The sequence below is a fragment of the Bos indicus genome, chromosome 7 (assembly GCF_029378745.1).
Source record: "Bos indicus isolate NIAB-ARS_2022 breed Sahiwal x Tharparkar chromosome 7, NIAB-ARS_B.indTharparkar_mat_pri_1.0, whole genome shotgun sequence".
Lineage (NCBI taxonomy): Eukaryota > Metazoa > Chordata > Mammalia > Artiodactyla > Bovidae > Bos > Bos indicus.
In genome coordinates this window covers 42903891-43008399 of record NC_091766.1, presented here as the reverse complement: position 1 = coordinate 43008399, position 104509 = coordinate 42903891, and the positions used below count along the sequence as shown (strand labels likewise).

The window sequence follows — 104509 nt, the reverse complement described above, 5'->3', positions numbered from 1 at the left end:
GACGGAAGGTCCTGCCGACCGGCCGCGGAGTGTCTGGAGAAGAGCGTCCGGGTGGCGGGCGCGGCGAGCGCGCAAGGCCGGCGATAGGACCGAGCCGGGCCCGTTCGAGGAGGAACCGATTGCTGGTCTTCTGAGCACTGGCGAGGCTTTGGGCCTGGCCCTACTTTTGGACGAGGGTTAAGGAACTTAATCTGCCCCATAGCTCTCTCGGGGCAAACAGGCCTGTGTGGTCAGAGTGAGTGAGGGGTCCGTGGAGGGAGCAGGGAGAATTCAGACTGTTTTGAGGGCACTGGGGAGCCACAACAGAGTTTAGAGGAAGAGAGGGTCACCCCGGTTTATGTTTGCAAAAGCCACTTGGCCTGCAAGGTGGGGAGCAGATAAAGGGGCGCTAAGGGGAGGGGTCTTGGAGTCCAGAAGCGGCTGAACAGGGAGGGACCTGGTGGAGGCTGGGCCAGGCTGAGAACCAGGTAGATTCTGGATGGATCTTGAAAGGTGGTGCTGCACATGGCCACGGGATGGGATGTGGGATGACAGGCATCATTGGTCCCCTCTCCGGCCTGAGCTACTGGAAGGACATGTGACATGAACAGGGCCTGGGGAACAAAAAGGAAACACTGGCCAGACAGCTGGATCCCCAAGGGGGAGGCCTGGCCTGCACTGGAGGGGGGCACCCCAGGGGGAGCAGGTGCGGGCAGCTGAAAGAGCCAACTCTGTCCCCTGCCCTTCCCTCTGTTCCCTGTGGTCTATCTTGGGTCCTCCATTCATGTGGACCCCACGGATCAGGAGGGAGGCAGACTTGTCTTAGGACACTAGCCCTCAGGCTCTGAACACATTTACTCCGTAGGGCAGTTGCGGGGGAGCAGAGAGGGAGGTTCTTTTGAAGTACTTAGGGCTTTTGTAAAACGATTCTGCTCAGTGGTGCTCAGTAAATGGCTGTGTAAAGGAACTGTGGTGCTGGAGAAGACTCTTAAGAGTCCCTTGGACAGCAAGAAGATCAACCCAGTCAATCCTAAAGGAAATCAACCCTGAATATTCATTTGAAGTCTGATGCTGAAGCTCCAATACTTTAGCCACCTGATGCAAACAGCTGACTCATTGGAAAAGACTGAGAGCAGGAGGAGAAGGGGGCAACAGAGGTTGAGATGGTTGGATGACATCGCCAACTCAATGGATGTGAGCTGGACCAAGCTCCGGGAGATGGTGAAGGACAGCCTGGCGTGATGCAATCCATGGGGTCACAAAAAAAGAGACACAACTGAGCAACTGAATGACAAGAACAAATGAAACAGGCTTGGATGAGGTCTGGATAAAGATGGGGCAGGATGTGCCCCAGATGGGGGCCTGTCCACCTTTACCCCCAAAGGCCTTTGCACCCCCTTTTTACAGTGAACATGCACCCATTTAGCAGGGAAAGAATGAAATCAACTACCAAACAGAACAAAGGAAAAGACTCAGAAACAGCAGGGGGCCTGGGTTCCAGTCCCAGCTCAGCTCCTCAGGTGCTGTGTGATGCCAGGTCTGCTCCTTAACCTCTCTGAGCCTCACTTCCCTACCTCCTAGGGCTGCTGAAGGACTTGGAATAGGGCCCAGCTCACACTCGTGCAGGGGTTGGCACTGTTTCTGTAAAGGGCCAGATAGTAAATATTCCCAGCATTGCGGGCTGGCCGATCTGTTGCAAGGACTCAGCTCTGCCATTGCAGCCAGAGGCGGTAGATTGCGGCATCAAGTGGCCCTGTGCCAATAAAACTTTATTTATGAAACAGGCATGCCCACCTCACAGCTCTCGCCATTACTGGACATCCTCTGGGCATCTGGATCTCAGTGGGTCTGACACTGGGCTCTGCATGGGCCCCAGTCACCACCCCTTTCCTGTTCCCGAGTCAGAGACGCTGCCCCATGTCTCCCAGCCCTGACTCTAGCTCAGGCCCTGTGCCTGCTACTCCTGCCTCCTTTCACTGCCCTCTCCCTGTCTCCCTGCCTCCTCTCTCCTCTCCACTCTCACCAGACCGTCTTCCCCAACCTGCCCCACTCAAGCACCTTCTATAGCTTCCCAGTGCCCTGCAGCCTGGCTCTGAAGGCCCAGCTGAGCCCTGGAAGCGCCCTTCCTTCCCCTGCCCCTGCCGCTCGCCCCACCGCTCACCCACTGGGCCCTCCTCCAGGTGCCCCCTCCCCACCTTCCCCGCGTTCCTGGGTCTTCTTCTTGCCCTAAAATCCTACTCTCCTCCCTCTGCTTCCTGCCAACTTCAGTCACTTTCCCCCCTGAGTTCCGCCTCTGATGATGTCACTCACTGTGGTGTCTCGCGCCCAGCTCTCTGCCAGAGCGGGGGTCTGTGTCCCCTTCCTCCCATATCCAGTGCCTGCTCACAATGGGCGCTCAGTAAACACTCATGGAGTGAAGGACTGCATGCCTCCTGCTGTCTCCTTTGATCTTCTCAGCAGGAGTGGTGGCAGTAGCATGCGGTTTACAGATGAGGGGTGCACAGGACACCCAGCCCCCTGCTGAGTTCTCGCCAACACCCTTAGAGATCCTCTCAGGTCACCTGCTCCTCAGAGGAGGAGACTGAGGCCCAGACAGCTGTGGGGGCAGCTCTAGGGACCCCAACAGTGACCCATCTTCCCCCTGCAGAAATCCTGGAGGCTGAAAAGGCAGACAAGGTGGAGAGAAGTGGTGAGTCTCTGCCTGCTGCTTCAGAGACCCATTCATTGAATGGGTTTGCTCAGGGCCCCCATGTGCCGCACACTGAGACCCACACATCCCTTTCTCTGCCAGGTCCTTGGATGCAGGTCCAGGAGAAAGTCTGGGAAGTGCAATTGTGTCTGGCACAACCCCTCACTGGCTGGGCTGGCACCCACAGGGGAGTGACTGCCATACAAGATGCTGGTGGATTGGGCTGTTTATTCTTTAAAAAAAAAAAAAATGTTTATTTGGCTGCACTGGGGTCTTAGTTGCGGCATGGGGGATCTAGTTCCCTGACGAGGGATTGAACCCAGGCACCCCTGCATTGGGAGCACAGAGCCTTAGCCACTGGACCACCAGTGATGTCCCTGGGCTGTTTATTCTTAAGGCAGCATCACCCATTTCAAGTAATAAGAAGCAATCTCCTTGGAGTGTGAGTTAAAGGGGTTAAAAAAGTAAAGGGTAAGCGTCACCAGTTGACACCTGCATGGCCTGTACCCCAGGCCAAGCACCAACCCCATCCACAGATGAAGAAACTGAGACACATGGAGGCCAAGTCGGGGTGGGTGGGGTCCTTGGGCTTCAACACTGTGTCTGGGGGCTCACTGGGAAGATTTTGAGTTTTTCTCAAGTTCTCAGGGGCTCCTGACCAAGCTCCATTCCTCTTCTAACTGCTTGAACCTCTGCTGCTAATTTGGGCTAAGGAAGGGCCTGTTCACTTATTGAGTGCTGACTGCATGACCCGCTCAGGGCAAGGTGATAGACACCGACTGCATGTGTGCCCTACTCAGGTGCTCAGCAGCTGACTTTGAGCTAACCTCCTCAATATATAAAAAGCTCCAACAAATCAACAACAAAAGTAAGTGTTCAGGGGAGTAAAGGGAGTTTTCTCATCATTATCATCATCATCACCATCATTGCTGTGACTTAGAAAGCCACCAAATCCTCCATGCAAAGACCCTTCAAGTCTCAGAGTTCTGGTTTCAAGACCCTCTGCTGTGCAGCCCCAGACCAGCCAGGCTCCTCTCTATGGGGCTTGGTTTAGGAAATGGAAACACTGAGCCCCACACAGGAGGTTCCTTAGAATTTCAGCAAGCTTGGTTATTCGGATCCTTGAAGGACGGTTGCTGGTTTCACAACTCTCACCAGAAAAGAAGGAAATGTTCCAGGCTGTGGGCAGAGTTGGCCCCTGGCAGAGACAGCACGAGCTAGTCTGAGGCTGCAACTCTGGCGCATCGCTCCCTCGCTGTGCAAACTTGGTGAAAGCACTTGACCTTTCTGTGCCTCTGTTTACCCCATCAGTAACATGGGGACAGCAACAATTCCAACAGCCTTGGGTTTCTCTAGGACTGCATGAGTCCCACACACCCTGGGGCGTGTGGCTGGGGGAAGTGACCGACACGGGAGCACAGCTGTGACAGGCCAATCCCAGGGCCCCACAGTGGACAGGAGCCACTGAAGTCACCTAAGGAATAATCCCCTACCAGCTGCTTTGACCTCCGGGGAAGCACAGGGTCCAGCCTGGCCTAGACCCCGGAAACAACTTCCACATGGACCCTGTTTCCCACTTTGCTCTGTGTTCAAGGCCTGATGGTTCCTGCAGCTGCTATCATATCACCACAAACTTAGTGGCCTAGAATCATGTGCCCGGGCTTCCCCAGTGTTCACTGGTTAAGAATTCACCTTGCAATGCATGAGACACTGGCTTGATCCCTGCTCTGGGAAGAGCCCACAAGCCATGGAGCAACTAAGCCCATGCACAACTACTGAGCTTGTGCTCTAGAGCCTGCTCAGCAACAAGAGAAGCCACCGCGATAAGAAGCCCCCACACTGCAATTGAAGAGTAGCCCCCACTTACCACAACAGGAGAAAGCCCACGCAGCAATGAAGACCCAGCACAGCCAAAAATTAATTAATTAAAAAAATTCACATCTGCTTGCCTGGTTGGTGAGCCTCTCTGTGATGAGATCCAGGTGCCTGAATGCCATGTTTCTTTCCAAACCAGCTGGTTCTACCCTCACCCTGCCACTTTCAAGGCTGTGCCTCAGTTTCCTTGTTAGTACCACGGGTGATAACAATCAGTCAGTTAGTTAGTTCAGTCGCTCAGTCGTGTCTGACTCTTTGCGACCCCATGAATCGCAGCACACCAGGCCTCCCTGTCTATCACCAACTCCCGGAGTTCACTCAGACTCACGTCCATCGAGTCTGTGATGCCATCCAGCCATCTCATCCTCTGTCGTCCCCTTCTTCTCCTGCTCCCAATCCCTCCCAGCATCAGGGTCTTTTCCAATGAGTCAACTCTTCGCATGAGGTGGCCAAAATACTGGAGTTTCAGCTTTAGCATCATTCCTTCCAAAGAAATCCCAGGGCTGATCTCCTTCAGAATGGACTGGTTGGATCTCCTTGCAGTCCAAGGGACTCTCAAGAGTCTTCTCCAACACCACAGTTCAAAAACATCAATTCTTCAGCACTCAGCCTTCTTCACAGTCCAACTCTCACATCCATACATGACCACAGGAAAAACCATAGCTTTGACTAGACGGACCTTTGTTGGCAAAGTAATGTCTCTGCTTTTGAATATGCTATCTAGGTTGGTCATAACTTTCCTTCCAAGGAGTAAGCGTCTTTTAATTTCATGGCTGCAGTCACCATCTGCAGTGATTTTGGAGCCCCCCCAAAAAAAGTCTGACACTGTTTCCACTGTTTCCCCATCTATTTCCCATGAGGTGATGGGACCAGATGCCATGATCTTCGTTTTCTGAATGTTGAGCTTTAAGCCAACTTTTTCACTCTCCTCTTTCACTTTCATCAAGAGGCTTTTTAGTTCCTCTTCACTTTCTGCCATAAGGGTGGTGTCATCTGCATATCTGAGGTTATTGATATTTCTCCCGGCAATCTTGATTCTAGCTTGTGCAGCATAGTAATTAACACAGGGGACTGAGGCTGGCTAAATATAGCCCCACAACAACCCTGTCCTCATTTTGGGGCCTGTGGACATGTCACCTCATGGGGCAGAGGAGACTTTGCAGGTGAGATTAAGTTAAGGCCCCTGAGATGGGAAAAAGCCATGACAAACCTAGACAGCGTATTAAAAAGCAGAGACATCACTTTGCTGACAAAGGTCTGTCTAGTCAAAGCTATGGTTTTTCCAGTAGTCATGTATGGAAGTGAGAGTTGAACCATAAAGAAAGCTGAGTGCCAAAGAATTGATGCTTTCAAACTGGAGTTGGAGAAGACTCTTGAGAGTCCCTTGGAGAGCAAGGAGATCAAACCAGTCAATCCTAAAGGAAATCAACCCTGAATATCCATTAGAAGGGCTGATACTGAAGCTGAAGCTCCAATACTTTGGCCACATGATTCGAATAGCTGACTCATTGGAAAAGTCCCTGATGCTGGGAAAGATTGAGGGCAGGAGGAGAAGGGGACGACAGAGGATGAGATGGTTAGATAGCATCACTGACTCAATGGACATGAATCTGTGCAAACTCCAGGAGATAGTGAAGGACAGAGGACGCTGGCCTGCTGCTGCAGTCTATGGGGTCACAGTCAGACATGACTGAGCCACTGAACAGCAACAACCTGAGATGGGAACGACCCTGGATTCCCCAGGGGGCCCAGTGTCATCACAGGGTCCTTATAAAAGGCAGAGGGGAGGATCAGAGGCAGAGAGACAGGAGATGCTGCGCTGCTGGCTGTGAGGATGGAGGGAGGAGCTGCAAGTCAGGGATGTGGCTCCTCTAGAAGCTGGAAAAGGGGGGAGCCAGTGCTCCCCAGGAGCCTCCAAAGGGACCAACCCTGCCCACCCCTGGATTCAGCTCCATGAGCCCATGTTGGAATTCTAACCTGCCTCCCAGACCTCTCATTGCGTCTCCACATTAGCGGGGCCTCAGCAAAGCCTCCCCAGGGCAGCACAGGGTCTCTGACCTATATGTCCATAGGCTCACCAAGGCCCTGCCACCCCCTCCCTGCTCTGAGGCCTCCTTGGCTCCCCAGTGCCCACAGGAGGAGCCCCTGCCCCTTGGCCCCACCTTTGAGGACCTGAACTAACCCGATTAGCTTGGTGTTATCTGACCGCCAGGCCCTGTGCTTCCGTTGTGAGCCCAGATCAGCGGATCTACACCGTCAACCGGGAGAAACGTCAGCACCAAGGGTGTGGGGGCCTTTGTCACATTACGCTCCACCTCTAGCACCTACTAGAGGCTGGTATACAGTAGGTGCTCAAAAATGCAGCAAAGGCAGCAGGAATCACAGGGCTTTCTGGGGCTGGGATTGCACATGGGGAGACTGAGGCCGGAGGCAGTGACCAGCAGGGCTGAGGCGGGACTGCCTCCATCTGGTGAGCTGGCCCCCAACCCGGAGGGGTGGCCAAGGCTGCAGTGCTGCCGGCTGCTTAGCATTTTCTGGTGAAGGTTACTGGTTACTTGGTTTCTGGGTGAACAACAGGGCCCTGGAGCCCTCACACCCCTCCACTGCTGGTCTCCTGGGCAATTATGATTGTCATCAACAACCCCAATGCAGGAGAATCATTGGGTTTTCTAAAGTGCTGGCTCAGAACCGGCCGTTGCTGGCGGGGCCTCCGACCACAGGCCACAGCCCCATTTCCCTTTTCCTGGACGTTGGGAGGGGTGCGGCCCACTGAGCTCTCCAGGGACACACCTGCCTGTGACAGCCATGGGGCCTGGGGTGGGGGACTGGGGCCGCCTGCTGCTGACTGTGACCGCTGTCCTGACACTGCCCATGAGGCCCCCAGGTGAGGACCCCCAAGTATTCCACCCAAGCCTGCCAGAGGCCCACAGGGACCCACCCAGGAAGCCCCAGCCCCCTGCATGGCTGCTTCTCTCGGGTCGCAGTTTGGGGGCGGGCAAGAGGCCCAGTCCCAGCCCCAGGTTTTAGGGAGTCTGGCTCCCCACTCTGCAAACTCCAGGGTCTTCTCTTTCCATCTCTGTCTCTCCTGCCTCCCCCCAGCCTGACCCCCTCCCCATCCTGCCCCACCCCTGACAGGCCACCCACCCTGCCTGCAGGCTCCTGGGGGGCACAGATCATTGGGGGCCACGAGGTGACCCCCCACTCCCGGCCCTATATGGCATCCGTGAAGTTCCAGGGCCAGCACCACTGCGGGGGCTTCCTGCTGAGGGCCCGCTGGGTTGTGTCGGCTGCCCACTGCTTCAGCGGCCGGTGAGCCTGGGATGAGGGCATGTACTGGTGTGGGCAGGGGGGTGGAGGGGGGCTTGTGCAGATGGGCCTCTCAGCTGGGCAGGGGGAGTTAACAGAGAAAAAGGGGCAGGAGAAGTAGGGAAGGACCGGCAGCCATGACCATAAGCAGAGGTTACAACCGTTGCATTCATCCTGAGTGTGTGCTTGCATGCATACTAAGTCGCTTCAGTCGTGTCTGACTCTTTGAGACTCCACGGATTGTAGCCCATCAGGCTCCTCTGTCCATGGGATTCTCCAGGCAGGAATACTGGAGCGGGTTGCCATGCCCTTCTCCAGGGGATCATCCCAACCCAGGGATCGAATCGCAGTCTTTCACGTCTCCTGCATTGGCAGGCGGGTTCTTTACCACTAGCGCCATCTGGGAAGCCCTCATTCTGAGTATATTGATACAATAATTACTAACATTAATATTGAAATTATTAGAGGCAATGCTATAATCCAGATGGGAATTAGAATAAATATAATGAGTGTTATATTCATTTGAAGTATAATGTTATAATAAGTATTCAAATTAATAGTGCAGCAGGACTCCCCTGGTGATCCGGTGGTTAGGACTCCACACTTTCACTGCAGGGGCCATGGGTTTGATCCCTGGTTGGGGGACTAAGATGCCACATCTAATATGGAGTGGTCAAAAAAAAAAAATATATATATATATATTGCAGCAATTGGAGTTAATACCATAATTGAGACGGGAGGGTGATCAACTCAACATTTATCATCACAAGCTGGCAGGAGGATGGCATGGGCTTACTTCCCAGGAGGCGAGAGACTGAGCCTGTGTGAGACAGCCCTCACCTCAGCCTTGCTCACATTCCCCGCCCATTCCCCCCACAGAGACCCCGGGACAGGCCTGGTAGTGCTGGGGGCCCATGCCTTGCGCACCAAGGAGGCCACACAGCAGGTGTTCAGCATCTCCGCTGTCATCACGCACCCAGACTACCAGCCCACCACGCACACCAGTGACATCTGTCTGCTGCAGGTGACCCATTGCGTGGGGATCGGGCCCTCGGTGCAGGTCGGACCTGTCCCTACCCCTCCCCTTACCATGGCCTGACTTGTTTAAAAACAGCTGTTAGGCGCCTGTGAGCGTCTGTGAGCACCCATGAGTCAAGTCACTCCCTCCACTGCCCTCTGGAACACCCACACAGCCCGCTTGGCCTGCTGCTTGCTGAGCAGTCAGCACCCCAACAGGCTCTGACCCCCGGGCCTTTGCGCTGGCTGTGGCCCTGCCCAGCCCATGTTCCCCAGACTCCATGTGGCTTTCAGGTCTTTGCTCAGTTGTCCCCTTCTCAGGCAGCCTCCCTTAATGACCTCCAGTTCTCGGCTGCCCCTGGCTCCCCCCTTCTCACCCCATCCCCTCTTCTGTGTCCAGCACCACCCACACCTTCTGGAAGCACCTGTACCACTGGTTCCACCTCTGCCCTTGAGGGCGGGGATTTTTATCTCGTCTGTGGTGAGTTGTGGTACACAGCAGATGCTCAACATTCACGTTGAAACAGTGAGACTGTAGGGCCATCAAAGACCCTGATCCCTGCCCCCTCAGGCCCTCCAGGGGGTTTCCTCCCTCCCCGCACATGTGCCTCTATTTGGACCTCACATGGCCCTTCCTGCTTGGGGGACCACCCTTCCCACAGCCCCCACCTGGGGGGCCCCAAATTCAACCCCAGGGACTACGGAGCTGCCATTTAAAGGGAGAATATCCCCAAACTGCCCTTGAAATGGGTGAAAATCAAACAGAGGGGACATTCAACACAACAAAAATGAAACCCTGGGAACAGGAGGGTCTAGGGTGTGGGGTTTTCTTGGCAAAATATAATGTAGGCAGCCAGTGTTGGCAGCCAAAGCTGGCATATGAATTCTGCTCCTCTGTGAAACCCCGTAGCCTGGAACCCCTGCTCTAATTCACCTAGCCCAGTGTGCAGACGGGGAAACTGAGGCCAGGGGTGATCAGGGATGCACCCAAGATCAGGGAGTGAACACCCAAACCAGGGGTCCCAGTTGTTCATTCCATAACTGCTGATTGAGTGCCATCTGTGTGCCAGGAAACCATGAATACACAGCCATGAACATACAGCCCTGGCCTGGCTCCCTCTGAACTCCCAGTCTAACTAGGTGGCAGCTGAGTAAATCAGCCTTGACAGGAGCACATGGGAGCCCAGAGGAGGCACCTGTCCTAGACTGGCAGTCTGGGAGGACTTCCTGAAAGTGGTGTCTAAGCTGAGTCCTAAAAGCTGGATAGGAAAGGTGCCCCCAGCAGGGGGTACAGTGTTACAGTGTGAGCAAGTGTGCAGGTGGGAGGAGGGGAGGGCCAAACTAATGGGCCAAGAGGTTTTTTATCCCCGTGTCCTAAGGGCAATGGGCATGGAGGAGAGCTCAGAGCAGGGAAAAAGATGCTGGTTAGCAGGACCCCTGGGCAGCTGCGGGGGCGAGACTGGAAGCATGGAGGCTGGTGAGGTCTGATGAGCAGGGGCCCAAGGTGACAGAAGCAGCCGGGCCCTCTGACAGCCTAACAACAGCTGCAACTGACTTCTCTCCACAAGGACAGGAAGAGACGAGGAAAGGTAGACAGGAAGGGGTGGCAGGGGGCGGCTGCAGGCAGGCCTAACCTCCCTGCACCTCCCGCCCCTGCAGCTGAACAGCTCTGCCACCCTGGGTCCTGCAGTGGGACTACTGGGGCTGCCGCGGAGGGGCGCCAGGCCTCCCCGGGCCGGGACACGCTGCAAGGTGGCTGGCTGGGGCTCCGTGTCCGACTTCGAGGAACTGCCGCCTGGGCTGATGGAAGCTGAGGTCCGCGTGCTGGAGCTGGACGCCTGCAACAGCTCCTGGAAGGGGCAGCTGAGCCCTGCCATGCTCTGCACCCACAGTGGGGACCGCCGGCGACGTGGCTTCTGCTCGGTGAGATGTTCACTCTCAGTCCTGCCTGCTTGCTGTGTAGGGAAACTGAGGCCCTCAGAGAGGTCAGAGCTGGTCAGAGAGCTTGGGCAACTAAGTCCCTGCTCACCTTTAACCAGTTGGTGAGGCCTGGGAAGGGGAGGGAGCCCCCAGGGTCACAGGGCTGCCATGTATGGCTGCATAGGTTGTGCACTGCACAAAGGACTACAGATTTGTGTCTTTAAAAGCAGTGTCCAGATCTCAAGGAAGACGCTTCTGCTCCTAAGCCTTTGTATGGATTAATGGCAAACCTGGGCCTGATGCCCAGGGAGAAACACAGCCCAGACTGGGAGCAGGGGAGTATCTTTTGTTCTAGCCAAAGTGCGTGGTTCAGATTCTAGAGCCCAACTGCCCGGGTCCACATCCAGATGAGCCACTTCTTACACATATGGTTTTGGAAAAGTCATCTCACTTCTCAGGAGCTCACTTTCTCCGTCTGTAAAATGGTCACACCAATAGGACATATTTCTTTGGGTCAGAGCTGATTCCAGGTGAAAATTAGGGTGATAGGTCTGGGGAGAGGAGGAAGCAGGGACTTTAGGGTGAGTATTCAGGAAGGCCTCTCTGAGGACAGTACTTTCGAGACTTGGAGGAGCCTTGAGAATGTCTGAGGGGAGACATGCCAGGCAGACAGACCAGTCACAGGGCTGCTGTGTAGTCGCGCAGGTTGTGCATTGCACAAGGAGCTATAGACTTGTGTGGTATACAAGGAGTGTCCAGCAGGGGGCAGTAATGGGTCTCAAGGATAGGCAAAAGCCTAGAGGTTGGAGCTTGGGCTTTCCAGGTGGCACTTGTGGTAAAGAACCCCCCTGCCAATGCAGGAGATATGAGACGTGGCTTCGATCCCTGAGTCAGGAAGATCCCCTGGAGGAGGGCACAGCAACCCACTTCAGTATTCTTGCCTGGAGAATCTCATGAACAGAGGAGCCTGGAGAGCTATAGTCCATAGGGTTGCAAAGAGTTGGACAAGGCTGAAGCAACTTAGCACACAGAGGTTGGAGCTCAGTTTGCTGCAGAAACAGCTGGCATGTCTGGCTGGAACCAAATGAGTTCGGGGAGAGGAGAGCAGATGAGTGATGGGGGCTGGCTTCTCTAGGCCCTAAAGGCTGAGATGATGTGTTTAGTCTTTGCTCTAAGAGCACTGGGGAGCCATGGTCCCAGCCCAAGCTCTGGGGACTGTCCATGGGACATAAAAGGGTTTTGAGGTAGAGAAGGTCCAGATCAGATCTACATATATTAGCTTCTTTAAGGAAAGTGAGGCCCAGCAAGGGACCCCTGACCTCACCTTTGCCTCCACCCTCAGGCGGACTCTGGAGGACCCCTGGTATGCAGAAATCGGGCCTATGGCCTCGTCTCCTTCTCTGGCCTCTGGTGTGGGGATCCCAAGACACCCGATGTGTACACACAGGTGTCCGCCTTCGTGACTTGGATCAGGGACGTGATTCGGCATGGCCAGCGTGGCCCCCAGCCCAGGACCACGGGGGGCCGGCAGGCGTTGTCTGAACCACAGCAGCACCGGGTACACCACCAAGATGGCAAACGATACAAATAGCTCTGGCCTGGAAAACTCTGAGGCTGGAGCAGAGGGTCCATGAGCCCTTAAACTCCAGGAAGCCTGGTGTCAGGGCAGGTAGGGGGCATCAGTTCCCAACTAAAGGGCAAAATAACAATAAAGTGTTAACTGACTCACAGATATGATGGTCTGCCCTCAAGGTCCACCCACATGCCCTTCAGCTTCTCCTTGGCCTCTGAATGGTCAAGGCTCCAGCTCTGCCACCCTCTCTCTGAGGGACCCTGAGCCACAGGACCTGGACTCCTCACCACCCTCCCTCCCGCTCCCCACACTGACCCCCCTGGAGTTTCCCATCTGCGCCTCACAGCCCAGGCTGGGGACAGCCTCCCGGCCTCCTTGGCCCCTGCCTAGAAAGCCATTCCTCTGCCCTCCGGCCAGACCCATTCACAGGTGGGGAAACCAAGGCTGGGAGAGAGTGGGGTCTCAGGTTGGCCTACCTCCGTGTTAAGCCTGATCCTCGAAAAGAACTTCAGGCAAATGGTGCCTGGCTGGCAGCAAGGCTGGGTGAGCCCCAGCCCAGTGCTTTTACTAATCATGTCAGTGTCATTAGGGCACCTCCAACCCTTCCAGGCCAAACCGCCATTTCTGGACCCTAAACCAAGTGGCCTCTTGGGGCTTCCCTAAGCCACCAAGACCCCGTTCCTTTCCTCCCCTTCCCCATAAAGGCCAAGACTCTCCCACCCAACCCCATGCCACCTGCCTCAGTTCTATGCCTGCTACTGCCCACAGCTGAAGCTGGATGCTGAGGCCCAGAAGTAGGCAGCACCTGCCCCAAGAACATGCACTTGTGTCTCTTCTGGATGCTTTCAGAAACCCCCACAGCACCCCAGGCTGGTAACCCCCTCCCAAAGTGGGGGGACACAGAGGTTCAGAGAGAGGAGAGCAAAACAAGGTCTGAACACCCACAGTGGCTTTTTCAGTGTTTATTTCTTTGGCAGGTGAGGCAGGACCCCAGGGCGGGGGAGATTGCCCTGTTGGCGGGCTTGGGCGAACCCACTACTAAAGGGCACTTTTCTGGGTGTCACAGGTAAGGCACTTCCTGGAGGCAGGGAAGGACATGGATGAGCACCACCATCTTGGGGAGCTGTGCTCCTGCCCCACTGGACGCCCCTCCCCCTCTGGGTCTGCACCTCTGGCCTACAGATGGGCATGGGGAGGTGACAAAGAGCAACAGTCCAGGTGGCAGGAGGAAACCCAGCTGGCAGGCAAGGAGGGTTCAGCTGGGAACTGGGCCTAGAGGCCAGGGCAAGATACAGGGAACGCCACCTGTGGATAGGGTAGCAGGCACCGGTGTGCCCCTCAGACACACGGCTCCAGGATGCCAGGTATGCAGCAGGTCTTGGCATATACGCCCCACCCTGGGCCAGTGGGTGAGCAGGGCCTCACAGGCCCCACCGGGTCCCTCCCACCTGACATGGTGCCTGCTTTGTTCTAGCAGATGCCTCTCCACGCCCAAGGCCTGTGTCAGGAGGCACAGATGGCACCCCCATCCCCCAGGGACATGCTGGGAAATGGGTGAGGAAGGGGGAAGGTAAGTCCCTTGGTCACCCTGGGACTGGTGGCGGACAGTGGTTGCTTCCTTGATCTGTCTGCGGTCTGGGCATGTTCTGAAGCTCATCTATTCACACCCAGGCTGTGAACCCCCTCTCACCCCCTGGTCCCTGTTCTAGAAGGCCAGGGTACCTCCTCATTAATTGCTGGCAGGAAATCCCTAGACCTCTTGGTGGCAGCGACAATTAACAGAGTGATCCCCAAGGGAGCATAAGTTTGAGGTCCTCCTGGGCAATAGGGTACCTGGGGTGGGGGCTGGGGGGTCTGGGCACCCACCCACCAGCCTGCTCCCAGGCTTCTTTTCCCCAGTCCTTCCAAGATATCGTCGAGGGGCACCAGGGCTCCCACAGTGGTCCCTGTCCAGGTTCTGGGGGTGTCCGTTGGACATAAATAGACTCTGCTGTGGCAATAAATAAAAAGGGGAAGCCTTGAACGCCAGGCCCAGGCCGGTCCCGCAGGCTCACACAAAGTTCTCCTCCTCCTCGGACTCAGGATCTAACGGCTCGGGGGTGCCTGCAGAGTGGGAGGGACCAAAAGAGAAATGCGGGCGCGGAGAGGGGCTGGGGGCTAGACCCCCCCGCTGCTCCCCTCTGCGTGCCGCACCTGCACAGCTGCCCGGGTGGCGCACGCCGATGGAGCGGCCCAGGAAGCAGGTGGCCTGGCGGAGATGGCAGGAGGACAGGTAGGTGACGTTGTTGTTGCCACAGAGTTCCTGGCCGGGGCTGGATGGTGCGGGGCAGGGCGCCGCGCGACACACCACGCAGTGCGCGCTGCCGGTCTGATCCACCACACACGACTGTGGCCGCAGGCAAACCACGTGGGCGCAAGATTCTGCAGGTGGGGCGTGGGGACAGGTAAAAAGCGCGACTCCGGACAGGGCGGGGTCTTCAGGCCCCAGCCCCTTGCTGCACCAGAAGCCACACCCCTTCCAATGTCCCGCCCACTCACTGGTCCCACCTTTAGACCCGCCCCTTGGTGTACCGAAGTCACACCCCTTCCACGAACCACGCCACGCCCCAGATCTACGGTCAATCTTTCCCCACTTTGCGCCAATAAGTTCCTCTGACTCTCATACTCGTATTTCTCACCCCATAGGGGCCTCAGAAGCCCCCTTTCCAAACTTGTACCCTACTCTTCCCCATTCCCGATCCCACAAGACCTGAGCTTGTGATACTCTCTTGGGACTATAGGTCCCGCCCACGAGCTCACACCTAGGCCCCGCCTACCATGGGCCGCACCCAAATCTACGAGACCTGTAATAAGCACCCTGGATTATAGACCCCGCCCCTTCCTGCCAGTGACCCACCCCCAAGCGCTGCGGCAGCGGCCTCTAACAGGATGCTCAGGCCCGGGGGCCCCGCCCCTCCCCAAGGCTCCGCCCCAACGTACTGCGGCAGCGACCACGGTACATCACGCGCAGGTCCGGGTGGCCGCGACAGCGCGCGGCGCGCAACTCGCACTCGTCGCGGTAGGTGGCGCCGTCAGAGCCGCAGACCTGCAGGCGCGCCGGGAGCCCCGTGCAATCGGGCGCGCACTCGCAGCGCGGACGGCCCCCCAGCATGCGGCAGGCCTTGCCGGGGCCGCACTCCACGCCCTCGCACGAATCTGTGGACAGAGGACACGCACGCGTGGGCTGCGGCGCATGGCCGAGGCCGGAGGTCCTCCGAGGCCCAGCGCCCTCGCTCCCTGTTCCGACGGATAAAGGCCGGACCGGAGCGAGGGGCGGTCCGAAGAAGGGGCTCACGGGGGAGGAAACTGAATTGGGGTCTCGGGGAATTTCAGCCACTCCAGAGTGGACTAGGACTCGACGCTTTTCGCGGGACGGGCCTCTGTCGGGGTGCAGGGCTCAGTGTGGGCGGAAGCGAGGGGTCTCTGTCGGGAATCTGGGGGTCTGGGAGGAACAGGCTTCACCCCCAGTCCGGCTCTCGCTCCGCAGCTGGGCCACCCGCTCAGGCTGACGTCTGTTCCCTGATTTACGCGCGTTTCTGGGAAGGCCGGCGGGGGACCGGCTGCGTCAGCCCGGGGGGCTCCACCCCGTCCAGGCGCGGGGCTGGGGAGGATGGGCAGCGTCTGTTCCTCCCGCCTGCCAGGACCTCCCTTGAAGAGGCGTCGGGGAGGGCGGGGTGTTGGCCTGGTCTGAGGTTCATTTCCTGAGGAGGGGGCCTCGCACAGCTCGAGCCCTCGAAACAGGGTTACCGCCCCCCGCAACCCCATTTCTCAGGTAGGGAAATAAATCTCTCTCTGGCTCCTCGCCCCCACTCCGGCCCCACGAAAGCCTGATTTTCGCCTCCCAGGCCCAGTACAGCCTCCCACCTGCCCCCACAAGGTGGTGCCCTTTTGTCATCATTTTACCAAAGGGGCCTCCCAGGTGGCGCTAGTGGTAAAGAAACTGCCTGCCAACGCTGGAGACACAGGAAATGCAGGTTTGATCCCTGGGTCGGGAAGATCCCTTGGAGTAGGAAATGGTCATCCACTCCAGTATTCTTGCCTGGAAAATCCCATGTACAGAGGAGCTTGGCGGGCTACAGACCACAGGGCCGCAGAGTCCGACATAATTGAGCAACTGAACAAATATATATATATATATATATATATATATATATATACACACACACACACACACACACACACACACACACACACCAAAGTGGGAAACTGAGGCCCCATCACAGCTGTGAATTGAGGAGAGCCAGGGCACCTAAGCGTGAGAACTCCAGGCCAGACCAGATGGACCCCCCAGCTCCATGATTTGTGGGTCTGGGTCTGTCTCTGAGCTCGAGTTGAAGTTTCAGCCTCAGTTGCCCTGAGTCTAACAGTGAGGCTAATCCGGAACTCCACCCTACAGGGTGAGCATACAGTGATGGAAGCTCCTTTAGAAGCCAGCCAGAGCCCCTCATGTCTCCCTGCCAGGGCATGTGGACTGCACCTGGGTGCCTCCTGTGCTGCCCGCCCACACGCACATCTGGAAACGCTCCCCCGGGTGGCTTCACGCATGCTAGAACAGAAGTGGCAGGGCTGAGTTCCTGTCGCCAGGGCCAGATGAGGTGGGGGGAGGGCATCCTGGACCATGTCAGGCCTGGGCCAGGCACTTTTTGAAGTCTGTCCTCCTCCTAAAACCCAGAGGGGCTTCTGGAGGGAGCCAGGGCACATGGCAGTTGAGTTCAGGACCACCCAGCCAGGCTGATCTGGTATTAATCACATCCCAGCCGGCCAGCCAGGCTCCTCGGCTTGGCCTGCAGGTCTGCAGCCCTCAGTTCCAGCTTCCATCCAGCACCTCTGTCCTGACTCCACCCACTCGGGTCTGATCCCAGGCCATGGTCTCCGTGCTCCCCCTTCCCCACCCGCCCCACCATGGTCTCTCCAGCTGGCAAACTCCTAATCATCCAACAACACCCTGGTTTCCAGAGCCCACCTCCTTCAAGTCATGTCCCCATGCGCCCTCTGGGTCCTTGCAGGTTCAGTCTTGCACAGGGGGCTGAGAGGGTCTCCAACGAGACTATGTCTTGACCTATTCATTCACTGTGCTTAAAAGAGCTCCTAGTCTCTCATGGAGGAGGCAGCATTTCACAGAACACAGTCCAGAAGGCAAATGCTTGTTAAACATACAGCTGTGGCCCTAACCACAGACCCTGGAACCTGCGAGGTTAAGGGCAGATGAGTGTTTGGGAACACTGAGTGTGGGGTCACAAACCCTAATGGCCAGTCAGGGAGAATCCACCTTTCTAGGAGCTAGGTGTGCCTGTCTATCCACCATGTGGAGTGAAGGTGGGCAAGGCTACCAGGGCAGAGGGCTCCCCCTGAGTGAGACCCTAGAGGCTGGAAACCAAACTGGGGAATCCTTTCTGCAGGAGGCTGAGGGCCTGGGAGCCCGAAGGCCCCCAAACCCTCTCTGAGTCTGGGATCCCCTTGCCAGCAGCCTCAACCTCCCGCATGCCCCCAGACAGGAAGCTCACTCTTGCCTGTGCCGCCTCTGACCAAGAGACCACGGCCTTCTGCTGACGCACAGGGTCTCACCTTTGCAGGGGAGGCAGTGGACGAGGCCTAGGAAGCCCAGGAGGCTGATCTTGTTCCCCGGGTGGGTGAAGTTGGACCAGGCGGTGTCGATGTTGCCAGAGGCACAGCATTCAGCCTGGCTCACATCCGTCTTCAGCACCAGGCTGCAGGTGGCCTCTCGGCCCTGCTGGAGCCAGCAGACACCACCTGCGGACAGAGGGGCAGTTCCTACAGGGCCAGAGGTGCCCCCAGGTGCTCCTTTCCACACCCAAGCCTTGGCCTGCCAGGCAGCTGCTGGCCCATGGGGATGCATACAGTTGGTGCTCAGTAACTGCAAAGGGGATGATCCACCTCCCACCTGGGAGGGAGGGATAGAGAACCACACAGGTGTCCCGGCTCCAGCTGCAGATTCTTCTGGGATCCTTCCTCTGGGCTCCGGCCCCCATACGGCTCTATTGCCAACCCCCTCCCCTCCCGGCAAGCTCTCCCCATGGCTCCAGGCCCCCAGCCCAGGCCTGGCATCCTGCCCGACCAGTCAAACACCCGGAGCTGGACGTGTCAGGGTCAGTGGGCCCTAGAGCCGCCTCTCCCGCCTCTGCCCTCTGTCTAGACAGCGCCCGAGGGCATGCGGAGCCCCCTCGCCTGGCAGCCCCCCCTCGCCTGGCCCGCCTCTTACTCACTCCAACTTGGGAACATTCCCCTTGCATGAGCTCACTGTCTCCCCGGGGACGCGGCCTTCGGGGAGGGGGCTTGGCTCTCCCCTCAGTGCAGGGGTGGGGTGGGGCTGCAGGGTGGGGTGGGGGGGACAGATGGCCCTCAGTTTCTGCACCGTTAAGTGGGGGCAGGAGTGGCCGGGGCCCCCATCCCAGGAGCTCCCAGGCACTGCTGAGCTCCGAGGGACCAGCTCAGTTCGGGGAGCTCGGCATCTTTGCTCCCCTTATAAAAGGGGAAACTGAGGCCCAGAGTTGGGGTGTGACTTCCCTGGCGTCTCCACAACTGGCAGATACGAGATTCTAACAAGTCTGCCTGCGCCAGACCCAGCGAAGATCTGAGACCCGGGCTGGAGATCCTGAGTCCAACCACCCAGCCCTGCCTCTCTGGGGCACTGGGACCCGGAAAGTCCAGGTTCATATCCGCTTTGCCCCGTACAAGCTGTCTGACCCTTTGCCTCAGTTTTCCCATCTGGAAACCGGGCATAAGAGTGCTCACACTGTAGGGCTGCTGCGTGGATTCCAGGAGGGAGGCGGCAGACCCTGAGCACTCAGTAACTGTCAGCAGCCCTGGGGACTAGTTCTTGATAATAAATTGTGAGGAGTCACATCTGCTCGCCTGACCTCCTGGTGACCCTCCTTTAGGTCTTTTAGGGCTGGGGGAGGGGAGCCCCAAGCATTCCCACATTCAACCTGCAGTGGCCATGGGTCACCACGGGTCACTGCTCTCTGCCCCCAGCTGCCACCGCCGCCTCGCCCCCCGACCTATCCCCCGGCCCGCATTCCCGGCAGGCCCACGTGGGTGGCCCGCCCCGCCCGCCCCTTCCGGCCGCCCCACTCACCCGGCGCGGGGTCCCCCGAACCCAGGGAGCCCACGAAGCCCACGGCCCATGCCAGGGCCCCCCAGGGCAGCGGCCATAGTGGCCCCGGCGCCCGGGGACGCATGGCGAACGCAGACACGGCGGCGACCCCCGCGTCGGACGCGCGGGCAGCTGGCGGACGGGCGGCAGGGAGGGCGGCGGCGGCACCACTTCCAGCGCGCGGCCGGCGCGCCCTATAAAGGTCCCGCGGGCTGCGGGCGGGGCGGGGCGGGCCAGCCGGGGCGGGGCGCGGGGACGGCGGGGCTCGGGGCAGTGTCGCTCGCGATGTGGGCGGCAGCTGATGAGGGGCGGGGGCCCCACCCGGGAGCCGGGCCCGTGGCTTCGAGTTCGAGGTGTCGCCGTGCGTTTGGGGGACGAGTTGGCCAGTGACCCACGAAGAGTGCGTCTGCTGAGCCTTGCGCATCGTGGTCTGCATGTGATGGCTGGCGTGGCCCCAGTGTGCTCTGGGCTCGTAGCCTGACCTCCCCGTCCCCTCCCACACACCCGGGGACCTCAGCCCCAGCCACTCCCTAATCCAACCCTCCAGGCCACCCGCCTGGCCACCTGGCCCCTGGAGCCGGTGGGCACAGCTGGGTGTGAGCACGTGGGGGGGGGGGAGGGGCTGTGGAGAGGAGACAGATACAGACACACCAGTGGTCCCAACAACATGCCAACAGCAATAATCATACTGCAAATCTTCCAGAGTGCCTACTGTGTGCCTGGCCTTTGCCCCTCCTCCTACCCTGAGCCTGCAACAACCCCTTAGGTGGCCTGAATAATCTGCCTGCTCCTCCTCTCCAAGGGTCAGTGCTCTCTGTCCTTTGCCACCTGGAATCCTGGTTTCCCAAAATGCACGATGGGCTGGGAAGCACGCAGCCCCCTGGGGCCTCAGTGCAGAAGGATGCTTTTCCTACTCTGGGCTGATCCTTTCAGTCCTTGGGGCCCCAGAAAATTGTCAGGGCACTTCCACATCTCATGGACCCTGTGCAGCCCCTCTACACAGTTTGTGTTTGTGTTTCTGGGGAATAATTAGTGACAGTCTCCTGGAGGCAAAGACGTTTGAGGGTACTGGGGCAACAGGTTAACTAAGGCAGACCTACTCCCATCCTCAGTGAGCTCGTGTGGTCTGTCCAGGTCATAGACAGACAAATTAATGTGTAACTTTAAGGAGTAGAAAATGCTTTTAGGAAAAACAAACGATTGAGAGCTGTTGGTTATCTCCCAGGGCCACCTATGCCTCATCGCCCCCCATTCCTGCATCTGCCCCCTCCCCAGGTGTAGAAGCAGGACCCCATAAAGCCACACCCCTCTTCTGCATGCACGAGATCTGTGGCCAACACCACACCCAGACCCTGTCCTCCACCTTAGCTGCCTGGCCTGACCCATGTCTCCCAGCCAATGCCAGGGGAGACATTACTTCAGAGCAGCACTGAGGGAGGGCACCAGCCGTCTTGACCTGGCCTTGGCCTCTGACCATCCAAGGGGGTTCTCTCCTGGTTGGGAAATGGGGCACGAATGAGACCCTGTGTTCTTAACAAGGGTGTGCGGGGGCTGCACAGGGTGACCTTGGCCGAGACCTGACCCTACCATGGCTCAGCCACCCAGTCCTGAGCTGTACAAATAAAAGGGCCATTGTTGGCCTGGCGTGGGTTCGAAACCGAGGCCAGCAGCCCGTGGCCTTCTGCTTCCCAGTCTGGCGTGTCTCCCGAACCCAGAAGCTCTGTACTGCATGACCTTAAGGAGGTCATGGCCTTCTTCACGGAGCCCCTCTTTCCAGTATCTCCCGTTGTGCCCTCTTCTCTACCCTGACCCAGCCTGCAGCAGCTTCCTACCCTAGCCGCCTGCCCTAAGGTTTCCTGGCCCACACCCATCCTAACTCCCCATGGTCCCAACTTACTACCCCCAGCGAAACTGACAGAAACAATCCGCTAATCAGATCTGTGATGTAAGATGCCAACCTGACCCAGCCCAGGGAGACAGGGCAGACTTCTCAGAAGGAGAGAATGTTTATGTTGAATTAGATTGAACTGTATGAGGGAAGGGGGGATGGAAACTGAAGTCATGGGATGTTTGTGCTACAAGTAAAGAAAGCCTGAATACAGCCCTCTGAGACATGTGGGTTTGCAGACCCTGTGAATATGTCACCTTCCATGGCAAAAGGACTTTGCACATAGGAGTAAGTTGAGGCCCTTCAGATGGGAGATGATGATCCTGGGTTAACCAAGTGGGCCCAGTGTAATGACAGCATCCTTTAAAGTGGAGACCCTCCCCACTGTGGTCGGAGAGATGCAACATGAGGAGGACTAGACCTGCCATTTTCAGCTTTGAAGATGGAGGAAGGGGCCTCCAGCCAAGGAATGTGGGCAGCCTCCAGAAGCTGGAAAGGGCAAGGAACAGATTCTCCCCTGGAGCCTCTGGAAAGGAACACGGCTCTGCCAATACCTTGATTTCAGCTCAGAGACCTGTGTTGGACTTCTGAGCTCTGGAAATGGAAGAGAAAAAAAAATCTGTGTTGTTTTAAGCCACCAAGTTTGCGTCAATTTGTGACAGCCGCTAATACAAAGGGGTTCAGTGTTGCAATGATACGATCCCTACCTGGCTGGAGAAAAACAGGGGGGTGAACACACACATGTGAAGACAGTGGAGGACAGAGACCCCGGGAGCAGGGAGGTTGTGGGGTCTCCGAGGAGGTGACTCTAAGGCCTGGACAGAGGAGGAGGCATCTCGTGGAAGTGCAGTCCAGTCTGTGCCACCCTGGCCAGGCCACATGTGACCACTCTGTGCCTCTATGCTCTCAACTGTAAAATGGGCACAGATCCCAGTACCACAGATTCTAGTCAGGACGCCAGGCACAGTGCTTGGTGCACGGGAGAGGCATGACATGGGTGCAGAGATTATTACCTAAGGAATAGGTAAGTATTTTACCATTCAGAACGAGGAAGGCATCCACTTTACAGAGGGGTCAACTGAGGTTGGAGAAAGGAAAGTGAATTTCTGGGGGTCTCCATTCCCACAGGGTCGGGAATGGAGTCAGTACCAGGCAAACAAGATTCCAGGACCCGAACAATCAGGGTGCATCCCCAGGTTGTGGGACTCCTCAGGTCCCAGAGCCGGGTTTTCCTTTGGGGAATCACCTGCACTCCCAACTCAAAAGCCCCCAAGAGTGGCCCCAACCCAGGCCTGACCACTTAGAATCATCTGACATTTAGCAACAGGAAGAGTCAGCTCTGAGACATTAGCTTGAAAAGGACCACCCACTTCTTGCCTGAGCTGGAGGGGTGTGAGCCTGGGGCTGCAGATGGCTTCTGCCAATGTCCAGGGAGATGCCAGCTCAGTGGGACACTGAACCAAGAGAGGCAGTAGTAATGCCCTGTGGTGTTATTGGAGGTCCTTGATCCAGCTGTGCCTGAACTCCTCTTCACCATAAGATAAAGCTGATCTAAGCAGCATTTCTGTCCCTTGCAGGGAACAAAACCAGCTTACAATAATCCTGCTTATATCTTATTTAGGCAAAGGCTTTCGAATCCAGAGCAGCAGGTTCTGTAGGGGCTGTGGGAATCACACCACGCTGCTGTACCAACCACTGCCTCCAGGATGGCCTGGTAAAGAATGCTCAGGGTCATTGGATCCCATATTACTCAAGCCAGAAGAATGCTTGTGATAGACCCCACATCATCTTAGCCTGTGCAACCCTTGGACTAGACCTGAAACTCTGCAGGCTGTGGGAAGCAAGGTCTTGCTGGTTCCCTAGTGGGACATATGATGATAACCAAGGGGTTTCCTGGTGACTCAGACAGTAAAGAATCTGCCTGCAATGCAGGAGTGGCATTGATCCCTGGGTAGGAAAGATCCCCTGAAGAAGGAAATGGCAACCCACTCCAGTATTCTTGCTTGGAGAACCCCATGGGCAGAGGAGCCTGGCACGTTATAGTCCATGGGGTCACAAAGAGTTGGACACAACTGAGTGACTAATACTTCACACAAGACAACACTGAAGACTCGGCCATGGCAGATAGCATAGGAGAACTCTGAATAGAGCTGGGTATTGTAACGTCCAAACCATTTGTGTGGTCCCTGCTCCAAATGCCACCCAGGGCTCCCCATAGCCCCTGGATGGAGTCTAGGCTTGTCGGCCTAGGTTTGAAGCCCTTCCTTCAGAGACAACTCAATTCTTGCCCCTTCCCTTAGCTACTTTCCCACGTTGCCCCCTTAATGTCCCCACGCCATCCTCTTCCCTATGAAAGAACAACAGGATTTTACGCAGGAATCTGGCGGCCACGTTTGACCCAGAAGGCCGGACCTGCCCTCAGCTTGGAGGCGAATCCTGATTGGCTGAACAGGGTTGAAGTGATGTCAGGCACAACCATGTGATCCAGCACTTGCCAATGGCAGGAGGGATAGCCTACTGGGGCGAGACTTCAGGGAAATACGGAAATGCTCAGGCGGCCTGTGTCTGGAGGTGACCATGTAATAGCTTGACGTATGAGTTTCCTGTTTGCTGCTTTAACAAAGTGTCGTAAATTTAACTGCTTAAAATAGCACAGACTTATTATTTACTGTTCTGGAAATTAGCAGTCTGACAGGAGTCTTAATGAGCTAAAATGTCAGACTTATATGGGGGCCTTTATTCTGCACATCACAGTGCTCAATATTGTTGAGTGTCTGACTTTGCAGACATTTGTTGCCGTATCCCGGCTGTGTTCTTGCGCCTGGCACACGGTCGATACCAGCATCTGTGATTGAAGGATTGCATGGTGATCTCCATCCCTGCCAGGCTGAGAGGTGGTGCAACCCCACCTCCTTTGAGGGAGGCAGAGCAGCCTTGATAAAGCTATGAAAGCTTAATTACCCAATTTGGTAAACGTGCTGCTCCTTCAGATGAGAGAGTGGCCTAGCTTTAGAAGTACACCTGGTCGTGCTTGGGATAAAGTGGCTGGGGGCAGCAAGTTTGCCCAAAATTCCACACAGACACATAGAGCAAAAAAAGTTCGCCACTGGTGTACCCGAGTCAAGGACGCGTGGGACCCTTTGTACTATTCTTGAAACACTTCTGGAAGTTAGAAATTGTTTAAAATAACAACTTTTGAGCAGCATTCAAGAGAGGTTGCTCAAGAGAGAGAGGATGGAGGTATCCATCTCCCCCACTGGCTTCACAGGTCCTGGTCCTGACGACTTAGTCCTGATAGATTCCTTGAGCAGGTGGAAATGAAGGAAGTTTGACCTAAGAGGATGGTGGCTTGACCCCAGGAGAATAGATTGAAGGGCATCTGAGGTTCTGGGGCTGCCAGGTCCTGGGTATGGGTGACTCAGGGGTCTAAAATTAAAAATATAACACACAAACCAACAAATACAAATAATAAAAAGGACATAAGTCAAAATATGTAAATAAAAGGTTGAAAAGCAAGCAAAAAAAATGCTTAAGCAGATAGCAGTGTATTCATGCCGGTTGAAATAATGCCCCGTGGGGCGGTGGCCTCCCTGGGAAGTGGGTGACAGAACTGCTTTCTCCAGCTCTAGCGTTCCCAAAGCTCCCTCCCAGAGGCTGGATTTGAACCCAAGTCAGTGACTAGGGGGCGAAATAGTCCTGTGCTGAGGGGTTACTTCCTAATGCACTTTCAAAGACTATTCAAGAAAATGCTGAGAACCCATCAGGAGGCACCCCACAATCAGAGAGCCCTGGGGTGGCCAGGCCTCCCATCACACATCTGTCCCACCAGTGGCAGCAGCAAGGTGCCCACTGGTCATAAATGGATGCATGAGGCCCCAGAACATCAGCACCTCTGGATCACATGCAGATACCGGCCTGATTACCTGAATTTGGATGTCCCAGTCCCAGGGTAACCAGCAGGGCAAGGAGCCCAGACCCAGAGGTCCAATGGTTGTGTCTGCTGTGTGACCGTGTTTGAGCCTCAGTCTACTGCAATGCAGGAGACTTGGGTTCGATCCTGGGTTGGGAAGATCCCCTGGAGAAGGGAAAGGCTAACCACTCCAGTATTCTGGCTTGGAGAATTCCATGGACCATATAGTTAATGGGCTTGCCAAAAGTCAAACAGGACTGAGTGACTTTCACTTTCACTTTCACATCTGTAAAACAAGAGTCTTCATTGCTCCCACATCCTGATGCTTGTGTGAGGATTAAACATCTGGCTGGTACATCCTAAGCGCTTAGTTTTATAAGATACAAAACACCATATTCTTGTTCCCATTGCATTCCCAGCACCCTACTCTGGCCTGGAACACAGCAGGCACTCACTAATTGTTCTTTTATTCAAGAATCTATTGAGCACCTACTATATTCTGGGTATTGGCTTCACATATTAGGAGATACCACTGATAACTCCTGGATCTGGGGGTGGCTGAGCTGGGGAGAGAAGGAAGAGGGCACTGGGCTCCCCCAGGACAGGATCAGAGCACCCTTCTGAGAAGCAGCAAAAGAGAAAGGATGGTGGGAATGGGACTCCCAGCAGAGGGCATGACCAGGCAAAGGTCCTGAGGGGGGTTGCAGTTCGGCCCACTCATGGGGGCCAATAAGACTGCACTGGGCTGGGGATAGGTGCCAGAAGGGTAGATGAACTCAGGAAGGCCATATGGCCCACAGGAACCTCAAGCATAATCCAATCTCAAACCCTCAAGAGGAAGTTTCTGCCACCTGCCCAGAGAGGTTAAGTGAGTTGCCCAGGGCCACATAGCCAGTGTGACTTGGTCGGATTTGAATGCTGTGAGCCCACTGACTCCAAGGCCTCTTGGGTGGTACTTCATAAATTTTTGCAGGATGGGGAATTCCCTGGCAGTTCAGTAGTTAGAACTAGGTGGTCTCACTGCTCTGGGCCCAGGTTCAATCCCTGGTTGGGGAACTAAGATCCCATAAGTCAAAAGGAAAAGAAAAAACAAACCAAACAAAAAAAAACAAAATGAAACTTCTGTAGGATGAATGAATCAATGAATGTATGTCTGGTGTGAAACAAGTCAGGAGCTAGGCAGTAAAGGTCTGAAGCAAAGGGCCCCTCCCTATACCCCTCAGGGGAGGGTTGGGTGGAGGCAAATTGGGGAGGGGGGTGTCTTTTACCCCAGCAACAGGGCTTGTTTCCCAGCAACAGGGCTGGGGCGCTCTCTGGTGGTCAGAGCAGGAATGCCTCGGAATCACCTCTGAGCTTTGAGGGGTGCAAGATGGTGGCTGGCAGACAAGTCCCTATTCCCTGCCTCTTGACATTTAAGACCCTTTATGCACAGGTTCCAATTTGTAATTCTTTGACACTCTGGCTCCAATACTCCCAACTCTCAGCAGGAATCCCACCTCCATCTAACTCCTATTCATTACTCAAAGTCCTGGCTCTAAGGTCCTGTCCTGTGGGAAGTTCTGTCTCTCCAGGCAGAGCCAAGGGTACCCTAGGGGCTCATCCCCTGGCTCAGTCCCGTGGGGCTGGGGCGTCTGCAGCCTGCTCTGTGTCCTCCAGTCATGGAGTATTTCAGAAAACCACTTTCATTTCCTGTCTGTGGTTTCCTCTGCTATGTCCTTGCACCCCAGCAGAGTCTGGCATGCAACAGGAGTTTCATGAATGTTTGTCTAGTGGGTAAGGAAATAAGCATATAATTGTCCTGAAACTAACTTCAGAAATGATCCTGGCCTGATTAATTTTGAGAGGAGGGGTAGGTTTTTTGCCCTCTCCTCACCCTGAGGCATCATGGAAACAAGGCCACACCTCGCTCAGAGTCTTTTATGCCAAGTGTCACACTGAGGCATGGGAGAGCAGGCCTCCTTGATCCAGGAATGGGTCTTCTGTCTGCATGCATTCGAAGAATGTTTATGTAAAGCTTGTGTGCCAGGCCCTGTTGTGAGTCCAGATGGGAACAAGATACAAAAATCCATTTTGTTGTGGAACTGACCCTACAGTTTATCATATGGACCTAAGCGCTGTTGCGGAACATGCCTCAATAGGTGGACATTTGAACAGACTTGAAAGGTGTGGGGGAAGAAAGCCATGTGGGTATCTAGGCAACGGTGCACCAGGGCAAGGTTACAGCCCGTGCAAACGCCTGGAGGTGAGAGCGCACCGGAGCATCCCAGGAGCAGTGAGGACAGAGAAGTGAGAAACAGGTAAGTCAGTCACTCGGTTCAGTCGCTCAATCGTCGCTCAGTCGTGTCCGACTTTTTGCGACCCCATGGACTGCAGCACACCAGGCTCCCCTATCCATCACCAGCTGCCGAAGCCTGCTCAAACTCATATCCATTGCGTCGTTGATGCCATTCAACCATCTCATCCTCTGTCATCCCCTTCTCCCGCCTTCAATCTTGCGTCGTTGATGCCATCCAACCATCTCATCCTCTGTCATCCCCTTCTCCTCCCGCCTTCAATCTTTCATCAGGGTCTTTTCCAACGAGTCGGTTCTTTGCATCAGGTGGCCAAAGTATTAAGAGTTTCAGCTTCAGCATCAATCCTTCCAATGAATATTCAGGACTGATTTCCAAACAGGTGGGTCTTGGCAATAGAAGAAATAATGAAGGAACTAGGGGGGTCGGGGTGGGAGCTGGTAGCATATTTGTAGAAGAGGAGGGGCTTGGCCCCACCCCGCCCCAACCCCGCCCTCGGCCTTCCCCTTAGCCTTCGAGCCGGGCCCGCCTCCAAACCCACCTCAGGCCCTGATCCAGGTTGCTACGGCAGGCAACCGCCCAGCAAGGCCCCGCCCATGGCCCCACCCCCGCCCAGCTCCGCTCCTAGTTTGCTCCTCGGCGGCCACCGTCACCCGAGCCACCGCCCGCCTCGCGTGGTGCCTGTCCCGTTTCCGCTGCCCTTCCCCTCCTCACGCCGTGCGTGCTGTGCGTGCCGTGCGTGAGCGTGCGCGGGCTCGTCGGCCGGCGAGGGAGCAGCAAACGGCCGGCGGCGGGCGCCGCGCGGGGGGCGGGCGGCGCGGAGGAGGCGGCGGTGGCCATGGCCGAGGCGTCGCCGCAGCCCGGACGGTACTTCTGCCACTGCTGCTCAGTCGAGATCGTGCCGCGCCTGCCGGTGAGGCCCAGGCCGGGCGGGCGGGGGCCACTGCCTTGGCCCGAGGCGAGTTGGCACGGACGGGGAAACTGAGGTCCCTGCGGAGGGCCCGGAAGCGGCGGCCCTGGTGGCGCAGCGAGGCCGATGACCGGGAGGGAGCGGAGTCGGCCCCGAGCGCGGTCAGCGCTGCGGGCGCCTCGTGGGAGAGAGCCGTAGCTCTCCCGGGCCCGACGGCGGCCCGAGCCGGCGTTCTTGCGCCTTCCGGGGCCCGGGGTCTGGACCCAGGTGGGCCCTGTGCTCTCGTCCGGGTGGAGGCCACGGGACAGCTGCTCGTGAAAGGCTCGGTTTCCAGGCCCCTCAGCCCGGAAGTTCCGAGTGGGTAGGTCCGGGATGGGGTCGGTGTCCCCCGCTTGGCCGACCCTCCCCCGCCGACTGGGAGGAAGGCTAGAAGGGACGGAACCCCTGGCCGGCTCCGCTCGTGGCATTTGCCGCTCGGCCAGCTCAGGAGGAGCAGGAAGAGGGCGATGTGGGGGGCCAGGGAAAGGGGCTGTGGGTGGTGACGATTGATTGAGCACCAGCTCTCCTTGGTCTTTTGGCTGATTTAAGAACCAGATTCCCATCCCTGCCTTTCTTGCTGTGGACTTCCCTGGGGGAGTTAGTAGGAGTCGTGGGCATTATCCCAGCCACAGAGGAGAGTGAGCTGGAATGGAGACGGGTGCCTGGACCCAGGAGGAGAGTGTAAGATAAGGGAAGGGTGGTGTGGCTTCCAGAGGCAAGGGGATGAGGGCCGGCAGATAAATGGAAACCTCGGTGAGCGAGCAGACTCGGGGGGCCGAGACTTGTCCGACTCCCCGACTCCAGCCTCCCGGAAGACGTACTGCTTCTGCCTCTTCCGGCTTCCTGTGCGCCCCAGCTCTGGGTCTGGTTTTCTCCACTGGCAGGAACGGTCGGGTTGGTGGGACAGCCCTCTAGCCTAGGTGAGCTGCAGGGAGCCCCTTGCAGCTGGTGTGAGCCCCGGACAGGCCCTGGGCCTTGGGCTTACCCCAGAGTGACCTGTCCACAGCCATCGGCAGCCCGGGGCCAAGTAGTCTGTGTAGTTAGCTGTTCTGGCCTCCCTTCCCAGGGCCAGCACGCGGCCGGATCCTGGCCATGTAGTCTCGGACCAGAAGGATCCTGATCTCTGTGGACAGTCTGTGGACACTGAGCTGGCGAGGGCCTTTCTAGTCACAGGATCCAGTGGTGACAAGGTAGCCATGACCTTTGCTCTCAGAGTTTACAGGGAGCCAATGCTGAGCAAATGATTGGCAAATATTTGATTTGTTGGAATGTTGGTAAATTCTGTTAGGAGCAAATATTGGAGGCAAGGGGACTGATTTGTGGGTTTGGGAGGGGTTTGACGGGGTCCTGTAGACAGGTGTCTGTTTATGAGTAGGGGTGCACTTGGTGTTCATGAGGGTAGGGAGGTGGGCTCTTAACCTGGTGACAGTGGGAGGCTCCCGCCAGCAGCACCCCTCCCACCTCCCCCTGCCCCAGTGGGGCAGTGAGACTCGGGTGGCTGCACGCCCTCTGCTCCCGGGGTTTCTCCCTGCAGCCACGAGACTCTGCCTCATTCTCCTCGCCCATCAGATGGGTTGGCGAGGGCACCCCTGTGCTCAAGAGTGCCGGCACAAGGGGGCCAGGATGCCCCGGAAGGGCGGGTGCCTGCCTGGAATGGGCGTGTGGGAGCAGGAACCAGGCAGGCCGGCCAGCTCAGAGGCCTCTGCTCGGGCGCACAGGCCCAGACTCGATCCCCCAGGAAACAGGAGTACCGGGGATGAGGTGGATCTGGGACATCCACGGGCCAGGCTCCTGGTGGCCTGACTGGTGGCGGTCATGGTTCTGTCTGCTGTCCTATGGACACCCCTGATTCCTCTCAGAAGTGTCCCTGAGCAGGGTCGGGGGGATGGGAACAAGCTGTGTTCCATCGAACAGGCCACCTTGGAGAGCCGTCAGGGTGAAGAGAGAAGGTCCTTCCTCTGCACGGAGCCCCTGGGGCGCAGGCTGGTCCCCCTGCCAGCTCAGTGTTAAGGCCAGCATCTCTCCAGCTCCCACCTCAATGTCCCCCATTCCCCGACACTCACCTGGCCAGGAACCTGGGGTCTGCATGTGGCATGAAAGGTGAGGTCTGTCTCCAAGGGCCTACTGCAGGGAGCAAGTGCTGAGTGAATGGAGTGCATGGTCTGTCCTGTGGGCCGCTGTTGCCATGGTAATAATGAGGGAGTGTTCACCCTGGTCTCCTCAGGAGAGAAGCTGTCAGCTGGGGATAGGTGCACACGAGCTAGGGCCCTGCCAAGGTATATAGACTCTGTCCTGTTGGGGGTGATCATTCCATCCCACGGTGTCCCCATTTCTGTTACGGTGAGGTAATTAAATTTCTGGGATGTGTGGCCTCTGGAGGAGGGAGCATTGAAGACCCAGGTCTGGACCTTCTGCATGTGCAGCAGAGTCTGGGGCCTCCCTGAAACCAGGTCACTGTGGCTCAGGGGCCAATTCCAGAGCCTGGGGTTGAGGCTACCCTCCATTTGCAGAGGAGATGGAGGCTTGCAGCCGGGACCCAGCTTCCGAGAGGGGGCAAGCCAGGTAGATACCAGCTCAGGCTGTGGGGACCCAGGACAGGGAGAGGCCTAGGCCCTGAGATGGCTGGTCTGGGCTGTGCTGGGGCTCGGGGAACACAGGGACCCCTGAGGATGGCATGGTGATTGGCTCTCTCAGGCCCCAGGAGCAGCAGTGAGCCTTAGGGGTGGAGGACAGACACCCTATCTCCAGTGGGCGTGTTGCTCACCCCGCCCTGGCTCTCCCAGGCTTGCCCAGGGCAGGGTGCAGGCCTGGGAAGGGTGCCCGGGAGAGAGAGTTTTCTCACGGGGGTTCCGCCAGGCTTCAGGGAGGTTCTGGGCCTTCTGTTGACCCAGGCCAGAAGGTTCCCAGCTTCCTCACCTCAGTCAGCTCAGACTCAACTGCAGCCACGTTTGCCCCTATCCATTGCCCTCCCTCTGCGGGCTCCTGGAGAGGGCAAGAACCTTGGCTACCAAGCACAGAGCCTCCAGTGACTGCGTTTCTTGGCCTATGAAATGTTGAAGTAAACAACAGGCTGAGTGACAGCCCTGGAAACCCCATGCCAGTGACAGCTATGGTGGGCACTCCCTGGGGGAGCCTCCCCTGGGCCCCACGCCCCTGCTCAGGAGGGCAGAGGGCTGCTGTCCTGCTGTTCCTGGTTCACAGTTTCAGTGCCACATGTCCCACCCACTTAAAGCTCAGGTCTTGCAGCCGGCCATCACCAGTGTCCTCGTCCAGGACATTTGGTCACTCAACAAGAAGCCCCGTCCCCATCAGCAGTCACCTTCTTGGTCCTTGACAACCAGGATCCCACTCTGTCTGTGGATCTGCCTGTTCTGGATGTTTCCCATCAGTGGAATCACGCTCTGTGTGTTCTGTGTCTACTTCTCTCAATGAGCACCGTGTTCTCAGGGTCCGTCCACATGGTAGCAAGTGTCAGGGCTTTCCTTTCCTTGTCTGAGTGATGCTCCCGGGTGTGGAGGGACATGTGGTTATGTTTGGCTGCTGTGCATGTGGGTTTCTGTGTGGACCTGTCTCTGTCACCCTGGTGGGTGCCTGGTGGGGCAATTGCAGGGTCATGGGGTGACCATGACTGTTTTCTGAGGACACTGCCCCATTTCATAGTCCACCTGCATGTGGGGGTTCCAATTTCTGCACCGCCTCCCACAGTGGTCCCTGTCAGCTCTGTGGGTCCAGCCATCTGGGTGGATGTGGAGTGTCCCCCGCTGGTTTTGGTTTGCGTTTCCCCGTTGGCAGACTACGTGTACATCCCTTCTTGGCTCATTGCCACCTGTCTGTCTTTGAAGAAATGCTGTTCTGAACTTCTGGCCATTTTCTAACTGGGATGTTTGTCTTTTGTTGTTGAATCGTAAGAGTTCATTACACATCTGGACACAGGTCCCCGGGACATGTGCAGCTCTGGCCTGCCCTCCCGCCTGGCTCAGGAGGTGTCCTTTGACTCCCTAGCCCCTTTGCTCTCTGCAGTGGAGCAGGTGGGGGTCCCGCCTTCCTGACAGGTGCCTGGCCCCCAGCATCTTCAGGGCAGGCCACACCCCACACCCCTCCATATTGTTCCCTACAGAGGGTGGCCAGCCATCGGTGCCCCAGGCTCCTGGGAACTGGGACCGTGGGCGGCCTCAGTGGAAGCACCTCACGCTTGCAGCCTTAGAACACATGTGGACCTGAGCCAGTTCCAAGCCCAACTAGTGGATTTGGTGCTCAGGCTCCCTGTCCCTGAGGGGCAGAGCCACCTCTCTGCTGACTGGAGACATCACAGTCTGCCTGCTGGCTGTCCAGCCTGGGGTCACAGGCCACACCTCAGGCAGTCCAGAATGTTCTGCAGGCCGGTTCCTCTGCCTGGGTATGCCTCCCACCCTCGGTGGCTGCCTTCCTGGGAGTTGGTCTCTGAGGCCCAGGTGGTCCTGGAGCCCCACTAGTCACTCTCCTAGTCACTCTCCTCCTTTATACTTGTATGGGTGTGGAGGTGTTAGGGAACATTCTCAGGTCCCCCAAGTTGGGAAACTTCCCTGGACCCGTGTCAGCTGGCCCTTTGCTGCAGGCTTTGTCAGAGCCTTCATCAGGCCACGTGGCTGAGTGGAGGCCCTGAAACTGTGACTTCTGTCACTGTGGGGAGCACAGGCTGATGGACTCAGGGACGTGGGAGGTTGGTGATGTAACTTCCAAGGTCACGGCCCACCATGTGGGCGAGGAAGTCAGTGTACCAGCCCTGCCTGGGGCCACACGGCTGGAGCTAGCAGGTTCCCACCTGGGCCCTTGAGATGAGTCACACACACACACACACCGCCTTGCCCTGAGATCATGCTTGCCTGCCCTGTCCTCCCCAGGATTACATCTGCCCAAGATGCGAGTCTGGGTTTATCGAGGAGCTTCCGGAAGAGACCAGGTAAGGCTACCCCCCTCATGGACCCTCAGCCCAAGGGTGCACTGGCTGGACCTGGGTCAGGGGTGGAGGGGGTCCGCCTTCATCTGACCCTCTGGCCATCTGTCTGGGGTGGGGTGCTCCTGCTGCTAATGGTGACTGTCCTCAGGAGTGCAGAGAATGGTTCAGCCCCCTCCACAGCCTCTGCGGACCAGAGCCGGCAGCAACCGTTCGAGGTGAGAGGCAGCCTCCCCGCTCCCTGTGAGGGCTGCCCACCTCCCGCCCAGCCCTGGCCCCTCTCCCATGATGATGGCCCTCCTCTCTGCAGAATGTGGACCAGCCCCTGTTCACGCTGCCGCAGGGCTATGGGCACTTTGCTTTCGGCATCTTTGACGACAGCTTCGAGATCCCCACGTTCCCCCCTGGGGCACAGGCTGATGATAGCAGGGACCCCGAGAGCCGGCGGGAGCGAGAGCAGCACTCCCGGCACCGGTACGGCGCCCGGCAGCCCCGCGCCCGCCTCACTGCGCGGCGGGCCACCGGCCGGCACGAAGGCGTCCCCACGCTGGAAGGGTGAGGGGGCCCGGGGGTGGCCGCGGGCGGGGGGCTGGGGGCGTCCAGCCCACCCCACCCGCTTGGGCAGAGCAACCAGCTGTCCTTTCAGGAAGTGCTGTGGGCACAAGGTGTGGGTGCTGGCTCAGGGGCCGTCCTCCAGGCAGGGTGGGTCCCCTTTGGGTCCAGTTTGGCTGAGAGGCCGTGTGCCCACTGTGTGCCCCTCAGCGTCCTTCAGAGAGAGGCCTCCGCCCCAGGGCACAGGCAAACGGCAGTATCCAGTGTCCTTACCCCTTCTGCGTGCAGGGTCCTGAGGACAGGATGGGAAGACCTAGAAGGCCCGTCCTAGCTCCACGGGACACAGGGCTGAGCGTCCTGTGGATCTTTGTAGATGGAGCTTGATTGCAGGCAGGCCGAGGCTAGTCCAGCTCAGGACATGGCCTGACTCACTGTGACCTCGGCTGCCATGTTTCAGGGCCGCTGTGAGGAACAGGGCTGACTCCAGAGCTCCTGGTCCCCCCCTAGGCCCCCCCATGGCACTCCTTCTTGGTTGCAAAATGGGGGTGGATGCAACTGTGTATCAACCGGCACTGTCCAGGCCTCAAGGAGACCTCTACCCCAGCACCCTTGTGTTTGGGCTTTTTCTCACCAGTTGAGAGTCCAGGCCCCCTACACTGGCCCCTCCTCATAAGGGCGCTAACCATGGGTCTGGCCACTCTGTTCCAGGATCATCCAGCAGCTGGTCAACGGCATCATCACCCCAGCCACCATCCCCAACCTGGGCCTGGGCCCCTGGTGAGTAGGGGAGGGGCCCCCTGTGCCCGGCCCACCCCTCTGCCACTTGAACCCCAGCCTTCTCTGCCCAGGGGCGTCCTGCATTCAAACCCGATGGACTACGCCTGGGGGGCCAACGGCCTGGACGCCATCATCACGCAGGTACAAGGGCCTTGCTCAGCTGGTGTGGGGACCACAACCCTACAGGCTGGGCCCAGGAGGACAGAGTGTCTCCCGTGTCTGTGTCTTGGGTGGCACTCATGAGGCGGGGCTGTAGCCACCTTGGGGCCTTCTGCTGCATATTCTGTCACCGGTGCCTGCCCCCTGGTTGTAGCCACGTGAGGACTTGGAAGCCACCCTGGCCCTAGGAAGGGGCTGTGGTGTCCCTGGGGTGGCTACCAGCCCTGGCTACAAGGTGGTGATGAGCAGAAGAGTGGGCAGAAGCCCAGGGCTGGGCCTCCTGGGGCAGCTGACCTCTGACCCCTCAGGGTCAGGCCAGGACAAACTGGGCCTCGGTGCTTTTGCAGGTAACCCCGCCTTGCATTTCATAGCCCTGTGGGGCGAGGGGCCCCACCAGCCCACCTGCTTTCTGGTCTCTTGTCTTTCAGCTCCTCAATCAGTTTGAAAACACGGGTCCCCCACCCGCAGACAAAGAGAAAATCCAGGCCCTCCCCACTGTGCCTGTGACTGAGGAGCACGTTGGTACGAGCCCCAGGGGTCAGCGGTGGGGTGGGGGGTTGGGCTTGGGCTTGGGCCAGTGACCCCTCCTCCCTGGGACACCTTGGGCAGGGCTGCAGGGGAGCTGCCCTGAGAGACGCACTCCTGCCTTGCAGGCTCGGGGCTGGAGTGCCCCGTGTGCAAGGATGACTATGGGCTGGGTGAGCATGTGCGGCAGCTGCCCTGCAACCACCTCTTCCACGATGGCTGCATCGTGCCCTGGCTGGAGCAGGTGAGTGGTGGGCCGGCGGGGACAATCCCCCTCACCCCTCACCCCCGCTGCCTCTGAACTGTTCCCTCTCCTCTCTGTCTTGCGAAGCACGACAGCTGCCCCGTCTGCCGAAAAAGCCTCACAGGACAGAACACGGCCACTGACCCCCCGGGCCTGGCTGGGGTGAGCTTCTCCTCCTCCTCCTCCTCGTCCTCCAGCTCACCTGGCAATGAGAACCCGGCCAGCAGCTCCTGAGCAAACCGGCTAACCAGCCCCCAGGGCAACAGCAGACAGCCCACGCGCCCACGGACTGCAGCGCCACCGGGCCCGCCGCGGAGGAGGCTCGGAGGACCCACCCTTCCAGGCTGCGGAGGGAGCTCGGCCTCCCCAGGGACAACCCGGCTGGGCCGGGCGCCCGCACACACTGCCCGGGCGTCCCACCTTCCCTCCCCTTTGTCTCTGACCTCACCCTCTACATGTTCAACAGCGGAAAGGTTTTTATAATTTTAAATTATTACTGCTTTGAAATAAATGGACGTTTGAGCTCACTCGCGGCCCTGCATGATCTGTGGAGAGACGGGGTGGAGCCACTCGGCTGGGGTCCTGGCTGCGTGGACAGGCCCTGCTCCCCACCCTGAACAGTGGGGCCTGGGACACCAGGATAACCAGCGAAACAAGGACAAGACTGCTCTGACAGACATTTTTTAAAGGAGAAAATATGTGTATCTTGAAAGCTATTTAAAAATACACCTACTTAGAAAGAAGCCGGTGGTCGGCGTATTCCTTGTGTGCGTCGGTGCAGCCTGGGGCCCAGTCTGTCCACAGCAGGATCACTCTGCTCCCTCTGTGGGTGAGTGTCCAGCCTGTACCCCATGGGAGTGCCCCCCAAATTGGTCTTTTAAGTGGAAATAGCCACTGGGAGGGGTGGGAGCCTCCCCCCACCTCCTGGCTCCACCCCTGTCCCCCCTGGGGGAGCTCAGCCCCCAGGAAGCTGACCTGGGACCCCCCTTGGCCTGCACACCCCAAGGGGCTGCACACCTTAAAAGGGGCTCTGAGGCCAGTGTGTGTGGGTCTGCAAGGATGGCTGTGACAAATCACCAAACTTGATGGCTTAAAACAACACGTTTATCAACTTCAGTCTTGGGGTCACAATTTGGGTCTTAGAAGGCTAAATCCAGGTGTGGGCAGGGCTAGTCCCTCCCGAGGCTCCAGGGGAGTACGGACTCCCCACTTTTCCAGTTTCTAGAGGTGCCACATCCCTGGCTCACAGCCCCTCCCTCCATCCTCACAGCCAGCAGCGCAGCATCTCCTCTGCCTCTGACCCTCCCACCTCCCTCTTATAAGGACCCTGTGATGACACTGGGCCTCCCGGAGGATCCAGGGTTGTCCCCATCTCAGGGACCTTAATCCCACCTGCAAAGTCCCCTATGCCCCATGAGGTGACATGTCCATGGGCCCTGGGACCAGGCCCTGCCAGTCCATGGCATCAGTGTACCCCAGCCCCCAGCCTCCCCACCTCCTTGCTGCCTCAAACACCCCAGTAGGTTCCCACCCTGGCATGTTTGCCTCCCCATCTCCAGCCTGACCGGTGCCTTTGTTGAAGCCTCCCTGGCCCCCAGCTTGTGGCTGGATTTCTTACGCCCCTGCTCAGCTCACTGTCTACCTCCCCTCCAACTCAGTCTCTCTGAGCGCGGGGCCACATCTGTGGAGTCTGGTGGTGTTCCCAGTGCCCAGTAGAGCAGGTGCTCAATGCAGGTGAAACCAGTGAGTAACTGGACACGGGCTCGCCCCAAACCCCGCCTTCCCCAGCCTCACGCGTCTCCCGAAATCTCGGACCAGGCGTCACTGACTCTGGGACTCAGGAGACCAGGACGGGCAGGAAGAGCGTGGACGGGTGGTGTCGCTGTGTGCGGCCCCCGAGCCTCGGGGCGCCCCGACCGTCCAGAGCCAGGAACATAGGCCGGCCTTGGTGGCGCCAGCGGACTGACGCGTAGGTGTTGTAGCCGTTCTCCTCGATTCGCTCCCGGAACCTGCAGTGCGCAGCGCAGAACCGCTGCGGGGTGGGCGGTGAGCGGCCCTGGACACGCCCCCGAACACGCCCCCGCACACTTCTGCGCGCACCCCCGACCGCCCTGTGCACTTCCACTCACCGACCCATAGAGTCTGCCAAGGCGGTTCATGGCCACGTAGAAGCCACTGTGCACCGCCTTGAGCACCACGACGCCCACACGGATGGATCGGATCTCCAGGACGCCTGCAGGGAGGGGCTCTGTCAGGGCCCGCCCCACTCCCCACTTCCCTACTCCCCCCCCACCCGCTCTCTCTGTTCATTCATTCACGTGGGAAACATTCCCCATTGGAAACATTTCCCAAGTACCTCCTGTGTGCCTGGCCCTGTGCTGGGCGTGGGGACGCACCAGGGGCCATGCAGGTCCTGAAGCTGTGGGACTGACGGGTGGGGGAAAGAGTACTCCAAGCCCGGGGGCGGGGCAGGGGAGGTGGTAGGGGTGGGAATCAGTGGGGAAGGAGTAAGGCCTTTCTCTGGAGGCCAGTGGAGATCATCCCCAAGCTTTGCAGTAGCGGGGAGCCTGTTAGTCAGGGGTGAGAAAACCAAGTCAGAGGAGGTGAGTGCCTCTGTGACAGATATAGACCCCTGGCAGTGAGCACAGGCCCCGCGGGCCTTGCCCACAGTCCCCACAGTGCTGTTACCATATCTGATGGTGACAGCTTGGCTAGCCAGGCCCATGTCTTTACAGGGGAGACACCGCCCAGCCAACGGCCTGGGGGTGGGGCACAAGGTGTTCAGATCAACACTACCTCTAACACTGCTTGAGTGTTAACTGTATGCCAGGCATTGTATCCCACCAAGCCCACACACAGCTCCAGGAGAAAGGTGCTAACTATGCCCACTTCCCAGGTGGGGAAACTGAGGCCTGAGAAGTGGCAGAGCCAGTTTCTCAGGCCCTGTTGCTGGATGGGTGACCCTAGGGCAGCCCTGCCCCATCTGAGCTGATGTTTCCTGTCCAGTGGAGCAGGGTTGGGGGACAAGCCCCAGCTCACACTCTGAGCCCCACCCAGGCACGGGGGCCTAATCTGGAGTCAAAGCCCTGCCCTCTGGTGTTCAGCCTGGACTTGGATGCCTTTGGTGATGGGGCACTCACCCCATGTCCCACAGGACATTTGCACCAGCTGTTTTTTGGGTGAGACACCCAGTTCCAGGTGGGGAAACCAAGGCTCAGAGAGAAGCAGTGACTGTCCTAAGCCATCCAGCACAGCCAGACTTCACCCCCAGCCCAGGGCCACCATGCCTGGCCATGCCCACCACTGAGCGACCGGCCCAGCCAGTGCCCCTGTCCTTGCCCTCGTCTGGTGAGACTAATGAGGGCCTTGAGAGCCCCAGATGAAAGCAACTGGGAAGGGCAAGGTGATTATCTGCCCTAATGGAGGTGATTCAGGCAGTGGCCAGCACTGCCTCAGCTCCCCCACTCCCACTCTGCCCAGTCTCAGAGCTGCAGGGAGACTGAGACAGGCCTGGGGTCATTGACCGCCCTAGCCTCCCTTTTATTGCCAATCTCCTCCTTCTCTTTCTTTGCCCCTTCATCTCCTCTTACCTCATACATTCCACAAACACTTATTGAGTGTTTCCTGGTCAGGGCAGCAGGGATGTGACACCAACTCAGTGAGGTTCTGGGCACTGTAGAGCCCCAGCTCCATACCCCCACCTCCCACCCCAGGCCCTCTCTGTGCCTTAGTTCCTCATCTGCCAAGTGGGTGTCCAGGAAGACATAGAGGGGACCCCAACTCAGAAGGGCCCTGAGTTTGGTTTTGCAGCGTGGGGAGTTCAGAGTTCAGACTCAACTCTACCCTCACCTCATTATGTGCTGGGCCCATGGAGGCTCTTCCCGGAGTCCCAGCTTCCCCTCCCCTTCCTCTTTGGAGCCCCCGTGGTCCCAACCTCAACTATCTCTCTGAGACCCTTCTGCTGCTGAGCCAGGCCTGGAGGTGGGAGCTTCCCCCATGACCTTGACCTCAACTGTTCAACCCTCCTTCCAAGTGGGTTGGGCCCATTTTATAGTTGAGGAAACTGAGGCCCCAGACGGGAAATGACTTGGCCGCCACCACGCAGCCGAAGGAGCCTCCAGAACCTCCCTCAAGTGAGAGAAGGAACGAGAACTGTGCATAGAACCTGAGCTGGTGTCACATCCCTGCTGCCCTGCCCTGCCTTTGCTATTTGCCTTTGTCCGCCTATCTGCCCTGTCCCCCGCCCCCGGGCAGCGGCCCCGGCTACTCACTGTCAGGGTTGTCGCGCCAGCGGGTGCCTTGCACGCGGCCGCTGGGGTCCACGAGCAGGAAGAAGTGGGTGGAAGAGAAGAGACGCCGCCAACGCACGTCGCCCTCCAGGTGCGGGTAGCTGCGCGGTCTCCGCGGAGTGTTTAGTGTCCCCGCGGTGCCGGGCGCCCGTGCCAGCAATAGCCACACCAGGCCCAGCCATAGGCGGCCGCGCATGGCCACGCGCCCAACTCGCTGCCCGTTCTCGCCTCCCCGCGAGCATCCGCGGCTCTGCCATTGCGAGATCAGCGAGCCGAGCAACCGACCCGGCCGCCCCACGCAGGCCAATTGGAAGCCTCGGGGGCGGGGCCAGCTCCAGAGGGGGCGGGTCAGTATGCGGGGCGGGGCTGTGGTCCGGGGGCAGACCATCGCGGCTCCTCAGGGGCGGGGCCAGAGCCGCAGACGGCGGAACAACTACGCCTCTGGAGTTGGGAGGGTGGGCGGCCCCGGCAGATTGAGGAAAACCCTGCGGTCACTGCGCGTGTTTGTCTTGCGGGGCGGGGAGAGCGGTGCTTCTCCTTGAGTCACCAGATTGGTCTGAACGGACTGCGGGCGTGTGAGTGTTAAAGAGGTAGAGTGCAGAGACCCACAGGGAGTCAGAGACAGAGAGACATAAAGACAGAGCCAACGGTGTAGGGAACTACGTTCATTATCTTGTACTAATAAATATCCTGGAATGTGAAGTTAAGTGGGCCTTAGAAAGCATCACTACGAACAAAGCTAGTGGAGGTGATGGAATTCCAGTTGAGCTATTCCAAATCCTGAAAGATCATGCTGTGAAAGTTCTGCACTCAACATGCCAGCAAATTTGGAAAACTCAGCAGTGGCCACAGGACTGGAAAAGGTCAGTTTTCATTCCAATCCCAAAGAAAGGCAATGCCAAAGAATGCTCAAACTACCGCAGAATTGCACTCATCTCACATGCTAGTAAAGTAATGCTCAAAATTCTCCAAGACAGGCTTCAGCAATATGTGAACCGTGAACTTCCTGATGTTCAAGCTGGTTTTAGAAAAGGCAGAGGAACAGAGATCAAATTACCAACATCCGCTGGATCATGGAAAAAGCAAGAGAGTTCCAGAAAAACATCTATTTCTGCTTTATTGACTATGCCAAAGCCTTTGACTGTGTGGATCACAATAAACTGTGAAAAATTCTGAAAGAGATGGAAATACCAGAACACCTGATCTGCCTCTTGAGAAATTTGTATGCAGGTCAGGAAGCAACAGTTAAAACTGGACATGGAACAACAGACTGGTTCCAAATAGGAAAAGGAATTCATCAAGGCTGTATATTTTCACCCTGTTTATTTAACTTATATGCAGAGTACATCATGAGAAACGCTGGACTGGAAGAAACACAAGCTGGAATCAAGATTGCGGGGAGAAATATCAATAACCTCAGATATGCAGATGACACCACCCTTATGGCAGAAAGTGAAGAGGAACTCAAAAGCCTCTTGATGAAGGTGAAAGTGGAAAAGTTGGCTTAAAGCTCAACATTCAAAAAACAAAGATCATGGCATCCAGTCCCACCACTTCATGGGAAATAGATGGGGAAACAGTGGAAACAGTGTCAGACTTTATTTTTTGGGGCTCCAAAATCACTGCAGATGGTGACTGCAGCCATGAAATTAAAAGACGCTTACTCCTTGGAAGGAAAGTTATGACCAACCTAGATAGCATTTTCAAAAGCAGAGACATTACTTTGCTGACAAAGGTTCGTCTAGTCAAGGCTATGGTTTTTCCTGTGGTCATGTATGGATCTGAGAGTTGGACTGTGAAGAAGGCTGAGCGCTGAAGAATTGATGCCTTTGAACTGTGGTGTTGGAGAAGACTCTTGAGAGTCCCTTGGACTGCAAGGAGATCCAACCAGTCCATTCTGAAGGAGATCAGCCCTGGGATTTCTTTGGAAGGAATGATGCTAAAGCTGAAACTCCAGTATTTTGGCCATCTCATGCGAAGAGTTGACTCATTGGAAAAGACTCTGATGCTGGGAGGGATTGGGGGCAGGAGGAGAAGGGGACGACAGAGGATGAGATGGCTGGATGGCATCACTGACTCGATGGACGTGAGTCTGAGTGAACTCCGGGAGTTGGTGATGGACAGGGAGGCCTGGCGTGCTGCGATTCATGGGGTTGCAAAGAGTCGGACACGACTGAGCGACTGATCTGATCTGAATAATAACCTACCCACTCCAGTATTCTTGGACTTCCCTGGTGGCTCAGACGGTGAAGAATCCACCTGCAATGCGGGAAACCTGGGTTCGGAAGATGCCCTGGAGGAGGGCATGGCAACCCATCCAGTATTCTTGCCTGGAGAATCCCTATGAATAGAGGAGCCTGGAGGGCGCCAGGCGTCCATGGGGTCACAAAGAGTCGAACACAGAGCGACTAAGAAGGAGCAGCATAAGGGAAAATAATCTGAAAAGGAATATGTATGTATAACCAAATCACTTTGCTATACATGTGAAACTAACACAACGTTGTAAAAAAATTCATATATTTCTTTTGGGCTGTGCTGGGTCTTTGTTGCTGCACACAGACTTTCTCTGGTTGCAGCGAGTGAGGGGTACTCTGGAGTTGCGGTGAGGTGCATGGGCTTAGTTGCCCCATGGCATGTGGATTCTTCCCCTACCAGGAATTGAACTGGTGTCCTCTCTTGACTAGGGAAGTCCACAACATTGTAAATTAACTACACTTCAATTTGTCAAAAAAAAGGTTAGAAAAGAGAGAGAGAGCCAGAAACAGAGAGAGACAGACAGAGAGACAGTCAGAGACATGAGACTGAGAGGGAGAGACAGAGAGACAAGAGATAAAGCTACAAGGAGAGACAGAGTCAGTTGGGATAGAAATGGGTAAGACAGAGACAGTATGAGAGAGACAGAGAGATGGAAAAATTGGGCAGAAAAACAGGAGACAGAGAGCTGCCCAGGGGCCGAAGGTTGGGATGGAAGTTCTGGCCCAAATGTCTGTCCATGTTACCCAGACCCCTGGACTGGGTGGCCATGCCCAGAAGTACAGGAGCGGGGGTCAGTCTACCCTTCCAACTGGAGCTTCCTGAGAGCCAGGCTGGTGGCTGGAGTTCCACTGAGAGGTTGGCCCTGGGAAATGTGAGCAGGTGAACTATTTGAAGGATACTGTGAGCAGAGGTATTTGGGCAGGAAAGTGGCTGACAGGAGGATGGAGAGGTAGGTGTGTCCAAGGCCAGCCAATGGGAACAGGGATGCTGACCAAGGCCAGCGCCCATCCCTAGCATCTGGCTTTGCCCGTCCAAGGGGGTAGGAATGGGGCTACCTCAATTATACCCACACCTGCTTGTCATGTACAGACACACCTGGAGCCTTGGGCCCCATGAGGTGAGTGCAGTAAAGCTTCACAGACTCAGCCAAACAGCAACATTGCCAAGCAGGGAAACTGAGGCCCAAGCAGGGCAGGGCCTTCCCCCAAGCCCCACACAGGACACATGCCTGGGCTCAGAGCCCTGCCTTTCAGCTTCCGGTGCCTCATTCCTACGGCCACAGCTACAGAAGGCACATTTAAGTAGCACAAGCCTGCCCTAATGGACTTCTGGGGGGCAACCAGTCCAGCCAGATGCATGGCCAACATGCCTCCCTGGTGGCTCTGGGGCTCCCCCACTTCTCATCCTGCCTAGTAGGATCATGCGGGGGTGTGACAGACACCCAGGACTGAGATGAGGGTCCCGCTCAGCCCGTATCCTCATACTCAGAGGGATTTGCCCACGGGCATCACCCTCCCAAGTCTTGGCTCCTCCTCTGGAAGATAGGGCAGGAGAGGCAGGCCAGAAGGATGGATGAGATAGTCCATGACCTTGCTGGTCCTCCGAATGACACCTTCAGTCCCGGCCCACCAGGAGTTTGGTCTTCCCTTCTAGACTGTCCCAACCCCAACCTGCCAGGAGGACAAGATCCAGGATTCTGTGTGACCAGGGTTGGGGGGAACATGCCTGGAAAGACAGCTGTGCTCCAGGTGCTTCTAACAACAGCATCACTGAGATAGAGTTCACACATCACCCAGGAAACTGCAATTAGTGCTTTTAGCACAGAGTTGTCAATGCTTAGCTCTAATTCCAGAACATTCCATCTCCCAAAGAGAAGCCCTGTCCTCATCAGCAGCACTCCCACCCCCTCTCGCAGCCCCTGACAACCCAATTTCTCTGTCTGTGGATCTACCTGTTCCGGACATTTCCCATGAGTGGAATCACACCCTGTGTGTCCTTCTATGTCCGCTTCTCTCACTGAGCATCATGTTCTCAAAGTCCATCCATGTGGTAGTGAGTGTCAGGGCATCTCTTCTTTTCATGACCAAGTGATGCTCCCTGTGTGAAGGGACCATATTCTGTCGATCATCTATAAATGGATTTGAGGTTGTTTCCACATTTTGGCTGTTGTGAATTGTGCTGCTGTGGACATTCATGTACAAGTTTATGTGTGAACACAAGTCTCCATTTCTCTCATGCAGGTACCCAGGAGTGGAGCTGCTGGGTCATATGGTGATTCTGTGGTTGGCTTCTTTTTTAAAAATTAAATAATTAATTTATTTGCCTACCTAGGGTCTTAGTTGTGGCAGGCAGGCTTCTCTAGTGGTGGCACACAGGCCTTGTTGCCCTGCAGCATGTGAGGTCTTAGTTCCCTAAGCAGGGATCAAACCCATATCCCCTGCATTGGAAGGCAGATTCTCAACCACTGGACCACCAACAAAGTCCCTGGTTGGCTTTTTGAGGGCCTTATTCCACAGCAGCTGCCCCATCTTACAGTCTCACCAGCTGTGCACAAGGGCTCCAGTGTCCCCACCTCTTCACTGGCAGCTGTTATGGGCCATGGTTTTGACTGCAGCCATCCCAGCAGGGTACAGTGGTGTGTTGCTGTGCTTTTCTGGAAGACGTCAAGCCTATGGACAAGTTACGAGAGCAGCACAATGAACGCCCTGTTTTGGGAGTTCTCAATTCTTTCATATTATTTATTTCCATCAGCTGGAGGATGGGTATATACACTGCAGCAAAATCACACTATGCAGCCATGAAAAAAGAGTAACGCCCTGAACACACAACAACGTGGATGACTTTCAGAACAAGAAGCAGTTGGACACAGCAGAGGTCTGTCTGTGGGACAGTCTGGAAAAGCAACCCACCCACCGTGAGAACTGTCCAAAGGGTGTCATCCTTGAGGGCAGTGATGGGGGGTGTGAGAGGATTTCAGGGGTTGGGTCTTCTCTGGAACACCCTGTGTTCTGGAAAATTAATTGAACTGTATTTTTGATGTGTGCAGTGTTCCATGCTTTACCAGGAAAAATATACACCTGTGGTCTGTTTATGTACATGGCTGTTCAAGAGGCAGCCTCCGACATTTGGCTGCTTCACCCTTAAGTCTATTGGTTCAATTGTTTTGCTTTTTTTTTTTTCCTTTTGGTCAGGCTGCACAGCTTGTGAGATTTTAGTTCCCTGACCAGGGATTGAACCTGGGCCCTCTGCAGTGAAAGAGCCAAGTCCTAACCACTGGACCACCAGGGAATTCCCAAATGAGCCTTGAATCCTGAGGTCCTCCACAGAAGCCAGGCTGCAACGTCATCCCTCATCTATGCTCCAGTGTCCCCTCTTGTCACTGTGACATCCTCCAGCACCTTTTTTTCTCATCCCAAATCCAGGTGGGGCACATGCAGGGCCCTCCCTTCCCCTTTGTCTCTGTGACTGAATGAATAAAGATCCACAAAGACGCGTCTACATTCTAACCCCCGGAAGCTGTGGATTTGACCTTATTTGGAAAGAGTCTTGGCAGCTGCCATTAAATTAAGGTCTTCAGACAAGGAGATCGTCCTCAGGGGCCCTAAATGCAGCTGCAAGTATCCTTATGAGAGACACAGACTCAGAGCAGAGGCCAGTGACAAAAAAGGCAGAGGCTGGAGGGAGGCGGCCACCAGCTCAGGATGCCTGGGGCCCCAGAAGCTGGAAGAAGCAGGAAGGACCTTCCCCGGGCACCTCCGAACAAGTCACGGCTTTGCCCACACCCTCATTTCATCCCAGTGATGCTAGTTCTGAATGTCTTGTCTTCAGAAATATGAGAAAAGACATATCTGTTGTTTGAAATACCAAGTTTGTGGTCATTTGTTACAGTGGCCCAGAGAATGTGATGCCATACCCTTCCATCTAGAGAGTTGCCCTTGCCTTTCTCAACACGTCTTCATTTTTTAATTAATTGTTTATTGAAGTGTAGTTGATTTACAATATTGTGTTAGTTTCTATTGTACAGCAAAGTGAATTGGTTATACGTATACACACATCCACTCTTTTTTACATTCTTTTCCCGTATAGGTCATTACAGAGTATTGAGTAGAGTTCCCTGAGCTATGCAGTAGGTCCTTATTAGTTATCTATTTTAGTTATTCATTATTTATTTTAAAACTATTTTTACCTTTTTGGCCATGCTGTGCAGCATGTGGATCTTATTCCCCTATTGGGGATCGAACACATGCCTCCTGCAGTGGAAACTTGAAACGTTAACCTCTAAACCTCCAGAGAAGTCCCATTAGTTATCCCCCTTTTTTTTTTCTTTTTTAACTCTGCTGGCTCTTTGTTGCTGGAAGTGGAGCTACTCTGTGGTGGCGTGCGGGCTTCTCATCATGGTAGCTTCTCTTGGTGCAGAGCACAGGCTACAGAGCAGAGGCTCAATAGCCCAAAGTGGCAGATGGGCTTAGTTGCTCAAGGGATATTCCCCAACCAGGAATCAAATCCATGTCCCCTACACTGGCAGGAAGATTTCTGGGACCACCAGGGACCTCTCAGTTATCTATTTTATATATAGCAGTGTGTATATGTCAATTCTAATCTCCCAAGTTATCCCTCTCCTTCCTTTCAACACTTCTGAAGTCTCATAGAGAGTGCCACAGCCTAAACTCATCTGAGCATCTCTCTGTTTGATCTGGGTGAGATGTTTTGGCATCTCTTTAGTATGTTCGCTGGCATACATGAACAGCTTCTGAAATGTAGTCTTGCCTAAGCCACAACATCTGGACACCACGTCCCTCTCTTAAGGGCATCTGTCTCCACCTGTCTCATGGGTTATTCATATTTTCTTGCTTCAGTTTTACAAGGAAACGTGATATCCCCATCAGGAGTGGAAAACCAGAGCCACACACTGACTCACTGACAGCTGAAGAAGAAATACAAAGAGAAGAGACCACGTGACAAGGTCTCAGAGCAGCAGGACCCCAGCCTGCGAGCCATGATATGATGACACACAGGTGGCACCAAGAGAGACCACCCCACTCAGAACCTGAGTGCAACTGAGAGGCAGAAACTGAGAGAAGAGCTGGCTTGTGAGGAGACACTGCTTTAGGGCATGTGATGTCCCAGTGAACAGAAGAGAAAACTGAGGCAAAAGAATTCAGAAGTCTTGGCTTCCAGCCCAGGCTCCTTGTACTGCCAGCCTGTGGGGATGTAAGCGGCTGTCTTTAGGTCTCAGGGAGTGGGGGGGTCCAGCTGACTCAGCATACCCCGCTCAAGACCAGGAAGGCAACCCCAGGTGTGAGTCACTTCTGAGGTCACGGCCCCCCAGGGCATATTGGGGTGGAATGGGTGGGTTCCAGAGGACGCTGCCATCTGTTGAAAACATTCCCAGCCGGTGGCATCACGTCGCACAGGCCCGCGTGGGCAGCTGCGTCTGGAATGTGCTGTTGAGAGCTCCCAGACCTGGGAGTAAGGCCCCTTTAAAGTTCAGGTTCAGCCTCCACTCTCGACACTGACACTGGGGAGACTGAGGTCTGAGCATCTGGGGATAGGTGTCGGCTTGAGCTGAGGCCCCAAGGCCAGCTGTAGTGTGACCCCTGAACACCCTTCCAGGTTTGTCTCTCTCTCCCACTGATTCACAGATCACAGCCTTGTCATGGCGAAGGGGCTTGCACAACTCAGTGAAGCTGTGAGCCGTGCTGTGCCGTGCCACTCAAGATGGATGGGTCAGGATGGAGAGTTCTGACAAAATGCAGTCCACTGGAGGAGGAAACGGCAGCTCACTTCAGTATTCTCGAGAACCCCATCAACAAAAAAGGCAAAAAGATATGATACCAGAAGATGAGTCCCAACACCCCAGGTTGGAAGGTGTCCAATATGCTACTGGGGAAGAGGGGAGGGCAATTACTAAGCTCCAGAAAGAATGAAGCAGCTGGGCCAAACTGGAAATGATGCTTAACTGTGGATGTGTATGGTGATGAAAGTAAAGTCCAATGCTGTAAGGAACAATATTGCACAGGAACCTGGAATGTTAGTTCCCTGAATCAAGGTAAATTGGAAGTGGTCAAGCCAGAGACGGCAAGAGTGAACATCGATGTTTCAGCAATCAGTGAACTAAAATGGACGGGAATGGGTGCATTTAACTTGGATGACCATTAATCTACGACTGTGGGCAAGAATCCCTTAGAAGAAATGGATTAGCCCTCATAGTCAACAAAATAGTTCGAAATGCAGTACTTGGGTGCAATCTCAAAAATGACAGAATGATTTCAGTTTGTTTCCAAGGCAAACCATTCAACATCATGGTAACCCAAGTCTATGACCCAACTACTTATGCCACAGAGAACTATACAAAAAAGGTCTTAATGGTTTGGATAGCCACGATGGTGTGGTCACTTACCTAGAGCCAGACATCCTGGAGTGTGAAGTCAAGTGGACCTTAGGAAGCATTACTATGAACCAGCTAGTGGAGGTGATGGAACTCAGCTAAGCTATTTAAAATCCTAAAAGATGATGCCGTTAAAGTGCTGCACTCAATACATCAGCACATTTGGAAAACTCAGCAGTGGCCACAGGACTGGAAAAGGTCAGTTTTCATTCTAATCCCAAAGAAGAGCAATGCCGAAGAATGTTCAAAGTGCTGTACAATTGTACACATTTCACATGCTAGTAAGGTAATGCTTAAAATCCTTCAAGCTAGGCTTCAGCAGTATGTGAACCAAGAACTTCCAGATATACAAGTTGCTGTACAAGCTAGGTTTAGAAAAGGCAGAGAAACCAGAAATCAAATCGTCAACATTCATGGCTCATAGAGAAAGCAAGGAAATTCCAGAAAAACATCTACTTCTGCTTCATTGACTACACTAAAGCCTTTGACTGTGTGTGTGCTTAGTCGCTCAATCGTGTCCAACTCTTGTGACTCCATAGACTATAGCCTGCCAGGCTCCTCTGTCCGTGGGATTCTCCAAGCAAGAATACTGGAGTGAGTTGCCATTTCCTTCTCCAGGGGAATCTTCCCGACCCAGGGATCGAACTGGGTCTCCTGCATTGCAGGCAGACTCTTTACTGAGCTACAAGGGAAGCTTTGTGTGGATTACGAAAACTGTGGAAAATTCTTAAAGAGACAGGAATACCAGACCATCTTACTTGTCTCCTGAGAAACCTATAGGTGGATCAAGAAGCAACAGTTAGAACCAGACATGGAACAACGGACTGGGAAAGTAGTATGTCAAGGCTACATATTGTCACCCTACTTATTTAACTTCTATGTAGAGTACATCATGCAAAATGCCAGGCTGGATGAATCACAAGCTGGAATCAAGATTGTCAGGAGAAATATAAATAACCTCAGATATGCAGATGATACCCCTCTAATGGCAGAAAGCGAAGAGGAACTAAAGAGCCTCTTGATGAGGGTGAAAGAGCAGAGTGAAAAAGCTGGCTTAAAATTCAACATTAAAAAAACTAAGATCATGACATCTGGTCGCATCTCTTCATGACAAATAGGGGAAAAAGTAGAAGCAGTGACACATTTTCTTTTCTTGGGCTCCCAAATCACTGTGGACAGTGACTGCAGCCATGAAATTAAAAGACACTTGCTCCTTGGAAGGAAAGCTATGACAAGCCTAGATTATTAAAAAAGCAGGGAAATCACTTTGCCAACAAAGGTCTGTCTAGTCAAACCTTTGGTTTTTCCAGTAGTCACGTATGGATGCGAGAGTGGGACCATAAAGAAGGCTGAGTGCTGAAGAACTGATGCTTTTGCACTGTGGTGCTGAAGGAGACACCACTGAGTCTCTTGGACTGCAAGGAGATCAAACCAGTCAATTCCAAAGGGAATCAACCCTGAGTATTTATTGGAAGCACTGATGCTGAAGCTGAAGCTCCGACACCTCAGACGCCTGATGCAAAGAGGTGACATTGGAAAAGACCCTGATGCTGGGAAAGATTGGAGACAGGAGGGAGTGACAGAGAATGAGTTGGTTAGATAGCATCACAGGGGAGGCTGGTGTGATGCAGTCCATGTCAGAAAGAGTGGGACACAACACAGCAACTGAACAACCACCTCTCTCCCAAACACTGCTCCAATTCCAACAGTTTATCCACAATTGTTCTCACCTCAAGGCTTTTGCATTAGATAGGATTGCAGCTTGAAGGGAAGTTACACCACTTATTCCTATTATCATCCTTCACATACCAGCTGATCCCAGAACAGACACTCCCTCCCCTGACCTCAGTTTCTCCACCCGAATGATAAGGTGGGGCATACCTTTCAGGTCTGATTCTAAAGCTCTGGCTTGCTCACCCCTGAGTGGGATCTGTCTGGAGACTAGGGCGGAGACGTTTCAGGCTCCAGGGAGTATTTTATTCCAATTATCATTGCTCTCCCCACCCCACTCCACTTCCGGCCTTGGAAACTTGGAAACTAGTGGGTAAACAGAGGCCAGAAAGAGTGTATAAGGGTAAAGTTTAGGAAACACCTTGATGCAGCTCACCCTTGGCTTTGGGACTTGGAGTCAGATGGGCCTGGGCCTTCATTCCAGTGTCTCTGATATTCGTGATGTGTCTTTGGGCAATAGTAATAGTTACCTCCCCAAAGCTATCATTGGATCAATGAAGATGGACAGGAATTTGTAAATTGCGGAATGCTGTCCTAATTATTTGGCATGCGTGAGTGCTCAGTCATGCCTGACTCTTTGCGACTCCGTGGACTGTAAGGCCCCCAGACTCCTCTGTCCATGAAATTTTCCAGGTAAGAATACTGGAGTGGGTGGCCATTTCCTCCTCCAGGGGAACGTCCCCACCCGGGGATGGAACCCGTGTCTCCTGTGTCTCCTGCATTGGCAGGTGGAGTCTTTACTACTGAGCCACCTAAGAAGCCCAATTATTCGGGGATTATTCCTTAAACCAGGGGTCCCCAACCCCCTGGGCCACTACTCGTGCCCTTTGTGGTCTGTTGGGAACCCAGCTACACAGAAGGAGGTCAGTGGTGAGGAAAACCCAACCCATCTTCCTCCTCCCCCGCCCCAATGGAAAAAATGTCTTCGAAACCGGTCCCTGGTGCCAAAAACGTTGGAAACCACCGCTTTAAACAGAAATAAACAAAACTCAGGTTCCGGGTCCTCTCAAAGATGGCTTAGAGTGTTGCCCAAGCAACGGATCTGTCCCGCCCCTCCTGGACAGGGAACAGCCAATCAGCGTGCACTACCGGCTCATTTCCCCCCCCCGCCCTTTCAGGGCCCGCTGCCTCCTGGGAGTTGTGGTTCTCTTGGTGCCCTCCCGGTTCGTGGTCTCTTCGCGGCCGCCGTAGGCAGCGGAACTACGAGTCCCGGCGGGCGTAGGCGGCGCAGGCGCGTTGCCGTGGCGCGGTGGTCCCGCGTGCAGGCGGCATGTCGGCGCTGCGCTGTGGCCGCCGGGCTGCGGGGCTTCGGAGGGCCCTGTGGCCGAAGGGCCACCCCTGCTTCCTTGCCGAAGAAGGTAACGCAGGGGAGGCCCGGGGATGACGCCGGGACCGCTGCTCTGCCCCCTCACCCGCCGCCGTGACCTTTGGCTTCTCGACCCCAGGGATCCAGCTAACTTGCTTTGGCGATTCTGCCGAACCGAGTGACTGTATCCCGCTTTCAGTGGCCCCTTGGGCCACTCTACCGACCGGGGTCGTCGGTGCACTTTGACCTTTGATTCCTGGGTTCTTTTGGAGTCCCATGACCCACTATTTACGAATTAGAGTTTTTAACCTTTGAATTGTCTGTGCCTTAGTTCGCGGAACCATTTATCTTCGAACTCAGGCCCCAGTTTCCTTTTTCCCTTACCCTGTGGTGTTTCCTTTGAGACGGGTGACCACTGACAGTTGTACGGTCTTCAGGGTTCCTTTGCCCCGGATCCTGCGATTCCTGACCCTGCGACGGCCCTCCCCGCCCCAGCCCTGACATCCACCCGCCTCAGCCTCCCTGGTCTCTCCCGCAGGGACCCTTGGTGGCGTCTGGGGCCGGAAGAGGAGCTTGTCTGCCAGCGCTTGTGAGCAGGACCGCCGGAAGGGCTGCGGCCACGCGGAACTGCTGGAGGGTGAGCCTGATCCCAGGGCACTGGTCCTGATGCTCCTTTCTCACTGTCACCCCGCCGACCACACTCCTGGGAGCCACCTCCTTCGTTCCTCCAAGGTTCCTTGGTTCCACCCCATTGAGAAGGGTTGTCAGTCTGCAAGATAGGGTAACTCACTGGGTCCTGCTCTCTAGTGGTCCACGGGCCCCCTTTTTGCCACTGTGAAGTGAATGCTGTGTGCAGTGAGCTCTTATAGTTCCCTTGTCTTCCCAAACCCACCAGGGGCTCCCACTTTCCAGATGAGAGAATGAAGTGAAAGTTGCTCAGTTGGGTTGGACTCTTTGAGACCCCATGGACTATGCAGTCCATGGAATTCTCCAGGCCAGAATACTGGAGTGGGTAGCCTTTCCCTTCTCCAGGGTATCATCGAACCCAGGTCTCCCACATTGCAGGCAGATTCTTTACCAGCTGAGCCACAAGGGAAGCCCAAGAATACTGGAGTGGGTAAACTATCTCTTCTCTGAGGAATCTTCCTGACCCAGGAATCAAACCGGGGTCTCCTGCATTACAGGCAGATTCTTTACCAACTGAACTCTCAAGGAAGTCCTAATAGATGAGAGACTTGAAGCCTAAATTGTGGCTGGAGAGACTGGCCTGCTGTGTGCAGAGCTGGGTTTTGCCCTGTGACATGCCAGACTTCAGTGGTCCTGGCTCAACTTCCTGGACTTGGCACCTGATAGAGTCTGCTGGTGGTCTTTGTCACTGGGGATGGACAGCCAGGTCCTGGCATCTCCAGAGTGAGCTGGGGGCCTCCCTGTCCCCTCCCTCTCAGGTGTCCAATGCCTCCTGCTTCCCTCCTGCCCCGCATCCAGTGAGTGGCCAGCAGCCAGGAGTGGGATGGGGGAACCTTTAAAAAGAAAAGTCTGATTTCAGAAAATCCCAAACGTGCAGAAGTGAAGCCACAGGTCCTACCAGCTTTAAGAGCAACCTTCTTTGATTTCTCACCCACCTCATTATTTTAAGGCAAAGCCCAGGGTCTGAAAATGTGATCACTTCGTGTCACTCCCTAGTCTCGACCCTCCAGCTGTATCCTTTCTGGCAGAATTCCGTCTCCACCCCCATTGAGGGCCTCAGAGCCCTGTGGCCTCTGCCAGCGTCCTTGGCTTCTGCCAGCGGGATCAATGCACCTACTTGTCCCCGGTCACCCCCCAGGGGGTTCAGATGTGGCCACCTCGTGCCCTTTGTGGCACTTTGCCACTGACCATCTGCACGTTCAGAAAGTGTCTGCTGACTTTCCATCCACTGAGGCGGGGGCTGTGCCTTTCTTGTTGCTGTGTTTCTGCTCCAGACCAGCCCTCCTGTGTCTGGGCTGATGTTACAGTGAGAGAGGCACGGGCAGGAGACAAGTACCATTGGTCCTCACATCTGCGGATTCTGTGTTTGCAGAATCTCCTACCAGCTGAACTTTACCTGAAACCCCAGTCAGTGCACACCTTCTCAGCTGAGGTGGAGCTGGGTGACACTCTGTCAGTAGGCGTCCTTTTCAGGGTATATCTAGTGCCCTGTGTTTGCATTTTGTGCTGTGTGTTGGTGGTTTAGCAGTTTAAAATGGCCCTGGGCATGGTGCTGCAGGACCATCTTGAGCCCCTCAGCTCCAGGGGTCTGTAATGTGCCTTTTGGAGAAAATTTGTCGGATTGGCAAAGTCTGTTCAGGAGTGAGTTCCAGTATTGGCCATTGTATATGTATATATCACGAATATGTGTACGAAATAAGGTGTATCAGATGGGAAAACTCACAACAGGGTGATGCATGGATCTGCTAGTGGGAGTGTGGGCTTGGGCATTCAGGAACCCTGTGTTCCCTGGGTGAGGTCGATTCTTGTTCACCAACTCAGTGGCCCCAAACCCCATAGAGTCATGAGGGCTGGCTGTGAAGCAGCACAGGGCAGGGGTGGGCTGTGGCTGTGAATGCTTGTGCATGTGCATTACAGCTGGAGTGGCGACAGGGAAGGGAGGCAGGGATTCAAGAAGGCAGGGGCTGTGGGTAGATTTTGAAGGCAGAGCCCCAAGGAGGCGCTGACTGGCTGGACCTGGAGGGAGAGAGCCCTGGGAAGGACAGAGCTGCTGGGGCGGGAGGATGTCGAGGAGCAGGTGGTGGGCAACTCCAGGAGCTCCTTCGGGGCTGGGTTTGAGCAGCCCAGGCAGACCTGTGCGTTTGGTGGTAAGCAGACACACACCCAGGACTGATCCCCACTCCTGACAGCGGGGTCCCCTGACATCTCTCTCCCCACAGTGCTCGAGGCACGGGTGCGGCAACTGCAGGCTGAGGGCACGGCAGAGGAGGTGATGGTGAAGAGGGTGGCCATGGCTCAGGCCCCGGAGGCTGGTGGCATCTGGCCCCCCAGGCAGGCCCCAGTGGGGGCTGAAGGGGCTGCCCCCGTGCTCAGCAGCCACTGGGTACAGAAGCTGGACAAGGATCAGCAGCTGATAGAGAAGCGCTTGCAGCAGCTGGAGGGGAAGCTGCCGAAGATCGTGGAGAAGTCGACCTGGGAGAAGCGTCTGCGCATGGAGCCTCGGCTGCTGAGCAGGAAGCTGGCGGGCCAGCTGCAGCAGTGGGAGCGCAAGAGGCCGCAGAGCCCCTGGGAGGAGCAGCTGGCCCGGCTGCTGCAGGAGGCCCCGAAGAAGCTGAGCCGGGAGGCAGATGAGGGCTCCGAATCCCGGCTGGAGGGCCAGCGCCAGAAGCTCCTGGCCTTCCTGGAGTGCTGCCTGCTCACAGGCCACCTGCCCCTGGCCCACCACGTGCTGGTTGCACAGCACAGCCGGGCCCCACAGCAGCAGCTGCTCACACTCCCCATGTACAACACCGTCATGCTTGGCTGGGCTCGCCAGGTGAGGGGCTGGGGTCGGAGGCGGGAGCCAACCCGGGGCACCTAGATCCCAACTCTGGTCTCTCAGCCCCAGGAGTCAGGCCTTCAGTTTTTATTATTCTGACAGCTTTTTTTTTTTTTTTTAGATTTTTTTTTAAATTTATTGGAGTATAGTTGATTTACAGTGTTGTGTTAGGTAGCACAGCAAATCAGTTATATCTACTCTTTTTGTTGTTGTTTAGTCACTAAGTCCTATCCGATTCTTTGTGACCTCGTGGACTGTAGCCCATTGACTCCTCTGTCCATGGGATTTTCCAGGCAAGAATACTAAAGTGGGTTGTCATTTCTTTCTTCATTGATTTATTTTTTAATTGGAGGGAAATTGCTTTACAATGCTGTCTTGGTTTCTTTTGTACAACAACACAAATCAGCTATAATTATACAAATACCCCTCGCTTGTGAACCTCCCCCTCCCTCCACCCCTCTCAGTCATCACAGAGCGCACAGTTCGGCTGCTTGCATCACATAGCAACTTATTGCCAGTGTCTGTTTCACACACGATCGTGTATATATGTCACTGCTGCTTTCTCCCTTCGTCCAGCCCTTACCTTCCCCCAACCCCGTGTCCGCAAGTCTGTTCTCTGTATCTGCGTCTTCATTCGTTCCCCACAGTTAGGTTCATGAGCACCATTTTTCTAGATTCCATATGTATGCATTAATATCGATATTTGTTTTTCACTTTCTGACTCACTTCACTCTGTATAACAGGCTCTAGGTTCATTCACCTCATTTGGACTTACATTTCAAAGTTTGTTCTTTTTTTAAGACTGAGTCAAATTCCATTGTATATATGTACTACATCTTGGGTGCTTCCCAGGTGGCACTAGTGGTAAAGAACCCGCCTGCCAGTGCAGGAGACATAAGAGACGTGGGTTCGATCACTGGGTCAGGAAGATTCCCTGGAGGAGGAAATGGCAACCCACTCCAGTATTCTTTGCTCCCATGGCGGGCTACAGTCTGTGGGGTCTCAAAGTGTCTGACACAACTGAAGTGACTTAGAATGCAGCGAACATTGAGTTACATGTGTCTTTTAGAATTGTGGCTCTCTTGGGGTATATGCCCCGTAGTGGGATTGTTGGGTTATATGGTAGTTTATTCCTAGTTTTTTAAGGAATCTCCATACCATTCTCCACAGTGGCTGTATCAATTTTCATTTTCACCAACAGGTTGAGAGGGTTCCCTTTTCTCCACATTCTTGCCAGCATTTATTATTTGTAGAGAGTTTTTGATGATGGCATTCTGACTGGTGTGAGGTGATACCTCCTTGTAGTTTTGATTTGCATTCTTTAATAGTGATGTTGAGCATCTTTTCTTAAGTGGCCATTTAACAATTCTTGAGACTTGTTAATTATAAGTCACACGTGGCCCTCGATGGAAAATGTGAAAACGACAAAACGGCCAGAAGACAGCATTCCTGTGTGGTTACTCAGCCAGGGCTCTGGTGCACGGGGCACTGTAGGCCCTTCTCAGGGCAGCCTCCTCGATGCTCCTGTCTGGGACGAGAACCTTATGGTGTAGCCATCCCCAGCTGTAAATTTCCCGCTGGGTGCAGCTTTAGCCACTTCCCTCAAGGGAAGTGCTCTTTTCACTTGTGACTTTTCTGACCTGTGACTGCTGAGGAGAGTTGCCTAAGCACCCTTGTGGAGACAACTTCCCCAGCACCCTCCCTGTTGTGCGTCTGCACCCTCATCTGAGGAGCATCGGAGAAAGTCTTAGCGCGGTGAAGGAGGGAGGCGAGTGCGGGTGCAGCTCTGGGGAGGCAGGTTCTCAACAGGGCCTCAGCTGTGCTGACTCACCATAGAATGGGGCCCAGAGCAGCCTGGCAGCACTGGGAGGCACCAGGTCTCCACGGCAACAGTCACAGGGGGTTTCCTGCGTTGTCTTTGTGGGAGGCCTGCTCAGTTCCAGGCGTCAGTCTCCTTTCCTGCGGTGCCGGCCCTCTGGCATCTGCCTGCGGAGAGTTCTGTCAGGGCAGCAGGTTTCTGATTAGATGAGCTTCCTGGGGCCCCAGAACACCTGAACCATCTGGGAGGCTTCCAGCAGTAGATGCTAGTTTTCTGTTAGTCCCAGAGGCCTGACGTTCAAGGTCAGGGCGAGGCAGGCCCCCCTCCCCGCATCCCATCCTTCCTTCCTGCCTCTGCCGGCTCCTGGGCAGCGATGTCCCTTAGGCGTGTCTGTGTCCCCCTGACCTCTGCCTTGAGTGCCATACAGCGTCCAGCGTGTATACAGTACCTGTTCCAGACAAGGCCCTTTGCTCAGGCTCCAGGTGGATGTGTCAGGTGGCCCTCCTGTTTCTGCCACGAGCTCCCCTCGATCCACACCCTTCCCCCCTCCCCTCTGGGCCTTGGCTTTCCTATCTGCAGAACGGGGAGCCCTGCTGGGTTTTGGGAGCCGTGAAGGCTGTTGCCCAGGGCTTTGGCACTGGGGGTGGGGGGATGCTGTGCAAGGTCTGTGCTTGTTTTCCTGGTGGTGGTGACGGTCCTGTGAGTTTAGAAAGGCAGGAGAGATGGGCTGCTTCTAGACCAGTGTGTCTAATGGAGCTCTCTGTGACCTTGCCAATCTCCTTCAGCTGCACCAGCCTCCTGCTGCTGCCAAACTGGGTATGAAACTGAGCTCTGGTCAGCGTGCCCAGTGACCACCACACTGGGCAGCCCCCGGCCCATCTGTCCTGGGTGTAGACCCAGCTCTCAGACAGTGAGCAGGCCCCAGGGCAGGGCACAGGCAATGCCCATCTCTGTGGCACTTCTCCTAGATCCTCAGGGCCAAGGGGAAGGTGCTGGCTGAGTTGTCTGGGAAGCCTGTGGTGGGGTAATTGGGGGAAGGAGCAGGCGTGCCCCCCCACCCCCACCCCCTTACCCCCCTTGCAGGCTCTCACCCGGCTTGGTCCCCCCAGGGCTCCTTCAAAGAGCTGATGTATGTGTTCTTCATGCTGAAAGATGCCGGCCTGGCCCCGGACCTGCTGTCCTACGCAGCCGCCCTGCAGTGCATGGGGCGCCTGGACCAGGATGCCGGCACCATCCGAAGGTGGGCGGGGGGCGGTGGTGGAGCTGGGGTGGGACCCCAGGGGCTCCCCGCTGGTGCTAACAGCTGGGTGCGCGTGCTCTCAGGTGCCTGAAGCAGATGGAGCAGGACGGGCTGTCGCTGCAGGGGCTCTTCTCAGCCGTGCCCCTGAGCACGGAGGAGCGGGAAGAGCTCCTGCGTGCTGTGCGCAAGGCCAGACCTGCCTTCAGCCCCCAGCCGCCACCCCCGCCCCCACCCCAGGTCAACACCTCGCCACTGCTCCAGGAGATCTACGCCAAGGTGAGCTGGCCTGCATCTGGGAACCTGAAGGGGGCGGGTGGTCACTGGGCGCCTCGACCCCTCCCCTTGTCTCTCCTGGCAGCACTGGCCCCCCAACCCCATGCTGGTGGATGGGAGGCTGCTCTGTCCTGGGGGGCCCACACCCTGCCATATTTGGTTTCCACATGGAGGCGCACCCTAGGCACAGCATGGGGGTATTGCAGGGCCAGGGTACCCACCTGAAACTGCACAGCTAATGCTGCAGGCGGCACAGGGCGCATGAGGTAAAGCCACCTCCCAGGGTGGAGGCGAGTGTAACACCCAGATCCCTGGGGCGACGCAAGGAGTTTTCTTTTTTTACTGGGACAGACTTCTCCTGACCTGCAGTTCACCTTTTAAAGTATAATCCAGTGGGTTGTTTTTAGTACATTGATCTCTACCTCCAGAACATTCCATAACCCTGAAAGGAAGCCCATCCCCATCAGTGGTCACCTCCTACCTTCTCCCCTGCCAACATGGAACCCACTCCCTGTGTGGATCGGCCTGTTCTGAACGTTTCCCATCTGTGGAATCACACCCCGTGTGTCCTGTGTCTGTTTCTCTCACTGAGCATCATGTTCTCAGCGTCAGGTGGTAGCGAGTGTCTGAGCTTCTTTTTTCACAGCTGAGGGATGCCCATGTGTGGAGGGACCACGTGGTGTTTATCCATCATCCCTTGGTGGACACTCGACCACCATAAACCAGGCTCCTGTGGCTGTCTGTGGACCAGTCTTTGTGTGGATGTATATTTTGGGTTTTCTATAGTGTACCTATCTTTAGAAGGGTCACACAGTTGCAAGTTGGAAGAGAAAACAGCAGCATTCGGGGCCTCGCACTGTCTCTAGCACCTCCCCCACCCCCACCCCAGGCCAGGGAGACGCTGCGCTACTCTGGTGGGTGGAGAGGTCAGCAGCGGGGCCTCACTGGCAGCCTGTTGCCCCAGCAGGACCCCTCTGTGTCCTACCCGAAGCTGCACTTGTCCCTGAAGGAGCTGCAGGGCCTCTTCCGACAGCAGCTTGGCGTGGAGATGGCCACCACTGTCACCGTGGAGTCCGTGGAGAAGGCCCCGCTCCTGACCGAGGAGGTCCTGCAGGCGGTAAGGGGCTGGCGGTGCTTCTGCCTGCTGAGCTGGGTGTCCGCTGGGCAGGGTTCATCCCAGCACCCGTCCCACTAGGTCCTCTCTCTGAGCCAGGACCTCTACCACCAGGCTGGGCCAGGTTGCCTGGGCACAGTAGTGACTCCTTGTGCAACCCTGCCCTGTCCCCTCCAATTGCCAGCGGAAGACCCTGGCGGCCTTGCGTGCCGAATGGGAGTCGGTGCTGTCCCTGGAGCTGCAGGAGACCAAGGAGAGTGAGGCCCGCGCTGCTGCAGAAGGCCGCCCATCCCTCTTCCCCTACCTGTGCCTGCTCAGTGAGAAGGAATTAGTGGGCTTGCTGCTGCAGGTGTGCACACCAGGAGGGGGCGGGGCCACTGCTGTAGGCTGGGGGGCTGTGGGAGGAGTGCTGCTTCACGGGCCAGGGGGTGGGTCAGGTGGTCCCGATGGAGCATGGGGCTTACGGTGCTGTCCTCTGGGGCTGCCCCGCAGACCCTGCAGGCGCTGCCCTCACATGGCGAGTCGCTCTTCTTCCTGGCGCACGAGCTGGGCGTGCGTGTGTTGAAGAGGAAGCGGCTCAGGAACCAGGTAGAAGAGCTGGAGCAGCGCTACTTCGAGTACCTGCACCTGCTGGCCTCGGACACCCAGGTGAGGCCAGGGAGCCTGAACAGGGGGAGCCCGGGCCGGGTGCCCCAGGCCTCAAGCAGAGGTCCCCTCCCCCTCCCCCTCCGTGCCTGGGGTGGCCAGATTGGCCCCCAGACTCCTCCTCAGTTTCCTCACCTAACCCTGCTCATTGCCAGGGTTGAGCCGGGGTCTTCAGGTCTACACCTGGACTCTCAGGTCTCTGAACCACCCTCCCACCCGCAGGTAGCAGAGCCCTGCCTGCCTCGCCAGCACTGGGAAGCGCTGGGCGTGCCTGAGGCCCCCCCGGAGCAGCCCTGGCCTGTGTCTGTGCTAGTGCAGCTGGGCAAGCAGCTGGCAGAGGTGCTGGTGCGAGCCGTGCAGATGCCCAGCAGCCTGGCAGCGCCCCGGGGCCCCAGCACACTCATCCCTGTGCTCTACCACGTGTATTCTTTCCGCAGTTTCCGCCAGGTGCTTCTCTGATGGTGCTCCTCTGCGCTGGAAGGGGGAGGGGGCACCCTAGGGGCTGTGGGGCTCTGGGATCCTGCTGTGGCTCCAGACCCTGAGGACCTGGACTCAGGGTCCTGGCGTCTGAGGGGACCCTGGTGTCTTCCTCCGCTGCCTCACAGTGTACCCTGACCTCTTGGCCTGTCCTGCCTCCAGATCGGGATCCTGAAGCCGCACCCAGCCTTCACGCAGCTGCAGGAGACAGCGGCGGAGCGCACGCTGATCTTCGAGTCCACGGAGGTGCCCATGCTGTGCCCGCCCCTCCCCTGGACGTCACCACACTCGGGCGCCTTCCTGCTGAGCCCCACCAAGATGATGCGGTCCTTGGAGGGCACCCAGCAGCACCAGCTCCTGTTGGAGCGCTGCCCACCCGCTGAGCTGCATGGCGCTCTGGATGCCCTCACTCAGCTGGGCAACTGTGCTTGGCGCGTCAATGGGCGCGTGCTTGACCTGGTGCTTGACCTCTTCAGGGACAAGGGCTGCCCCCGCCTGGGCGTGCCCGCCCCACCCACTGAGGCCCCCCGGCCCCCCGAGGGCCGCCAGACCCCCAAGGGCTGCCTGCTGCCCGAGGCCTCACCCGCTGACAAGGCGGAGATGCGGCGGGAGCTGGCACGGCGGCTGAAGGTGGCACGGGAGATGCAGAGCCTGCGCGCAGATGCACTCTACCGCCTGTCGCTGGCCCAGCATCTGCGGAACCACGTCTTCTGGCTGCCGCATAACATGGACTTCCGAGGCCGTACCTACCCCTGTTCACCACACTTCAACCACCTCGGCAGTGACCTGGCCCGCGCGCTGCTGGAGTTTGCCCAGGGCCGCCCACTTGGCCCCCATGGCCTCGACTGGCTCAAGATCCACCTGATCAACCTCACAGGGCTCAAGAAGCGCGAGTCACTACAGACGCGCCGCGACTACGCAGACGCGGTGATGGAGGACATCCTGGACTCAGCTGAACGACCTATGACGGTGGGCTCTGACCCCTCACCATCGGGTGTGCCCCGCCGCCCCCGCACCCACCTCAGAACCCTGCAGGCAACCCCCAGCCCTGCTGCTTTCCTGGCACTCTCCTGCTGGCCTTTTCTCTGTCTCGGGCTGTGGACAGCACTGTCACCTCTCATACCACTGTGGCCCTCTCTCCAGGCCGGTCCCCTCCCTGGTCCATTGCTCTGGTCCTCTCCATGCCTCCAGGGCCTCCTTATGTCTTCTACCACCTGGGCCCAACCAGCTGCTGCTTGTGCCCAGGAAGTACTCCCAGGCTGGCTCTGACCCCACTAGGTGGGGCCTGGAGACCGTGGGTCTGGCCTCACCCTGCCCACTGCCTCCCACAGGGCCGGAAGTGGTGGATGGAGGCAGATGAGCCCTGGCAAACCCTGGCCTGCTGCATGGAGATTGCCCAGGTGGTGCATTCCCCCGACCCTACCACCTACATCTCCCACTTTCCGGTTCACCAGGTGAGCTGGGGGACCCTGCTGTGGAGCATGCCCAGCCCTCATGGGCTCAGCCAAAGTTTCCTCAGGCTAAGGAGCTGAGGGATGGCATGGTGTCCACTCTGCACTGGCTGGTGTTCCCGGGTAGGGCTTCTCTGTGCCTCAGTTCCCTGTTGCAGAGGTTCCTGGCTGCCTGTCAGTGTGCGGGTCCAGGGCGGTCTTGCCTAAGCAGAGCTGGGGAAACAGGAGCCCCAGCCCCCCACCGCGGACATTGGCCCACCTCACCCAGTCCGTCACTGTCCACCCCCTGCCCAGGACGGCTCCTGTAACGGCCTCCAGCACTATGCCGCCCTGGGCCGGGACAGCACGGGGGCCACCTCTGTCAACCTGTCGCCCTCTGACCTGCCACAGGACGTGTACAGTGAGGTAGCTGCACAGGTAGGCACCATGGCCCCCCCCACCCCCGTGTGCCCTGATCCCCCAAACCCACCAGGGTCTGGATGCTGGACCCCATGGCCACCAGCTGTCACCATACCAGGCCGTGAGCAGGGTTCCCGGGAGGCAGAGGGGGTAACCCACAAGAGGAGAGGAAACTTCCACCTCTGGGTGGGTGGCCCCGCCCACTGCCTCTGCAGGTGGAGGTATTCCGCAGGCAGGATGCCAAGCAGGGAGTGCGGGTGGCCCAGGTGCTGGAGGGCTTCATTAGCCGCAAGGTGGTCAAGCAGACAGTGATGACCGTGGTGTACGGCGTCACCCGCTACGGCGGCCGCCTGCAGATCGAGAAGCGCCTCCGGGAGCTCGAGGACTTCCCCCAGGTGCGCATCCGGCAGTAGGTAGTCCTGACGGAGGGGCTTGGCTCTGCCACTTGCGGGGTCCCCAGAGCAAGCCCACCCCCTGCGTGCGGGGGGACTTCCTGCGAGGGACCCTGAACCCTATCCACCCTACTCTTCTCCAGGAGTTCGTGTGGGAGGCATCTCACTACCTTGTGCGCCAGGTGTTCAACAGCCTCCAGGAGATGTTCTCTGGCACCCGGTCCATCCAGGTGAGGCCTCATCCTCCCCCTGCCCCGGGCTGTGGCCCCAGACCCAGCCCTGCTGACCTGGTGCTCATCCCCGCAGCGCTGGCTGACTGAGAGTGCCCGGCTCATCTCACTCACGGGCTCGGCTGTGGAGTGGATCACGCCCCTGGGTGTCCCCATCATCCAGCCCTACCACCGAGACTCCAAGGTCATGGTACGTGCCGTCCCCCATGCCCACCTCCACTGAGCAGGGCAGGACTCACTTCTGTGTCCCCCATGCCCACCCTGCAGATAAAAGGCGGGCTCCAGAGCCTCACGTTCAGCAGCAGCGTGGACACCAACCAGTGAGTGTGGGCACGGGCAGACATGCAGGAGGCCACCCGGGTAGGGATGGGCGGGGCCCAGGCTGTGGCCAGGCTCTGAGTCCTGACTGTGTACCCTGCTCGCCCCCAGGAAGCCCAACACACTGAAGCAGAAGAACGGCTTCCCACCCAACTTCATCCACTCACTGGACTCCACACACATGATGCTCACCGCCCTGTACTGTTACAGGTGTGCTGGTCAGGGTCCTCGTGTGGGGGTGTAGGGGAGGGGCTCTGAGTATGAAGCTGGCCCTCTGAGGGTACCCCAACGTGCATGGACATTCTAGGTTTGGGCAAAGGTGTCTGGTTTATCCTGAGCTCCTCGGACCTGGTGGGAAGTATTGATGGTTGTTAGGAACAGCTGCTCACATGGTGGGGGGTGGTGTGTGTGGCTGTTCTGAGCCTGCTGTTCACTGGAGTTTTGTGTTACTGACCTCCCCTCCCCTTGGGTGGCTACCCTGGGATGGAGCCCTGTGGTGGACCAGGGCCCAGCATCAGCAGCCCCCTACAGGGAGCTGAGAATCAGGCAGCAGCTGGGGGTTGGTGGCAAAGAGGCATCTTCCTGAGAGAACTCGTCACCTACCCGCTGAGCGGGGCGTGCACACAGACAGCCGCTGGAGCGCGCAGGGGTGCAGGCAGGAGGAGGGTGGGCATCACTGAGTGGCGGGAAGGGGCTTGAGGTGAGAACTGGGTCAATGGTGGGGGTTGGGGGAGGTGTGGATTGTGAGGAGGGGACCTCGAGGTGCAGTGCCTCTATAGGAACCCCTCATTCTGGCTGCAGGAAGGGCCTGACCTTCGTCTCGGTGCATGACTGCTTCTGGACGCATGCGGCTGATGTCGGGGTCATGAACCAGGTGCGGCCCTGCGCCCACTAGCGGCTTCGCATCCCCAGCCTCCTCCCCACCCTGCCTAACCAGGGACCCCACTCTCCACGCTGCTTGGGTCTGGTTTCTGGCTGCTGATGCCCTCTGCCCCTGCTTCCGGTCCCCAGGTCTGCCGGGAGCAATTCGTCCGACTGCATAGCCAGCCCATCCTCCATGACCTGTCCAGGTTCCTCATCAAGCGGTTCTGCTCTGATTCTAGGTAAGGGCCCCCCTCCCACCCGCACTGCTACTGTCCTCTCTCCAGGCTGCCCTGGCCTCACCCCCACCCTGTCTTTGCCTTCAGAACCTCCAAGAGCATGTGGGTCTCCAGACTAAAGGACACTCTGCTGTCTGTGCCTCCGACAGGTGGGACCCCCGGCGGGGTGGCCACCCCTGTGGGCTGGGGGCAGGGCCCCCAGAGCCCACCCACAGTCTCCCTCCGCTCTGCAGGGACCTTTGACCTGGACCAGGTGAAGCGTTCCACGTTCTTTTTCAGCTGACTGCCGGGCCGCCCTGTACTCTAGTGTGAATAAAGGTCTGTCGCCACATGGGGGCTGCTGCCTGGGGAGGGGGGGCTACGTTCTGTGTCCCCACCGAGCAATCAGACGCGGCAGGCTGGGCGCCAATGCTGTCGTTTATTGCGCGGAATGGGGGTGTGGGAGTTAGTGGGGCGTGGGGGGTGCGGTGGGCGCTGCTGCCTCAGCTCGTCAGTACATTCATCACGACGGCGGGGACCCCCGGCCTCACCCCCACGCCGGGGCGCTGGAGGGAGAAGGGTGTGCCCGCTCCGGGGAGGTCACCGTGGATGCGCCTGGACAGGGACTAGGCTGGTTATTGCATGAGCGCAACGGAGGCAGCGGGAAGCCGGCAGGTCAAGTATTGCACTTAAAAACCAATCCTCGTCAGAGGGCGGGCGCGGGCAGCCTCCCCGGCCCTCTCCCCTCGGCCGCGGCCAGCCCGTCCCCCCTTAACAGTTGGGGGAACTGAGGCACCGAGGTGAAGGGAGCCCCCTCGCCCGTGCGCGGCTGCCGGGGGCAGGGGCGATGTGGGTGGGCGCAGGGCGATGGGGGGGTGGGGCACGGGGGCTGTTCCCACCTGCCCGGGCCGCCCGTCCGACTACAACTACCTACATCTCCTCTATGGCTTCTGGGGCAGGCGGCCCGGGCTGCGCAATGGCATGGCTTTGGTTTGGGTGACGGCCCCGCCCCATTTCGGGGCGGCGCGCGAGGGTCACAAGTTGGACGAAAGGCGTGAGCGCGCGGAGTCCAGCGGGTCGGGTCCGCCGGCGGTGCCCGGTGAGGGCGAGGCTGAGTCCCTACGGTCCGGGCTGGGCGCCGCGACCCGGGTGGCGGGCGTGGGCCCCAGGCGCGGCGTGGAGCTGCTGGCCGGTCGCGCCGTGGCCGCAGGGCCGGGTGCGCCGTGGGGCAGCGAGGGCTGCGAGGCAGACAGCGGGCGCGAGGCGCGGCTTAGGCGCCGCGCAGGTAGCGCAGGCCCAGCGCGGGGCGCAGCAGGGGAGCCGGGTGCGCCACCGAAGGGCGAGGTCCGCGGTGCCCTGGGGCTGGCAGGCGCGCCAGGGGGACTGGCTGCAGGGGCGGGTCCGGGTGAGGCGGCAGCAGTGGCGACAGTGGGCGCAGGCCCCGGGGGCAGGCGGCGCACGAGGCGCGGCGAGCCGAGTGCCAGGGGCCCAACAAGCGGGCGTGCGACTTGTGGACAGAAGCTCATGGCCACGGCCTGCTGCAGCGTGGCAATGGCTGAGGTGCCCTGTGGAGGTGGCGGTGGTGGCGGGAAGAGGCCGACACGCTGGCCCAGCTCAGCCTGCTGCACCATCTCGCGGTCATACTTGACAATCTCCTGGATGATGGCGTTCTCCTGGTTGTTAAACACGCCAGAGTTGAGGTCGTGCTGCACCTTGTGTAGCAGGATCGAGTTCTTCTTGCCTGGGGGCGAGGCGGGGGGAAGTGTCAGAGGTGCCAGCCTCTGCACAGCAGGCATGCCTGGGCGCCTCGTCCAACCAATAGGCCAGTGTCCCAGTGCCTGGTGTGCACAGCAAGCAGGTATTGGACCCTGATTGCACAGCCAGCGTGAACAGATTCCAGTATCTGCTGCATATAGAAAGCTGAAATTGTGCACCTACTGTATACAGAAAGCAGGAAGCAGGCACCTTTATGTGTAGCTAACATGTGGAATTCCTGCTTGTACACAGTCAGGAATTCCCGTGGCGTGCCTTGTGCGCTGCCTTCAGCATGCTGAAGGTCTATGGTATATGTAGCAAGCTGCTGTTGAGCACTTACTGTACATAGTACATATGTTAAGCACCTATTGTATAGAGCTACATTGTATGTGCTTGTTGTCTATAAACATACTGAGTGTTTTTTCTGTATCCTGGGAAGTCCTCTTTCTGTTGGCTCTCCTCCCCCCACACCCTCTCTCGGTCCTGCAGCCATTCATTGTGTCTGTTCCCAAACACGGTATCAAGGGCCTCCCTGACTCCTGCATCTAGTCTTCAGCTAGTGCTCAGCCATTTCTGAGATTACCCCTTCCACTGCCTCTCCCCGGTTCCCCAGGACACCCCCCAACACACACACAGGCAGGCTCCCAGAGTCCTCCTGTATATACACAGCCTCATAGGATACACATCTGATCAGGTCCTCCCCTGCCTGGAATCATCCATAGCTCCCTATTGCTTCTGAGTCCAAATGCCTTCTACCACTAGCTAGGGCTCTTGTGCCTGCCCACCCCTCTCAAGCCTCCCTCCTCCCAGCTTCCCTGACTCCCGGTAATCCAGGCCCCTTTCCCACCTCAGGGCCTTGGCACATGCTGTGTCCACTTCCAGGTCATGCCCTCTGTCTTTCTACTGGTAACACCTACTCATCTGGGTCTCTGCTTGGAATCACATGGAAGCTCCCTGCCCCCACACCTCTCCTCCGTGACAAGCCTGAGGGTGGCTGCCACATCCTCCTCAGGGGCCACATTGTCACCTCCTGGCACACAGCAGGTTCTCAAATACTTGCCTGCTGAGCAGAAATTTCCTCTTCCTTGGGAAACCCAGGCTGTATTTAGTCAAGGGAGAAAATGGGTTGGGGAATCTGGTCCCAAGACCAGAGAAGAGGCCCTGAGGGTCAGCTAGGCCATAGCACCACCACCCCCCAGACTGTCCCTGCTGGGCGGCCACTAAGGCTGACCGCTGTGTTGACTCACCAATGCGATCCAGGCGGTCAATGGCGACTGTCTCAAAGGCCCGCCTCATCATGGGGTACTCCTCCAGCACCTCATTGAAGTTGTCCACACTCAGCGAGTAGAGGCGGCAGTAGGTGTCGGCCCGCACGCTCGCCGTGCGCCGGCCCCGCGTCAGCAGGCAGATCTCTGCGTGTGGCCAGGGGCGGCGGCCTCACTGCTGGGCCATCCCCCAGGGCCCTTCCAGCCAGCGGAGCACCCCAGCTCCCCTCACCCAATCTGGGGTCCTTCCTGCTGCACCTGTGCCCCTAAGCTCGCCACCCTGGCCTCTGGCTCCCCACCAACACTCACCCCCAAAGTAGGAGCCATCAGACAACTTCATCTCCTTGTTGCCCTTGGTAAGCACACTGACCACGCCGTGTTGGATGAAGTACATCTTCTTGCCAATGGTGCCCTCACGGATGATGTAGTCGCCTGGCTGGAAGACCTCAAACTTGAGCTTGGTCAGCATGGCCGTGACGAAGTTGGGGTCAGCATTGGCGAACAGTGGCATGGAGGCCACCAGCTTCCGGCAGTTGAAGTTGACGATCTCCTGTGGGGGTGGGAGGGGGACAGTGTCAGGCTTCCCCATCTTATCCTCCTTTTGGAGGTTGCACCTCAAACTCTCCGAGGTCTGTGAAAGCAGTTGTACACTTCAGCCCAAAGACCAGCGTCTTAATAGGCAGTCACTGGAGGTTTTGCCAAGGACAGGATCAGGGAAAGATTCCCTACTGTTTAACTCTGTGTTGGCAACACTGGTCGATGCTGTTAGACATGGGAAAGCATTCCAGCATTATAAGAACTGGAAAGGAAAAAGTAAAATTATCTCTTTACTCTTTCTATTAATAGGACTGCCTGAAAAACCCAAAAGAGTCAATGGAAAACTATAACAAGGGAAGTTAGTCAAAATAGCAAGTGATTTTTAAAAAACAACATGAAAACCAAGAGCCTTAAAGTAAACGCATGGTGTAGAAGACAGGGTACCATTTATCTTTGGTGGAGAAGCTTCAGGGGATGGGAAGATTCCATGTTTGATCTGTGTAGGGATTACGTGCAGATTTTACTTGATAGAATGTCCATCAGGTGAGCCCTGATGACAGGAGGGGTACTTTTCTCTAAGGTACATTTCAGTAAGAAGGAGTGCTTAGCATAAAGAGAAAAACCCAGCTTTATGTACAAACAAAGCCACTCCAAAGAAGATGCAATGCGTGAGAAGACCCTGTATCCACCCAGATAAAGAGCTATATGAGGTGGCGTGGCATGAGTTTAACAAGACACGTCCAACCCTACATGAAGATGCACTGAAACCCCCCAAAGGCACAGAAGAGCCATGAACACGTGCCACTTACCATCTTTGACACAGGAGACACCCTTTCTCCCTGGGTAGGGCCACAGTGCACAGCCTGTGGAAATGCTGCCTGGCTCGCTTCTTAACAACCGGGGCTGTTCACTCAGAATACACAAGCAGAAACATCAGGAAACCCATGACAAAGAAGAGGAGGGGGCTTTCCTGGTGACTCAGTTGGTAAAGAATCCGCCTGCCAATGCAGGAGCCACAGCTTGGATCCCTGATGGGGAAGATCCCACATGCCATGGAGCAGCTAAGCCAGTGCACCGCAACTGCTGAGCCTGTGCTCTAGAGCTCGGGAACCGCAGCTACTGAGCCTGTGTGCCGCAACTACTGAAGCCCGCACACTCTAGATCCTGTGTCCAGGAAACAAGACACTGCAATGAGAAGCCTACACACTGTAGAGCCTGTGCTCTGAAACAAGAGAAGCTACCACAATGAGAAGCCTGCACACCGCAACTAGAGAAAAGCCTGTGTAGCAACAAAGACCCAGCTTAGCCCAAAATAAGAAAGAGCAGAGGACTCAGCCTCCAAGGCACCAAAACACACTGAAAACTTGTGACACAAACAGTGTGGGTTTGGTGCACACAAAGCAGACAGGCCTGTGGGCCAGATGAAAAGTCCAGAAACAGACCAGGCACGAGGGCGGTTCACCCAGAGCCTGAGGGTGCAGCCCCACAGCAGGAGAGCCTGGACCCTTCCTCACACCAGTTCCAGGACAGGTTCCAAAGGCATCGGGTCCACATGCAAAACGGGACCACACATATCGGAAGAAGACACAGGAGAATTTCTCTAAAACCTAGGTGTAGAGCAGGCAGGTGGTAGGTACCTGCTTTGTAGAGTGAGCATGTACTGCATGCCTGCTATACACAGAGAGGAGATATTGAAGACTTGTGTGCAGCAGTCAGGTTTGAGCACCTGCAGTATGCAGCAAGCGTACATGGAATACCTGCTGTACACAGCAAGCATACACAAAGCACCTGATGTATACAGCATAAAAATTCCACATGGGGGAGAAACCACAATCAGCAAGGTTTAAAGACAAATGGTGGGACTTCCCTGGCAGTCCAGTGGTTAAGATTTCACCTTCTGATGCAGGGCTGCAGCAGATTCAATCCCTGGTTAGGAAGCCAAGATCCCACACACCTTTTGGCCAGAAAACCAAAACGTAACACAGAAGCAATAGTGTAATAAATTCAAGGATGACTAAAAATGGTCCATGTCAGAAAAAAATCTCAAAAAAGACAAATGGTCACGGGGTGGAAATCTACATCACCAAGAGGTAAAGTCCTCCAGGTTTTTAGGGAATTCCCTGGCAGGTCCAGTGACTAGGACTCGATGCTGTCACTGCCAAGGGCCCAGATTTGGGTTGATTCTTAGTTGAGGAACCATCTGGCAGCCTCATGGTTTGGCCAAAAACAAAACAGTTACCAGAGGGGAAAGGGGTAGGTAATTGCAGAGTTTGGGATTAGCAGATATTATATGTAAAATAGATAAGGTCCTACTATGTAGCACAGAAAGCTCTTAACCTGTAATAAACCATAATGGAAAAGAATCTATAAGAGTGTGTATAGATAGATGAGTCATTGCTGTACACCAGAAACTGACACAGCATTATAAATCAACTGTGTGCTGTGCTAAGTTGCTTCAGTAGTGTCTGACTCTTTGCAGCCCCATGGACTGTAGCCCACCAGGCTCCTCTGTGGATTCTCTAGGCAGGTATACTGGAGTGGGTTGCTGTGACCTCCTCCAGGGGATCTTCCCAGAGGATCAACTATACTTCAATTAAAAATAAAATTTTCTAAAAAAGGCCAAAAGTTCCGAAGGAAAACAAAAGTTACGGACAATTCACAGAAACACAAGCCCTTGATCACAGGGAAACTCTCCCAAAAGAAGAGAATGCACCTGAGTGTAGCTCCTTGGGGCTCACCTCTCACTGAGCATTTGGGAACCAGCTCCCAGGGCATCCCTTGTGTCACCCTCAGGGATCGAAGGGTGTGCCCCTCCCTCGCCTCTCTGGGCGCCACGAGCTCCTCCCTCAATGCGAAGGATGGGCTCAGAGAGGGGGCGCTGGGAGTGCCGACACCTGGAGGCCCACAGGCGTCCATGGTTTTGTAAGAAAACGGATGGAGAGCCGGAGGAACCCGGTGGAGGGACAGGACAGAAGATGGCTATCTTCTGCCAATATCCAGTTTTGCCAGTTTAACTTGATGTAAATGTCTAAGTAAAGATCAAATACAGATCACCAGGAGCTCACTTCTCTCAGAACCCCCTACCTCCCGCAGGGGCCCGTTGAGCTCGCCGAGGATGCTGTCCTCGTCGAACATCTTGCCCTGGTAGCGGTGCTCGTAGTAGTCGTGGATCTTCTGGCGGAAGTCGGCTGGCAGCTTGTGGAAGGACATGTACTGCTCCACTTGCTTGTACTGTAACAGGATGGGGGGGCCTGGGTCAGCAGTGTCTGCTCCAGAGCCCCAGCCTGAGCGGGCCTCAGCTTATGACCACGACAACATGGGACACTCAGGGAATCTGAATTTCAGATGAATGGCTAAAATGCCCCTGATAATTTTAACCCTGGCAGTAAAAGTTAACTCCTGTGTCCTGAATATCTTCTGGCAACCCCTCCCACCACCCCTGACCCTTTGGTGGTCCCCTCCTCGATGATCTTTTTAGAAATCGCCAGCCCAGCCCCTCCTGAACAGGGCTGGGGGCAAGGGCACCAGTCAGGGGTGCCAGGCCCTACTGTCCCCAGGGTGGCACCCCTAGGGGAGCTCGGGCCCCGCTTCCGCCCTAGCCCCGCCCAGCCACAGCTGTCCTGAGCTCAGCGGAACCCGTGACGGCGGGCGGGTGGCGGCACCAGCTCGTGTTTGGGTGGGAGGCTGGTGGCTTCCGGACAGCCGGGGCGCCTGGCACCAGGCCCAGCTGACCCAGCCGACCTGACTGCTGGGCCACTGCTGGGGGTGCGGCAGCTGCTGGGCCAAGGCCAGCCCTGGGGTAGCAGTACAGGGACAGGTGGGGCAGGGTTTGGGGAACTGGGCCATCCTTGGCCCGAGGGAGGGGAAACTGAGGCAGAAGACTGATGCTGACCTCCAGGAAGTGCTGGTCTATGGGGCCACATTGGCCTCGCCCCAGGGAGGCTAAGTTCCAGGACATCCTTGCTTCCCAGAGGCCTCCCTTGTGTCCTTGAGCAACCCTACCACCCCCACCCTTCCTGGGACAGCCCAGAGACACCCCTCACCAAGGGGTCTCCTGGCCCTGTCCTTTCCCCGTCATTGGCCCCTGTGTCCCCTCTAGACTTCTTCCTCAGGGCTCTGAGCTTTCTCACTGTCCTTCTGTGAGCTGCTCCCCCCACCAAGGAGTTGGGGGGGATGTTCAGTCCTGATCACAGCCACAGACCCTTTTTAGGTCCCCATCCCCTCTACCCCTCTGGCCTCCATCCTGAGCACAATGCATGGAGCTGGAGGGACATGGGGTGGACCCCAGACCCTCGGGGGTTCCTCCCCCCTCAGACCTTCTCCTGGTACTGGCGCCTTGAGGAGTCCAGCGACTGGATGAGGGCGGTGGCGTGGCCAATGAACATGGCGTAGCAGGTGGCACCCACGATCATGCTCAGCATGGTCAGCCAGATGTCCGTCATGCTTTCTGGCGCCTGCCGCCCGTACCCGATGCACAGCATGTGGCTCATGGCCTTGAACAGCGCGAAGGAGTAGAGCTCGCTCCATGAGTGGTTCTGCAAGTCCAAGGGTGGGTGGTGGGCAGGGGCTCGAAGTCCCCAGGGAGCCTCTCGACAACCACCCCCCGCAGGGCCCTGCCTGCCCACCCTTCCCCAGGCATCCAGCTCCCTGTGTCCAGAGTCAACCAAGGGAAACTAGATTCAGGCAGCCAACGTGATGTGTACACATGTTACAGCAACTCAGCAGAGGGCCGGCATGAAGCCACCTCCCCACTTCATTCCTGGGGAAACAGGCTCCGAGCAGCTAGAGTCCAGCTCTGGGTGTTCAAGAGCCCTCACCACTTTACAACTTCTGATGAGTGTCTTTGAGGCCAAAGAATGGGGAAGTCCTGGGGACAGTGAGCTGAGGACACTGAACTGATCAGAGGGGCAGGGAGGAAGAGGCATCAGACAGGACCAGGAAGAAACCCACCACCCCCTGCCAGTCCTCAGTTGAACCAGCTAGGGGAGGGGCAGCAGGCCCCGTTCAGGAAATAGGACCACATGCCCGGGTGTCCGGCCAGACAATGAGCTGCCTCAGCCAGGCAGCTGTGCCAGGCGCTGGGCTGGGCGCCCAAGGGTTTTCCCTCCACTGCTCCCGCCCATCAATGCCCACCTGCCCTGTGCCCCAAATGCACCCCAGCGGGAGAAAGGCTTGTTAACAGTCTCAGCCAGAAAGCAATAGGTGCTCCTGAATCTCCCAATTTATTACTTCTCAAGACCGATGATACCACTTTCCCATTTGAGGACTATGATAAAATTGTCATTTAAACACATGGGTGCAAATAAAATGGGCTTCCCAGGTGGTTCAGTGGGAAAGAGTCCGCCTGCCAATGCAGGAGATGCGGGTTCGATCCTTGGGTTTGGAAAATCCCCTTGAGGAAATGGCAACCCATTCCAGTATTCTTGCCTGGAGAATCTCACAGACAGAGAAGCCTGGTGGGCTGCACTCCAGGGGGTCGAAAAGAGACATGACTAAGCAACAGCATGCACACACATGCGTGCAAATAAAAGAGTGGAATGGATCACAAAACAATAAGCAGATGACGTGATTTCTAGAGGGGAGAGGGGGACAAAAGCAGCTCTACTGCCCTCAAACGGCGAAGGATCTCCATAGTTCCGGACCTGCAAGGCTCCAACTGGGACAGCAGCCCAGAGGAGCGCTCACCACCAGAGGGGGTTTCAGGTGCCCTGTGCTCCAGGCACGCAGGAGGGACACGAGCGCCGGGCTCACCACCATGCCGTTGATGGAGACCCAGCAGTTGCGTGGGAAGTCCTGAAGCATGGGCACCAGGAACTGCAGGCAGCCATCCCAGTGGCAGAGGAGCAGCATCATGCTGATGAGGTTGCAGATGCGCATGACGGCGCTCGCCAGGTCGTAGGTCATGTGGAAGATCTAGGGGCGAGGCAGGGCAGCTCACGTGAGTGTCCGGCAGACCCATGGTTACTCATGCTCCAGCAGTGGGAAGACGCAGTCCCCAACGAGGGGCAGCCCTTGCCTCCTTGTAGCCCCCACTCCCCATAGGCCTCTCAAGGTAATGAAGTGCCCTAGACTAGAGAACATGGCCCCTTACCAGCCTGCCACCCAGGCACCAAATCTCTGCCTGGCCAGCCACCCAGTGTCCTCTCTGAGGACCACTGCCTCTTCCAGTGACCCAGTCCCCACCCACACCCCCCCGGCAGCCTGTCGCCGTCCTGGCAAGTGCTGGTGACTGAGCCCGTATGGTGGCCGAGGGTTGCAGAAGTCAGGTCACACTGAGTCCAGAAGTGGGTCTGAACTTGGGAGATAGGGTCATGACTTCACTTCTTGGGGCCTCAGTTTCCCCATTGCCAACAGGGCTGTGAAGTCTGCCTCTCACAGGGCAGAACGAAGGAAGGGCTGCAGATGTGTCAAGGATTCATGCAGTGCTTTCTGTGAACCCACTCCCCAGCAGGTAGGGGCTCCTGTGACCATGCCCCTAGCTCCCCGCCCCCAATCCGCCCAGGTTCCACCCGTGTTTCCCAGGCCCGTCTCGGCAGCTCCTGTAACCCCGCTCGGTGTACTCAATGACACCGCTACTCTTGTGTGTCTAATCCCGCCTGTCTTCTCATTGTAGTACGCCCCTGGACCCTGCAGCACCCCCCGCCAAGGGTCTCCCATCATGGCCCGGCCTTTTTGTTGCCGGTGCCTCCTATAGCCATCGCCTGGTCCCATCACAACGGCATCCTCACCCATCACCACCCCCTCGCCCATCACAACCCTGCCCCTACATCCCAGCCCAGTTCCAGCCCATTACGACCCCACTGACCCCACCCTTGCCTCTGTGCCCCAGCCCCACAGCCCCTGCCCACCAGCCCCGCAAAACCCCGCCCATGGCCTTGGCCCCACCCCTGAGCCCACGCAGAGCCACTCACCTCCTCCCACTGATGGATGTAGCGGATGAGGCGCGACAAGCGGAGCAGGCGCAGCAGGCTGAGGATCTTGGTGAAGCGCACGATGCGCAGGGCGCGGGCCGTCTTGTAGACCTCAGAGTCGATGCCTTTCTCCACGATGAGGAAGATGTAGTCCACGGGGATGGAGGATACGAAGTCCACCACGAACCACGTGCGCAGGTACTTCTTCTTGATCTTCTCGGGGTCCAGGATGATCTCCGTGTTGTCCTCGATCACAATGCCCGTGCGGAAGTTCAGCACCAGGTCCATGAGGAAGAATGTGTCCGAGACAACATTGAACACAATCCATGGGGCCGTGGTCTCGTCCTTGAAGAAGGTGATGCCCACGGGGATGATGATGAGGTTTCCCACCATGAAGAGCAGCATGGTGAAGTCCCAGTAGAACCTGGGGGCGAGGTGCAGTGGGTCACGACTCTGCCTTTGTGTGGGGCCCTCCTCTGAGCGCTTCTGCCTGCCCCATTGTGCACGCAGGTACCATTGAAGACCAGCCCAGAACTCGCATACTCCAGCGAAGCTGACAATTTGCCCCCACCCCGGGTCATAGTTGGTGAGGGCTTCCCAGATGGCGCTAGTGGTAAAGAACCTTCCTGCCAATGCAGGGGATGTAAGAGACACAGGTTCGATCCCTAGATTGGGAAGATCCCCTGGAGGAGGGCAGTATTCTTGCCTGGAGAATCTCATGGACCAAGGAGCCTGGAGGGTTATAGTCCGTGGGGTTGCAAAGAGTCGGAAATGGCTAAAGTGACTTAGCACGCAGGGCTAGTGTGGACCTTGCCTCCAGGAAGCCCTCCCACGTCCCAGATTGCACTCTACTGCTGCCTGGACTCCTCCAGCCCAGTTCCTCTCACAGGCCCAGCCTGACCGTCTTTCTTTGAAGAAGTCAGAGACCTAGAATAGCCACTCAAAAATTGACTAAATGTTTCCTGGGACCAAAAAGGTCCGATGTGCCTGGCATAAGGTTGGCATGCCAAAGGAAGTAAGGCTGAGCAGGGAGGGAGGAGACAAGGGAGAAGCTGGAGGGGTGGGGTGGGGATTGGCTCCAGGAGTGTTGGGTGGCTGGGTGGTGGCTGCAGGTATGGGATGGGTGCCAGACAGAGTGCAGGACCCCCACCCCCACTGGGTTTCCCTGTAGGGCACCGGAAGGTTGAGCAGGGGTCACTGGCTATCCCTCCATTTCTGAAAGCGCTCAGGGTACAGGGTGGGGGGCGGGGGGGGAGGCGCTGGAGACAGGGAAGAGGCTGGGGTGCCCCAGGGGCAGGGAGAAAGGAAGAGGAAGGCCTGGCAGGCAGAGCATAGGGCCAGGCGACAGAGGAACCTGAGTGACCCAACTTGGCCAGGCTTGGATGTTTCATGTGATAAATATGCCTAAAAGTGGGATGACTGGTTGCTTCTGCTGCCAGACCCACACACCCAGGACTGATAATGTGTGCCTGAGGTCAATTCCAGAATTCCACCTGGGAATGCTATGCTCTTTCGAAACGGCCTGTCATTTGAGGAATAAATCTATCAACAGCCGGGCACCGTGTCCTGAGTTCAACATTCACCCGTGAGGACAGATGGACGCAGCAAAGGCCACATGGAAAGATGCCCAGCCCTGCAACAAACAGGAATCAAAACTACTCAAGGCAAAACTGTCCGGCGCTGCAGAAAGTTAAAGTTACCATGTGGCCTGGCAATTCCACATGGGTCCTGGACCTACACCCAAGGATGGAAAGCAGGTATTCAAACAGACTGTTGTACACCAGTGTCCACCATGGCACGACTTACAGTGGCCAGAATTGGAAACAATCCATGCATCCATCAGTGGATGAACACATAAACATAATGTGTTCCCTCCACACATGGGAGCATCACTCAGCCACAAAAAGGGGAGAAGCCCTGATACTCGCTACCACGTGGATGGACCCTGAGAACATGGTACTCAGTGAGAGAAGCAGACACAGGAGGACACGTGGGGTGTGATTCCACTGATGGGAAACGTCCAGAACAGGCAGATACACAGACACAGAGAGTGGGTTCCTGGTTGTCAGAGGCTAGGGAGTTTCTGTTTGGGAAGATGAAAATGTTCTGGCAAGGATGAAAGGTGGTGATTGAGCAACATTGTGAATGTACTTAATGTCACTTGACTGTATGCTTTTAAATGGTTAAAGGCCAAATGCTATGTTGTATTTATGTTAACACATGTATACAAGAGAACACCGAGGACCAGGATCTTAGCGATGAAGGGATGCCCCAGATCGGGGTCTGAGGCCACATTCCCTGTCAAGATTCAGACAAAGGATGGTCTAAAATTCAGAACAGAGTCCTTTGTTTGATTTTGCCTCTCACAGTGCAGGGAGAGACGCCCACCCTGAGGTGGGTGTCCTGGGCCATCTGGTAGGCCAGGCGCCCTCCCCATGATGGCCAGAGTCCCCAAGTCCTCTTGGAGAAGATTCTAGTGTATGCAGGCAGGACAGGGCTAGGGAACCCTCAAAGCCTGCCACTTCCTGGACCTCCCTCAGACAGAAAGAGACTGAGGTTCCCAGGGGCTGGAGGGACTCCCCCAAATTAGCAAAAACTAACAGAAAGGTATAAACAGCAGTGCTGACCTGACTACAGTGAGCACCCTGATTTGGGAGACACTGTGGGTTGGTTCTCTTGGGAGCAGCCCTGTTAGGGAAGAGGAAGCCTGGTGGGCTGCTGTCTATGGGGTCGCACAGAGTTGGACACGACTGAAGCGACTTAGCAGCAGCAGCAGCAGCATAGCACCTCACCTGCCCAGTAACCCAGGCCTTCCACTTCGGGGAACTGATCCCAAGGAAATCATCCAAGAGGAAGAGAAAAAAATTAAAAAGTGATTTGTAACAAGATGTTCACAGCAGCCTGGTCTGTGAGAGCCAAGCCTGGAAAGGACCCAAAGTCCAAGACGGTGGTGACAACAGCCAGGTCTGGGCTTCTGCCCACTGGCAAGTGTGACCTTGGCAAGTCCCTCCAGCCCCTGGGAACCTCAGTCTCTTCTTCTATCTGTTTGGGAGGAGCCCAGGGAAAGGCAGGCTTTGAGGGTCCCCTGGCCCTGTCCACCCACACGTGCTGAGGGCTTCTCCCAGTGGCCATGGGGACTCCAGCTGGGAAACCCACCTTGGGGTGGAGATAGATGGAGACCTTTAGAGATGAAAGTGTCAACATGATCTGGGGTGAGTGATAAGGGCAGAACAAAGGACTGCTCCAAGTTCAAAGCCTTCTTTACATAAATCTAGAGCAGATGTAGGGCTCAGACCTCTGATCTGCATCATCTACTCAGCCTTGAGACCCCCAGGACCCAAGACCCAACCTGACCGAGGGGCCTCACCTGCCTGCTCCCTACCTCCACCCCCAGCATGTCCACAGCAAAGCTCCTAACCCCCCCGCTTTCTGAATTGAGACCTTCTCCCCCAGCCCCAGTTTTGGGGTTGAAGGGCTTATGCCTGAGGACAAAGCAAGTAGGAAAGAGTAACTAAAGGCCAGTGAAGAAGAAACCTCCAGAGAGCCCAGAAACTCATGAGAGGGGGTTAGAAACAGTCTAAATTGGGGGGCCTAGAAATCCCCAGGGTGGGGCAGAAAGTCTAAATGGCCAGAAGCAGAAGTGCTTCTCCTCCCCAGGTGACACATCACAGACATTCTCTCCTTTTGTTCTGCGGTCAGGGTGTGGGTAGGGGGGCAGGTGTGGGCAGACACCACACTTCCCTACTGACAGACCAGAGAGGTGGCCCAGGCTTGGGATGCGGGGCCAGAGACCTGAGAGCCAGCCTGCCACCCCTGGGCCTGTCCTGTCTACTGCCCACACTGCCAGGAACTCCACCTTCAGGCCTGAGCCCTGGCCAGTGCCCCTTGGTCACTGAGAACTATCCCTGGCTGCCCAGGGTCTCAGCCTCATCCCTTTCAGCCAACGCGGTCCTCCTGGAGGTGGGCAGGAGGAGGGGACTGAGGCCTGGGGTATAGGTTCCAGGCCCCCCTCCCCTGTACCTCCACGTCTCCTGGGCCTGCCTGCCCCCTTGGGCTGTGCAGCCCCAGGGCTGATCACTCTCTTCTGAGCCTCCATGCCTTATCTGCCCAATCCCAGCAGCCCCTCCTACAGTAGGCCATCTCAGAGACCTCCAAAGACCCAGAGATGCCCTCCCATGACCCAGAGGTGTCCTCCCCAGAACTCATGGACCCCCCCTGGGACCCAGAGACTCCTCAGGACTCAGAGACCTCCCCCAGGACCCAGATACCTCCCAGTATCCCCAGGACTCAGAGACCCCTGAGACCCAGAGACATCCCCCAGGACCTAGAGACTCCCCGGGACCCAGGGACCCTTGGGACCCAGAGACCCCTCCCACCAGGACCCAGGGAACCCCCCAGGACCCCAAGAGCTTCCAGGACAAGGTCAGGGCTTCAGGGTCTGGGGTCACAGCTACCTCAGTTACCCAGGGTCTTTGGGGATGGTAATTAAACCCTGTACGGAGAAGTCCTCCCGAACAAACAGACCCCATGAGAAAACACTCAGACCCTGGTTCCCACCTGTGCCCAGATAGGAACTGGGCCCTGAAAGACAGCAAGGCCAGGGCTCCTGGGCAGGAAGTGGGGGGCTCAGCACAATGACCCCAACACTCTGTGAACAGGAGCACTCAGAACCCTCTCCCAGGTGGTTCTGATGTCAGTGGGGCCCACCGGGAGCCCAGCACCTGCTCCAGCAGCTCTCCGGCCTTTCTTTGTGCAGATGGAGAAACCGAGGCTGGAAACGGTTAAGTGACAGAAGCCAGGCAGTCAGACCTCAGGACCAGAGCTGGGGACCACGTGATCACCCTCCTATCTCCAGTGCTCCAGGCCCCTCCCTTCAACTCTGGAAACTGGACAAGCAGCCTGTGCTTCCAGGACCGGGCAGGCAGGACCAGGAGAGGGGCCGGTAGGGGCATCCCAGGAGCCTGAAGCTGCTGGCCATGGACACGGTGAACAAGGGCAGCAGCTCCCTCCGTTCCAGGTTGGAGAACCAAGAACTGGGCAGGAGGCAGTCTAGGAATTATGGATCAGATCAGGCAAATCCCAGGGGATTAGGGGCTGGAGGTCTGCAATTAAGGATGAGCCTGGAGGGGTGGAGGGTGGGGTGGTGGAGGATTAGGGCCTGAGCCTTTGGACATGAGTTACAGATCCCAGGCAGGTGTCAGTGATCTGGAAAGGGAGACTCCCCGGGGGAGGATTCCTGGGTGATCCCAAGACAGGGCAGACTGTGGGGCCAACTGGGTGCCAGGCCAGGGGGACACGTGGTGACCAGACAAACCTGTCAGTCCCTCGGGGCCCCAGCCCAGGTGGGGAGCTGGATGTTCCACACAGACAGAAAAATGACTGGGATGCTTCAGGGGGGCTGCTTTAGCCAGGATGAATCAGGAGGGCTTCTCAGAGGAAGTGGCATGTGGGCAGAAGATGGAGAAGGGCCGCTAGGCAAAGTACAGGGCACTGCACCCTGGGCCCAGGGAACAGCCAGCAAAGAGTTTGCCTTTTGGGCAGCTGGAAGGTCTGGGGCTGGAGCAGGGGCATAAAGGGAGGTGAAAAGCGATGAGAGGTGTGGGAGCCGGGCTCTGTGGGGCTGTGGGGGCCATGGCCAGAGTGAGTTTAAAGTAAGAAGGACAAACATCCCTGCCAGGAAGGGGTGGAGGGTAGTGTTCAGGCAGAGGTGGGGTGGCCTGTGCTCACTGTGTTTGGGGGAAGTGAAGCAGGGTTTTTCCTGAGCAAGTGAGTAGCAGAGGAAGCTAGCTTATATAAAGTGAACTCTCCCAGCATTCCCCCTGAGCCCCCAGGTCATGCCCAGGCCCTGGATGTGGACACAGGGCATAGGTGTGTGACAATCTAAAGCAGGGAATTCAAGGACCAGAAGCTCCAACTTCAGGCAGGAACCCCGTAGAGTGACAAGGGGCCCCGACCCCCTATAGGGACAGTGAAGCTCCCTTCCTCCCTGCTGGGTGGGCCTGGGCCACAGGTCTTCCACCTGGGAAATGGGTATGTCCACTGCCCCCAACTCTGAGTGCTGGATTCAGAACCAGGGAAGCTCTGAGCCCCGTTCCTGTCTTGCCTCCCCTCCCCACCCCACCCCACCCCCACCACCCCTGGGATAATTCAGGGCTTATTCTCATGAGCTGACGCATCCTGATCTCCCGCTGATCCATAGGGCCATCTGGGGCAGGAGAAGGCCTCTAGTCCTATTGGATCTTCAGGCCAGTCCTCTACCACCCCAGGCTCTTGGGGTCCCCTAGGGTGTCACAGATACAGGCCAGCATCCACAGGACCTGGCTTTGTCTGAACTCTGCTGAGGGCCAGGAAAGGGACCCACTTCTCTTTTCCCTGCAAAATCAGGCCTTCTGGTGGCACACAATTTGGGAACATTGAGCAGCAGGAGAGACTCAGGTCAGAACTCAGAGGAGCTTACAGACTTGGAAACAGGATGAAAGGCCCTGGGAAGCCACCGCCCATACTCTTTCTGGGGAGATAAGGCCACTGGCCCCCCATCCCAGACATGCCCAGGCCCCCACTCAACCACAGCTGCCTTGATCCCCAAGTGATCACCATCCGAGGAGGTGAAGAAAGTGGCAGAAGGAGTGGATGGTCCAGAGTGGGAGAGCTTCCTGTTGTTCCTGGAACATGCTTTTCCCCTCCCCAACCCCACAGACGCTCGTAGACTGTATCCAGGCGCCAGCTCTAGGGTTACCCACAGCCCCATGAAAAAGTGAAGACATGCCAGAAAGGGTTGGGGCTGGTCCTAAGCTGCCAGGAAATGGGGCTCATGACCTGACTCTCGGCCTCACCTGGCACCCACATGGGCCCCTCAATGGGCTCCCCAAATCATCCTGGGCCCCCCTGCATGCCAGGCCCCAGGAAACCATGGTGGGGGAGTGTGTGAAAGGCCGGTAAGCGTATCAAGGGGGAAAAGGCCACTTCCAAGTGCACAGGTGGTGCAGACACAAATCAGATCAAGAGAAGTGGGGTACACCTTGAATTTGGGGAAACTGAGGCAGGGAAGCCTGGGAAGGGCTGCAGGCTATACACAGGGACTTCAGGCCTCACTGCAGACTTCCCCAGCCCCTCCGCAGCCTGTTCCAGACTTTGTACTCCTCTCTCCAAGCCTTGGTCTGGTCACCTGCCTCAAGAGCCCTCCTCCCCGAGGCCTCTGCAGACACTCCCTCTCCCTGGAAGCCCTCGTGGTCCTTGGAGTGAGGCATGGCTGCAGCTGTTCCAGCTCATCAAACGTGAATTGTCCTGTCGTCCGTGCCAGACAGGTGCCAGGTCAACCTGAACAAAGTTGTTGCTCAAGGAAGTGGTCCTGGGGCTGGTGTGGGAGCCTTGGCCTCTTGGCCTCATTTCCCTTCTCAGTCGTGTCCAGGGCTCACCTGGGCACCAGCGTGGACAGTGTCTGCACCATCAGGTCATCAGCACAGACAGAGCCAAGTGTGGACAAGCAGATCCAAGGACCCTCCCTGCTGCTCTATGAATGGTTCTTAAAACTAACACACACCCATGAACACAGGATGCCTTTGTTCCTCTTGTTTCTTCTTGGCCTGGACGGGACATGGCCAGAAACCAGCGTGCCTGACAATCCAAAGTGTGGATTCAGAGGCTAGCCTCCCTAGGCGTGAATCCCCATTCTACCTGGCTTGGGACTAGCTGCGTGGCTTTGGGCAAGTGAATTTACCTCTTTGTGCCCCTCTCCTGGTGTGTAAATTTGGGGTAGCTGCACTCCAACTTGGCAGGATCTTAGGGTTTTTACCTTGACTGGCTTACCTTGTCCCAGCTACAGGCCACATATGCCCCTTCCCTCGCCCCCACCCCATTGATCACCCCCAGTTTACAATGTATCTGCCCAGGGACACACGAATGACTGTGTGGGACAGGCAGAAGGATGGGGACATCCAGCTCCTTCTCCCAGCACCACCATCCCTTCTGCAGCTGAGAGGAAGCTTGGGCTACCCACTGCCCTGGGGAAGCTGCAAACAGACGTGCTGGAGGGGACAGGGGAATGACTACTTTCTGCAGCTACCTCCCGGTGCCCACATGTCCCCCATATCGCTTTCCAGCCAGCTGGTGTTAGCCCCCGGTTCACAGGGGGACCAGGTGGGCCAGAGAGCCCTGGAAGTCAAGTCCATCCCCATTTCACAGACCAGAACCATCTACAGAAGGATGCAAAGCCCCCAGGCAGGTCAGGACCATCCAGAGGCCCCCCCGCCGCCCCCCGCCACCCCATCAGGACGTGACCCTGAGACCTCTGCCCCTGGCCTCTCCCCAAACCCAAACCTCTAGTCAAGGCTGCACTCACCTCCCAGGAGGGTCTGAAGGGTGAGGAGCTGGAATCATGGACTTTCCTCCAGTCTCTACCCCTGACTTGTGTCCCTGGGCCTCCGTTTCCCCAGCCGTCCAGAGAAAGGGAGAGTCCCGCAGCCCCCTTTCCCAGCTCTGGGGGTCCAGGAGCAAAAGACCTCCGACTCCAGAAGAGGGGAGACCCGAGACCCGCGGAAGGAGAGGACCCGCAGGCCTCCGGACTGCTGTCCGTGGTGCTGAAACCGCATCCTCCCTGGGAGCCACAGCCAGTAGGCGAGCGGAGTGGGGCACACAGACCCTGTGCACCCTAGCTCACACACTCCAGTAAGGGACACATCATCTCACACACACACACACACACACACACACACACACACACACACACACACACACCATCTCTCCCCAACATACAGCCGCGATCTGCCGTGCAGACACACCCCCCAGAGCGCTCGGCCCGCGCCCCCAGGACCCCCGTCCCCCGCAGTCACATGCTCTTGATCACACACACGGACTGCAGTGACAGGCATCGTTCTCACTCGCAGGCCACACAGCGCACGCCCAGGAACGGAACTGCAAACAAACGCGGCATGACCCTGCTCCAGCCTCGCTCTGAGCCTTTCCACGCACCAGCCGGCTCCACATCGACAACCCAACCACCGACACCTGGGCACGCCACCCGGCCTCCAGAGCTGATAAGGCTGAGAAGACACGGCCGTGGGATACCAGCACGCTCAGCATCTACTCCTCGCGCAACACCCAGGCCCAGGGACCCGGGGCGCGCCTCTCTGCGGCGTGGGGCGCAGGTGGAGACCGTGGGATCCGGCGTGTCCGCTTAACCCTTTCTCCGCCAGCCTCTACGGGGCGCGTCCTTCCTGGGCGCCCTTCCTTCCTCCTTCCTTCCGCTCCTCCGCCTCCCTGGCGCCCACGTTCCCCTCTATTCGTCCTCTCCGCCCCTCTGCGCTCAGACCCTGGTCCTGCGGCCCGTGACGTGCGCCCACTCGAAGGGCGGAGAATGTCAGGTTGCGTGGGAGGGGGCGCGCCAGGGTCATGGCACGAGCCTGCGTGCAACTCCCAGCGCCCCTCCAAGGGCGGCGCCTTTGACGCCCAGGTCCTTCTGGGGCGGGTCCCGGACTCTCCCGAGGTCACTGAGGGGGGCCCGAGGTCACCCGTGGGGCGCACCGCCCCGCCCTTCCAAAGCGCTCCCAGGACGGCCTCCGCGCGCGTCCGCTCGTTGTGCCCCTCCGCGCAGGCCAGCTGGCCCTCCGAGCGACAGTACCTGAAGTCGCTGTAAGGGTGGATGATCCAGGCCCCCGCTGACTTAACGCGCTCCTGCTCGCGCTCCACGGCCTTCTGACTGCCGAACATCCGCAACGAGAACTTGTTGACGCCCGGCTGCAGGAGCGCGCCGAACTGGCGCTGCATGAAGCTGGCCTGGCTGCCGCGCGACTCCCCCGCCGGGCCCGCCTCCTCGCTGCCCGCCTCGTCCGCCGGCCCGGGCCCCGGGGCTGCCCCGCGGCACGAGAACGACACCTTGGGACCCCGCGCCGGGCCCTCGGACCCCGCGGGGCTGCACTGCGGCTCGCCGCGCCCGCACTCGCCGTTCGGGCTGCCCTTGGCCGTGCTCGCGGCGCCCGGGGTGCCCGGGCGGCCGCAAGAGCTGTCTCGGCTGCGGAGCCGGGCCCGCGGGCCGCTCTCATCTGCTGCCTCCGGGGGCGCCGCCTCGGTCCGGGGCGCCTGCTGAGGGGGCGCCGGTCCGAGCCCCGGAGGGGGCGCGGGTGGTGGCGGCGGCGGCGGCTGCTGCTGGGGGGCCGCGGGCGGCGGCGGCGGCGGCGGCGGCCCCGGCGCGGGGGTCGCGCCCGGGCTCTCCCCGGGCCGCCCGCCGCCCCCGCGCGCGTCCATGGCGAGGCGGCGCCGGGCAGTGCGGAGCGGAGCCGCCGCCGCCGCCGCCGGCCGGAGCCCAAGGGAGGGGGGAAGGCGGGGGTAGGGCGGGGCGGAGCCGCGGGGGGCGGAGCCGCGGTCGCGGGGGAGGGGCGGGGGTGGGAGCCCCTCCTCTGCCCGCGCCCACTCCCGGCGCGCCCCGCCCCGTCCTGCGCCCGGGAAACTGAGGCCGCCGGGTCGGGGACAGTCCAAGGTCACGTGGCTCAAGACCTCGGAGACCCGATCAAGCTGAGTCCCAGAAGGGGAAACTGAGGCCCGCGAAACGGAAGGACGCGTCCAAGGTCACCGAGCCCAGCCGCGGAGCTGGGGCCTTGGCGCGCGACCTTGGCGAGGGGCCTTCTCCTGGCGCTTCGGTTCTCCTCTCTCCAGAGGGCAGAGCGGGGCGGGAACCACTGACGCTGGGGCTCGGAGAAATGGAGCCGCCCCCCCACCCGCCCCCGCGACAGCCTCCCTCCTTTCTGTAGGTTTGAGAATTTCCGTAATAAAAGGCCACAAGAGCCCTTCCTTGCCTTGTCACTTGAGCCCCTCCACAAGGACCCTTAAGAATCTGTGGAGGGGGAGGGGCAAAGAGCGGTCAGGCCAGGAGTCTCCGGGTTCCACGGTGGCCGCCCTGCCTCACCACCACCTCCCGCATATGAGGAAACTGAGGCTGAACTGGGCAGGATGAGGCCAAGAGGAAGAACCACCCAAGGATGCTGTGGATCCCACTTTCAAACAGTGAGAAGTGGGATCTCCCAAAAGGCAGGTGGACTTTAAAGTGGGAAGTTACCCAGAATCACAGGGGAACCCAGGGTCTGCCACCCTTTCTCACCAGATGGTCGCATGTGATCCCCACTGGGCTGCCTCCTTTCTCTGCCTCTTGGGCTCAGGCCCCAGCCGGCCCCTCAACTCTGGGTCCCCAGATCTGGGAAAACACCTGAGGCTCTGCTTTGGGGGCTGTAGCCAGGCTGGGGGTGGGGGTGACTCCTGGCATTAGGTAACATAGGCCACAACCCTGGGGCTCCTCCTGGCCTCCAGTCCACACCCCAGCTCAACCAGAGCTTTCTGATGGACAGAGAGCAGAGATTAGGAAGGGCCTGGAGAAGTGGGGGAGGGTGGGGGACCTCGGCTTCCAAAGACCATCAGGCCTTCTGAGTGCTTTCAGACTTGATATCATATTGGGAGCCTCCATCCACCTGGATGTCAGGACCAGGATGGTGAGGTTGGAGAGGGCCCTGACAGTGCACACAGTAGGTGGTACTCAACATTGATTGAGGGATGGGCCCATGTGGACAGTGGGTGGGCTGAACTGGGCCATCTCAGGCACCCTCTAGACTGTTCTGGGCCCCAAGGGGCCTCCCAGGGGGCCATCTCTGCTGTGCCCTCAGCCAGACCTGCAGCTAGATGGGCGGAAAGGCTGGGCTGCCGTCTGTCCTGAGTCTGTGAGAGAGGGGCTGGGCTGCCGTTGTCCTGAGTCTGTGAGAGAGGGGCTGGGCAGCCATGGAGTTGCAGTGCCAGGCTGCCGCCCGCCCTGGGCAGATGTGTGTTCTGGCTGAAGGGGGATCTTTCATGCTCACCCTGGGAAGATGTCAGTCTGGGCAGACCGCCAGAGCCCTGGGGCTCTGGGCTGAGAGCAGGGAGGAGGCAGGCCCACAGCTCAGCCCAAGGACCCACTGGACATTGGAGGGGCACAACGGCACCCTGCCACCAGGGACCTGTGAGTCACAGAGGAACAGGGTCCCAACCCCTCTCCTACAGACCCCTCCCCAACCCACGGGCTCCACCCTGAGCCAGGCCACCATCCGGCTCCCTGTCCCTCCCTCCCACTCTTACCACTTGCCCAAGCCAGAGTGTTCTTAGCATCATTCATTCCTTCATTCAATGAATACTTATTAGGCACTTGATCAGGGGCTGGGATTCAGAAGTGAACCTAACAGGCCATCCCTACCCTGGTAGGTGACAGTCGAGCGGAGGCTACAGTCAGCATGGCAGGTGTGATGTTAGCAGACATGGTTGTATCCTTCAGAGCTCAGCCTGAGCCAGGACAGGGGATGAGGAGATGTTAGGGGTGGTGTCCGAAGCCAAGCCAGGACCCGACAGAAGGGATGGGGCCTTGTGGATGTCTGTGGGAAGAGGGTCCAGCAGACAGCACCGCCTATGCAAAGGTCCTTGGGCAACGTGATGCCTGGCTGGTGGAGGAGAAGGGACACTGAGGCCCCAGGGGGTGGGAGGTGTAAATGAGCACACAGAGATGGTGGGGGTGGAGACCAGACAGTGCAGATGGAATAAAACTCTTAATAGTCTGTTGTCCTAACTGCTGGACCCCCACTGTGTGGAAGGAAAGCCCAGTTCTTGCCACCCTGTGTCTCTGCCTCTTCCTCACTGGCATCGCGTTCTGGGCCCGGGGGCCTCCAGCAGGCGGGGCCTGGAGCCTTTGTCCTGAAATCTGGCTGTCCAGCCCCCTGCCACAGATTCTCAGCACCTCCTCAGCACACCACCCACACTTCCTGCTCAGTCGGGCCAGAGCCAGGTTTGAAGTCATGGAGCCTACAGTCTGGGGACCCTCTGAGTGAAAAACAGCTTTAGGCCAAGGAGCTGAGACTAGGCCAGGGTCTTGGCAGGCCGGGGACCAGCGAGAGAGGGGCCCAGAGTTTAAGTTCAAGGGAAATACCAAACAACTCCTCAGCCTTGCATGGCGGCCTAGCGCCCACATGCACCGCTGACTTTGGAGGAGGAGGAAGACTCTTGGTCGGGGGTGCCCGCATGAATGCCATTGTCAGGCCCTGCCTGGCCCATGGCCTTAGTTAAGCAGAATGCCCCTTGCCCAGGTCTGAGTCCTGGCACCTGCACAGCGAGGGCGGGTCCTCTGTTGGCCTGGAATTTCCTTTCCCTACAGAGCCCCAGAACTGCCTGGTGAGGGCACAAGGACACAGGGGGACCGGGGTCTGAGGACCCCCACACCTTGGGCTGTTCCTTCTCAGCTCTTCCCTTTGCTGCTGGGAGAGACCCCTCAGTCCGTCTTTTACTGCCCACTGCCGTGGTACATTGGGGTGCCTCCAGGGGCGGTGGGCCCAGGGACGGGGTGGGCAGCTGGGGCTGTGGCCCAGAGGGAAGGCACACCCAGTCCTGCCCCTGCCTCAGCCACTGGACCTCAAGACAGACCCAGGTCGTGAGCCTCCAGGCGTTTGCCGCAGACAGTCTCCCTTTATCTTGGGACACGGTTGTGACATCCCCTTGGGGGGAACTGAGGAAGCCCCTGTGGCACAGGAGCCGCAGACTGCCACACTCACCAAACACGTGCTCCAGGAACAGCCAGGAACACTTGGTGAAGGAGACACGCGGAGCCGTGTGTCTGTGCCCCACGGCCCGGCCCTGCGAGCAGTGGCCTATCTTGGAGCTGGTCCCCTCCCCACACCACATGGACCACCACTCTGTCCCCCAAGGTGCTGCCTGGGGAAAGATGCACACTTTGGATGAAGAAACCAGCACTGCCTCCTGAACCCCAAGCTGCTGTGCGGGTGCCCGAGGCACAACAAAAAAGGGGTTTGGCAGAATGGGTGGAGCCCCAGGGGTCTGGGGTTACAGGCCCCAAGCAAGGGAACCTCTACCCATGCCCCCTCCATACCAATATTGAGCCCCAGCCTCGGCAGCACCCCCAGAAGGTCCAGCCTTGTCATCACTTCCTCTGTGCTGGAGGAACACCCAGCCTCAGGTGCATCAGTGCTGACCACACTGCCCAGTAGGGATGTCCAGAGAAGTTGAAGTGGTGGGTGCTCGGGGCCCAGAGCCCAGTGTGTCCAGCAAGGGGGCACCTGGGACCAGGTAGGGCAACCGAAAGCCTCTAGACACGATTCTCTGACTTCCCGGGAACCAGTATCCTCAGGGGTGTGCACTAGGTGCCCTCTGGTGGTGGCTGGAGGGAATGGTTGGCCAGCAGCAGCCCTTCTGCCCCAGCCCCTTGGTTTTCTGGAACCAGTGGCCTCAGTTGCTGTGAATGAGGGCATCTTCTCTAGGCTGTGGGGTGCAAAGTACCTGTAAAGTGCCCCTACTCACCCCATGGGCGCTCAGAGGAACCAGAGCAGCAGGTGACTTTGTGACACACCTGGTCAGCAGCCTGGTGCAGTGGGATCTGCTGAACAGAGGCATGTCCATTCTACCTCAGAACCTACCAAGCCTCAAACTGGTGGCCAGCGGGCCTAATTTATCCACATGGTATGTAGGGAATTTTTGCCAGTGTTGAAAAATGCTTCCCTTGTAGCTCAGTTGGTAAACAGTCTACCTGCAATGCAGGAGACCTGGGTTCAATCCCTGGGTCAGGAAGATCCCCTGGAGGAAATGGCAACCCACTCCAGTATTCTTGCCTGGAGAATCCCATTGACAGATGAGCCTGGCAGGCTAGTCTGTGGGGTCGCAAGAGTTGGACACGACTTAGCGACTAAACCACTACCACCAGATCTCTGGCTTCTCTGGAAATATGGGAAAAGCCAGCCCAACACTGAGACCCCTGCCTCTCCGGAAAAGCAGGGGTCCGGGCCCCTCATCCAGACCTGAAGGTCTGCAGGCCTCCAGAGGGCACCTAGGGGACCACACAACCCTGGGGCTTAGGCTCCCCAAGACCAGGGTTTGGCCCCATCCCCATTTGGTCCAGCTATTGGGGTACAGGATGGGCAAGCAGGCAACTCTCTTCTCCCTTGGAGGGTCTCAGGGCATTGGCCCTGCCCTTCCTTGAGTCCCCCACCCCTACCCGCTATGCCTCCTGGACAGACTTCCAGCTTGAGTGAGGCCCACCCAAGACACAGGAACTGCTTTGCCCAGGAGGGGGGTACCTGGCAGCTGGTGTGAGAGCTGCCCGACCTGGGGGCCCTATGGGAAGGATGCCTTGGTTTTGCCCAGGTTCCCTTCGAAGGACATAAACAGGCTTATTAGAAGGGCTGCTGCCTGAAGAGCCAGCGGGTGTCTTCAGTTCTGCTGCAGGGCTCCTCCTATCCCTTCCCACCTTTCCCCCTCACCTGGCCCCCAGCATTCCTGCCATGCTCTAGTCTCAGCCTCACCAGCTAAACCTCCCCATCTCCCGAGCTCTCCTGGTGAGTCCCAGGCCCAGCAAAGACACACAACAGAGGACAGAGGATGAGGGTCAGACTTTATTGTGAGCAGGATGGTAGGGAGTGGGGCTCAGGCCCAGCACAGCGGCTCTGAGACTGTCGGCCAGACTACCTTCCTCCTGTGTGTGCAGATGGGGCATTGGTGAGGGGGATGTGCTTAAGGCCTCCATGTGGTCAGACCTGCAGTGACCTGACAACACTGGCTCCACACGGCAGGACGCTTGGCACGGCACACAGCCTGGGACCTTCCTGTGACCTTCCACAAAGGGCAGGGACCTGGCTCCAGCCCAGCCCAGCCCAGCAGCCTCAGAGATGGACCTGGGGCAGGAGCCTTCACCCCTGCCCTGTGAATACATCAGGACACCAACAGCCCAGGGGACCAGTGGGGTAGGAGGTGCAGCAGGAGCCTTACACAAACCTCATGAGGCCTGGGGTGCTCACGAGATGTTTAAACAAGAAAAGCAAAGCTCCTAAGGAACAGAATTCTACACAGAGAAAATCCTACTTCAGTTTTTAAAAAAGGAGACAAAATGTGTAGTCTGAATGTACAACACGGTCTGCTTTTGCTGGGGGGTTTTCAGAGAGGGAAGAGCGTGGGGCTGTTCTCTGCGCTGCCTGTAGACTCATCCTGGTCCTGCGGGAAGAGGGGACTCAGACCAGCCCGGGAAGTGGGGACTCAGACAAGCCCGGGAGCAGCCCCCCGCCGCCCCCTGCCATGCCCTCCCCTCCCCTTCACCTCTCAGCTGGAGTTCCTCTGGCGAACATTCTTGTCTTTGTCTTTGTCATTCAAGGGGTTCCCACTGCTTTTCCTAGGGGCAGAGGAGTCCTCAGGAAGACGAGACTGGGAGTCCCCACTCCTTCACCCCTGCACCCCCTCCCGGTGGATCGGGGTCCCAGCCCCTCCCCCACCCACCCACTCCCCAGCAGGGGACTTACAATGGAGCAGAGCCTATGTCTTCATCTGAGCAGAGCAGAGGCAGCCACATGCAAGAGAAGGGGCAGGCGTCAGGGGTTCCCCACACCAGACCCCTCACTGGGTGGCCCTGACCTACAGCACTCTGCCCTCAGCCGCCCCTGGGACAGGCACCCTCACATGGGCTGTCTAGGGTCTTGGTGGGTCTGGTACCCTGGAGCACCCCTGCAAGCAGGTGCCTGGCCCCGGATGCCCCACCAGGCAGCCCAGTGAGGAGGAGAGGAGAGGTCAGGTCTCATGGGCTGGAAGACTCCCTGCCAGGGAAGGGAGCGCATCCCCGCCGAGAGGCCCAGGGTCCCCCACCCAGGAGGGAGTGGAAGACTGTGGCACCAGCTCACCATCCAGGACCTCGTCTGGCTTCCGCCTCTTCTCGTAGATGAAGATGATGGTGACCAGCACAAGCACCTCGGCCACGATGCCCAGGAAGGGCCAGAGGGCAGCAAAGCGGTTGCGCACGCGCAACGTGATGGCTGCCTGGCTGGTGCCCTCCAAGTTGGTGCCGTTGCACACGTACTTGCCGGGGTCCTCCTTCAGGTCCACGTTGGGGATGTGCAGCTCTGTGCGGCTCTCTGAGGAGACCACGAAGAACTTGCTCTGGGTGCTGTTGGTGATGACCTGGTCCCCAGATTCGCTTTCCTTGTACCACAGCCAGTTGGTGACTGGCGGGAAGGAGTCCGATTTGCAGACCAGGATCACAGTCTCCCCCTCCGTGGCGTGCTCCGACTTCTTCACGGCCTTGATGCTGGGGGGTCCTGCGGGGAAGAGGGCAGTCTGGAGCCTGACCCCCAGCCAGAGATGGTGGTGGGGCTGCCCTGCCCCAGCCCCCAAGGTGGGATCTGCGCCTGCCCCTACTCCCCTTGGAGCCTACCCTTCACTTCCAGATCGGTGCGGCCCGCGTGCTCCGGAAGGAAGATGCAGGAGTACTGGCCTGAGCGGTCTTCTGAGTCCACCCTGCAAGCGGATGCAGGGAGCAGGGTGAAGTGGGCAGGTTCCCGGGGAGGAGGGACCACACCCAGGAGCCCCGGCCTGGCTGCAGTCCAAGCCCATGGCAGCTTCTGGAGCTGCTCCCTGTGGGTCGCAGGGCCCAGCGAGCCAGGAGTGGGGTAACCCAATCCACAGGAAGCAGGAAGGTTCTTGAAGGTGGTGGAGTCTGGCAGCCCGGGAACTTCCCTGGATCCTGGGCCTCAGCCATCTCCACACCCATCTGTATGGTGGCCCCACTTACTCATACTCCGTCTTCAGGTCAGGCAGGGCGTCCTCCTTCAGCACCTTGCCCCCCTTCACCCAGCGGTGGCCCACAATCTCAGTGGCACTGTGATTCAAGGCACAGGTGAGTCGTGTTTTGGAGCCATCATTGTCTATGTTCGTCCAGATCCTGCTCCCTAGGGAGCCAAGGAGAGATGTGAAAGGCATCAGGAAAATCCATCCGTCAGGAGAACCCATGGTGTCAGTCTGCCATGGGCCCCAGCCCCCTCCACAGGGGAAGGGAGGCCAGGGCTAGTCCCCAGAGTCCAGAAGCACAAGGGCTTTGGAAGGTCCTCCCCTGGGATCTGGGGCGGGACTCTGGGAGAATGGTCTTCACTGGCCGGGCCGCAGGTCTGGGGGGAGCAGCAGCACCCACCTCATGCCAGAATAAGGACCAGGACAGTGAGTGCTGGGTCTGCCCCCTCTGGGCGGCCTGGTATACTCCCCCCTCCCCCAACCAAGGCAAGGCCACCATGAGGGTCAGGTGTGCTCAGGCCATGGTGCTGCAGCAGCCCAGCTGGATGTGCCTGCCTTCCAGGAGGCCACACCTGCCACCAAGCCTCCATGCAGAGTGTCCTGCCTGGACACTGGGGCGATGCCCAGCAGCCATTCCACTTCGTTTCCAGCCAGGCAAACCTCCCCATTTGTTACGACCTTCTCTTTAGGAACCAAAATGCGAAGCCACTTAGAACCAGATGGTCAGAAGCAGGTGGATGGTTCTGGAGAGGGGAACTGGGCTTGAGCTAGGGAAGGTCCCTCTGCAGTGACCAAGGCAGGACACTCCAGACCTCCAGGCATTCAGGGAGGAGCCAGGAGGCAGACCAGAAGAGAACCCCTCTTGGGGGTCGGGCTGTGCCTCCAGGTGCTGACCTTCAGCCATGTCCACACCACAGCCCTTTCCCAGCACTGGGAGCAGGCGTCCCGGGGACACTCCCGTCAGCCCCCTGGGATCCGTGGCTGAACAGGGCTCTCACTGTGCCTGGGGACAGTGGACTTTGTAATAAAGCTGGCTGCCAGGTCATCCACCAGGAGGTCTGTTTCTCTGGAACCATCACCCACACACACACCCCCGAGGTGTCCCTTGGGGAAGGCCATACTCCTAGGGTGGATGCGCAGAATAAGCCAGCCCAGGGGTCTCTGGCATAAAGCACAGCCCAGGGCTGCACTGGGACAGCTCAGCCAGCCAGAAAGCAGCCCAGGCCGCCATCCGGACTCCTGCTTCCTCAATGGGGTCACAGTGCCATCTGACAGCGCAGACAAAGCATTAGAAGCTGGTGGAGTGATTGGAGATGGTGAAAACTCCAACTGATGCCCAATACCCCAACCAGGGGCCATCCTAAGAGCACAACCTGCTCAGCCCCCCACTCCCCACTTCTGTCAACACTGACTCCCAGCCACCCAGGAGACTGGGTGGAACGAAGTGGAATGGCTGCTGGGCATCGCCCCAGTGTCCAGGCTTGAGGCTTGAATCCCAGGACAGACTTCACAGCTGGGCTGCCTTCGGCTTTAGGTCCTGGGTGGGCTGGCTGCAGGCTGATCCAGACCCCAGCTCTAGTTCTGGTTCGGGGGACACCAGCTTCCTTCAGGTGGAGGAGGGAGACCCAAGGGAGCCCGTGGACAAGACACTGGACGGCCCGGTGGGGTCTCTTTCTGAGCGCCAGTCCTCACTGCCCCACCTCCAACCACCTGCTGGCTTTCTTTAAAAGAGGACAGGGTGTTTCAGAACACAGGCCAGCAGGGCTTGAAGCAAAGGAGGCCCCTTGGCAGCTCTGGGTGCCCTTGCCCCGGGACTCTCCCACAGCAGCACCTGCACATGTGCGCACACAGGTTGTGTAGGAGAATGCGCCTGGAAGGCCACAAGGCCCAGGGACAGGCCCACCTTCAAGTCTAACCACCCAGGGCAGCCCACAGGCAACTCAGCCCCCAGGCTAGGTGGTGACAGGAACAGGGGTGTGAGGCTGGATACCACCTCTGCGCCACTTTCGAAGGCTTGCCTCCAGTCACCCGTTTCTCTGTCAAGATTTCCCAAGATTGCAAAACCAGCAGCTCTGTGCAGAGCTGGGAGGTGAGTCAAGGCAGGAAGTGAGGCTGGCAGTCCCCATTCTCCCAGAGAAGGCCCTCGGACTCAAGGGTGCTAGGAAGGAGCTCAGGCAGGTATTATACAGGCCCCACCCTGCCTCCTGAGTGAGAAAAGAAGTGCCCTAGGCCACCTCCAGGTGGCAGCAAGGTGAGGCCTCAGCTTTCAGAGGGGCAGAGGCAGGGCCCCAGCCTCACCCAGGGCGTCTACAGGAGCCAGTGGGGCCAGAATCAACCAGGAGGGTCTCCCCAGCTGAGGCCCTGCAGGCCAACACCCCAAGCTTGGTCAGAGGGCTGCACACAGCAAGGGAGTCATCCTACCCCGAGTGATCTGCCCCATCCCGGTTGCCCATCAGCAGGGCTGGGTCCCTCCTGTGCGTGTGTGTGTGGGGTGCAGTGGATGCAGCCACCCAAGGCCACCACGAAGGATGTGACACCTGCGACACTGACAGTCACCAGGACAGGGCCACAAGGAAGGACGCCTCCCAGTGCCCCTCAGGAAGCACTGACGGGAAAAGCAAGCCTGACCCCCAGCCAGCCCAGCACCAGGAGGCCCGGGCAGCACCCCCAGGACTCACAGGGACCCCGGCAAGAAGCAGCAGAGCCCAGGAAGGGAGGGCGCCTGACCCTCCTCCTTTCCTGGCCATGTGACTGCAACCCACGTTCTCAAGTAAAGTCACCTTCATCTAAAAACAGCCACCCCTCCTCCGTGCCCACTCAGCAGCCGGGCCGGGCGCAGGGCCAGGCAGGCCTTGGGACACAGCCCAGAGGGAGCTCCTGGGACGAGGCAGACAGGAGACCACCTCTGGAAGGCCAGCCCGGGCTGCTCACCCCTCCACTGTGCTGGCGAGGGGCCAGTCCTTCGCTCAAGACCCAGACAGGGACCAGCGAGCAAGCCCCTGCCTGCCCACCAGCTGTGCCAGGACCAGGGGACCCTGCACATCTGGACGGCAGGTCCCTCCCAGCAGGAACACTGTCCTGGGGCCTCAGGTGACAGAAGGGCCGAAGAGGCCCCTGAGGCAAGTTTCTGGCTGACCTGGCCAGGAGAGGCAAAGACTTCCACGAACGCCCTCACCCCGGGCAGAAAAAGGACATGGGACCCAGACTTTTCGGTCTCTGCCAGAGTCCCTGGAAAAGGTGGAAAGTGAAAACGGAGGATGAGGCAGACACTGCCCCAGGACTGACCAGTCCTGACCACCCCACCCCTCACCCAGTACGTGTGTGTGTGTGTGCGCGCGCGTGTGTGTGTGTGTGTGTGTGTGTGTGTGTGCGCGAGCAGTCCACAGGGAAGGGTGATGGACCGCCGGAGGAATGGCCCTCTACAGAGGGCCACAAAGGGCCTCCTGCCCCACTGGCCAGTGAGGCCTACACCTGGAGGGCGCTAGCTGCCAGGGCCTCACCCAGAGGTGGTCAATAAAGGGCCACTTTGATTATAAGGAAGAGGAAAGAGGTGGACTGAGATCTTGGATCTTAAAGTGGGTCAGGAGCAACCAGGGGAAGCTTCCCCAAAACGCAGGCCCTTCCACACCCTAAGGCAGCTGGCGCCCTGCTCAGAGCCCACCTGTTCCCGCCTCCCCTGGGGAAGAGACCCAGACCCTGTTGGTTTGCACTTTGTTCTCCGTGTGCCGGTCAGTATAAATCGTTAACCCAGAACCAACTGTGAAGCCTCGATCCACACAAGAAAAAAAAAAAAAAATCTGTCTTTCAGGCAAAGAGTCTGTGGGGCTTTCTCCAGGAAAGGCATGCCTTAATGTATTTTCAGGCGAGCATTCTCTAAATCCGACCTGCCCACCAAACAGGCTGCCTCTACCTTAAGGAAGCTTGGCAAACAGAGCCTCGTGTTGAAGAGTCTGTAAAAAACAGACGTCTGGGCCCCCCACACTTCCTGCTCTGAGTCGGGTGGCTCACGGTGACCTTGGAACACCTCCCCTCCCGGCCGGTGCCTCCACTCCTATCCCGGTAAAAATAGGAGGGTGGACCATCGCCACCTCCTCCTGGGCCCTGAAATCGGACAAAACTGGAGGAGGTGGAGTGTCGGCCTCCTCACAAAGGTTTAAGTGTTTCGGCGACCCCAGGGGTTGAGCGCACGATCAGAGTGAGACATGGGACCTAAATCCTGGCAAGAATGCGACAATCCCTCCGGCCGAAAAGCCGGCCCGCCTCAGGGGCCGTCACGTGCCGGGGAGCCGCGGGTCCCCTTGGGGACAAAAGCCCACCCACCTCCCGGATGACAGCCAGTGTCTGGGCGCCAGGGGTTCCCCTGCGCCCTACGCTCCAGCTCTCCGAGCTGGAAAGGCTCTTCATAAGATGCCTCGCGCAGATCTGCTTCAGCCCGGAGTCTCCCTCCCCACCCCCCCTCCCCGGGCCTGGGTCTCCCTCCACAAGCCGGGTTCTACTCCCCTGGGGTCTCCCACCCTCCCCCAAGCGGGGTCTCCCTCCCGGGTCCGAGGTTCCTCTCCCGCCCGGGCCGGGGTCTCCCTCGCCAGGCCGTGGATCCCCCTCTCGCAGAGGCCAGGATCTCCCCTTGAGCTGAAGGCGAGCTGCTCCCTGCCAGCTCGGACCACCGACAGGCTTCGCGCCCCCACCCCAAGGTCCTGACCTGCCCCGAAGCCACCCTGGGCACTCAGCAGCACGAGCCCCAACACCGCGATCTGACCGGCCGCCATATCCCGCCGTCCAGCCGTCCCCGCGCAACCGCTGCCCGCGGCACTATAAGAACCCGACAGTCGCCGGGCGCGCGCACGCAGGCAGCGTTGCGGGCGGGGCGCGTGCACGGTGAGTCGCCTACCACCTGCGCACGCGCACGGACGCATGTACGCACACTCCAGCCCGGCCGACTCATTCGTTCTACGGAAGCCGAGTAGGCGGAGCCGTGTAATCACCCGGGTGAGCTACGCCCTGTGTCCAGGGGCGTGGTTACGTTGCTAAGAAACGGGGCGGGGCCTGGCAGGCTGGGCCGGGAGTCTCACCTCTTTCTGGCTTGATTTACGCTCCAAGTAGTTAAAATGCTCAATTTCTGTGTACTTTGCCCCAGTGCAAAAAACTAAAAAAAGCAGCGACGGAGGCGATGAGGATCACTGTGAACAGGTAGGCTATGTCCCCTGGGGTGAGATTGCCAGATTTAGCAAATACAAATAGCCCGACAGCAGTTACATTTAAATTCCAGGTGAAGGATGAGTAATTTCGTAGTGTAGGTGTTCAGTGCAGTGTATGCACACTGCTTTGCAAGGAAAGTATCATCATTTGTCCGAATTGAACGTAACTAGTCGTCCTGTATTTGGCTGGACTGCATACCCTGAGATGCCCGTGTTTTACAACAAATACTTTGCAAAATGACACACACAAAAAACAGGGTATATAGTATATAGTCTTTGTGGCCTTGGATTAGGTAATTTCTTATGAATGTCACCAAAAGCACGAGCAAAAACAACAAAAAATTAGATATATTGGAATTCATCAAAATTAAAAACTTTGGGGGACTTTCCTGGTGGTCCAGTGGTTAAGACTCCGTGCGTGGGCTCTAGGGCACGCTGGCTTCAGTATTTGCAGCTCTTGGGCTCTAGAGCACAGGCTCAGTGGTTGTGGTGCATGGGTTTTGTTGCCCTGAGACATGTGGGATTTTCCTGGATAAGGGATCAGGGATCAAACCCATTTCTCCTGCACCCGTAGGTAGATTCTTTACCACTGAGCCACATCAGGAAAGCCCTTAAAAACTTTTCTGTTTCAAAGTAGAAAGTGAAAAGACAATCCACCTGATGGAAGGAAATACTGGTAAAGCATATATGTGATAAGGGATTTGTACCTAGAATATATAAAGAACACTTACAACTCAACTTTTTTTTAACTCAACTTTTTAAAAAGTTTAAATGAAGACAGATAACCCAATTACAAAATAGAGGATCTGAAAACACAGCTTTCAAAAAAAGACACCTAAATAGACAACATAAACACATGAGAAGGTGCTCAGGGGCGGGCAAGTGGAAACCACAGTGAGACACCACTTCACAGCCACTATAAGGTCAGGAAATAATGAGATAGGGAAAGTGGAGCCCTGTGCAGGGCTGATGAGGAGGTGGAACGAACTGTGCTTCCATTCCTCAAAAGGAGATGAAGTGATAACTTAACCCAGCAATGCCAGTCCTAGGTGTGTGCCCAGGAGAACTGAAAACTCGCTACCACGTGGAGGGACCCTGAGAACACGATGCTCAGTAAGAGAAGCAGACACAGAAGGACACACAGGGTGTGATACCACTGAAGGGAAACGTCCAGAACAGGCCGATCCACAGACAGGGAGCAGGTTCCTGGTTGTCAGGGGCTAGGGGAGGAGATGGGAAGTGACTGCTGGAGGGGACGGGGCTTCCTTGTGGAGTGATGGATAGTTCTGGAATTAATTGCGGTAAAGTGTGCTCAACTCTGAATGTACCAAAACCCTTTATGCTCGAATGGGTGAATTGTATGGTAAGTGAATCATCTCAATTAAAAAATGGGGTGATGTGGATCAGGAGGCCTCTTGGAGGTGATGATGTTGGAGGTGACCCATGAATGAGGAGGGGGCAGCAGCCAGGGAAGGACTGAGCTGTGAGTCTCGGGGCAGCCTTGTGCGGGGGAGTGATGGTGGGTAGCTGGCTGGGGCCGAAGGAGGTCGGGGTGGTCAGCTGACAGAGCCTGGGCTGGAAGGGCGTGGTAGAGGAGCCTGGACTTGCTGATATGGAGGCGGTGAGGGAGGGGAGCCGAGGACCCTTCCTGCGGCCAGCAGGGCTGGGGCCTGGGACTGGCAGGCTCAGCGAGCCCGCAGGGAGCAGTATGGAGATGGACGTGCTGGATGAAGGAGGCAGGCTGCCAGCTGGCCTCAAAGCACCTCCAGGCCCCTACAGAACTCTGGGCCCCCTGCCCACCCGGAGTGGGGCTGAGGAGATCTCCGGGCTGCCAGGAAGGCTCTGTGTTAATCGAACAAAGCAGCGGCTCCCTGCAGACCTGGCTGTCCTGCACCCACCGGACCCCCTCTTTGCCAGTTCAGGATGGTGGTCCCTGTCCCCTTTTGCTTCCAAGAAGAGTTTTTTCAGGATCACCCCGGAAAAGGTGGCCAGATTTAGCAAATAAAAACAGAGGACTCCGAGTTACACTGGAATTTCAGATCTTCCAAAAATCACGAATTATTCAGTATAAGTATATCCCACGCACTGTCTGGTTTATACTTATATTAAAAATGATCTGTTGTCTGTCAGAAGTTCAGATTTCACTGCAGCCCTGTATTCCATGGGCCCTTTGTGATGCCGGACCTCGGAAGCTGTAAGGGCAGAGAGCAGTAGCTGGAGACCTAACCGCTGGACCACAGGGGCCAGCAGTGCGGGGCTGGGTTCTGAGTCCTTGCCTGCCTGACCAGGATGCAAAAGGTAAAGAGTAAAGTCCAAAGTTTATTGAAAATAAAAGTCCCTGTGGAAAGATGCAGGGGCAAATTCAGAGAGAGAGTCATTCCTTTGGGAAGTATTTAATTCCTTTATGAGTAGTGTTAATCTCTCAGTCATGTCCAACTCTTTGAGACCCTAAAGAATGTAGCCCACCAGGCTCCTCTATCCGTGGGATTTCCCTGGGAAGAATACTGGAGTGGGTTGCTATTTCCTCCTCCACGGAATCTTCCTGACCCAGGGATTGAACCTGGGTCTCCTGCATTGCAGGCAGATTCTTTACTGACTGAGTCAGGGAAGGGTGCAGTTTTCCAGATCTTTGTCTTCTTTTTGGCCAATTGTATTGTTTTGACCCCCTGGCTAATTTGCCTCTGGACCCTCCCCTGGGTGCACAGGCACCCCTCAGTTAAGATGGATCTCATAGCAGAGGCTCATGGGAGGGGGTAACAGGACTCCAATACTTTGGCCACCTGATGAGAAGAGATGACCAATTGGAAAAGACCCTGAAGCTGGGAAAGATTGAGGGCAAAAGGAGTACAGGACAGCAGAGGATGAGATGGTTAGATAGCATCACCGACTCAATGGACATGAACTTGAGCACTCCAGAAGACAGTAAAGAACGGGAAGCCTGGTGTGCTGCATGGGGTTGCATGGGGTTGCAAAGAGTTGGACACGACTTAGCGACTGAACAACAAACTACTCATTATGGGCTGGCGTCCCCTACCTTTCTGACCCCATGAAGGTTTCGCCCATGTCTAGTGTCTTCTTTGCTCCAAGGATGGGAAGTGTGTGACCTCCTGACCCTTTATTAATAACAGCCTAGTCCCAATCTGTTCCTGCCATAAAAATGCCCGCTATCTGGTTATTTACCCCATCCCTGTTGCTGTGTGTATGTTTTTTAATTTTCATTTATTACTTTTGGCTTCACTGGGTCGTCATCGCTGCTTGGGCTTTCTCTAGTTGTGTGGAGTGGCGGCTACTCTCAAGTTGTGCTGCACGAGCTTCTCATTGCAGTTGCTTTTATTGTGGAGCATGGGCTCCAGAGCACATGGGCTTCAATAGTTACGGTGCATGGGCTTAGTCACTCTGAGGTATGTGGGATCTTCCCAGACCAGGGATTGAACCCCTGTCTCCTGCACCGGCAGACAGATTCTTTACCACTGAGTCACCAGGGAAGCCCTCCATTAGTTGGTTTTTATGGAAAGGAGTCAGTCATGAATATGTTGTCCTGGAGCCCGTTTGTCTCCTGCTTCAGGAAATGTAATCAGGGGGCTGGTGATGCATGGACTCCTGGAGCTCATCTCCTTACCCCGGGATGTGTGAACAGAAGGCCAGCTGTAAATACCTAGCTTGGGGCCCGTCTGTCTCCTGCCTCACTCTGACCCCATCTGTCAAAGCAGCCGGTCTGGTCACCCTCTGTAACTAACTCCCCTGGCCCCCTGGTCACTCTCTGCCCTCGTGGGCACCTCGTGCTCCACGCTGGCCGTGCGTGCAGGCAGGGCCAGGCAGCCTGGCCTGGGCTTGCTGCCATGCTCTGGTCGGCACTCAGCCGGTGCCCCTAACTGGCCATGGGAGGGTTAGATCCTCCCTGGATCCCCATTCTTCCCTGGCCTCTGGAGGCCTGAGGGCTCACTGGGAGGGGCCCAGAGACCCACAAACAGAAGGACAAGGGGAGCAGCCCCCCACCTCTGCAGTGTGCACAGACAGGCCTCCGCTACCTTCAGCCAGATGGAGAGAAGCTAGCGCCAAACCCCGCCCTGGGGCCTGGCCGTACTGACCCTCGGGCCTTGTAGCCCTCACCTCCCCCACGGCTTGGCTCCAGCCTCGCTGGCCCTGCTCCCGCCCTGAGTTCTGCCTGGGCAGTGTCTGCTGCCGCCAGGCATGCCTTCCCAGGTCACTGCCTCGCTCCTTCCCACGTCGCCCTGGCCGCTCCCAGAGTTCTGGCCCTGGGCCCCCCAACTTGGGACCCCAGCCTCTGTCCAGTTTGCTTTGTTTGCAGTTTGGTTTGTTTGCTTTCTACTTTTTCCTACAAAACCTTTCAAACTCACAGATAAGGGGAGAGAAAGCAGGATGAGTTATCATTTATCACACCCATCTCTCTGTCCAGCTTAAGGATTTATGTGCATTTTTCTGTGAGGGTGGGGTTTGAAATCCAACCCTCCCTCTGCTGGGGTGTGGATTTTATCCTCAGGGCACTCAGGAGCCCTGGGAGGGATCTGAGTGAAGGAGGGACTCTCCTGCTGTTAGACTGATCTGGGTCTCTGGTACGGGGGCTGGGTATGGGCAGGTTAGGAGTGGAATTTAGGGAGGACAGGATGGTACAGTGGGTTCAGTGGTTGCTTCCAGACCTGAGAATGGGGCCTTATTTGAAAAACATCTTTGCGGATGTAACTGTTAATTAAAGGTCTTCACATAAGGTCATTTTGGGTTAGAGTGGCCCTGCATCCAATGACCAGTGTCCTTGAGGAGACAGAAGAAGAAGGGCTTCCCTGGGGGTCCAGTGGATAAGAGTCCGCCTGCCAATGAGGAGATACAGGTTCAATCCCTGGTCCGGGAATATTCCACATGCCTCAGAGCAACTAAGCCCATGCGCGTAGAGCCTGTGTTCTGCAGCAAGAGAATCCACCTCAACCAGAGAGTAGCCCCTACTCGATGCAACTAGAGAAAGCCTATGTAAAGCAGTGAAGACCCAGTAAGGCCAAAAATAAAAGTAAATAAATAAATCTTAAAAAAAAAAAAAAGGAAAGGCCATGTGAAGATGGAGGGACAGGCTGGGGTGATGTGGCCACAAGCCCAGGATGCCTGGAGCCCCCAGGAGCTAGAAGAGGCAGAAAGGACCCTCCCAAGAGCATGGTTTCTGCTGTGTGAAAGGCCTAATTGGTCATGCTTTGTCTGAGCAGCTCCAGGAGCTGGTACAGGGGGTCCGGTGGTTGATCCCTCTAGCGCTGGGGTTGACTAAAGTGTGCAGTGGGCTGCCCAGTTTGGGGGAACACCAGGCTGGGAGCCTGGGAGGCTCCCTGCAGGAGTGAGTCCTGGCCCTGGACACACCCCACAAGCCAGCCTGGCTCTGGCTTTAAGGTCGGTGTGTGTGGGAGGAGGGGGACACATGAAGGGGAGGTTTATAGGCACCGCCGTCCTCTCACCTCTGTCGTCCCTGGAAAAGTGACAGAGGACAACCCCAAATGAACCCGGGGTTGTGATGGGGTGGCCCGGGGCTAGTGATCTTTCCTAGGGGGCAAGTCCCATGGGTGAAGCAGGACAAAGCAAAAATGAAAGCTTCTGAGAGTGAGAGTGGGTCCAGCCTCCCCAGCCAAGATTGCAGGTAATTCAGACTCTTGTCCTACACAGTCATGGCCTGCCCTGTCCTGACCACCTGGGAGGCTGTTGTCAACGAAAGACCTCCCCGGGCCGCAAGGGGGCCGAGCTTCAAGGTGTGCTGGTGTTTCCAGGTTTCCTCGGCCTGTTTGCTGATATGTCATCCTGAAATAAGGAGAGGGGTCTTTGTTTCTCAGGTTTGTTTTGCGACGTCCTCAAAAGGCAGAGGAGTCTGGGGACAGCAACCCCTGCACCCCGCACCGCCCAGCTACCTGGATTCCCAGTCAAGACTTTGGCCACGTTTGCCTCCCCCACCCCTGCTTCTGTCTCTCCCTCCCTGTCTCTCTATCTGTCTCTCCATCTCTCCCTGTCTCTCTGTCTCTTTATCTTGCTTTGTCTATCTCTCCATCTCTGTGTCTCTATTTCTGTCTCTCCCTCCCTGTCTGCTGTCTCTTCACTCTCTTTTTTCTGTCTGTGCCCCATCTCTCTGTCTCTGTGTCTCTCACATTTTCCCTGCAGAACCATTTTGGAGTAAGGACAGGCACCAGCTTCACCCTAGGAACAAAGCAGGGGCCTGGGGTCCATAGGCCCCTCTGAGGTCCGTGTGGGATCCTCCCTGCAGTCTAGTACCCCAAAGACTGACCTCAGCCTTCCTTCATGGCAGTTGTTCCCAGCTCCAGGGCCAGCCGGGGCCTGACTGTGTCGAGCTGCCCTGTTGCCATCTGGGCCCAGGTTCTGGGACAGATACAGCTGCTGCTCCAAGGGCTGGGTGTGGGGCTTGTTTGTGGGGCTTGTTTCAGGAAAGTCTTTCTCTGCAGGGTCCCTCCCCCCACCCCAGCTGTCCAGCTGAGAACAGAGCCCCTGGTCTAGCCCTCTGCCCACCTGGCAGTGGTGCCTCAGTCCCCCAGCGCCTCCTGCTGCAGCTGCCTCACCCCCTCTCCCAACCCTTGAAACCCCTGGGCTCCCATCACTGGGGGTGGGGTAGGGCCTAGCTGCACGGGAAGGAACCTCTGTGG

At 57.3% G+C, this 104509-nt stretch overlaps 7 protein-coding genes and 1 non-coding gene across 18 annotated transcripts; 3 read left to right on the top strand and 5 right to left on the bottom strand.

Moving 5' to 3' along the window:
* Positions 1-7301: 7301 nt before the first annotated feature.
* On the top strand, positions 7302-12516 carry PRSS57 (serine protease 57). The gene is made up of 5 exons (XM_019963643.2): positions 7302-7427; positions 7699-7852; positions 8729-8873; positions 10526-10789; positions 12129-12516. Exons 1-5 carry the CDS (start codon positions 7349-7351, stop codon positions 12375-12377), a joined length of 891 nt encoding a protein of 296 aa, XP_019819202.1. The 5' UTR covers positions 7302-7348; the 3' UTR covers positions 12378-12516.
* A 790-nt stretch (positions 12517-13306) lies between these two features.
* FSTL3 (follistatin like 3) lies at positions 13307-19693 on the bottom strand. The gene is made up of 5 exons (XM_070793425.1): positions 19495-19693; positions 17964-18149; positions 15339-15554; positions 14553-14780; positions 13307-14462 (listed from the first exon to the last, which is right to left on the bottom strand). The coding sequence occupies exons 1-5, from the start codon at positions 19595-19597 to the stop codon at positions 14410-14412; spliced, it is 786 nt and encodes a 261-aa protein (XP_070649526.1). The 5' UTR covers positions 19598-19693; the 3' UTR covers positions 13307-14409.
* Positions 19694-28356: 8663 nt separating this feature from the next.
* Positions 28357-36483, top strand: RNF126 (ring finger protein 126). 7 transcript variants are annotated; one of them, XM_019964834.2, is made up of 9 exons: positions 28357-28514; positions 33431-33489; positions 33635-33701; positions 33827-34038; positions 34744-34812; positions 34884-34953; positions 35400-35493; positions 35625-35740; positions 35828-36483. In XM_019964834.2, exons 1-9 carry the CDS (start codon positions 28440-28442, stop codon positions 35972-35974), a joined length of 909 nt encoding a protein of 302 aa, XP_019820393.1. In that variant the 5' UTR covers positions 28357-28439; the 3' UTR covers positions 35975-36483. The 7 variants fall into 7 exon arrangements, 6 of the variants coding, with proteins under 6 accessions (XP_019820393.1, XP_019820394.2, XP_019820392.1 ...); XM_019964833.2 differs by having other exon boundaries at positions 28358-28514; positions 33794-34038; XM_019964832.2 differs by lacking the exon at positions 28357-28514 and adding an exon at positions 29910-30650 and having other exon boundaries at positions 34744-34816.
* A 343-nt stretch (positions 36484-36826) lies between these two features.
* FGF22 (fibroblast growth factor 22) lies at positions 36827-40305 on the bottom strand. Of its 2 annotated transcripts, none has more exons than XM_019963487.2 (3): positions 40012-40305; positions 37870-37973; positions 36827-37772 (listed from the first exon to the last, which is right to left on the bottom strand). In XM_019963487.2, the coding sequence occupies exons 1-3, from the start codon at positions 40223-40225 to the stop codon at positions 37578-37580; spliced, it is 513 nt and encodes a 170-aa protein (XP_019819046.2). In that variant the 5' UTR covers positions 40226-40305; the 3' UTR covers positions 36827-37577. The 2 variants fall into 2 exon arrangements, with proteins under 2 accessions (XP_019819046.2, XP_070649525.1); XM_070793424.1 differs by having other exon boundaries at positions 36827-37749.
* Positions 40306-45500: 5195 nt separating this feature from the next.
* Positions 45501-45573, bottom strand: TRNAE-UUC (transfer RNA glutamic acid (anticodon UUC)). The gene has a single exon. It is a non-coding gene; the product is annotated as a tRNA-Glu (tRNA).
* Positions 45574-51623: 6050 nt separating this feature from the next.
* On the top strand, positions 51624-66836 carry POLRMT (RNA polymerase mitochondrial). 4 transcript variants are annotated; one of them, XM_070793419.1, is made up of 21 exons: positions 51624-51762; positions 52249-52347; positions 54617-55212; positions 58144-58274; positions 58358-58550; positions 59515-59664; positions 59846-60010; positions 60154-60309; positions 60529-60753; positions 60946-61752; positions 62115-62237; positions 62529-62651; positions 62849-63028; positions 63169-63255; positions 63332-63445; positions 63523-63575; positions 63685-63783; positions 64375-64447; positions 64585-64676; positions 64761-64822; positions 64907-66836. In XM_070793419.1, the coding sequence occupies exons 1-21, from the start codon at positions 51675-51677 to the stop codon at positions 64954-64956; spliced, it is 3666 nt and encodes a 1221-aa protein (XP_070649520.1). In that variant the 5' UTR covers positions 51624-51674; the 3' UTR covers positions 64957-66836. The 4 variants fall into 4 exon arrangements, with proteins under 4 accessions (XP_070649520.1, XP_070649519.1, XP_070649523.1 ...); XM_070793418.1 differs by having other exon boundaries at positions 59512-59664; XM_070793422.1 differs by lacking the exon at positions 60529-60753.
* HCN2 (hyperpolarization activated cyclic nucleotide gated potassium and sodium channel 2) lies at positions 65073-85418 on the bottom strand. Its single transcript, XM_019963486.2, has 8 exons — positions 84737-85418; positions 75121-75544; positions 73961-74122; positions 72526-72744; positions 71294-71440; positions 67982-68222; positions 67655-67819; positions 65073-66393 (listed from the first exon to the last, which is right to left on the bottom strand). The coding sequence occupies exons 1-8, from the start codon at positions 85357-85359 to the stop codon at positions 65687-65689; spliced, it is 2688 nt and encodes an 895-aa protein (XP_019819045.2). The 5' UTR covers positions 85360-85418; the 3' UTR covers positions 65073-65686.
* Positions 85419-90503: 5085 nt separating this feature from the next.
* BSG (basigin (Ok blood group)) lies at positions 90504-97608 on the bottom strand. Its single transcript, XM_019964829.2, has 7 exons — positions 97373-97608; positions 92678-92834; positions 92321-92403; positions 91791-92204; positions 91416-91440; positions 91216-91288; positions 90504-91113 (listed from the first exon to the last, which is right to left on the bottom strand). The coding sequence occupies exons 1-6, from the start codon at positions 97584-97586 to the stop codon at positions 91219-91221; spliced, it is 963 nt and encodes a 320-aa protein (XP_019820388.2). The 5' UTR covers positions 97587-97608; the 3' UTR covers positions 90504-91113; positions 91216-91218.
* Positions 97609-104509: the final 6901 nt, after the last annotated feature.

Excerpts from the sequence above, each read along its gene's own strand:
- PRSS57 (XM_019963643.2), top strand. The coding sequence starts at position 7,349 with ATGGGGCCTGGGGTGGGGGACTGGGGCCGCCTGCTGCTGACTGTGACC. Across the intron at positions 7,428-7,698 it reads ACTGCCCATGAGGCCCCCAG|GCTCCTGGGGGGCACAGATC; the intron begins GTGAGGACCCCC and ends CCCTGCCTGCAG. Across the intron at positions 10,790-12,128 it reads GGCGACGTGGCTTCTGCTCG|GCGGACTCTGGAGGACCCCT; the intron begins GTGAGATGTTCA and ends CTCCACCCTCAG.
- RNF126 (XM_019964832.2), top strand. The coding sequence starts at position 30,436 with ATGGGAACAAGCTGTGTTCCATCGAACAGGCCACCTTGGAGAGCCGTC. Across the intron at positions 33,490-33,634 it reads GAGCTTCCGGAAGAGACCAG|GAGTGCAGAGAATGGTTCAG; the intron begins GTAAGGCTACCC and ends GACTGTCCTCAG. Across the intron at positions 34,039-34,743 it reads GGCGTCCCCACGCTGGAAGG|GATCATCCAGCAGCTGGTCA; the intron begins GTGAGGGGGCCC and ends ACTCTGTTCCAG.
- POLRMT (XM_070793418.1), top strand. The coding sequence starts at position 51,675 with ATGTCGGCGCTGCGCTGTGGCCGCCGGGCTGCGGGGCTTCGGAGGGCC. Across the intron at positions 58,551-59,511 it reads TCCAGGAGATCTACGCCAAG|CAGGACCCCTCTGTGTCCTA; the intron begins GTGAGCTGGCCT and ends CTGTTGCCCCAG. Across the intron at positions 63,784-64,374 it reads ACCGCCCTGTACTGTTACAG|GAAGGGCCTGACCTTCGTCT; the intron begins GTGTGCTGGTCA and ends TTCTGGCTGCAG.
- HCN2 (XM_019963486.2), bottom strand. The coding sequence starts at position 85,359 with ATGGACGCGCGCGGGGGCGGCGGGCGGCCCGGGGAGAGCCCGGGCGCG. Across the intron at positions 74,123-75,120 it reads ACATCCATCAGTGGGAGGAG|ATCTTCCACATGACCTACGA; the intron begins GTGAGTGGCTCT and ends CCTCGCCCCTAG. Across the intron at positions 67,820-67,981 it reads TGATGGCTCCTACTTTGGGG|AGATCTGCCTGCTGACGCGG; the intron begins GTGAGTGTTGGT and ends GGCCACACGCAG.
- BSG (XM_019964829.2), bottom strand. The coding sequence starts at position 97,586 with ATGCGTCCGTGCGCGTGCGCAGGTGGTAGGCGACTCACCGTGCACGCG. Across the intron at positions 92,835-97,372 it reads CCAGGGTGGCTTCGGGGCAG|GGAGCAGGATCTGGACGAAC; the intron begins GTCAGGACCTTG and ends TTGGCTCCCTAG. Across the intron at positions 91,441-91,790 it reads GCCAGACGAGGTCCTGGATG|ATGAAGACATAGGCTCTGCT; the intron begins GTGAGCTGGTGC and ends TGCTCTGCTCAG.
- FSTL3 (XM_070793425.1), bottom strand. The coding sequence starts at position 19,597 with ATGCGTCCCCGGGCGCCGGGGCCACTATGGCCGCTGCCCTGGGGGGCC. Across the intron at positions 18,150-19,494 it reads TTCGGGGGACCCCGCGCCGG|GTGGTGTCTGCTGGCTCCAG; the intron begins GTGAGTGGGGCG and ends CTCTGTCCGCAG. Across the intron at positions 15,555-17,963 it reads CCACTGCCTCCCCTGCAAAG|ATTCGTGCGAGGGCGTGGAG; the intron begins GTGAGACCCTGT and ends CTCTGTCCACAG.
- FGF22 (XM_070793424.1), bottom strand. The coding sequence starts at position 40,225 with ATGCGCGGCCGCCTATGGCTGGGCCTGGTGTGGCTATTGCTGGCACGG. Across the intron at positions 37,974-40,011 it reads CTGGCGCGACAACCCTGACA|GCGTCCTGGAGATCCGATCC; the intron begins GTGAGTAGCCGG and ends CCCTCCCTGCAG. Across the intron at positions 37,750-37,869 it reads TTGGCAGACTCTATGGGTCG|GTTCCGGGAGCGAATCGAGG; the intron begins GTGAGTGGAAGT and ends TGCGCACTGCAG.